At 39.2% G+C, this 123701-nt stretch overlaps 2 protein-coding genes and 1 long non-coding RNA gene across 7 annotated transcripts; 2 read left to right on the top strand and 1 right to left on the bottom strand.

Moving 5' to 3' along the window:
• Positions 1–10832: 10832 nt before the first annotated feature.
• Positions 10833–13726, top strand: LOC149820785 (DNA polymerase zeta catalytic subunit-like). Of its 2 annotated transcripts, XM_089983510.1 has the most exons (7): positions 10833–11014; positions 11176–11258; positions 11864–11921; positions 12532–12581; positions 12724–12836; positions 13023–13065; positions 13560–13726. In XM_089983510.1, exons 1-7 carry the CDS (start codon positions 10903–10905, stop codon positions 13596–13598), a joined length of 498 nt encoding a protein of 165 aa, XP_089839636.1. In that variant the 5' UTR covers positions 10833–10902; the 3' UTR covers positions 13599–13726. The 2 variants fall into 2 exon arrangements, with proteins under 2 accessions (XP_089839636.1, XP_089839635.1); XM_089983509.1 differs by lacking the exon at positions 13560–13726 and having other exon boundaries at positions 13023–13509.
• A 25084-nt stretch (positions 13727–38810) lies between these two features.
• Positions 38811–102940, top strand: LOC149820784 (DNA polymerase zeta catalytic subunit-like). Its single transcript, XM_089981852.1, has 20 exons — positions 38811–39047; positions 40107–40205; positions 40413–40544; positions 40636–40807; positions 40935–41026; positions 41109–41319; positions 41421–41488; positions 64025–65735; positions 67183–67428; positions 67550–67675; positions 67760–68067; positions 68420–68565; positions 71292–71886; positions 72077–72223; positions 73660–73935; positions 82122–82229; positions 98840–99045; positions 99129–99432; positions 101240–101881; positions 102542–102940. Exons 1-20 carry the CDS (start codon positions 38811–38813, stop codon positions 102713–102715), a joined length of 6000 nt encoding a protein of 1999 aa, XP_089837978.1. The 3' UTR covers positions 102716–102940.
• A 14788-nt stretch (positions 102941–117728) lies between these two features.
• Positions 117729–119467, bottom strand: LOC149820783 (uncharacterized). Of its 4 annotated transcripts, none has more exons than XR_016426783.1 (3): positions 119339–119467; positions 118787–118993; positions 117729–118054 (listed from the first exon to the last, which is right to left on the bottom strand). It is a non-coding gene; the product is annotated as an uncharacterized LOC149820783 (long non-coding RNA). The 4 variants fall into 4 exon arrangements; XR_016426782.1 differs by having other exon boundaries at positions 117729–118051; XR_016426781.1 differs by having other exon boundaries at positions 117729–118002.
• Between the last annotated feature and the right edge of the window lie 4234 nt (positions 119468–123701).

Here is a 123701-nt window from a genome sequence, read left to right as displayed (position 1 = left end):
TGCAAAGTACGCACAACAATTTGCATCTATCAAAAAATAAATGTTATGGTTTTTTCATTAAATAAATGAGATGTTGCCAAATTTTTTGACAAGATACTCTCCAAGAAAAAAGGAATGACATACTTTCTCTTTTAAACAATAAAGATGCTGCTAAAATTTCTCGCAAAATACTCACCTATACTAGTATGAATGATACAATGATGCCCTCTTTGTTGGAACCATGCCTGAATGGCTCATTCTATTTTCGCCTTCAAGGGCACTGTACTCGTAATGATCGATGTGCAAAAGTAACTTTTACACCTTATTGGGCAAGTGCTTGAAGAGGCTAAATATGTCGAAGTGCCAATCAAAAATGATCATTGTTTATGCATACCTCAGTAAAACACTATACAATAATAACACTCATAAGTGTTGTTGTGTTCGAGTTAGTTATCCACCCACAAGGGGTGAAGTGCTCATGAAGGTTGTAGATGCCAGAAGCAAGATTATAATGCATATAAACAAACATAAAGGTAGTTCCTGGTCACACAGGAACCAATCCATACTTCATAAAATTGAGTGAGGTTGGGTTCATATTTTTTTTTTTTGCATAATGCACTTAATTGCTTGTGTGACACTAGACGTCCTAATAAGTAAGATTTTGTCGTCGAACCTCTTCAAAATTTCACGCTTATCGAGAGAGACAATGATGATACCACCTTAAATGATATAAATGATATTATGAACCAAAAAGTTAAGTCGGTCTCTCATCACTCAAAGGTTAGGAGGTTGGGTTATCCTTAAGTTATAGGGATTGAACTTCGCTATTGTAGTAGAATTATGAATTTAAACCGCCCTAGTGGGGTTTATCTCTCCATGAAAATTATCGCCTTGCTATGAATAGATAGGGTCATCAGGCCTTTTACGGTGTATAAAAATCCATAGAATAATAAACACTCATACGACTTTGCTAATGCCAAAATCAAGCTTCTCCCGCATACTAAGAAGTGAACGGTTAATATTGAAACAATGCATTAGCTATAGATACAATGATAAATGAATGAATGTGTGCTAGTGTTACTCATATATCACCTTGTGTAAGGATTGATCTCGGTACACAATTGGACTGATCAGGCAAAAGACCCAAATTGTATCTGCATGGCTAAGCTAAGCTCGAGTAGCTCTTGCTTCTATCAATGAGATACTGATACGCTAAGTTATAGAAACTTGATTTACGATGTTTCTAATTGCTGTCATAAAGTGACTTTTCATGTCTTCAAGGTATTATACTTATTAGAATTGAAATATTTTCCTACTAGACCAAGAATAGTTCTCACACTATTTTATGGGGGCTACAGGTATTGAACCTGCGGTGTGATATGCAGAGCAATGTAGCATCATGATCCAGGGTTTTTCTAGGTTGTGTTGGATATTTCGTTTATAAACCCAGTTTTATAGAGTACTTCTTTACCAAGCAGTAACTTTGTAATAAATAATTATTTTTAGTTTGCTTAAATGAAATATTTTGGTAGACAATAAATGAGTGACCAGATACTTGTGACTTGCTTGACATCCTCTAAAACTGCCAACTAACTATCGTATGTTTTTGCTTTTAAAACATTTTAGAAATTTCATTGTAAAGAAAAAAAAATCATGAAATTTGGACAAAGCTTTATTTTAGAAATTTGAGGCATTACAATATAAACAACTAATTTTGTTGATAAGTAGGTAAGAAGAAAATATATATGGATTTCTCAAGCAAAAATCAACATCAATTAATTGTCAAACCTAGCTCAGGTGATAGCAATTACAAATTATGATTTTGATTTTTTGCCATTGTTGGATGCAAACTCTATTTTGCCATGTGTATCCCATTTCAAGCAGACCAATATCAAGTATTGGTATGAAACTAGTTTGACAACAGATAAGAAACTAATTTATAAATGTATATGAAACTTGTCATTAAACATATAGGAAGTCAGTTCCTTGTACAAGTGAGACTAGTACCAATCTTGATTTCATTTATGGTGGTAACAAACAATGTATCCCTTTAAAATAAGGTAAGACATTAGATAATATAACCCCAACGGCTCCTCCTATACTAATTTTATTTATGTTGATTCTTGACATGCTAGGAAAACTCCAGTGAGATTATAATGGCCAAATCTATTCTTTGCAAGTGCTAGTGGATTTTTAGAATTCATTTGTTTTTTTTTTTTGTGAAACAACATGAAGGTGATTTTCCCTAAATGTTTCTATTAATGCTTAAACATTTTGCTATGTTGTTGATCTTATCGAGTGATGCCCAAGACCTATTATATATTATATGTTGTTTTATAATTGTTAAATGAATCTCTACCATGCTGAATCGTGCATGCTAAGAAGTCATGCACTATGTTGCATAAGAATGTGCATTATGAATAATTAAGCATGCCCTTAAGATAAGATTAAGGCATATATGAACTCAATGAATATGCATGATAGTGAATGAAATTATGCATGCTACCTATATATGTTTGAAAGAATGTGAACATGTAAATTAATGCATGCATGATAACAATGTGAAAGGGCATGTATGATCGTGTAACATGTTCAATGAGCCTAATGAGGTAAAATTTACAGCCTCAAGTTGTGATTTTATATTGTTATGTATCAAATATGTGATATGGGATGTATAAATCACTCGTGAGTGGGTTTGGGTTCAATGGAACCATGAGTGCTTGCTGAGCATTAAAAAAAAACATAGTAAAACATGTAGATAATCTTAGCCTCAAGAAAACATAGCTCAAAGTTACCCAAATGTAGGGTTTGGACTTTAGCTTTGGCTAATGCCTGACCTAACCCATGTCCTAATTTATATTGATACCATCAAGAGACTTCAATTACTCCCATTGAAACTGCCATCGTAGGTTGTTTATTGTTTTTAATCAAAATATAATTTTTATGCTTTTATATCAATTTCATGATTGATATTTGAGAAGGCATGAAAACTATCATGCTCGTAGTTGTGTACATTTTCTATAAATTGGCCAACATTTACATCATCAACGGTATTAGCTTGAGAATGTTTTATTTTTGTTTGGTTAATGTCTTAAGCTGTTTTGCTTTTAAGACTATGTTTGAGAGCCTTGTAATGGGATGGAAACATGTCTTGAGTGTGTTGTTAAAATATCGTTTTGCCAATGTGTGATGTGGAGAGATGAAGGTGTCAAAAGCATCTTATAGTGAAAAGTGTTGAATTATAGCATTAGGCCTGCCAACACCAGTCCCAATACATTATTTCAACATGCCACTGCTCTCAAATAGCAATAGAGCATGAGAGAATGTCGGTAACCGCATCACAACCCCCTATTCAAGGCTCCCAAACATAGCCTACATGTAGCTAAACATTGGTCTATTGTTATAGCTATAAGTTGTGAAATTATGTAATATTTTGATTTTCTTAGTATTTCTTTTATGAGAATATATATATATATATATATATATATCATTATTCTTATAACATAAATGATGCCATAAAATCTATAAAAGTTCAAACAATTGTCAAGGAAAACACATACAAAATTTTGTTACACCAACCTTGTGAAAATGAATTTCAGAAAAGAGATATCAAGCCTAGAGGCACGTTCTTAAGATCGCTATCTTTAGAACTTCAATCGCCCCACTCCGGGAAGACCGAAGATGCGAAAATGGGTTTGATGCGACTGAGTTCCCAGGATACAACTAGGCTTGAACCTCCAGAGAGTCACTGCTTCGCAAGGACAAATGATCTCTACCACACTTGTACTCTGCAAGCCAAATCGAGAAGAAGGAAGAAGAAGATTTTGGAGAGTCGTAAAATTCTTGTCTCTCAAAAGACGAAAATAGAAGATATTTATAAACTTTTAGAGAAACCAAAACGTTTTGCGATAAATGAGATTAATGGCCATAAATCTGACGGTTTGAAAATATGACGAAAAAGTACCTGAACGGTCACCCACCTTTGACTGTCAATCAAAAGCCTCCAAAACCGCCCAACAGTCACAATGCTACATTAACTCGATATGCATGCAACTTAAAGCTTTTCAAACAGCCAAATAACTCAAACCGAAAAGCAAAACGGATATTTTCACCTCATAAGCACCTCGCACCGCTGGGAGCGTGCGAAGTGCAAAGTGCGCTATCAAAATGCCACATTGTGCCTAAAGCACCCTTGTGCACGCACGCGCGTGCGTGCATGTGCGCGAACGGTGCGTCCATTGCTGTACGATGCGCAGCAACGTCCGCAATCCACCTAAAGAATCAAGGCCTACCAAAGTAAAGAATAGATAACAAATTCTCTTTTTAAACCTCTTGAAAAACTTTTCTCTCTTAGATATGGGACTAAACTTTTTCAAAACTCTTTTGGTAGTAATCATCAGTATTTTAAAACTTTCCTAACAATCCCCCACTAGTTTTAAAATATATTTGGCTTGCATAGAAACTTATGCATTAGTGAGAGTGTCTGCATGACTTGAACCCCCACTATTTGAAAGAAAACCTAAATTAACCAAGGTGCTAAGTGGACTTACCTTGAACTTAGCTCCTTATATTGTTAACGGAGTTTTCAATCATACATAGGTTTCCAAAAGTACGATTGTGTGGATTTCATCACATTTAGAGCCTTGTGCTTTTTTGGATTCATGAGTGCTCTAGAGAATTGCCAATTCTCATAAGAAACGGCTCACATTTCTACACTCATATATGTGAGTTTGTCTAGGTGTACTGTAACTCACACCTTAGCCTTAAGGCCTATAAACTCATTGAGAGCTATTAGCGCAACCCTCATATTAGTTACAACTCATGAGCACACATCAGTAATGGGCTTACATAAATATGCTCAATATCTGTCATTCACAAATTTGTTTCCCATTGAACCTATGCATGTGGGATCTCCAGCGCTCTAGGTTGGGTATCCTTAGGTGATGACTTAATTGGCTTAATTCCCATTCCCCTCGATGTTTTATTGATGACATCTCTCGAAAGGCCTTTCATAAATGGGTCTGCCAAATTTTGACATGACTTCACATATTTCAATGAAATAATATTGTCATTAATCATTTATCTTATAAAACTGTGTCTTAGACTAATATGTCTAGACTTTCCATTGTATTTCATATTACCTACTTTACATATAGCTGATTGGCTATCACAAAACATTGAAATAGCAGGTATAGGCTTCTCACCTAGTGGAATATCCACTAGCATATTTTTAAGCCATTCAGCTTCTCTACAAGCAGATGCCAAAGCAATAAACTCATATTTCATTGTAGAATGAGTTATATAGGTCTGTTTCTTAGACCCCCATGCAACTGCTCCTCCTCCAAGGGTAAAAACCCAACCACTCATAAACTTGGAATCTTCAATGTCAGTATTCCAACTTGCATCACTATACCCTTCAATAACAGCAGGAAACTCGGTATAGTGAATTCCATAGTCTAAAGTATGCTTTAGATATCTAAGAATCTTGTTCACTGTATTCCAGTGTTGATGACCAGGATTATTAGTGTATCTACACACTTTACTCATTGCATAGGCAATGTCAGGCCTTGTGCAGTTCATTGCATACATAAGGCTACCTACAACACTTGCATATTTTAATTGTTTAACACTAGCACCATCATTAGGAGTCAATTTCATATTTGGATCATATGGGGTGCATGCTGGTGAACTATTAAGATATCCATACTTTGTAAAAATTTTCTCAATATAATGTGATTGACATAATACAATGTCATTTTTATTTCTTATAATTTTGATTCATAAAATAACATCTGCAACACCCAAGTCTTTCATACAAAACAAAGAAGATAAAAATCTTTTTGTTTGATTTATGCATTCACTATTGTTACCCAAAATAAGCATATCATCAACATATAAACAAATAATAATAATTGAGCTGCTATCTACTTTACTGTAGAAACATTTGTCCGCATCATGAATTTTAAAACCATTATGCACCAGAGAACTATCAAATTTTTCATGCCATTGCTTAGGGGCTTGCTTTAATCCATACAAGGATTTCTCAAGTTTGCAAACCTTGCGCTCTTGCCCTAGCACTACAAAACCTTCAGGTTGCTCCATATACATCTCTTCATCTAATTCTCCATTCAAAAAGGTCATTTTCACGTCCATTTGATGAATTTGAAGCTTATATATGGCAGCCATGGCAATTAGAGTTCTAATAGTGGATATTCTGGTTAGAGGAGCAAAAGTATCAAAATAATCAATACCTTCTTTTTTGTTTAAAGCCTTTTGCAACCAAACGTGCTTTAAATTTATCGATTATACCATCAGCTTTTAATTTCTTTTTGAAAATCCATTTGCAACCAATAGTTTTGCAACCAACAGGTAAATCCACTAATTTTCATACATTATTAGACATAATTGATTCTATTTCATCATTAATAGCTTCTCTCCAAAAGGCAGCATCTTGAGAAGACGTAGCCTCTTGAAAAGACACAGAATCATTCTCAATTAGAAATGTATAAAAGTCAGAACCAAAATTAGTTGGTTTTCTAATGCGTTTACTGAGTCTAACTTCAGTTTTTGGTTCATCGACACAATCATTAGAATATTCAATCATGTCATTTGCAGGAAGTTCATCTACTATAATCCGTCTGCCATCAAGAAGAGAATCAAATGCATTTTTGTGTTCTATGAAAGATGCATCTCTAGATTCTACAATAACATCATTAACAATGTCCAAAAATCTATATGCTTTACTATGTTCAGTATACCCAATAAAAGCACATTTAAATGCTTTAGGTCCAACCTTCTTCCTTTTATTTTCTGGAATTTTAACATATGCTAAACAACCCCAAACACGAAAATAACTAAGATTAGGTTTCTTACCAAAACACAATTCATAAGGTGATTTATCAAATTTGGAATAAGAAACTCGATTGAGAATATAACAAGCAGAAAGTATAGCCTCTCCCCATAAGTTGGAATGTAAACCCGTATTAAGCAGCATAGCATTCATCATTTCTACAAGTGTTCTGTTTTTCCTTTCTGCTACTCCATTCTGTTCAGGAGTTCTAGGAGCTGACGTTTGATGGATAATACCATTATCTTCACGGAATTTATCAAATTCTCCACCTAAGTATTCACCTCCTCTATCTGTTCTTAAATGTACAATCTTTGTTTTAAACCTATTTTGTACTTCAGCCAGATAAAGAAGAAATTTGGAAAATGCTTCACATTTATGTTTCAACAAATAAACATAACAAAATTTTGAGTAATCATCTATAAAGGTAATAAAGTACCTATTGCCACCATGACTCAAAACATTATCCATCGTACACACATCAGAATGCACTAATTCAAGCAATTTATAATTCTTTTATACACTAGGAAATGAGAGTCTAGTTAGCTTAGTTTGAATGCATGTCTCACACTTATGTTTATGTTCTATTCTCACATGACACAGAAGAAGACCAAAGTTATTCATATTATGAATGCAACGAGAATTTATATGTCATAATCGTGAATGCCAAGGAAAATAGGAGTCAACCATATAAACAGAAGTAGTAGTTTCATTTATGCTCATCTTGAACATACCACCAGTGGCAAATCCTTTTCCTACAAAGATTTTTCCTTTGGTCACAGTTACAATCCCAGACTCAATAACAATCTTAAAACCATTTCTTGTCAGGAGATCTGCACAGATTAAATTTTTTCAAACTTCTGGAGCATAGTGGACATTCTCAAGTGTTAGGACTTTCCCGGAGGTGAACTTAATTTTCACACTCCCTTTTCCCAGCACTTTAGTTGAGGAAGAATTTCCCATAAAGAGATTGCATCCCTCCCCCACTACTTCATACGACTTGAACAAGTTCCTGTCGTTTGCCACATGAACAGTGCTTCCAGTGTCCAGGTACCAGTCCTTATTTGCAGCCACCATAAAGGTTTCAGAGATTACAACAACCAGCCTCTTCTCTGACTCATTTGGCTTAGGACCAGTCCTCTTCCGTTCTCTGCATTCTCTAGCAAAATGGCCAAACTTGCCACAAACATAACAACTAATTTTCTTTTTATCAGTTGGCTTTTTCCCTTTCACAAAATTCTTTTTGAATTTATGGGTTTTCATGATTTTGCCACCCTTGTTACTAACAAAATTCACTTTAGGATAACCTTCTTTAGGACTCGAATTCTTTTTGTCACGAAGACGAGTCTCTTCCTCAATTCGGATGTCCCTAAGAAGGCCATCTAAAGTGATTTTCTCATTTTTATGTTTTAGGTGATTCCTATATTCTTTCCAGGAATCCGGCAGCTTCCCAATGGTGACAGCAACTTGGAAGTCATCGTCAAGATACATACCTTCTCCTTTGATCTTATATGCCAGTATTTGCATCTCATGAATTTGAGCAAGTATAGGCTTATCATCAACAATAGAAAAATTAACATACTGATCTACAATAAACTTTTTGTTACCAACATCTTCTGCATTGTACTTGATCTCGAGAGCATTCCACAATTCTTCAGCTGACTCCAATGGTGAATACAAGTCAAAGAGAGAATCGGCTAAAGTGTTGAGGATATGCCCTTTGCATCGATAGTTGTCAGTAAACCACTTCTCTCGATCTTTCTTCTGTTCTTCTGTCTCAACTTCTCCAGCAGCGACAGAGGGACAGGGCTTTTTGAGAACATAGTCAATATGTAGCTCGGATAGCAAGAAAGAGACCTTTGATTGCCACCGCTTGAAGTTTGACCCATCAAATCGATCGAGTTTTTCAAGGTCACGGCTAAGCAGATTGATGGAGTTGGATGTCGAACAAGAGGCCATATTGAAGTTCTAAAATTGTTACACCAACCTTGTGAAAATGGATTTCAGAAAAGAGATATCAAGCCTAGAGGCACGTTCTTAAGATCGCTATCTTTAGAATCGCCCCACTCCGGGAAGACCGAAGATGCGAAAATGGGTTTGATGCGACTGAGTTTCCAGGATACAACTAGGCTTGAACCTTCAGAGAGTCACTGCTTCGCAAGGACAGATGATCTCTACCACACTTGTACTCTGCAAGCCAAATCGCGAAGAAGGAAGAAAAAGATTTTGGAGAGTCGTAAAATTCTTGTCTCTCAAAAGACGAAAATAGAAGATATTTATAAACTTTTAGAGAAACCAAAACGTTTTTCGATAAATGAGATTAATGGCCATAAATCTGACGGTTTGAAAATAGGACGAAAAAGTACCTGAACGGTCACCCACCTTTGACTGTCAATCAAAAGCCTCCAAAACCGCCCAACAGTCACAATGCTACATTAACTCGATATGCATGCAACTTAAAGCTTTTCAAACAGCCAAATAACTCAAACAAAAAAGCAAAATGAATATTTTCACCTCATAAGCACCTCGCACCGCTGCGAGCGTGCGAAGTGCAAAGTGCGCCATCAAAATGCCACATTGCGCCTCAAGCGCCCTTGCGCACGCACGCGCGCGCGAACGACGCGTCCGTTGCTGCACGATGCGCAGCAACGTCCGCAATCCACCTAAAGAATCAAGGCTTACCAAAGTAAAGAATAGATAACAAATTCTCTATTTAAACCTCTTGAAAAACTTTTCTCTCTTAGATATGAGACTAAACTTTTTCAAAACTCTTTTGGTAGTAATCATTAATATTTTAAAACTTTCCTAACAAATGTTGGTATCCATGTCTATTAAAAAATCATACCAAAACAGATGCAAATTTCAATAAAAAAGTACAAAAAACTTTCGAGGGCTTTGCATACCCGTACTCGGACTAGTCTCTACCAACTATGTTTTTTGTTGTTGAATTTGATAGATGTTCGGATATGATGTATATATGAATCCAATTACATGTAAAAAGATTGGATTTACCTTTTACACCTTTATTATCAATTTGTTTAGCCAATTAGTTGATTTTGGTTTTGGAATAAGCAATAATAAACAAATTCTTAAAAAAGATGGTTTTATGAACAAAATTACCAATAAAAATGATAAAGAACAAAACCACACAAATTTCCACGATAAACAGCCATTGAAAACACAAATATCGCGTTTAAAACACACTATTTATGCTTTTAGTGAAAATCATGATATTTTTGAAAACATCATGAGAAATTACCGTTTAAAAAGTTCATATAATTCCTCACGATATTTTTCACTAATTTTCATAAATATCGGCATATATGTCACACTGCACCTAGGGGTGGGCAACCGGCCGGCGGCCTGATGGGCCAAACTGACCCAGCCCGCCACGAGCTGGGTTTGGGCCAAGGTTTTAGGTCGGGGCTTGTTAGGTACCGGGCTGAAATCTGTCCCATTATATAAGTGGACTTGGTTTTGGCCGGCCCGCGGGCTGCCAAGCCGGCTTGATGGGCATGATTTATTTATTAATGTGTTAATAATATAAAATTTTTAAAATTAACTATTGTAGTAACTATTACTATTTACCTAACTGGTTAGGTTACTATTTACAAATGAATTTGGGTCGGGCCACGCCGTACCCAACCCACTGGATCAATGGGCCTGGGCCTGGGCTTACTCTTCAAACTCCAGCCCGGTAGGAACCGGGCCAAAACCCTGCCCGTTGGTAAACTAGCCACACTTAAAAGCCTGGCGGACCGGGCTCTAAACAGGCCCGGCCCGATGCTCACCCCTAACTGCACCCGGCACGCCATGACCAAGCCGACTCGTTTACCGTCTCAAAGAAGCCCAACTCGTCAGCCCAGCGTAACGATTCGAGATGCAAGAACAACGTACGCGTGCGGCGTGCCTTGGAAGCTAACTTCCCATTCATCCCTTCCATCACTTCGACTATAAATACCCCAAAAGGGCGGCAAAGAGTTCAAATACGAAGCAGTGAGGGCGGCACCGAGGCCGTCTCCCTCCGTTATCACTTCTTGCTCCATGGTAAATACGTGCCCTAGTTTCGTCGGAAAATGGCGTCACAGGAAGGAGAGTCAAAGGGTTTCAGCCTTCGGATCGTTTCTCACGATTATTACATGGCTCCTCCGATACCAGATTTCGATGTTTCATACAGCAGCTTCCAAGGTAATCATTTATTGACCTAATTGCTGGAATTCGCTGTTTTTTCATTGATATTCTTTGCTGATATGAATCGTTTTTTGTCGACGCTAACACGAATTCGGTTTCGTATTCGATTCGGGCGTGCAATTGAATTGGCGATGCACGTTATCTGTGGTAATTTGCAGGCCAGAGTGCGTCCGAAGCTCCTGTGATAAGGATTTACGGGTCGACGCTCTCTGGACAGAAAACTTGCTTGCATGTTCATGGGGTACAAATCCTGTTTTCTTTCCTTCCTGCCTGATTTATAGTTACGTGATTTCTTCGCGTGCGTGTGTATGTGTGTATTGTTGAAGTTTGAATTGTTGCGACAATGTGTTTTTTTTTCTCATTGATACCGAAATCAGTGTTGAAATTTGAATTCTTGCGACAATGCGTTTTTGCTCCCATTGATACCGAAACAGTTGTTCACTCATCTGCACTAAGAACTTTATGCACGTTGAACGGACACGTCACACACATATATGTATGCAAGTCTGTGTTGCACATCTGCGTGTGCGCAATACAAGGCTACAAGCACAAACAGACCACAAATGGATGACTGTTCTTGAACTTAAAAGCGACCTTTTGGCATGACAAAACGAGAACGAGATACTGCCTGGATATGTCAGTACGGATCGGGAGGTGTAATGATAATTGAGTTTTACCATTGAATGTGGCTCGGCCACAATCCGAACATATTGGACATACCATTGGAGCTATATGCAGCTCGATGAGAAGGTCTTTTGGATATAAATTTTGATCTGATTATCTGTTCAACATTTACTGCTTTTGCGTAGTATGCTTGTCACTAACTTTGGTTTGATACAATTTCAGGTTTTACCATATCTGTATGTGCCTTGTTCTGACGCTCTTGCTCAAAGTTCTCAAGAAGGTGAGCATCGTGATCTGATCTATTGGTTTCAACTTATTTCTGCTTCAAGGTTTTAGGCTTTCTAAAATTCGACTAGGATGTTTTTAGGTCCTTAGGACTTCCCCAGTTCCCTTGTCAGTTATGGTGATCCCAAGATTATGATCTTGGTCTTGAGACATTGATAAGATCTGTGTAGTGTTCTTGGATGCATTGCATGTCTTAGTAGGATGGTTTGCTAGATGATTGATGTTTCAGATTCTTGTTGATTTAGTGACTTATTTTTTGGTTTTGTGTGTGTGTGGTGGTGGGGGTTACAGTTTGGTCAGGTTAGCAGGCCATATTCTATATTTCAAAATTGGCGGTTGTGTTTCTAGATTAATGATTCTATATTCTATTGAACATCGTTTAGCAGTTAAATTATGTTTATTCCATGGAGCTGATTTGCCTAACAATGAAGTTCGTGTGCTGAGGTCAAGTGGAAAGCTTATCACATGAACTGTCTGATCTATGAATAATTGTCTTTGGAAACCTTGTTATCTTTAAAGAATTTTATCGTTTATTTTATGTTATTTAGTGGCATGCATTTGTAATTATGCTTCAACCTTCTAATGTAATGTACATCTGCTTACAGGTCAGCCTTACACCTATCTTTTTGCTTCTGCAATTGAGAAAGCTTTAAAGGTGAGCTTGGCAACATCTGTTTGGACCAAGTCCATAATGAACTGTTCTTATTACCAACATGATAAGGTTTAATTTTTATTGTCCCAATTGATTGATGATGGCTCTCAATGGCCATAAGAATTGATTTTTGTTGTTTTGACAGTTGGGAAGTTCGTATGGGTCAAAACGACAACATGTGCATAGCTGCAAGCTTGTAACAGCCAAGCGATTTTATGGCTATCATTCATCCGATGAGCCCTTTATCAAGATTTACTTGTATCCGCATAATCTATTGCAGAGCTCTGGCTTTTGAGTGTTTTATTTGTACTTGTTATACCTACAAGTCTTCATTTACTCTGTTTACGAAACTGTTTAGTTTTCTAACAAAGGGGAGCATTACTTGATTTGACCTAGGGATATAATGTGTAAAAGTATCTAGTGAATGCCTTAATCCTGTTTCAGATACTATCCTCATGAAGTTTCTCATGTGGCTTCTCTCTTACTGGTACACGTTTCTGGATCTACTTGTATTCACTCAGTCACATATTAGCTTATATGCAATTTAGTATGCTCATGGCTTGTACTGCTTGAAGTTTATGACATCTTTGATTCTGTCTGTTGTAACTATAGATCTCTCCTCCCCTATATGTATGTATATTGGAGGCTTCTTTCACTCTTTTTGTTTTGAAGAGCAAAATACAAAATGTATTGTCATTATTAGTGGGATTGCCTGCCATGCATGACTACATGTTTTTTTCCTCTAGGTTAATGGATTAATATGTCGGTAATTATGCCAAAATCTTATAGACATGGAAATTATATATGTCATGTGAAATGGGAAAACATTATAAGTATTGATTTTGCTTGCAATTGATCTGGGATTATCATGAAAATGGAGTGTACTTGGAAAGAAGCTGATGTAGATGAGGTAAGATTGCCTTCTCTTCATGTCCTGTCTACTTGGACCCTATCCTGTCATTCATGAACTTTTCAATGCAGGGAAACAATCATCGACTTTCTTTCGTTGAAGAAGCATAGGTTGCAAATATTGAAAGTTGATGTTGCTCTGGAAGACATGGTCATGTAAAGTTTGTGATTTTTTAACTAGATCTTCCAAGAACTTATAATACTCTTCTCATTCTATGAGACTGGAGTACCTAGAGATGTAGTTTGACCAGTAATTCATCTGTAACTGTCTAGTGCTCCACAGTGAAGGAGATTTGTGCTTGTAATTCTGGACTTCTTTTTGAATAATTGAGAATTTGGTATTTGTGTCTGTTGCATCGAACAATTGATACAATTCCAGGGTGCTAGAATCATCAAGTTATTAGCTATTGAAAGAGTAGTGGTGAAGGTTTCAATATCTCTTGATCCATGCAGTTAAGCAGTTTTTCAATCATTATTTTGCTACCTCCTTGTACACAGTGAATGGATGCATGTCCACAAGACAAAGAAAATGGAGGGAGGAAGGGGAAAATGCAACCTATGTAAGCGGGACATGCCAAAGGAGTCGGCGTACCCGTGTCGACACGGGGGGGGGGGTACCGAGCATAGTGTGGGTACGCCGTGGGTCGGGTCCCAAACTGCACCGGGTCGGGTCCAACACCGACCCCATTTTTGTTTTTTGACGTCAGTGAAAGAAAGGCAGGAACGAAGAAGAAGAAGAAGAAGAAAGAGGTGGAGAAGGAAGAAGAAGAAGAAGAAGAAGAAAGATGAGGAGAAGGAAGAAGAAGACAAAAGAGAAAGAGGAGAAGGAAGAAGAATAAAGAGAGAGAGAGAGAGAGAGAGAGAGAGAGAGAGAGAGAGAGAGAGAGAGGCTTGGTCCCCACTTGGCCCCTCCTTCTTCGCCGTCTTCCCCCTTTCCCTTTTATATTGAACGTTAATATAAAAGGGCTGGGTCTTCACTTACCTTAATCCATGGATCCACATATGATCCAAACCCAGCCCATTTTATATTAAGGTTCAAGTGAGGACCCTCAAAACACCAAGACCCAAACTCTCTCTCTCTCTCTCTCTTTCTCTCTATATATAGCCATGTCCTGTACCCTCATTTTTTGAAATCGCCGTGTCTTACCCTCCGTACCCATACCCATATTGAGGTGACATGGAATGCAATAATGCAACAATGTGTATGAACATTGGAATGACTGCGATTCCTTCAAGATATAAATTAGTGGGACCTGTGAGAAGGAGAAGGTCCTCACACAAATCTATTGCTTACACTCAACACATGAGCTATAGTTGGTTGAGTGATAGTGAGATGGATGAGTTTGTCCACTAGTATTTGTTACATATCTACATCCTTGAATGTCTCATTATGTTTACTTCACAATTTATTTTGGGTTTGATGGGACTATATGTGTTTTTGCATCCTAATGTTCCTCTTTTCTTAAGTCGATCTAGCACATATTTCTTGGAAAGATAAAATAATGCCTTTTTGAGACTTGAGCACCTCTGTGCTGGTAAAATAACAACGAAGTCTTACATCTTTGATGTCAGAAACATCATTTTGATGCTTCTTTGATCTATTGACCTTCCCTTATTTCATCACCTGCAGTAACTATCTCATTTGCATACATGATCAGTATAAAAAATTATTATTCCCTTGCCAAATCTCTCAAACCATGCCTTTGGCAACCGTCTAATTCCACTAGATGGCCTTTCTTGGTTTGCTTACTTTTTATTCTAATCATGCATTCTAAAATCACGAGGAAATGACATATGCATGCCTTTATGCAAGTTTCCATGAAGAAATACATTTTTGGCATTCAACCGATGCAACATATAACTCTTGTGAGTTGTTAGAGCAATGAGAATCGTGGTGAAATTTAATTTTGTGACTTAAGCAAATGCTTCACGATAGACTATTTCTTAGCTTTGATTGCACCCCTTCATAATGATTCTTGTTTTGAATTTGTCGGTTGATCTGTCTATTTTAGAATTAAAAGTATGCCCATTTGCGTCTTACTAGCTTTCTACCTTAAGCTAGAGAAGTAACCTTCCACGTTTCATTATTCTTCAAGTGCAGCCATTTCATCAATCGTGGTGGTTCTCCGCTGTGGATGCTTTATTTCTTCCTGCACACTTGTTTGAATGAGATTCAACTTACTTAATATATCTATGCCTTCCTCGTTAGGATGACTGCTTCCTTTTCCACGATTATAGAAATCACTTTAGAATGATAAGATTTTTCCATCATGTCAAAGGGGTTCTGTTATGGAGTATAAATATTCATGCTCATTTGGGTCCTTGCCTCAATAATCCAGACTGTGATTGAGAAAATAAATGAAGAGAATATGAAGGAAAATGGGGAAGAGAGACAAACCAAACTATGTAAACATGAATAGCTGGAGTCAAACTTAATGTTGGATATGAAGAATCTATGCTGAAAGCTGCTGCTGATGAGTTGGTAAATTCAATCTCATGGAAACTCCGTTTCCATGTAAAATTCTGTCTTTGGTTGAAGCCAAAGGATGTCTGAAACAGGACATTATTTTGAGGGGTTATATCTGATAGACACTTACAGTAGGTTATTGTCAAGCCTGTCTATTCAAAAAGGACAATATGATGAAAAAGATGTTCCAACTGTTCTGTTTCCTGAATATATGCTTGATGTTTGAGCTGGGAAAGATGATTCCCCCCCTTCTCTTTGTCTCTGGTAACCATACAGGCTTCCTTGTTTTCGTTCAACACATTATTCCTCTTAAATGCATTTATAGGTTTTATATTCCTAACTGAATTGTTTTCACTATTTGTTTTTTATATCTCACATCTAGTAAGTGGCCTGTTTGATGTCTGGATTTTTTGATTGTCAGGGTGGTGCAATATTAAACAGATGCTTCCAGCCTTATGAATCACATATTCCCTATCTTCTTCAATTTATGGTACTGTTTTGCATTCTTTGCCTTCTTATTTTGAATATTCAATAGGGCACAAATTGCAACTATTAGTAGCTGAGGGGTGTGATGTTGATGTTTCTTTTGTTTCCTTCCTCATTTGCATATTTCTAGTGAACTCCAAGCATTGATCTCTTAAATTGAAGATTTAATGGTTGCTCTGCATAATTTTTTCCAAGGAAAGTTCAAGTTTGTTATGGTGTTGTGTATATCTGTTTTGCACCTTTTGTAAAATTAGTTTTTTTTTTGGATAGTCCAAGGGACCCCCCCCCCCCCCCCAAATAAAAAATAAAAAAATCACTGACCACAGATTGGCTGGCCTCCAGTTGGTAAAACCCTTGAGGTCCCCCCTGCGCACTGGGGAGTACATCCATCTTCGACCTTGTAGCAAAGGATGCCACCTATGGGTTTTGAACTTGTGATGTCCCGTCAACTTGGTGGCATTTTTCGCAAAATTAGTTTCTGCTGTTGTTGCTTTGTTTTATTGTCCGTATTTTCTAACTGTTTTAGATGATTTAGAACACACTTTTTTATACCCTTAATTTTTTCATGATCTTGTGGTTATTGGTTTAGACGATTTAGAACATAAACTTTTTGATACCCTTAATTTTTTCCTGATCTTGGTTATGTAATTGCTCTTTTTTTTTAATGAAGGACAAGGTTTTTTATGTCAAATTAATGCATGCTCCAAGGTGTCTTAAATCTTCAACTGGAAGTTTCATTGCATCTGGTATGATGGCATGGTCCGACAGTAGCAGATGCATTAAGAGCATTGGAGGTGGCAATTGAATATTAGGAGCATGTGGAAGTTGCGCATGGCAAGATCCTGTTAGGAATTGTGCACCTTATTCTAGCATCTATGGTTAACTAACTCTAGGGAAATGGTGGAGGTGGACAGTAACTTGGAAATATTTATTGGTTTAACCACACAGCGTCATCACATATGAGGATCGAAGACCTTTTAGTTGATTGTAGTGTTGTGAAAACCTTTATACTGTATATTCAAGAAAGTTGAAGGGAGCTCCTTGTTTTTTTGCATTCATTGTTCGAAAATAAGGTGTGACTGTGAATGTTTCTGAAATTCTGAGTGTCTATTAACTGTGGGTATCTTATTCCAATTTTTCAATATCTTTGCATGCTATCCATTTGTGATGCAGCCCTCAAAGGGCAGTGATAAAAGCAGTGAAGACACGACTTGTCGATGCGCACTCCAACTCTCGCGTAACCTTGATGAAGTCTGGAAGGCACGACTGTGTACAGTCGGATGCTGAACAAGCTTAAAAAACAATAAAGCTCACCCAGATGGTGAGTTGGAACTTATTTTATTAAATACCCAATGTCAATGGCAGATTGCTGATAAACAAATTGAAGAAAAAATGTAAACAGCGACTGTAATGGAAAAAGAAAGAATGACAGGGAAAAGGGAAACAAGGCTGCTGAGAAAAGAAAAATAAACTGTAGTTATTCTCCAAAGACTGTCCTCACGCAGCCCTAAGTCGTGCTTTTTAAAGATGGCCACATCCGGGTCCGGGTCCAGACTTGGACCCGAACCCAGACCCGGACCCGAGAAGGCTTCAATTCGGGACTGGATCGGTGCTGAACCGGGTCTTCTCTTTTCTGGAGTAGGTGCACATTATCTTCCTGCATCGAGTCAACTCACCTGAGGTCAGATCCTGCTGCTGGGTCCGATCATCCATTCCAACTGGTGGGTCGGGTTCCCTAGCCATGCTAGGGTCACATGGTACTGGTACTGGTACCGCCTGCTCTGCATCATTCTCCCCTGGTTGGGAAGAAGTCGGCTCCGAAGACTTGTTGTCTCCACAGTAAGCATATAGATCAGACACATTGAAAATCGGAGAAATGTTCCAATCGTGAGGCAGTTCTATGAGGTAGGCATTCGAACCTAATCGTCGTAGGACCTGGAATGGACCACATTTCTTAAGACTCAGTTTATTATAAGTGCCCACGGGAAAACGCTCAGGACGTAGGTAAACCCAAACAAACTAACCAACTTGAAACTGAATGTCGCGACGACCTTGGTCAATGCAAACTCGGTTTGAGGCAAGACTAGATCCCAGGTTTTAACATTTTCCCCTACTAGGCTCCGTAACAAGTTTCCTAAGGTGTGGTTCACAACTTCGGTTTGGCCATCGGTCTGGGGGTGGTACGCACTACTGAACTAAAGCTTGGTCTTCAATAAAGCCCATAACGATTTCCAAAAGTGGCTCATAAAACGCGTGTCACAATCAGAAGTGATTGTGTGGGGTAGACCATGGAAGTTAGAGACGTCCTTGAAATAATAGGACGCTACTAAAGAGGCATCGATGGTTCGCTTACACGGGACAAAAATAGCCATTTTGAAGAACCAATCAACAACGATTAAAATTGAATCAAAACGACGTGGCGTTCTTGGGAGGCCCACGATAAAATCCATGGATACGTGCTCCCACGGCCGTTCAGGAATGGGTAACGGAGTATACAGACCACTGTTCTGACGATGACCCTTGGACACTTGACACACATGACACCCTTGAATGAACTTGACAACATCTTTGCGCATTTTGGGCCAAAAGTATCGTTCATCTAACAGAGCGAACGTCTTATCATGTCCGAAATACCCTGCTAACCCTCCTTCGTGTAATTCAAAAATCAACTGAAGCCTAAGGGAGAAATCAGGCACAAATAATTTTTTCCCACGGAAGAGGTAACCATTATGAATACTAAAACGGGGGTCGATGGTGCGATCTGAAGAGATGCACCCCTCCCAGACTTGTTGAAAATCCGGGTCCGTGGGATATAATTCTTTGCACTGTTCGAACCCAATGACCTGCACTGACATAGTCATCAGGAGGCTGTTCTTCCTGCTAAGAGCGTCAGCCACCTTGTTCAGGGTACCAGATTGATGGCAAATCGAGAAGGTGTACTCTTGCAAGAAGCTGACCCACTTGGCATGACGAACACTCAACTTCTTTTGACTATTCAGATACTTCAATGCCTCATGGTCCGTGTACAAGACAAATTTTTTATAAATGAGATAATGTCTCCAATAACGAAGGGCTTGTATAACGACATAAAACTCAACATCATAAGTGGAATACTGACACCTGACATGCATCAACTTCTCACTAAAGAAGGCAACAAGTTTGCGATTTTGACTCAAGACTGCGCCAATTCCCACCTTGGAGGCATCACACTCCACCTCAAAGACTACACTAAAATCAGGAAGGGCTAAGACAGGGGCACTGGTCATTTTCTCTTTGATGATCGTAAAGGCTTTTCCCGCAGCAGGCGTCCACTGAAAACTAGTACCCTTGAGGCACTCCGTGATGGGGGCCATGAGGGTGCTGAGGTTTCTCACTAAACGTCGGTAAAAAGTGGCTAATCCGTGAAAACTACGGATCTCTCCAATAGTCGTTGGGATAGGCCAATCGACAATCGCACGAACTTTCGCGGGGTCTGCCTTAACTCCATCAGATGACACAATAAAGCCTAGGAATAAGACACTGAACGTCATGAACTCACACTTCTTCACATTGACATACAATTTTTCTCTCCTTAAAATTTCTAAGACCTGACGTAGGTGACTCAAATGGTCAGACAAAGATGAACTATAAATCAAAATATCATCAAAATATACCACGACAAACTTCCCTATACAAGGGCGTAGCACTTGGGTCATCATATTCATGAAAGTACTTGGGGCATTGGATAGACCAAATGGCATGACTAACCACTCATACAACCCATCACGTGTCTTGAATGTCGTCTTCCACTCATCCCCCTCTCGGATATGAATTTGGTGATACCCACTTTTTAAATCAATTTTGGAGAAAATGGAAGCACCAGCCAACATATCAAACATATCATCCAAACGAGGGATGGGAAAACAATATTTGACAATGATGCGGTTTATGGCTCGACTATCTACACACATGCGCATGGACCCATCTTTCTTAGGGGTGAGCAAGGCGGGTACCGCGCAAGGGCTCACACTTTCACGAATAAAGCCCTTTTGCAGTAACTCCTGGACCTACCTCAACAATTCGGCATGCTCGGAGTGGTTCATACGATACGCGGGGAGATTGGGGAGACTCGACTCTGGCACAAAATCAATAGCATGCTGCACGACACGCATGGAAGGAAGACCATCTGGAAGGTCATCTGGCATAATGTCGCTAAACTCTTCAATAAGGGGTTTGATGTCCGTAGGAACTGGTAACGACGTACTCACTGACGGTTTAGCCACCACAGCATAACAATAACCCTCCTCCTGACATTGGTTCAAGAAAGACCGGTAGGATAGTCCGGCCAACCGGGGAACTCGCTCAGGCTTATCTACCGTGGGAAACCCCGTCTCCTTGAGGGAGAGAAGGATTATCTTATGACCCTTAAATATGAACGAGTTCGTGTTCCTACGGCCATCATGAATGGTCTTGCGATCAAACTGCTAAGGACGTCCCAACAGGATGTGACACACACTCATAGGGGCTACATTACACCACACCTCGTCGTGGTAGTGCTCCCCCATGGAGAATCAGACTAAACAACGCTGGGTGATGGGAACCTCGTTTCCTTTCTTGAACCACGCCATCTTGTAGGGGTGAGACAGTTTCTCGGTTCTCAAATTCAAGGTAGACACAATACTCTCGGACACCATGTTCTCACAAGCACCGGTGTGGATAATAACATCACATGCGTGACCCTCACAGTTGCATCAGGTTCTAAAGATGTTGTTCCGTAGCCATTCGACAGGGGTCGGCTCACGGGGTGCGGTCCAGACATGACGGATGAATAATATTTTGTCGACATTGCCGTCGAACTCTATGACTTCCCTCTCATCCTCATCCTCGACCAAAGACTCACTCTCACTCTCGAATGCTGACTCCACAATACCTTCGACGAGATGGGTGTTTTTGCCCACAGTGGGGCACTTAGACGCGACATGCCTAGCTCCTGACACCTAAAACAACAGATGGTAGACTCACTAGGTTTGGTTTTAGACCGGGTATTGAATGCGGGTCCGGACGGATCAAGTCTGCTAAAGTCTGTTCTAGGGGTAGACTTTGAATCCTCCTTCCTAGGGGAGCTCGCTCCCCTGGTTGGAAAACTCGGCTTGGGTCGACTGGACTGTTCACTACAGGAGGTCCTATATTCCTGCCTCCGTTTCAACTTTTCCTCGACATTCAATGCATAACTGCTGGCCTGATCTAATGTCTCAATCGTGATACAACTAAAGTCGTCAGAAATAACAGGACGGAGACCAGAAATGTACCTCGTGACCTGTTAGCGGGTAGTTTCCTCGATCTGCACCCGTAGAGAAAGATGATGGAACTCGACAGTGTATTCTGCTACAGTACGAGTGCCTTGACGCAGGGTTAGATACTCCTTGTAAGCTCTCTCAGCGTGATCTGAAGGCACGAATTTTGATTGCATCAATCTTTGCATCTCCTCCTACGACTGTACGCTCTCTAGCCCCTGCCGCTCCCTCGATCGTTGCAGCTCCACCCACCATGTCTGTGCTAATCCTCTCAACCGAGTAGACGCTAGAGAGGCATGACGGTGCTCGACTAAAGTGTGGTAGTCAAAGAAAAACTGCACGACATAAGACCAGTCGAAGAACTGCTCCGCATCGAACCGCCCTGCAAACTCCGGAAGGTCCAGTTTCACCCCATAAGTGGAGGGATGCTCCCCTGCTCTCTGTTGACGAGCCTCCACCATTCCTGCAGGATACTCGCTCCAGAACGCGTCATCGTCCCACGCTGCTTCATCGTCCTCTATGCGGTACTGCTCGCTTGGATGCTGGTGCTGACGAACTCCACCGAGGGGTGGTTGACGCTCAGGTCGCGCCGCTACCTGCTGAAACTGTCGCGGCCTGGTTTGCCCGCGGGCGTGGGCCGTCTGTGGCTGTCGCTGTGGTATTGGTATGTAAGGGGGTCCTACTAAAGGTGGGGGGTTGTGTTGGGTCTCTGACTCTAAGTGGGTAGGAAAGGGGTAGTAAGGGTTTGGGTTATGATAATAGTGTAGGGTCGGGCGAGGTACTGGATTTTGGATCGGGAAGGGGTTATTGGGTTGGTTAGAGTTTGGGTATCTAGTTGGGTTGGGGTAGGACTGGGATGGTTCGCCCGACTAGATATGGATCGGGCCTAATCCTAAATTACTCGTCGGACCCAGATTTGGATAGGTCGGATCGGGGATCAAGTTGTGGGGATAAAAGGTTTTGTTTGAACTCGATCCACGGTCCATATGAGTATGGGTCTGGTTTTGACCTGGAAGATCAAGCCGGAGTTTCGTCCGGGTCCGATACATGTGCGGGTCGGTATGGGATCCATTTTGGGGTTCAAAATTCACGGGTTGGGTCGGATTCAGAGCGAACTGCTAACCAAACCCAACTGGCTAGGCTCGGTATGGGGTTGCCAGACTCAGACCCGCTCCTGAGAACCCAAAGGGTGGTCCTCGGTAATCGTGTCTGGACCTGAATAAAATAATCTCCTGACCGGTCCTTGAGGGGTCAGGTTCGGACCACAGGGGATCGATCCCTTTAGTCTTCGAGCTGCCGGCGACCACACCCCCGCGCGCGGGTGTCAGGAGGGTTGACAGACCCCTCCCTGCACGAGCTGACGCTGGCACACCCACAGCTTGATCGAGCGTCAGACTCGGGCCATGCAGGCCGGGTCCAGCCTGCATTCCCTAGTGCGTGGGTTGATGCCAGGCTTGCGGGTTCACGCCAGTGAGGGGAGGATTTCCAAGAGGCCCTGGGGTCGGCTGCATCGCAGTCGCACCAGAGTTCAGTGGGGGCGTACCTTGCTGACGCGCCTCTCGACAGATAGTCCCGCGCAGACCTTCCCCAAAACCCTCCTGAGATACCGCAGGCTGAGGACCCACTTGGGCTGGGTCGATCATTGCAACCGTAAGGACACCAACATCGCCCACGGTGGTATCCACTGGTTGGGTTGTCGCTGGGTTCGATCCTACGTTCGATTCGATGGCGACGAGTCGACAATCAATCCCATCCATCCTCTTTGTGATTCCAGCCATCTCTCTGTTCATGCGCAACATATTCTCCTGCATCTTTGTCATCATCTCCATCATGCGCATCATTTGGTCCTCGGTATCGACTTCTTCCCGTTCCTTGCCGCGTGCCGGATCGTCCCTCGCCTCTTGAGCCATGCGTCTGCTGAAGGAGGATGCCTGGGCTCTGATACCAAGTTGATGCAGCCCTCAAAGGGCAATGATAAGAGCAGTGAAGACATGACTTGTCGATGCACACTCCAACTCTCGCGTAACCTTGATGAAGGCTGGAAGGCACGATTGTGTACAATAAGATGTTGAACAGGCTTAAAAAACAATAAAGCTCACCCAGATGGTGAGTTGGAACTTATTTTATTAAATACCCAATGTCAATGGTAGATTGTTGATAAACAAATTGAAGAAAAAATGTAAACAACGACTGTAATGGAAAAGAAAGAATGGCAGGGAAAAGGGAAACAAGGCTGCTGAGAAAAGAAAAATAAACTGTAGTTATTCTCCAAAGACTGCCCTCACGCAACCCTAAGTCGTGCTTTTTAAAGATGGCCACTGGATCCGGGTCCAGACTCGGACTCGAGAAGGCTTCAATTCGGGACTGGATCAGTGCTGAACCGGGTCTTCCCTTTTATGGAGTAGGTGCGCGTTATCTTCCTGCATCGAGTCAACTCACCTGGGGTCGGACCCTGCTGCTGGGTCCGATCGTCCATTCCAATTGGTGGGTCGGGTTCCCTGGCCGTGCCAGGGTCACATGGTACTGGTACCGCCTACTCTGCATCATTTTGTTAGCCCATCGTCTAGTAAGATGGACATTGCTAAAAGGACATCACACCCATGTCGGTGTGGTTGTGACACTTGGCTGCGGCTTCTGCAGTGTAAACTGTATATGGGTCCATTGACTCCATGCCTCTTTGAAACTGGACTTGGTCAACCCTGACCAAGTTCAATTTCGTCCACACATGCACATATATTATAAGACTTTTAGTTCATTACTTTATTTGTATAATTATAACTGCATTATATATATCACACTCTGGATGATCTTTTTTTAATGTAAAAATATGATTTTTTGAGTCATGAAATTTTGGTACAGTGTGGGCCGTTGATTTTTTAATCCCTTGGGAAACCAGCTTACATGTTGCAAAAACATGTTTCAACATTTGTTCTCTACTAAAGAAACTTTAATATTTATGGTTAGAACCATTGTTGTGAAAAGCGTAGGCATAGCGAGGCGCTCCACCAAAATCTAAGGCGAGGCGTAAGCCTCGAGGCGCAAAGCGTAAGCCTCAAATTTTTTTTTAAACTTAAAAAAACTATTAGATTAACATGTAAAAGTAACATTAATGCAACAACTTGATCTATGTAAGTATCTAAGAAATAAAATATGAGCATTCATTTAATAAAAAACTAACATTAACAACAAAATGCATAATAACACTAACAACATCACATCATAATTAGAAAATGCATGTTAACATTAACAACCAAATGTTAATGTATTTGTTCAGAACTCTTCAAGATGAGAGTGTTAACATTCACAATTACAACTGAAAGACACAAAAAACATATAAATGGCCAATAGCTCTATGATATGAATTAGGGCCTAGGCTCTTTTTGTGTCTCGTCATCATTAATATCTAAGTCTTCAATATCATCATCTGAAGAATCCATATAAATAGGTTTTCTCTGACTCTTCATCATCTACACTTTCTTTATCCACGTCCTCAATTACTTCTTTTGCTTTTCTTTTTCCTTCAATAAAAAATCATATATTAAATATTTATGTTATGTAATTAAAAAAATACATTTATATTCATAGCTAGGTAAAAAGAATATAACTTTACCTTGATCTCTTGAAGACCTGTCTTGCCTAGAACCACTTTGTGAAACATGAGGTAAAGTGACTTTTTCAATAGGCATATGCTCAATGGCATTTATGTCGAAGTTCAGATCCAACCATGAATCCTCCAACCAATTGGGATCACTTGACAACACTGGATCTTCCTTCTCCACAATCCACTCATCGTCTGAGTCTATATAGGGTCTTTAGTAGCCATCCTTTTCATATTTCTCTCTTAATTTCATATTGTACATTACAAAAACCAATGCATTCATCTTCTGTTGTTCAAGTCTATTCCTTCGTTTTGTATGCACATATAATTTCAAATCATTGATAATCAATTATAAAATAATTAAACTTATAAAAATGTATTTCAAAAATAAAATACAAAGTCACAAACCAATGAGAAAGTACTCCAATTCCTCTCACAGCCCGATGCACCGCACGTTAAACTTAGAATTCGAATTGCAAAATTCATCCACTCAGGATTTTCGTGCCCAGATGAACTCCACCAATCAGCTGCATTCAAATAAAATAATAAAAAATCGATAAAAACATAAAAAAATATTGACAAATAACAACATAATTGCAAACTTACCAGGACTTTTTAATTTTCTTATTGTAACAGCTCCCTCTCTACCAAACAATCCCTTTGCCTTTTTAAATGTATAGATTTGTGTTGTAATTTTCAACCGAATATTTGCATCAGAAACCAATTTTTCAACACAATCATAAAAGTCACTCATAACTTCTCCATCCGGGTTGAAGTTAGCATAATTAAAATATGAATTTAAATAATAGGCAGCTGCATGCAAAGGCTTATGAAGTTGCAAGTCCCATCGTCTATCAATGATATCCCAAATAGGTTTATATTTTCTTTCAACCTTGTCAAGGTTTGAAGCAATTTCCTCCTTCACTCTATCCATTGCTTCATACAAAAATCTCATAGTAGGTTCGTCTGCATCAACTAGTCGTAACACTTTTACGACAGACAATGTAACTTTAATTGCATATGATATGACAACCCAAAACTTATGATCATTAAGAACAATATAAAAAATGTTCTTAGCATCAAATTTATTATAGTAATTAGATGATCTAAAATTTGAGGATAAGAACATCGACTTTAACTCTTTCTTATAACATCCAATACTATGAAGTGCAAGATATGTTATGGCAAAATCTGTGACAGCTGAACGTAGAAGTTCTTTCTTCTTTGTGAATTTTCTCATTAAATTTAATACCCATGCATAACTATAAATGTGTTTTGTAATTATTTTTTGCCTTTTCCACTGTATCTTTAAAAACTGATATCTTTCCAATATCTTCTAACATATGATCCAAACAATGCGCTGCACATGGTGTCCAAAAACATATTTTTTCTGTTGTTAACATATTCCCAGCTGCCACATAATTTGGTGTATTATCTGTAATGAACTGCACCACATTACTTTCACCAACTTCTTTAACAACTTCTTCAAACAACTTACACAATTTTGCACCAGTTTTTTCCATGTCGCTGATGTCAACGGATTTTGAAAATATTGTTCCAGATGAGCTGTTCACAAGAAAATTAATTAAGTTTCTTCCTTTTTCATCTGTCAAACCATTTGCCATAATGCTTCAACCAACCTTTGGCCATTTTTTTTGAACTCTTTTAAAATTTCATGAGTACAATCTACCTCGTCCTTCAAAATCCACAGTTTGATCTCGTGATAAGAAGGCGGTTTGAACTCTTGCCCATAATTTGCAATAGCTTCTACTATTGCACCAAAATATGAACTGTTGCAAAGATTAAATGATAAGGCATTTGCATAAAAAAATCTACCAATGACACAACAAACATTTTTTCTTTCATCCTTTTTGAAAGCAATGTTTATTGTGGTTTGTCATACTTCTTTGTTCACAAAAAGGTCCATAAGATCATATGTGTTTGTTTTTGCATTACTACATGATCCACTACTTTCTTTATTCACATTATTGCCTGTTGATGATCCAAAATAAACACTTCTCCCGATATTCAACTTGTTTTGTTCTAACTCTTCTTTTTTTTGCTTTTGATCCTTTAGATGATTCTGAAAAAATCTTTTCACATCAGGTGGAACCGCTTTGCACATGCTTACACTATGTTTTGTGCCAGATAAGTGATGTTTTAGTCTATAGATGTGCCAGATAAGTGATGTTTTAGTCTATAGATGTCTCATGTAGTCTCTTTATGACAGTAATTGTAAATTACATGTCCTATAAGTTTGTGATCTTTAGTGGGATTTGGAACTTTAACTCCATGATCCCATCCTACATCTTTTCCCATTGTTCAACTGCAAAAATATATATAACAAAGTATATATTAACATCATGCATTCGGCTGACCACATTACATGAAAACATATGCAAAATAGACAAAGAGAACCACAACCAAAAAGACCAAATAAGCCTGGCCATGATTTGGCACAATCATTTTCTTAGAAAGAAAAAATTGGACCAAACTTAGCTCAAATTAGTATCTTGTTTTTAATATATCAATCCATAGGAGATTTTTTTTTCTAGAAAGAAAAATTTAGACAAAACCTTAGCTTATATTAGTATCTTAGAGGCATGAGAATCACAAAGTCAGAGAGATAAATGTTCACTCTGTGTCACATGAAAACCTGCCATGGAGACATATTTACCCAAAGTAGAAAATTTATAGCAGGCACGAAAAAATTTGTCCAACACCCTATGGATGGGATCATGGGAGCTTCTATAGTCTTCGAGAAAACATTCTCAGCACCACAAGTTCCACTTAGATCATGGTATGCAGATGTCACACCTAAGCAAAGACTTGTGCTAGGAGATTGGGGGTGTGGGGGAGTGGTGAGATGTTGATCATGATGACAAGCATCAAAATCTGCATGCAACTAGAAACTCTAAGTTTTAAAGGTGTCAGTATGAATCACTTGGATACAGGGGACCACAAGGCAGCTCCCAAATCTATTGAACTACCTGCATTCAAACACAGCCCTATAAGAGACCTCTATGGCTTCAACAATTGAAAGATCATTGCCTATGATGGAAAAGGATAACATATGTGCAACAGCACAGGAAAATGACTACGAATTAACAAAGTTTTGGTGGGGAATATAAAAACTTGTCACTTGTCAGTTGTCAGCATAATACCATATACCATGTTCTCCAAAAATCGCATACATGTGCGTGCATATATGTGCATGTCCTTTGCTTGTTTAAATTGGCAAAACCTAATCAAGCATTTGATCCTCCAACTAAATAATATTAACCCTCAACAAAAACATTATAAAAGCTTGATGAGTAAAGAGTACGCACTCGTTTTCACCTGAAGTAGTCCTCTACCAATTGCACGGTGTGGTTCAAAGATGCGATCTGTAAATAAAAGATTTTGTGAAAAACGTGGACACCAAACAAGGAGCTAATTATCAACTAAAAAAGATCAAACAAAAATCAATTAAGAAAAAAGAAGAAAAAAAAGATAAGCATTCACAGGGCATTGTTGGTGAGGGTGGAAATTTTTTCGTGCCTGCTGGAGAGATTGAAGAGAGGGGTCGGGGTTACATGGTGTCTGGCAAGGGTTGCCGGCATCGCGGCTACTTCCGGCGAGAAGGAGGAGGTCGGGAAGGGAGAGAGTGTGAGACACGAGAGAGAGGGACTGCGAGAGACGAGAGAGGGAGGAGCTGTGAGAGATGAGAGAGAGAGGGAGAGAGGGGATGCGAGAGAGAAATTAGGGAAATTAGGGCTCTCGACCCTTATTAGGGTTGGGGGTGACATGTTAATGTTGGTCAAATGAGGGCTTTGACCCTCATTTGACCAAAAAAATAAGGCGTGCGCGCCTCACGGTGAGGCGCGCCTCGCCTCAAGGCGCATGAGGCGTACGCCTCCATGCTTTTATGCTTTATAACTGCGCCTCAAGGCACAAAGGCCCTCGCCTTGAGGCGAGGCACGTTTTTTGCGCATTGAGGCGCGTTTTTAACAGCACTGGTTAGAACCATGGTTGACAAACTCACCGGCTCAAACCGGCTTACTTGGCAACTCGGTCTGAGGGATAACCCAAACGAGTTACGGTTTGCATCATACTCAGTTATGGCCAAAATTCGCTATGACTCAGTGTATTTCTCGTCCACTTCAGTCAACTCGCCTTCCTCGTTCGAGCTGGGATCCAAAGGGACTTCAAAATCCCAATAAATTTGACTTATAGGGATGATAATCATTACCTCAAATGTCTTTATATGCAATCACCATATACAATATACATGCATTTGTTAAGATGTACATGTATGTATATATATATATATATGTGTGTGTGTGTGTGTGTGTGTGTTGTCATACATATATATTTGTTTCATATTGTACATATACATATATATATATATATATATTATTTATAATAATGTAATAGGTAAATATCCTCTAGGGGTATTTTTGTCATTTTACTCATGTAATAGGAATGGTTCATTAGGATTTTTTTCTTTTTTATTTATTTATTTATTTTTTGTAATTTGCCCTTTTAAGCAAGGTCTCTATGGTCTTTTGACCATAGAGTCATTGGAGGCTCTCCAATGGTCATAAATATGACCGTTGGGAGCTCCCAACGAGTCTATTGGGAGCTCCCATTTGGTGTCTCTGTCCCTTGTAATGTATATATAAAGGGGCTTTGTTCTCCCTCAATAGTTAATGCTTCTCTTAAGCATTTATGCTCAATAAAGATGAATATTTTTTACATTTTGTGTTTTTCTATTTAGTTCCTTCATATTTTATATGCACTTAGTGCTTGTGTTGTTGCCCCTTGATGGCTATTGTTTTGTTCTATAACGGACTTGTGCTTGTGCATATTGTGTTGCGATCTTTTAAGTCCTCATTAGCATTGGTTTGTGCTTATGCATTTTTGTGATGGTAATCTTGTAAAGCTCTTAATGGCATTGTTTTTGTATTTTTCGCTATTTCATTACAACATTATGCCATAGCCGGTTGTTTCATCATTACTTCAAATGGCTTTGTGCCATCACCATGCATGACATACACGCTTTATCATATGCCAACACCATGTACCTTATATGTATTTTATGTCATCATCATGCACATCGCATGTGGATTGCTATGATTGGTGTGCTATATAGTGTCTTGTACATTTCCCCAAAGGAAACTTGCTGCTCTTACTTGCTTACCCCACTCGTAGGTTGTAAAGTTTTTTGTTCTTTTCTTTTTCCCCAAAACCAGGTATACTTTTTATACCACCTTTGACTTTGTGGGGAGTATGGTTTTTTTCACATATATAATATAAAATAAAAATATAAAATTTCATCTAAAAATATAATATTATTTTTTAATATATAAAAAAAAGTTCTTGAATTACCTGAGTCAACCGAGTTGACTCGTCTAGTCATGACGAGTCACTAGTCAGACTCCAAACGTTTTTTACCCGTCATCGGTTGAGCCAATTATGGTTAGAACCAGAGTTGCCAGTCGAGGAAGCGGGAGCGGGAAGCGATACGGGAAGCGGGAAGCGAGGCACTTTCAAAATTTCAGGAAGCGGGAAGCGTGGGACCACTTAGGAGCGAACCGGGAAGCGTCTCGGAAGCGACATAGGAAGCTTCTCGGAAGCGACATAGGAAGCGAACCGGAAGCGACCTAAGAAGCTATAAATTTCTAAATTCTAAATTATAAGATACAAAGTTCTAAACTCTAAGTTTAACCTTAAAATTAACATAATCCACTACTTCACTTCATCATGCAAGATTCAAAATAAAAGTATACCAAAAAAATATTATAAGACCATGACAAAAAAGTAACATAAAAGTTTTTAAGTTGGACTACTCCAACTACATCATCAAAAAAACAATTAATAATTCAAGAGTTCATTAATCTGCCATCTTTCTCTTCCCCTTCAAGTCAGCAATAGATCGTGAACTTTCTGCATCATCACGTGCGTCTTGTCCTCCACGACCATGTCTTCTGCTCCTTCCTTCATTTCCTATAATGAATACCTTAAAAAATTAAAATGTTCAAAAACCATAATTTAAAATATAAAAAACACAATATCAACATACCTTGCCTAGGTCTCCTGCTAAAGAAACGATCAATCCGACCTTGAGGAACTGATGGTCGCTCTTGTATATCTGCAGTTCTACTAGCTCTGTTGGATTGATTTGTATCCTCTTCAACTTCATTTGTACGTATGATTATTGGAGGTAATGGAGCTCTTGGTTGTGCATCTTTATGTTTGGATTTGGAAATAGTGCTTATGAAGCCCTGACTGCAGCAAATAGTTCGATTTGTCCATATGAAATAGATTTTTATTAAAAATTGTAGCCATTTTTTATTTTATGTCAAAAAAAAAATTCGGGGACGCTGCCCCCGAAGTTCGGGGGCAGTGTTGTGAGAGGCGTGCGCCTCATTACCTACATGAGGCGTGCGCCTCATTACCTGAGGCGTGCACCTCATTACCTACCTGAGGCGTGCGCCTCATTACCTGAGGCGTGCGCCTCATTACCTGAGGCGTACGCCTCATTACCTGAGGCGTGCGCCTCATTACCTGAGGCGTGCGCCTCAGAGGCGAAGAGAGGTGCTTCGCCTCATTGATTCAGTGCAGTGGCGTAGCAAGGATTCATGTGGGGGGCAGTGTTGTGAGCCTCAGAGGCGAAGCTAGGCGTTGAGCCTGCGCATTTACAACCTTGCTAAGCAATGGAGGAGGTCGCCGGACGTCAGTGGAAGAGAGGAACATACCTGAACAGAGACATTGCTCGATCGCCGGTCGTCGGAGGTCGCCGGTCGTTTGTCGTCGGAGGTCGCCGATCGCCGGTGGCCGAAAATGAGAGAGAGAGAGAGAGAGAGAGAGAGAGAGAGAGAGAGAGAGAGAGAGAGAGAGAGAGAGAGAGAGAGAGGAGTCGGGTGAAAAAGAAAAACCCTGCCTTCGCCCTTAAGTTTTCACGATTTTTTGTAAAATGTCTGTTTTACCCTTATTCAGATTTTTTTTATTGTTTTTCACGTGTCAATTTTCGTTTTAAAAAAGGGTAAATTTGGTATTTCGTAAAGGCGTCCCCCTTTAAAGGGGGACACGATTTCCTTTAAAGGGGGACGCGATTCCCTTTAAAGGGGGACACATTTTCCTTTAAAGGGAAACACGTCCCTTTTTAAAGAGGGACGCGTCCCCCTTTAAAGGGGGACGCGTCCCCCTATAAAGAGAAGCGCGTCCCCCTTTAAAGGGGGATGCACTTCCCTTTAAAGGGGGACGCGCTTCTTCTTTTTTATGTGCGCTTCCCTGTGCGTTTCGGAAGCGCCGCGTTTCGCGCTTCCGAAGCGCGTCTCGGGGAAGCACGCTTCCCCTTTTAGCTAGGCGCTTCCGGTAACCCTGGTTAGAACTACAAAAAAGTGAATGTCCAAATGGTTGTAGCACGCACACACACATATACAGTAGCTTCACCCTCACACTCATGCTTTTTGAAATTGCCGTGCCACACCCATCGCATCTACACACCCCATATGCCATAGCGGATCTCATGCATTTTTCTCAATTGTAGGACTGTGGTGGTGGCTTTGTGCAACCTGGGGTAGGATCTGGAGAAAAAAAAAGATTCTAATTCCACTGGAAAAACAAAACAATATGCCATATGTCTATGTCTGGAAAGATGAGTGATATTTTGTGTGAATGGTTTTGATATGGAGACAGGGCACTCACCGGGGGAAGAGAAGTGGATGCAACATGATGTGGGCGTTGTGGGTGCCCTGGGTCCTGTTTGGAAAGGATCAAAATGGATATTATATATAGGGGATATCTTTTTGGTATTTGTATTTTTGTTTCCCCTTCTTTCTCTTGATGATTATTCTGTTTCCAGACATGGTCTGGAAAATGGTCAGAGCTCTGTCCCAATCCTATGCATAGTGTCAGATACAAATGGTATCTGAATATGGGGTCTGATCTGGAAATATGGTTGGTCTATTTGGATCCAGGGCAGAATTAGATAACCAAATATAATAGTGTCTGGGTCAGAATAAGGTATAACCCAACCTGTCTTACCTTTTCACATGAAAGAAAATAGGTTTTAGTTTTACCCATTTTCAGCAGATCCAGTACTATATATGCTCAGATAATCACTAGATTTGGAACTTTAACTATGGGATTTGAGTCAGGTCTGCTTTGGGTCTGGGCACACCCCAAAAATCGATAGTGTTGTGTGAATACTGACCTGATCCATATCCAACTGTGATCATCGCAAAATTTTTCCTCTTTCGTTGTTTCTCTCTCTTCCTTCTCTTTTCCTTTTCTAACCCCTATTTTCCTCCTTTTTGAAGGGAGAAGAATAAAAGAAAGAAAAGAAAGAGAGAAGAGAAGAGAAAAAAAAGAGAGAGAAGAGGAACTATTTTGCGCGGTCTCACTTGACCTTGATTTGAAAATATTTAGAAAATTACTCGCCTCCGTTTTTGAAAATATTGCGGGAAAATGGAAAAACGGGATTCGCTCGTCGGTACGAGGTTCGACCGTTCCTGACGCCTTTACCAGGGGTAATCGAACCAAGGATCGAATCTATGCCTTTTGCTTTGCCTAAATATAATCTAAGAAGTTATTCTAACTCTAAATGCACAAAGAATCATACTTGTGCAATGCAGGGATGCATGCTCTTTTGAAAATTGATTTAGAAATTTCCAAGTATTCTGAGATGAACTTGGTAAAGGAGTGAAGAAATGATTTAATCTAACTTAGAGCTTGAGATAGATTAGAAGAATTCTAAGTTTTTGAAGTAAATCAGGATTGGAAGAATAAATGAGAAGGAATGACTTGAAGCTTTAAAATGAAAGGAAATGAAGTTTCAAAGTTAAGAAATAGATTTTGAGTTTGAATTTGAATTTAGGAAAATGAAATGAATACTTGAGATGGAATTGAATTTGGATTTTTAAGTTTGGAATGGATCTGAGATGATCAAATGGTATTTAAGAATAGAAATGGATTTAGGGAGTTTAAATGAGACCTGGAAATGGACTTGGATTTTAAGATCTTAGTATTGGGAATGGAATAGGATCTCAAAATGGATTTAAGATCCGATGTAGAATTGGGTTTAAGATGGATTTAGATATGAAGTCTGAGATCCAAAGTAGGACTGGATTCTGGATCCTAACATGGATTTGGATCTGAAGTCTGAGATCCAAAGTGAAATTGGATTCTGGATCTTAAAGGGGATCTGGATCTAAAGTCTAAGATCCGATGTAGAGTTGGACTCTAGACCCTAAGATAGATTGTGGATCTGAAGTCTGAGATCCAATGTAGACCTGGGTTCTGGATCCTAAGATGCAATTGGATCTGTAATCTAAGATCCAAAGTGAAATTGGGTCCTGGATCCTAAAGGAAATTTTGGATCTGAAGTCTGAGATCCAAGGTGAAATTTGGATTCTGGATCCTAGAATGGATTTTTGGGTTTTTAAAAGTCCAAATGAGACTTTTGAAAATGGATCTGGTTTTTGAAAATCCAGATTGAATTTAAAATTCAAGAATTGAATCTTGAATAAATGAATTTCAAAGTCGATTTAGACCTTGAATTTGAAGTTTGAATTTTGAAATGTAGAAGAGGAAGAGAATCTCAAAGTTAAATTGAACTTTGGATTTGATTTGGAGTATTTGAATATAAATGAATTTGGAATTTCAAAGTCAAATTGAACTTTGAAATCTGATTTGAATAAAAATGAATTTGAAATCTCAGAGTTAGATTGAATTTTGAGATTTAACAATGAAATTGAATCTTGAAAATTGAAAGAATGAATCGGATTTGATAAGGATTGAAGATAGATTCGAAGAAAGATATTTACTTGGAGTTTTTAAAAAATGAATTTTTGAAAATATGATGTAATTCTATCCTAAATGATGAATGAATTTGAAGAATTTGAAATTGGATTTTGAAAATCTATTTCATTCTTTGGATGAATTAAAACAAGATTGAAAATATAATACATCCTTGACTATGGTCATTGAATGTATTATATAATAATCTATATTTAAATTCATGTGAAGAATGAAACACATTTGGTGCTTTTATAGAATTTAAAATGAAATTAACTCTCAATATACCCTGACTATGGCCATTGGTATATATTTTGAGTTAATTTTAAGTTAAATTCTGATAAAAGAAAAAAAAATATTTAAGGAAAATATGATAAATTTTGAAAATGGATCCAGTGTTATTTCGTAAAAGATAAAAATCCTAAGTCTTGTTTACATCCCGACTATGGCCGTTGATGTAAATCATCAACTTAGGATTAATTTACCTCTTGCGAAATGGTGCACGTGCCATTCGTGTAGCCATTTGTGAAATTTTTGAAATATAAAGGTAAAAAGTATGAAAAACAAGTAATCTATGATATTTACTATGCTCATTCATTTTATCTAAAACAGGAAATGTAAATTCTCATTAAGATCTAACTATTACAATACATGAAATTGAATTTACAACTCCAAACAATGATATCTTCCACATATTTCCTGCAAGAACACTCAGTTAGTGTAAACATAGAAAAGAATTGCTCATGTCATACGGATTTCAAAGATGCCAATGATGAAATGTTCTTATGGCAAGATATTTATGACTTAAGGTGTAAGATGTGATATATACATACATATATACCTACATACATATATACATATATATGAATATGCATATGTTACATGTGCAGCATAGGTGGATGAGAGTGATGCTGGAATTTATGGGTAGTAATCAAATGGATGAATGCTAAAATTATCATGAGAATGTAAATGCTTTTGTAGGAAAGTTCAGCAAAAAGACAGGTGGGGCTGAACAATGTGAAGTGCTTGGGGTACCGTGAATATATTCAAGGTGGGAAATGAAGGTGGCTATTTAGGTGGATGTTATGGTTTACACAACAAATGACACCCAAGTTGCAACTGAGTACTGCAATGGTGAAGGCAAGTGTTGAAATGGGTGTTGATAGGCAAATATGGACATGTTAATGGGTTTTTACACCAACAGCAACAGGCCATGGATAGGGTGAATAGTGTGCTACAGGTAGGGGCTTCATGCTGCAGATGGTAACTGGAAGCTGGAAGCTGGAAGCTGCTGAAGCAGTGGGTGAGAGGTGTTTCCATAAGCAATGTGTGACAGCAATGCTATGTTATGAAGAACTGGGTTATTTGTAGTAAAATGCAGTGATGTAGGATGGAAAAGATAGGAATGAAGTAGGTATATTATAATGATGTTACAAGGGAAAGGCTGTACGCTACTGATGGGGTGCAGCAATGGTGACGGGGTGTTGTATTGCAGCAGATGCTGCTGATCAGTATAACATATATACTGGTGGGATCCTAACTGGTAATGGAGATAGATATGTGGAGATGGGCAGGGTTTTTTTTTTTTTTTTTGATGATACTGTGAATGAGGATGAAGTAGCTATAGTATTTGCAGCAGATAGATGACTAATATAAGTGGAGATATGAAGCAACACAGCTGTGCTGTAAGCATGCTGAAAGTGATATACGCAGGAAAATTGTTGGCAATTGGTAGGGACATAGTGGATTTTAGCAATGCCCAACATTGTTGTAGATAAACAGACGCTTGCAGCAATACGTGGTATTGCTGTAAGTGTTTGTCTACAGCAATGCTAAGCATTGCTGTAAGTGATGGAGGCTGTGCATAGGGTAATGGGGTGTGCTGAGTATAATGAAGTAGTGCTATTTACAGATGTGCACATGGGTGTTTGTGAAGAAGGTAGTGCGGGTGAAACTGTGGTAAGAGACAATGGATATGCTGTGAGTTGATGAGTGAAGCTTTTACACTGTGAAACATCATCTGTGTATACTATTATTGTGATATTGATGACAAGATTGCCAAGGACAAAGAGGAATAAGTAAACAATAAAACAAAGAAATCAGAGACTACATATATATATATATATGTATATATATATGTATATATATATACATATATAGATATATATATGACAACAAAATGAGATAAAGAAAGTTTATGTTCATATGCTGTAATTAGAGTTAGTTATATCTCTACACAAGCTAGAGAAGAGTAAGCATTTTGCTGAAAAAAAAAAAGCTTCTAAATATGAAGAGTCCAAAGGATTTTGAACAATAGATGGACATTTAAGATTCAAAGCAGTGACCTGCAAAACTCATTTACTCCATTGGTTTCGATTTTCTCATGCTTCAGAAGTTTATCTAGGAAGGCCCCGTAAGGGTGTCTTATACAGGCCAGGAGGTCTATTGAACCTCCGAACTCTTATCATGACATGTTGCGAGGAATCTTCTGCTATTATCATTGAAGATCTGTTTATCAATATCTGAGTCATCCTTGTTGCTGCCATGCTTTCCCTTGATGTTGCAGAGGAGTGCTGCTGCTCACGTATTATGACTTTCTTTGATTTTGAACAACGATTTCTGAGGGAAATTAACCTTGCAATTGGAGCTGGAGAGACTGGGTGATGCTGGGGCTTAGTTAGACTAAAATGCCAGCATTATGAGACGCAGGAACACACTATTGAATGCTTATGTAAGATTCACATCAATGTAAGAGAAATGAAAGAACCAGAGCATACAGATAAAATAGCGAACTAAAAAAAAAATACGGTCATTCCCCACAATAATTAGCCATTAGAACTTAGCAAAACTTAGATCTAATTCAAGGAATCCTAGCACAGCGATCTCACGGCGTGAATCTGATGATCAGAACATTAGGGGATTCTGGTTATCAATTTCATGTAATTAGGGTTTAAATCAAAACTCACCGATGATCAGCTACGACTAAAAAAAATAACCACTCGCTTGCTGAATTCAACCATCGAATGATCCTTTAATCAGAGCATAGGAAACAATGTATGTTAAGACAATCAGAATAGAGATATTTATTCAGAAACGGAAATCAACACCGGCATCATACAGATCAAAACGAGAACTAATGAGAATAATAATAATAAGAAGCAGGGGAACACAATGAAACAGGAATTTGAACATGCTGAATCAAGGATAGGCGACAAACTATGTTAATGGACAGGATAACTCAGATGACGAATGCGTGTTTAACAATGAATGGCAGAATTTCAAAGTATGAAATAATATAGACAAGATATTGAGAAGGAAGAAAAGATAACATAATACTGAAAACGTAGATTGCAATAAGAAAAATATTGAATATCAACAAATGATAGTCTGTAAACCAAAAAAAATTGATAAATATAGAAGGGGTTGTTGGACAAAATAATCCATTGCTGTTGCACGGAGGTTGTTTGATGTTGTATAAACAACTCAACACTATCGTCTGTGCGTTAATGGGGTTGGAAGCAAATAAGCAAAAGAAAAGAAGAAGGAAAACCTGGCGAGAAAGAACGCTTACCTTAGTTTGATTGAGTGTGAATGGTTTCCTTCAGACCAGTGGAAGAAAACCAGAGAGCTCAGAAGAAAAAGGAAAGAGGGGATTTGCTTAGCTACTTGTTGTAAAGAGGATCATTCTTGTTCTGAGCCAGCAGAGGTGAAGACGGATGACCATGGAGAGGCAGGAGACAGATCAGATGTATGAAGAAAGATGCGGGGGTGAGAAGCGGTCCCAAGGAAGAGGGTCTTCGTCCCTTTTTAAAGATGGAAAGGAGGATGCGGTTGAAGATGGGGGGCTTACGAAGGAGGAGATGGAGGATTTTGTTAGAGATGGACGACGACTGAGAGAGACGATGGGGAAGTTGAAGATCAATGGTTCCTCCGCGGGGATGAGGGATCGAAGGGTTTTGGGAGAAGGAAGGTCGGGCCATAGAGGAGAGAGAGAGGCGGCTGAGGAAGGAAGATGGCGAGAGTTAGGGTTTTTTCAAAAACCCTAACTCGACTTTAAAATGAAAATAATGCTTTTTCCAAAGAAGGGCCTCTTTTAAAAAGTTTTCTCTAAAACAGGTTTCTAAAAATCCTTTTGCAATTTTCTTCATTTATTTTTGATTTTTTTGGTTCTTTTCCGAGTATTTTTTTTTGTATTTTGGGAAATACAAAATCCTAAAATGTACGGCAAAACAAGGATTTAAACTAATTTTTTTTTTTGTATTTTTGAGAAATATTTACAAAAATAAGGTTTTCAAGGCTATTTTGAGGAAATTTCTTCAGAAAATGGGTTCGGACCCAAGTTTTGAGAAAATGTTTGAGTTTTTGAAGCTTGAATTGAGAAATACATGTGATGGATCCAAACGGATGTCGAATGGACTGTCCGAGCTATTTAAAGACTATTTTTGGTATTTTCTATAATTTAAATTTGAACAAGGAGATTTAGATTTGAATCTGGACAATGGATCCAGATCCGAAATCAATTTAAACATATAAAATGAATTTGATTTCAGTAAAACTTGAGAAATGAACTAGAATTTAGATTTAAAATGACTCATTTACTCAAAAAATGAATTTAGGGGCAAAAAGGGAATATTTAGAAGATTTTGAAAAATTTGGGGTGTTCACACTGGGTCAGAATAAGGTATAACCCAACCTGTCTTACCTTTTCACATGAAAGAAAATAGGTTTTAGTTTTACCCATTTTCAGCAGATCCAGTACCATATATGCTCAGATAATCACTAGATTTGGAACTTTAACTATGGGATTTGAGTCAGGTCTGCTTTGGGTCTGGGCACACCCCAAAAATCGATAGTGTTGTGTGAATACTGACCTGATCCATATCCAACTGATTCTCATTCCTACTTGTTTCTAAACAAGTCAGGAGCTTTCATTTCACACACATATATTTTTTTATGGAGATCTTGAAACTCATGTGGTTGATTTAGTTCTGAATCTTGCTTTGCTGTGTCAGAGCTTTCATTCTTCAACATGTGAGTGTTTCTGTCCTTATGATAGTGGTCTCTTTCTTTCCATTACAAATGACACACTTGCCTGCTCCTTCTCTGTGCCGGTTACTGCTTTTGTCCATAGTTAGATACATGTATGGAGAACTTATGTGAAATGCTGTTTGTTCCTGGCATCCGCTTACGTTGCATAAGCAAGCACTAATATATATCATGTGTCTTATTTCATTTCGTTGTACATGATTTCATTTTGATAAAATAAGATTTTGGGGTAGTTTTATTGATGAAACTTATTTTGACAATTCAATGCTTAGGTTGATAACAATTTGTATGGGATGGGGCATCTTCATTTATCGAAAGTGAAATTCCGAAATCCATTGCCAGAGGGGTTCTTCCCAAGGGTAAATGGCTACGTAAATAAATTTGGGCACAATGTCAGTACAGAGGTTTGTTGTCATTCTGGAAGATGTAGAAGATTTTAGTTTGATATTCTTTATTACATGGTGACAGTCTCCTGTCTTCTATATTGAAATGCAGGTGGAAGGTAGAAGATCTGCATCTTCTCCTACAGTGTGGTTATCTTCAACAGTTCCATGTGATTGGATATGGCCTTCTCCTAAGGGCGGTGTCGATTTATTATCAGGTCACAGCACCATTCCTCCAATGCGGCAAAGTCTTTGCGAGCTTGAGTGTGATACTACAGTTGATGGTATTTAATGTCTTATTTATTTATGTAGTCATCATTGAGGAAGTCAACCTTTGTTTTATTTTACAGTGCAGAAATTCTAAATATGAACTGTTTGATATATATGCCTCTGATTGCATTTGTATTGCAGAAATTCTAAATAAGAACTGTTTGGTATATACACCTCTTTCTCAGGCTAGTTCAGATGTTAAAATGGTTCAGTCCCTTATACCGATTTGGGAGGTATGCATAGGAAATACTTCAGCTGAAACCTTTTTTTCTTTTATAGCTATATTCTGAGCTTGAATAGCATCTGTATGATCAGGAACAACAAGCCAGATCTGGAGTTCTTGATTTTTGTGTGATGTCTGATACTACTAAACCACCGCCTGAAGATGTTCTGCGGACACTTTCTTTGGGACTGGACTATGATCATGCACTCCTGAAATTGTGCACTGAGTCAAGATCTGCATCTTTGCACATGAATCATTTGGAGCCTGGATACTTTGATGTTCCTAGCGCTGCCCCTGTTAGTGGTGAATATGTGGTTTACTGCAGTAATTCTCATGCATGCCCTTTGAAGCTTCCCAGTTAAAAACTAATGGGTATATTCTCTCACTAAAATCATTGTTTGCAGAAGGTGATGATGGAACATGTATTGAACTAAAAAGCAGTATTGGGGAAGTTCCAAAACTAACTAATGAGGTAGTCTACAACCACCACTGAATAGTGTCTTTGATGGTATAGTGTATTTTTGTCTGTAGATTTAGAATTTCCAGGGTCACATTTACTTGCAGTCATGTTCAAGTATATTTCTTGCAGAAGTTAGCATGAATAATATAACTGCATACTATAGTTTTTGGGCTATGTCACATAGGTGCGGGTGTGGATACGGGTGAGGGTGCGGCGATGCGGCACCGGGTGTAATGAAAATAGCGGAAACACCAATAATACATACAACACACTCTTTAAGGGAGCCAAGAACACAAGCACTAAAAGTGCAAACGTAACCCACTAATGGGTAAAATGCCTATAAGGCATAAGATTGATATTATTGAAGAGTGAAGAAGGGTTAAAAACCCATAACAATACAAGGGAGAACCTCCTTTATTTATAGAGGAGGAAGCTAAAGAGGAGGGACCACAAGGGGGCTCCCATCTAGTCGTTGGGAGCCCCAACGGTCATAAATATGACTGTTGGGGCCACAACGACTAGATGGGTGGGGCCCCTTGTGGTCTTTACAATATGAAAAATAAAAAAGAAAAAAAGAAAAAGAAAAAGTAAAAAAGAAAAAAAGGAAAAATACAAAAAAGAAAAAGATTACATGGTGATTTACCAAAATATCCCTATCAAGTTTTTAGGGTACAAGAAAAACAAAGGAATTAAAAATATGTATATATACATATATGAATATATACTTATATATATATGTATGTATATATATATATATGTATATGTATATATATATATAAGTATATGTATAAATATATATTTATATATATATATATATATATATATATATATATATATATATATATAATTTAACACGCCTCCTCAAACTTTACGGGGAGAAGACCGAAAGTTTGCTAAGAAGAAACATAAATCGTGGAGTTGGAAGCGTCGTGGTGAAAAAGTCAGCCAACTGGTATTCTGAAGTAACATATGGTAATGTGATAGTTCCTCTGAGATATTCGTCTCGAACATAATGACAATCCATTTCGATATGCTTGGTTCGCTCGTGAAAAGTATGATTGCTTGCGATGTAGATCGCACTCTTGTTATTACAACACAACTTGGTAGAGGAGGAAATGAGGACGCCCATGTCACAGAGGAGACTTCTAAGCCATACAATTTTCATAGTTGTCATTGCCATGACCCGATATTCAACTTCAGTGGATGATAATGAGACCTTTTGTTGTTTCTTGCATCTTCACGAAATAAGAGATTCACCTAAAAAGATACAAAAACTGGTAGTTGAGATACGATAATTGAGATTTCCTCCTCAGTCAGCATCAGTAAAAACAGTTAAATCAAGAGATGAGGAAGACTATAAGAAAAGCCCTTTGGAGATGGTATTTTTGATATATCGCACAATTCACATCACGATCACCATGTAAACTGAAGTAGGCGCATGCTGAAGCTGGCTTGCAACATGAACCACATGAGCTATATCTAGACGGGTGATGGATAAATAAGTAAGAGATCAATTAATTGACGATAGGAGGTTGGATCCTCAAGAATAACACCATCCTCAAGTCTTAGTTTTGCATTGATAACTTCAGGAGTTTCAACTTTTTTTTCATCAGATACTCCTGACTTGATAAAAATGTCTGCTGCTAATTTCATTTAAGATAGAATGTATCATCGGGAAGAGTATGCCACTTCAATACCTAAAAAATATCTCAAAAATCCAAGGTCAGACATATCAAAAATTTTCTTTAATATTGATTTAACATCATTTACTTCTTTTTTGTCACTTCCAGTGATGATCATATCATCAACATATAAAAGTAGAATGACAATGGAGTCACCTGTTTTCTTAACAAAAAGAGCAGTGTCAGTAAAACAAGAAATAAATCTCAAATTGATTAATACATTACTAAACTTGTCATACCAAGCTTTAGGAGCTTGCTTAAGTCCATATAAGTAGGGGTGGCAATCGTGTCAGGTTGGCGGGTCGACCCGATGGGTTGGCGGGTCAGCATACCTTAAACTGAACCCGACCCGTTTATTAAACGGGTCGGTTGTGGCAAACACGAACCCGACCCGTTTAATAAACGGGTAACTCGACACGACCCGCCAACCCATTTAATAAATGGGTTGGGTCGGGTAAACAGGTTCTCAGGTTGGCGGGTCGACGGGTTGGCGGGTTGACCCACTCGCCTAACCCGTTTATTAAACGGGTCAGCCGGGTTGGCGGGTTGGCATACCCCCAACCCGAACCTGACCTGTTTAATAAACGGGTTACGCGGGTCGACCCGTTTATTAAACGGGTTGGCTTAAGCCCAACCCGAACCCGCCTAAGAGGCGGGTTGGCGGGTCGTCTCAGGTTTTGCCACCCCTACATATAAGGCCTTTTTTAATTTTAAAATTTTACCATTTAAATTCATACCCGGACGTGATTCCATATAAACTTCTTCACTCAAATTTCCATTTAAAAAAGCATTCTTAATGTCAAGTTGAAAGATATGCCATTTTTTAATAGACGCTATTGCAATAAGAGCTCGTACACTAGTCATGCGAGCAATAGGGGCAAATGTGTAACGACTAAAAAAAAATCATTTGAGCCCGGGTCGGATCCTAACCCGGACCCGACCCGGATCTGTCACGAGCTTAGTCGACTGCGTGCTAATAAAAGCACACAACGACAAAGGGAAGGAGGTCTCTCGAAACCTCCTTCCCCCCTTCTGTTCTCTCTCTCTCGACCGACCTCTGCGTTGCCGAGCACCCCCATCGGCGACCCCCCCTCCTTCCGGCGACTCCCTTCCTCCGGTGAGCTCTTCTCCGGCAGCCTCCCCAGGTACGCCCTTTTCCCCTCTTTGCTCTCTTGTCTCTCTCCCGATCCCCTCCCTCTTTGCCTCCCTGCTGCCCTAAATCACAAGGGAGGGGCAAAGCCTCCTCCTTGCGACTCTTTTCAGCGAGGGAGGGGCCGAGCCCCTCCCTGCGACGTGTTTTGTAAGGGAGGGGCCGAGTCCCCCTACCTGTGCCACTTTTGGGAGGGGAGCGGTCAAGCCCTCCTCTCTGCTCCCTGTTACGACAGGGGAGGGGCACGACCCCTCCCTGCTTTCTGTTACGGCAGGGGAGGGTCGAGCCCTCCCTGCTACCTTTGACGGCAGGGGAGGGTCGAGCTTTCCCTACTGCCTCTTTTGGTCAGGGGAGGGGTTGAGCCCCCTCCCTGCACCATTGTCTTCTTCTTCTCTCCTCCTTTTCAGTCAGCAGGCTGGTAGGGGCGACGTCCCCTGTCGCCTGTGTCCGACTGGTTGGCAGGGGGTGATGCCCTCCTACCGTCTGTTGTTGATCGACTGGCAGGGGTTTCCAGCCCCTGCTCCTCACACTCTCTCTCTCTCTCTGGTACCTTTGGCCGGTAGGGGCTGTGGCCCCTACCTATCGTCTTTTGACAGGACGACAGGGGCATCGCCCCTGTCGCCTGAAACTTTTGGATCGGCAGGGGCTAAAGCCTCTGCCTGTCGTTTCTGGTAGGTTGGCAGGGGCTGGAGCCCTGCCTGTCCTTTGTCGACAGGGGCGACGCCCCCTGTCGCTTGCATCTGTTCTTCGACAGTAAGGGTCATTGGACCCTGCCTCGCATTTCTTCAAGGTTGGCGGGGACCGTTGCCCTCTGCACCTTGTTTGTTTTCCGGTAGGGGGTTTCACCCATCTGCCTTGATCTTGCTGCCTCTGTTGCTCTTCTGCATTCTGCAGGGAGTTGGGCACCCTGCCTACCCTTGCTTTCTGAGGGCAGGGAGCAAACCCCCTGCCTCCCTATTGTTTGCTCACAACATGTCAGCAGGGGCTCGTGGCCTTGCCCCTGTTCCTTGCACTTATAGCAGGTGCGCATGTGCACGATGCCTCTGCCTCTGCTTTCCTTACGTCAGGACGACGACAGTGCCCCTGACCTTCTATTTTGGTATTAGCTTGCTAAGATTGTTACTTTTGCAGCTCATGCGACGGATCCTGCTTGCGCTCTGCGACCCGAGCCGTCCATCACTTACACTCGCAGACGCCAGTAAGCTTGCACCTCTCAAAGGTAGGGGAAGATTGCACAGAAGACTTAGACAATTGAATTGAGTTCAATTAACTAAAAGAGATAATTAAATAAATATATATGCATATATATCGTATATATTTATATGAGTACGCATTTAACTCAAGGACACGGTTTCGTGATCCTTGTCCTTTACTTCGCCGTCGCGCATCCCGCAAAGGTTCTGCGTTGCACTCTTGCTTACAGTCTTTACTTTGCCGTCGCGTATCGCGCAACGGTTTTGCGTTGCACTCTTGTGTACAGTCTTTTACTTTGCCGTTGCGCATCGCGCAAAGGTTCTGCGTTGCACTCCTGCTTACATTCTTTACTTTGCCATCGCGCTTTGCGCCAGACTCTTGCTTTTGCATATGTGTTGTTACTGCCTTGCTATTGCAGATAACGCTCATGTTTTTGCCCATGGCATACGCGTTTGAGGCATCTTCGTGGAGGATGTAAGAGACATCTATCACTCCCTCTTGCGACAAGAGTTCAGTCGGGAGTTGGCGATACACCTTCGTCTAAGGAGAGTGATACCTTGCAAGGATCCTGACTCTTCGTGTGCGCAGTCCTGCAGAGTCAACTTGAGATTTTAGGGAGCTGCGCAAAAGCATCAAAGACTGCCCCAAATCGAAGCATTTGGAAGGATGTGGTTGGCTGGTTCTGTTCGCCTTTACGACATATCTCAGGTGATCCCGAATTGGGGGTTCGAGCGAACTTCTTAGCGGGTGTCCTGTTGAGAAATCCGTATCCCGTTTATCGAGGCCGGTATCGAGTCATGCGAGACATGTAGATACCCCGATAGCAGATGATATTCGAGATAATCACATGCATAATGTTGACACAAGGTACTGTTGTTTCAAAAGATAAAGTATAGTTGATAAACTTTACATCTTTGTGAAACACTCCTGTTGAGGCTTCTATTGAAGAGCTATACCCCCCTTCATCCTAGAGTACTTGTAGTCGTGCACAACACGTCTAGTACTGCGATGATCGGATGAGACGGTCATGCAACCTCGAACAATGCTACATGCACAATGCTGTAATCACATAAATGGCCTCACATTCGCCTTCACATGCAAGATGCTCGAGTGGTTTAAAGACCACAACATAGGATGGGTCGTTAGTTAAGCAACCCCTAACGCACCCATTCGCTTCTGGTTGTTCTGTCCAGGGAGAGGACAGAGCGGTACAAAACTCCAATGGACAAGTTGTTAACAACCACCCCATGGGCAATGATCCGGCCTACCGAGTCATTGGAGTTAAGGGGCTACATTAGTTAGCTCAACACTTCTGCAGAAGTTGGATGCATCCGTGGCACTGCCTCCTTTGGAGAATCCTCTCTCGGCTAAAGCCGGCCCTTTAGGAGCATACTCAATTAGTTATTCGGGTTATTGAAAATACATAGAATAACAGATGCCCGAACTAGTCTCAGTTGTTTCTACGTTTCGCCTGCGTGTACCCGTGGGCCAGTAATATCGAAACATAAAGTCTGTTCACACTGGTCGATCACTTGCTTGCTCGGTAGTTCAGTATGCTACTCGTTGAGCTGTGCACACCTGTCAAGGCGTTACTCTAGTTGGTTAAACTGCTTACGCAGTTTTTTCAGAGTAATAAAACCCTTCTCATACTAGTTAAATGCCTATAATAATAGCATTATGCCAGTTGCTACATATTAGCTTGTGACTTGCTTTACTTCTTGGTCGAACTATTTGGTGTTTATTGTAGCGTAGCACTTGTTGGCTTGCATATCTTATGATTGATGTGATTGCATACAACTCGTAATCTACGAACTGGTGGCAAGTAGGATTGATATGACCGCTTGTCTTATAAGTTGCTTACATATTGTGATATAACTGCTACCGTATGATTGCTTATCGTGTATAGCTTATGAATGGCTTGCGATGCAATGGTTTATGCCGATTAATTTAATTACTTGCTGATGGACTGAGCCATATTATGGTAATTGTATGTTTTACGAGCATTGTTACGAGTGCTTGTCTTATTCAGTTGTTTTGTTTGGCTGTCAGATAGAGTTAGTTACTCTTTGCCTATAGAATCAATTGGATTGCCATATCTGCGTGTTCTAATTGAGGATTGCAATATTCCTTGTGGCAATAATACGATGCGTATGATTATATGCTTCTGTGTGGAGTGATACGATGCATATTGCTGATATACATGCTTGTGTCCATATTGTGGCTACTGACCTCGAGGCGGTCAATGGTTCGGAGCAGTCGATTACTGATGCATGTATCACTGAGTGGGGTGTCTGTCGAGGACCTGATCTCCAAAGGATTATCTGTGAGGGCGTGTATGATCAAGACCAGGTACCCGACTAGAGTGGTAGATTCTCTGTGAGGATGCACACTGTCCACGAACGGGTAGCCGCAAAGACGGTTAACTCCTGTGAGGAAGTGTATGGTCAAGACCAGGTATACCATTTAGGGCGAAATTCCTTGTGAGGTTATACCTTTCCCAGACCAGGTGATCCAACGTTGATCTTGTTGATTGTAATAGTGACTATCGACCCTGAGAGCGGTCATTTGTGTTGATGCGTGTATCCAATGATTTTCATGGGATATGGCATTTGTTGGGGACCGATTTTCTCAAAGGTCTCGTTATGAGGGTATGTATGACCAAGACCAGGTATACCATCTAGGGCGGTAATTCCTTGTCAGGTCGTATATCTCCTGGACCGAGCGATCCGACGTGGATCATGTGTTTTTGCTTACCATAAAAAGTTATGGTGAGCTGTGATGATCTTCTGAGATTGTTTGAGATAGCTACTTATGAATCTATAGCTTCGGCTTTCTGTTTTAGCATGATTACATGCAGGACTCAGATGTGAGAATCAGATTGTTAGCGATTTGAGTTAGTGATTATGTTTTGGACCTTCTACGGAAGGGTAAGCTTTCCTGAGAAAGTATAACGCCTTAGTGAGTCATAACCAGTGACAGTTGGCCGCGTAAGGCCTTGAGAGATGGGAATGGATTAAGGTTGTTCAGGACAAAGCGTTTGGTAGAAGTAGTGAGAGCGACAAACGATGTCCTGATACTGGTTCACTGCTGAGACCTCGTTCTAGGAACAAGAACAAGCTAGTTGTGTGGTGGTTCACGGCTGGGGATGGCAGTGGCCCGGGGGAAAGTGGGGCCTCGCCCCACCCCGTTTGGACCGAGGATGAAGTGTATGAAACAGGGATGGAGGCGGGGACGAATGTTAAAATCCATCCCCATCCGGGGATGGAGGCGGGGATGGACGTGCACTTTTCCCCACCCCTCCCCGTCTCCGCCACGATCCCCGCCTCATCCCCGCCTCGACCACTTTTTCCCGCAATATCCCTGTCCCGCTCCGCCTCATCCCCGCTTGAACCAGAGATGGATGACATGAAACGGGGATGAAGGCGGGGATGGAGGATAAAATCCATTCCCCGCCGGGGATGGAGGCGGGGGTGGAGGATAAAATCTTGAGGTAGGGCGGGGGTGGAGACCTTGTCCCTCGCCCCGCCCCGCCCCACTGCCATCCCTATTCACAGCCTACGATCAACTGAATCGTATGCTGCGTTTGTCAGTTGCACTGCTTACTTGCTTTGAACTCCTTACTGTTTGAACTACTTACGTATTTGCTCTACTGACTCGCTTGCACTACTTACTCGCTTGCACTACTTATTCACTTGTACTACTTACGCGTTTGCACTATTCACTTGCTTGCATTGCTTACCTGTTTAACTGCATATTTGCTTTAAACTGCGTAACCTACTGAATTAAATGTACTTAATTCAGTTTCCTGTAGTCTCTCTTGTGCACCTACTAGTTTTCACGAAATTAACCCATTCTATGGGTGTATGTGATGATTAGGTACACTACGGGCGATGACGCGATTGCAAGATGACTTCAAGACTTCTTCTTCCTGCTCTTAGCTCGCGTCCTGGACGTTTTTGGTCGGTAACGGATTTTCCTTGGGATATCCGAATTTTGTGAGTTTTTGTTCTTTTAGCTAACGTGCTCAAAGTTGTCAGCTTGCCTTATGATTTAACAAAAGAATAGTCTTCCGCTGATTTCATAAACAAACTCTGAAGGAAAGAGATTTTTCCTAGTCTCTTGCCTGTTTTCTGAAAGGTTCGCAAGTTTGAAATTTTGGGGCGTTACAAAATGTCTCATCATAATCCATCTCATATTCTTGGGCATATCACTTTTAGCTTTTACTTTGAAAACCCATCTACATCCTTTGAGTTTCTTGCCATTTGGGGGATCAATGATTTTCCATGTTTGAGCCTTTTTAAGTGCATTAAGTTCAAGTGCCATTGCTTTATTTCAATGAGCATACTGCTTAGTATCATTATAATGAGATGGTTCATGGAAAGAGTGGATAACAAGCAAACAACCTTGAAAATTTGGAGAAAAAAAATCATAAGATACAAATCTATTAGGTATTTTAGAAATACGATTTGATCTTCTTTGAGAGGTTTCTTCAATTGACTCATTTGAGAAAATTTCTCAAGAGCACAAGGAGGATTACTTTCATTTCTCCTAGAATAAACTTGTGTGAGATTTGATACATTTTCACTTAAGTTTTCATGAAGGTCATGTTGCTCACTAACCGGAGGTTCAATATGATCTTCACAAGGTTCAATATGATCATCTATGCTTTTTACTTGAGGCAATAAGTTAAACAAAAATGAATAAGCAACATGCTCATTTAGTTTATGCGAAAAACCATTTTCTTTTTTCTAAGAAAGTGACATCTTTTGAGATATAAAGTTTGTTATTTAATAGATCAAAGCATCAATAGCCTTTTTGTTTTTCGCCATAACATAAAAAAATACATTCAATTGCCTTTGAGGAAAGTTTATCATTTTTGTGAGTTAGAACATAACATTTACATCTAAAATTCTTAGTCTTTTGTAGTCGGGAGACATATTATAAAGTTTTTCAAATGGAGAAAGATTTTTCAAAGCGGATGATGGTGTTCTATTGATTAAATATGTTGAGGTTAAACCGCTTCGGCCCAAAAAGATTTAGGAATATTTTTGGAAACAAGTAAAGTTCTTGTGGTTTCTATTATTTGTCTATGCTTTCTTTCCGCAAGACCATTTTATTGCGGAGTGTTTGGACAAGAACGTTGATGACAAATTCCGTTTTCTTTCAAATATATTTAAAATTCATTGGACATATATTCGCCTCCCGAATCGGATCTAAGAATGGATAAGTTTCCAAAAAATTGGTTTTTAACCATTGCATGAAATTCTTTAAAAAAAGAGAAAACTTCGGATTTGCGACTTAGGAAATAAATCCAAGTAAATCGAGTGAAATCATCAATAAAGACCACATAATATGAAAAACCTCCTTTGGATAAAATAGGGAAAGGTCCCCAAACATCGGAATAAACAATTTCAAATGGTCGAGTGGTGACATAATTTCTTTGAGGAAACAGAATAACTTTAGATTTCCCTAAAACAAGGTTTTAAAACCCGTGACTCAGAACTCGACTCATTCTTTATTTACTCGTGACTCGGCGGGTCAACTCGATGACTCGGACCGGGTTTGTTAACTTTTGATTTTAAAAGAAAAACAATATATAATTTGTCTGAAACCATGTTTTTGAGTAAACATAGTCTCCAAATGTCTGTAAGAATATAAAAACAACTGCAAAGAGCTATAGAGGTTTGCTTGAATAATTGAATTTGATATCTAAACAAGCACTTTGACTAATTCATGACTTGAATTAGAGGATGTGGTCACCATGAGTTCAGTCTGCTACTACCTAAGGTTCCTAAAATGGCCAATCATATATGCTAGCTTGTTTTAAAAGTTTTAATTCCCTCTCTAACAAATCCATAAATGTAAAATAGAGATATATGTGCATATTGAAAGTTTACATAATGCCCAATATCAATATAAATAAGCAATTTTCTCATGTATGAAAACTATGCAGGAAATATATTAATGGCACAACTATAAAAATACTACTAATATTTGAATCTGTACAATGCTTGTTCACATAACAAATGGATGATGAAACCTAAATGTGACTTTCCATAGGCACATTTGACCCTCCATATATAGTGAAAATCATTTCTTTAAAATATTTTGCTAAAATAAGTTGATAGCACAGGGTGAACAATAGTTCAAACAACTTGGCGATTTTATTCTATGGATTTAAATGATTTTTTATCTTTAAATGATTTTTATTTTCTTTTTTATACAAAATTTGGGGGTAACCCTTGTTAAAATGTATGTACTTATATATTTCGAAACTGTAATTTGAAACTCAAAAAACAAATTTCAAACATCTCAGAACTCGCCCGAGTCAAGCCGAGTCAGGCCGAGTCAACCCGAGTCAGGCCCGAGTTTTGGCAAACCGAGTTTGCCTTGCCGGGTTGACTCACTGGCGGGCCGAGCCAAGCCGAGTCAATGAGTTGACTCGACGAGTTTTAAAACACTGCCCTAAAATGCAATCTTTACAAGTCATGTGCTTGACTTTACAAGTATTATCCAAAAAAGGAAAAAGAGACATTTTAAAAAAATTTGGATGACAAGTCTCTCATGCCACACTTCAATACTTTTGTTGTTTACAAAGTTACAAAATGACTTGGATGAAACAACAACAACAACAACAACTACGCCTTCATCCCAAAACAATTGGGGTCAGCGATATGAACCAAAAAAAGAAATTCATTTTGGGTCTTCCACATGAATCCTTTTCCTCCAATCATTTCTATCCAATGCCATGTCCTCGGTGAGGTTCAAAGCATTCATATCCTTTCCTATCATCTCCATCCAAGTCTTCCTAGGCCTACCCCGACCTCTTTTAACTAATATATTTTCCCATTTCTCCAACCTTCTAACTGGAGCATCATTAGGCCTTCGCCGAATATGTCCAAACCACCGTAAATGATTCTCCCGCATCTTATTTTCAATGGGTGCAACACCTACCTTCTTACGTATCTCCTCGTTTCGAATCTTATCTTTTATTGTATTTCCACACATCCATCTAAGCATCCGCATCTCAGCTACACTCATTTTTTGAATATGATGTCTCTTGGCAGCCCAACATTCCGTACCATATAGTAAAGCGGGCCTAATAGTCGTCCTATAAAACTTTCCCTTCAACCGTAATGGCATTCTACGATCGCACAACACTCCAGTTGCACTTTTCCATTTCATCCACCCAACCTTTATCCTATGATTTACATCTCCATGAATTTCTCCATACTTTTGAATAATGGATCCCAAATATTTGAAATAATCATTCACCGGTATTTCTTGCTCACCAAGCTTTACTACACTCCCATCACTACTTCTTTGTTTACTAAACCGACATTCCATATATTCAGTCTTACTCTTACTCAACTTAAAACCTCTAGCTTCCAATGTCTGTCTCCATAATTCTAACTTAGCATTAACCCCAGCTCTAGACTCATCAATCAAAACAATATCATCAGCAAACAACATACACCATGGTACATTTTCTTGAATTGATCTTGTAAGCTCATCCATCACTATCGCAAATAGAAAAGGGCTTAAAGCAGATCCTTGATGTAACCCAACCGTTATCGGAAAATTGGTTGTCACCCCTCCACAAGTGCGGACATTGGTTACTACTCCTTCATACATATCTTCAATTATACTAATGTACTTGAGAGAAACACCTTTCTTCATCATTGTCCACCAGAGAACGTCTCTAGGTACTCTATCGTATGCCTTCTCTAAATCAATAAAAACCATATGCAAATCTTTGTTCCTCTCTCTATATCTTTCAATAAGTTGTCTAAGAAGATGTATAGCTTCCATAGTTGATCTTCCCGGCATAAAACAAAATTGATTCTCCGATATCATGACAACCTTCCTCAACCTAGACTCAATCACCCTCTCTCAAAGTTTCATAGTATGACTCATGAGTTTTATACCACGATAGTTTGTGCAATCTTATATATCACCCTTATTCTTATATAAAGGCACCAAAGTACTCTTCCTCCACTCATTAGGCATCTTATTTGTTCGCCAAATTAAGTTAAAAATATTTGTCAACCATTCTAAACCTTTCTCTCCCAAGCATTTCCAAGCCTCGATAGGTATACCATCTGGGCCAACTGCCCTTTGATTTCATTTTCTTCAAAGTCTCTGCAATTTCTTTCTTTTGAATCTTGCGCATGAAGTCACGATTTATCTCATGAAAAGGAATGGAGAAGTCTCCAAGATCTTGAGCATGACTATCATTAAATAGCTTATCAAAATAATCTTTCCATCTCTCCTTAATCTCCTCATCTTTGACTAAAACCCTTTGCGTTTCATCTTTGATACATCTAACCATACCCAAATCCCTCGATTTCCTATCTCTCATCTTTGCAAGCCTATAAATATCCTTCTCGCCTTCTTTGGTATCCAACTTGTCATAAACCTCCTTATATACCTTAGCCCTCGCATTTCGAACTACCTTTTTAGCTTCCTTCTTTGCTATCATATACTTCTCCAAATTCTCATTATCACGACTCTTACTTAGATTTCTATAACACTCTCTTTTAACCTTAATAGCTAATTTGACATCCTCGTTCCACCATGATGTGTCCTTACCTAGTGGTGCACCGCCTTTAGACTCACCCAATACCTCCTTAGCCACTTTTCTCATGCCACCCGCTATCTTATTCCACATTGATACTGAATCCTCCACGAGACACCAATCAACTTCCTTAACTACCTGCTCTACAAACATACCTTGTTTAGCTCCTTTCAGTGCCCACCACTTAATTTTAGGATCTATCCTATGTCTATCCCTTGTGCGGCATTGTCTAATTCTAAGATCTAAAATTAAGACTCTATGTTGTGTAGCTACACTTTCTCTCGGTATAACCTTACAATCAATACACCAACCCCTATCTCTCTTTCTAAGTAGGAAAAAATCTATTTGACTCATATTAACCCCACTTTTAAATGTTACTAGGTGAGACTCTCTCTTCCTAAACCAAGTGTTTGCTAAGATCATATCATAGGACAAACAAAAATCTAAAATCCTTTCTCCACTTTCATTTCTTTCTCCTATACCATAGCCTCCATGGATACTCTCAAATCCATCCCTACTAATGCCTACATGTCCATTAAGGTCACCGCCGATAAAAAGCTTTTCTCCATAAGATATCCCTTGTACTACTCCATCTAAATCTTTCCAAAATTGATGCTTAATGGAATCATCTAAACCTACTTGAGGTGCATAAACACTAATAATATTAATAATATCCGTACCTAATACTAATTTAATAAGTAAAATTCTATCACCCTTCCTACGGACCTCAACTACATTATCTATAAACTCACGACTCATAACAATCCCTCCTCCATTCCTATTCCTATTTATTCCTGTATACCAAATCTTATATCCCCAAGGTTCTATCACTTTTGCTTTCTCACCTACCCATTTGGTCTCTTGTAGACATAAAATATCAATCTTTCTCCTACACATAACATCTACTAACTCTACCAACTTACCAGTTAAAGACCTATGTTCCAAGTGGCTAACCTAATTTTATGGTATTGGACTAACTTCTTTACCCCCACCCGTCCAACAAAGTGAGGGAACCCTTACCTATTTGACACCACACCCGGGCGCCGGTGTGACGCGTCGCTTCTGGGCGACGACCTAGCAACCCTTGCCCATTTATCACTGCCTCCGGGCCTAGAGAGTACAGCGCGTCGCTCAGTAGGGAACGCCCCAACGAAATTCTCATATTGGTTCATTTTCATAGGGTATGACTAAGTTTTTATGCTGGCTGTCACAGGCCTACCGCAACCCTCTTCCTTTATCCGGGCTTGGGACCGGCAGTGTATAACTAAATAGTTATACACATGCGGAGTTAAAATGACTTGGATGAAAGAGTCAAAAAATTCATAAAATAAAGATCACCCCTCCTATGGCCTTGCCCAATCAGCTTCCCTGACTGGAGATCCTGCACGGTGCAATCTTTAGGTGAGAAAGAGACTTGGCATCCACGATCGGTAATTTGAGAAACGGAAAAAATGTTTAGATTAACTTTTGGAACAACTCTTACTTTAGAAACAAAAAAGTTTTGAGAGGTTTTTAAATCAAGTGTTCCAATACTTTCAAATTTTAAAGATGTCCCATCAGTCGTTGAAACATAAGAGAATATGGGTTCGACAAAGACATTAGAAAGAGAGTTTTTATGAGATGTCATGTGAAAAGAAGCACCAGAGTCTAGAATCCACATACCTGGAGGTGATGAAGAATAGGCTACGGCGGCTCCCGAGGTTGAAGATGAAGTAGTTTTGAGAAGATGCTGGAGAACTTCGGAAATATGGCTAAGAGTTTTTTTGAGATCTCCTCCTTTGATATTTTCTTCTTTCTTCTTTGGAGGATTTTCTTCAACCGCGGCCACTTTTCCTTTAAGCTTGGGACACACCGGCTTAATATGACCCGGTTCATTACAATAGTGACAAATCACTCCCTTTCTATACCCATTATTTTTGATAAAATGGGGAGGTCTATAAGCCTTTACATTCGATCCGGGCCTAGTAACAGCCAAAATTTCATCACCCTTAATACTTATGCCAAGACGAGTTTCCTCTTGGCATACTTTGGCAAGAGCATCTTCAATAGGTAATGCTTTACTTCTATGAAGAAGAGATGCCCTAACTTGTTCAAATTTTGGTCTAAGGCCATGGAGAAATTGAAAGAAATGTTCCTTTTCAATTTGTTCTCTTCTAAACTCAACATCTTCCGGAGCCACTCACTTGGGCTCAAGAAGATCAAGCTCATCCCAAAGAGGGGTCAAGGTACATAAGTAGTCACGAACACTCATATCTGCTTGTCTTGTGGATCTAATTTTTTCTTGACAAAAAAATTGTCTAGCTAGATCCTTTTGGGTATACATACCCTTAAGAAAGAACCATGCCCCATTGGTTTTTCTAAACTTAACAATGTTGGAACAATTTTTGAGGTTAACATTGTTCATGAACCATGCCAAGATTTTGGCATGGTTACTTTCCCAATCCTCAATTTTTGATTGGTGATCATTAATAGCTTTGATGCGCTCATCACCATCTAAAGCTTTTTCAATCCCACTTTCCATTTTGGTGAGAACAAGAGAGGGTTCGGGAGTAGTTCCCATAACAAAATTCCAAAGCTTCTTACCTCTTAGATGATTTTTCATAGCGGAGGCCCACATAAGGTAATTCGATCCATTGAGCTTAAAAGAAAGCTCCACTTTAGATTCGTGCTCCATAAGTACCTAATAACCTTCCTTTCTTCAAAAGATTGAGAGGTATGCGTCCCAAGACACCAACAAGAAGAGAAGCCCAATTACCTTCCTCGCAATGAAAATAGCGGAAACACCAATAATACGTACAACACACTCTTTAAAGGAGCCAAGAACACAAGCACTAAAAGTGCAAACGTAACCCACTAATGGGTAAAATGCCTATAAGGCATAAAATTGATATTATTGAAGAGTGTCGAAGGGTGAAAAACCCATAACAATACAAGGGAGAACCTCCTCTATTTATAGAGGAGGAAGCTAAAGAGGAGAGACCACAAGGGGGCTCCCATCTAGTCGTTAGGAGCCCCAACGGTCATAAATATGACCGTTGGGGCCACAACGACTAGATGAGTGGGGCCCCTTGTGGTCTTTACAATATGAAAAATAAAAAAGAAAAAAAGAAAAAGAAAAGTAAAAAAGAAAGAAAAGAAAAAAAAAACAAAAAAGAAAAAGATTACATGGTGATTTACCAAAATACCCCTATCGGGTTTTTGTGTACAAGAAAAAAACTGGAATTAAAAATATGTATATATATATACTTATATATATATAAGTATATGTATAGATATATATTTATATATACATAATTTAACACCAGGGAGGGTATATATATATGTAAATTTTTTAACAGTTTTAAGTTAATGCTACATGTATGTGTGCATTTATGTATATAATATAGATAAAACTGGACTTGGTTAGGGTTAACTGAATCTACTTTTGGACACAAATGGACCTCAGTGTGGTTGGCTTCACTCACCTAACACAAAGGAAGCTGTGTCCAAGTGTCGCACCCGCATGGGTGCTGGGGCGGTTCCCTGTTAGAAGAGTCTGTGTTACAGAGTTTTTGGGCGACTAATGCAGAATATCATTGTTTTGGATTTGGAAGATTTAGTTTTAACTGGCTTATCAAAATAACACAGACTATTACTTGTGTGAGTTGGCACATCAAGTTATTGCCAATTCATTGACTTAGTGGATGCTAAAGTTTGTGTATCGCAAGTTAATTTACTTATTGCCAGTATTGCAGTGGTATTTTGGTGATATTTTACTTTGCTGGTCTTTTTATTTTGATGAGGAACCACTAGATGTGTTATTTTTATTCGGTTACTTGATTTAAGGGCATTGACTTTCATTTCTATGAGTCAAAATAATTCCACCTAATCTTCCATAGGCTGCATCCCTAATTGCATTTAGTTTGTTAATCATGGTGAAATGATGATCCACACCGTCGCCCTATCATATTGCAGCCTGGTTTTCTGCTTATTTTTGTCTCAGCCATCAACCTTCTCAAGTCAGCTAACTCCTATTTACCATCCATACTCATACCTAAAAACTGTTAAAATGTATCCCCAAAAATCACTATTGTAAGTATAAATATATATACTTATATGCATACGAGATATGTTTACATATATATTATATGTATACATATCTCTATATATATAAGTATATATATTTATACATAGTTTATTTTCTACCCGAAAAGGGTATTATTGTAAATTCTCATTTTACGCATATTCCATTTGGAATATGTTGTATTTTTCCTATATTTTTTTTTGTATTTCCTTTTTATTTTTTATTATTTTTCCTTTTTCAAAAAGGTGCATTGGGGGTCCCCCAATAGAGTCGTTGGGGGCCCCCAACGATCACAAATGTGACTGTTGGGGGCTCCCCAACTGTGGGCTCCCCAACGACTCCTTTGGGAGCCCCCCTTTGCACCCTCTTGCATTTGTATAAATAGGGGTGTTTCCCCTTGTAATTGTTAAAGCTTGAGAGTCTCAAGCATTTTGTTCTTTCTATAAAATACATGCCATTGTGCATGTTTATTATTTCTACGTTTTTGCGTACTTTGTTCAAGTGTTGTGAGAGTGCCTTCGTGCACATCTTTTATAAAGTGTTTGTGCTCGTATGTGTATTGTCTTGTCATAGACAATTTTACATGGTATCAGAGCAAGGTTGATTATTGAAGATCGTGGGATTCTCTTTTTTCGAGTGCTTCGAAAAACGTGCCTTCCGATCCTTGAAGTTTGAAGTGGTGGATCTTTCTTCTCAAATATTTTAGAAGAATCTTGTGCAAAGTTGGTTTTGGAAATATTGTGTTGGTACGCTTTTCTCCCTCCTTCTTTACTCTCTAATGGGCGAAAAAGAGTCGCATTTTGCTCTTGGTTTCAAATTAAATGGGTCCAACTATCATGTTTTGGCCGGAAATATGGAGGCTCATATAAAAGGGAAGGGGCTATGGGGATATGTACTTGGCACAATTCCGAAACCGGAACCCAAGATTACCGTGGTAAATGGAAGCGAAATCAAGATTCTTGAGGGAGAAGAAAGAACCAAAGCCCTTGAAGAATACTCCAAGAAGCACGATGAATGAGAAATGAAGAATTTCAAGATTCTTTCGTGGTTTTTCTCATCCGTGGAAACCAAGATTAATGCCAACATTATTAAATTCAAAAAGGCATCTGAAGCTTGGCATTATCTTGAAAAAATGTACACATCAAGGGATCTATCTCATAAGTATTATCTTCAAAAGAAGGCTATCTCCCTTACTCAAGGTGAAATGACGATTAGGGAATACTTTGCCGATCTTTCATCTATTTGGGATGAGCTTGCAATGCTTGAACCAAAATGGAGTGGAGAGGCAATTGAGCTCCGTCACAAGCAACTTGAAGAAAATCGGTTCTTCAACTTTTTGAATGGGCTAAGGCCCGAATTTGAGCAAATAAGGTCATCTCTTCTTTCCTCGTTTTCTCCTCCTTCTCTTGAAGATGTTCTCACCAAATTAAGTGGTGAAGAAACTCGTATGAATTTATGTAAGCAAGGACCAAATGTTCTTGCGGTCCCTTGTAATATTGAAGAAAATAGTGAGGTCAATGCCGTATCAAGACCCGGAAACAATGTTAGAACCTATCGTCCTCCTCATTTTAAAGTACAAAATCAAAATGATCATGGTGGTCAAAGAGGAAAAAGGGACTATAGCAAGACTATTTGTTATTTTTGTAAAGAACCGGGGCATATCAAACCCGTATGCCCTAAACGGAAGAAGCTCCTAGCCATGGCTACCACTGGTGTACCGCAGAAGGAAGAGGCATCTTCGAGTGGGTCCCTCCCCATGAATCAAATAGTGGAAGCCCTTCAAGCTCTCCTCAAGGGATCTACCTCCGGTGCGACCGTATCCTCCTCTTCCTCTCCAGGTAAAATCTCTTGGCTTTTGGACTCTGGTGCATCCTTTCATATGTCCCCAAACATTTTTTCACTTTCCGATTACTCAAAAAATGTTTTCCCATCTTATGTTTCCACTGCGGATGGAACCTCTCTTGAAATTAAAGGAATATGTAATTTTGAAACTCAAGAGTTTTTTATTCCAAAAATCAGATTTATACCTAAACTAAACTTAAATTTTCTCTCTGTTTCTCAACTCACGGACTATGGCTGCGATATTAAATTCTCTTGTGATAAATGTTTAATACAGGATCGCCAGTCCGGGAAATTGTATGGGGAAGGCTTTAGAAGAGGAGATTTATACTATATGGAATCTCTTCAAGTTCCCAAAGTTTTGTGTAATGTTGCCCGACATAAAGATATAAATGTGTGGCACAAAAGACTTGGTCATCCTAATATCACCAAGTTATCATATTTACATTTTGCAAAAGACCTATGTAAAAACTCATTTTCTTGTAATGACTGTATTCTCGGAAAAATGCGAAGTCTACCTTTTTAGCAAAGAACTATGTTCTCTTCAAAAACTTTCGAAATTGTGCATTCAGATGTTTGGGGACCCGCACCTGTTGTTTCAAAAGGAGGTTTTTCTTATTACGTAATCTTTGTGGATGATTTTTCCAGATATTCGTGGATATATTTTTTTAAGTTTAAACATGAAGTGTTTTCGTGTTTTAAAAATTTTCATTCAATGATTAAGAATCAATTCAACAGTAACATAAAGATCTTTAGAAGTGATTCTGGAGGAGAATATCTCTTCAATCAATTTAAGGTATATCTTGAGGATCATGGCATTGTCCTAAAATACCTCAATAGAATGGGTTGGCTGAAAGAAAACATTGGCACATCATTGAGACCACTAGGACCCTTCTTATATCTCAAAATATTCCTAAAAACTTTTGGGCCGAAGCAACTCTTGCTTCTGTTTATTTGATAAATCGATTACCATCTAGGATATTAGGGAAAATATCTCCCTTTGAGGTATTACATAAGCTTGAACCTGATTATAATAGGTTAAGAGTCTTTGGGTGTAAGTGTTTCATACTTACGGATAAGAATGATAAGCTCTCTCCCAAGGCTATTCCTTGTGCCTTTCTTGGATATTCCGAAACCCAAAAGGGTTTTCGTTGTTATGACCTTCGAGATGATAAGCTATATGTCTCTAGAAATGTAACTTTTTTGGAAAATGAGAGGTTTTGAAAAAAAATGTTTCTTCACAAGAAAATTTTGATTATTCCTTCTTATTCGGCTTACTGTCTAGTAATGATGATATATCTAGTGATGATGATGTATCATCAAACCATGATGAGGAAAATGATGGTGATATTGGTGAATATAACCCACTCAATGAACAAGAAAGTAGAACTTCAAGTGAGTCAGTAACCTATTCTCGTAGAAACCAAGACACCTTTAGAAGTGCAATTGATCGATATAGTGAGCTTGCTCCTATTCTGGACCATAGAAGATCTGAAAGGAATAGGAGACCACAAACTCGTTTTGTCTCTTTTGATTCTTTTTCACCCCGATATAGGGCTTGTCTTAGTGCCATTCACTCTTATTTTGAACCAAGAAATTTTGAAGAAGCTAAAAAATGTGTAGAATGGCAAGAAACCATGCAAAGTGAACTTAATGCTCTTAAGAAGGCAGAAACTTGGTATTTCCAAACTCTACCTATAGGAAAGAAAACTATAGGCTGTCGATGGGTCTTTAAAGTTAAAACTAAGAGCGACGGTTCTCTAGAAAGGTATAAAGCTCGCTTAGTTGCAAAAGGGTATGGGCAAGAGTATGAAATTGATTACGAAGAAATCTTTGCCCCTGTAGCCCGAATGGTTACAGGTAGGTGTCTTATTACTATTGCATCTATTAAAAATTGGAACATTTTTCAAATGGATGTTAAAAATGCCTTTTTAAATGGTGATCTTAACGAAGAAGTGTATATGGATGCCCCACCAGGCATGATAATTCTTAAAGACAAAGTTCTTCGTCTTCGAAAAACCCTCTATGGTTTGAAGCAGGCCCCCAAAGCCTGGTATGATAGGTTTACCAGTATAATGTTGGAAAATGGTTTTTCCTCATGTTATACTGACACTGCTTTATTTACTAGAAAATCTAATGCAGGGATTGCAATTTTGTTGCTCTACGTTGATGATATGCTAATAACAGGTGATGATGTTCAAGGAGTCAAGGGTATTAAGTCCGTCTTGACTTCAAAATTCGAAATGTCAGACTTGGGTTTTCTGACATATTTTCTTGGAATTGAGGTTGCCTACTCTCAACGTGGTTATTTTTTATCTCAATCTAAACTTGCTTGTGAGATTATTGACAGATCAGGGATTTCTGATGACAAAATCTGCGAAACTCCTGAAGTCGTGGGATAAAAAATGAAGATTGACGACGGAGTTCCTCTAACCGATCCCACTCCTTACAGACAGTTGGTAGGTTCTTTGATGTATCTTAGCATTACTCGACCTGATTTATCTCATGCCATCCACACCGCCTGTCAGTTTCAGTACGCTCCCACATCCGTTCATATGAGTGCTGTTCTTCGCATCATCAGATACTTGAAGGGAACAATGGATAAGGGAGTATTTCTTTCCTTTTCGTCTGAATTAAAATTACTTGCTTATACTGATTCAGATTGGGGAGGTGACCCTAGTAACCGTCACTCTACCACTGGTTTTTGTGTTTTCTTAGGCGAGTCTTTGATCTCATGGCGATGTAAAAAGCAACAAAAGGTCTCCTTGTCATCCACTGAAGCAGAATATAGAGCCATGACATCTACCACCATGGAGATTGTATGAATTCGACGCCTTTTGAAAGATATGAGAGTACTTATCAGAGAACCAACCAAACTATGCTGTGACAATAAAAGCGCAATTTACATTGCCAAAAACCATACCTTTCACGAGCGAACAAAGCATATAGAGATGGACTGTCATTATGTCAGAGAAGAATACTTGAAGAAGGTCATTGATCTACCTTACGTGACGTCAGAGTATCAACTTGCAGACTTCTTCACAAAAGCTCTATGTTCGCCCAGATTTCATTTCCTTTTTAGCAAACTTGCGGTTATTGCACCGTAAGTTTGAGGGGGGGGGTGTTAAAATGTATCCCCAAAAATCATTATTGTAAGTATAAATATATATACTTATATGCATACGAGATATGTATACATATCTCTCTATATATAAATATATATATTTATACATAGTTTATTTTCTACCCGAAAAGGGTATTATTGTAAATTCCCATTTTGCGCATATTCCATTTAGAATATGTTGTATTTTTCCTATATTTATTTTTTGTATTTCCTTTTTTATTTTTCCTTTTTCAAAAAGGTGCATTGGGGGTCCCCCAATAGAGTCGTTGGGGGCCCCCAACGGTCACAAATGTGACCGTTGGGGCCTCCCCAACGACTCCTTTGGGAGCCCTCCTTTGCACCCTCTTGCATTTGTATAAATAGGGGTGTTTCCCCTTGTAATTGTTAAAGCTTGAGAGTCTCAAGCATTTTGTTCTTTCTATAAAATACATGCCATTGTGCATGTTTATTATTTCTACGCTTTTGCGTACTTTGTTCAAGTGTTGTGAGAGTGCCTTCGTGCACATCTTTTCTAAAGTGTTTGTGCTCATATGTGTATTGTCTTGTCATAGACAATTTTACAAAAACAACATGCAGTCATTCATGTTCTTTTAGTGATTTGGAATGTGTTTATTCTCTTGCTTTGCTAAAATATCTATCCTGATATTACACTTCGATTCTCCATTTAGCTGAAGGTTGATAATCTCTTGGAGCAAGGATTCGTTTGACCTTGCAAATCAAGGAGTTGTAGTAACGAGTAACAGTATGCGAAAGGTGTTTCAGCTGTAATAGTTGTAGAAACGAGTAACAATTAGGCTAGTGGACTGTGCCTTTGTAGATAGACCCCTCTATGGGGATTTCCACTGCTGTAACTTTCTTATGCAACTCATGACATTAGTGTTTTCTTAATATTTGTAGGTCGTGTCTTCTGTTTTGCAGGTTGGTGATATCGAGGCCCTTGGCCTTCTAAAATGGCTTGCTTCTTCCCAGGCCAAGGAAGACATGAACTCCGATGATGAGCTTGCCCATGAATCTGTTTTGAGTCCTTTATTGCCTGCTGCTACAGTTAATGAGGTTTTGGAAAAAGCTTATTCTGAATATGAAATTGAATCCCAACAGGAATGCAAGGATATACTTGATTCGGTTGAGGACACACTGAATTTTAAGGGGTTTGAGGAGCAAATAGATTTTCCTGATAATCCTGAGTATTTTGTTCCTTCCTCACCGGAAAGTTTGATTCCTCAGTTGGATGGTTCATGTGATGAAGATTTATTGAATTCCACTTCTGGTAATTTATTAGAAGTGAAGAGCAGTGTATGCGAACGGAATTCTCCGGAGGAGATACCAAACATCAGTGTTAGAGATCCCGCCAATGGGTCTAAAACTGTTCAATCATCATGGGGCTCTTTGCCTTTGTCAACAGTTGAAATGAATAAAAGGAATCCACTCTCTGGTAATGATGTGTCTCATGGATGTTGCATTCATGAAATTAACAATGATTCTACTGCATGTTCAGGAAAAAATGGTGGCAGTGAACAGGATACTTCTGCTATTGGTTGTCCTGACAAAATATTTCCTGTTTTGAAAGAAGTAAGCGAAGTTTCTGAATTTTCTTTAAGGGCTTTGATGAGGAGGAAGCGCGACCACCATTGTGTGGCATCAGAACATGCCTGTCATGATCCTGGTGAAAGGTTACATAAAGGTTCTTGTTCCTGTCTGGAGGAGTATGAGGATCATAAACATGTGGGGGGCCACAATGTTTATTCCTCTTCAGAATTATCCTGTCTTAGACCATCAACTCCTTATCATTCAACTTCAACTGCTAGGTCAGAAAGAGAACTGAAAGGCTGTAAAAATAAACGTTTTGATAGTAAAATTCATAGGTATGGGGCACTACCTTTAGCTGGCCTGGATAAAAATGAACCATTTTCAAGCACATTAGCAATCCACCCTCCTGATTTTATTGATGAGCCCACTGATGGGAGGAACTGGGATGGCACAAACACAGGAAGACCATCAGTGGTTGATCAGTCCATGTCTCATGGAGAATCTTTGGTTTTACCTAGAACTGTTTGTCCCAGAGAATGGAAACCGAGTAGCTGTAGCCAGTGTGTCACCACTAAAGGTGAACATCACTTTGACTTGGCTTCTGCCCATGTTTCCAGTCCAATTGTCCACATTCGATTGCCGGAAAAATCTCTTACCATGAAGGAAAAATTGTCATCTGATGAAGGACATCCTACTGGATCTGCTCTAATTTCCAGTTGCGGAAATGTTCTTGCATCTGGGAATGTCATGGAAGGTGTGTCTGATCCATCTTGGGCTGGATATCCTGAATGCCATGCATGTCCTATGCCAGTCAAGGACATCCAAGACATGGTGACAATTGAGATGCAGAATTCTTCTGGCACATGTGAGATGCAGAATTTTGCTGCACATATTGCAGAAATGTCATCATCTGATAATCAGTGTAGTGAGATATCCACTGAGGACCTTGTTGCATTGACTTTTGCCAGAAAACCACCTACTTTAGAGCAATTAAAGCAGAGTCCTGGCGGTGATTCTATGGGAGGAAGTACTCATGATGGTGATTTTATCCACTGCAAAGGTATTTCTGCTGATATTGCTGCTCATAAGTCACTTACAGATTGTAAGTACTTCCAACACCGACATGTCTAAATTGTTGGATATTGTCTTCTTGCCTTTTGTCCTGTTTGGGAACTAATATTATCTTACGTTACTTCTGACTTGGCTGTGCCTGGTTTCTGCTTGATGAAATCTCATTTCTCTCTTTATTTTCCTAAACAACTATCATTTGGCATTTTATTTCACTACCAGTCATGTAATCATGTAAGTCAACGAGTTGATTTACAACCTTTTTGACTGGATCAAGATGATTTAGTCTATTTGACTGTTGACCTAAGAAACCAGTCATTTACATTTATTGTTAAATTATTTGAGCTAGTTGACTCATACAATCTGATTAGTGACTATGATAGTTTTACATTCCTAGTCCAACTGATGAGAAGGTTGGGGCTTTCTAACCCTTGTGGGGCTTTGGAAAATATAACTCACAGTGCCTTTATGTTTTATAAACCAGATAGCACAAAAAAGGTAATTTGGTTCTACTTCTCAGGAGTTGAATTTTTGCAGGGAAACCAGTTCTGTAAATATTTGTGTGATTAATTACATACATTAATATTACCGTCATTTTGTTTTCATTTTTAATCTCATCTGTTATTTAATTTTAATGGTAAATTTGTATGGCTTGGTTAATGAATATTAAAGACTTGGCAGAAAGTTTTATGTACTCAATTTAACCTTGGTCATTTATGTTAGTTTAGGTGAAACCTTAAGAGTGATAGTTGATAATACTGCATTAAAAAAGCTTGTGACGATGAACTATTTAAGTACGTATCATATTGCATTATGCTGTAAATTGTTAATGGATGAAATGTGCACTTATTCGTATGATAATATATGTTTAACGACATTTTGGCATGTGCTGTTTCACCAGTATATGTGTTTTTTGGGCGCACTTGAGAGAGTCTGAGGGGGCCAGGCGGTGGTGGGTGGGTGGGTGTTGGATGTGCTAAAATATATGGCAAGTCCATGTTCATCAAACTTTTTAATAGTGATTGAGCCAGTTAGTTGACTGCCTTGATGAATCAATTAGCTTTTTTGATACAAAGTCTGTAGATTACAAATAATTAGAGGTTTGCTTCTTGTATTCTGTTATGATTATTACAATCTTGCAAGAGTTTCAACTGTCCATAGTTGAACCTATGAAGACAGAATGCATTCTTTTCTTGGAAGTTCTTGGCAGGTTGTAGTTGCAATTAATAATAGGCTTCCTTTTTTATGCTTTCATGATTATTATGATCTTGCAAGAGTTTCATCTGTCCATAGTTAAATTATGGAGACAGATCACATTCGTAGTTCCCTTGGAAAACGGAAAAGGGTTTTGGTTAATGGAACCTCAGCAACTTAAGAGATGGAGTAAAACAAAAATTAGAGAAATGTCCGCGTGCATGTGTGTTGTGCCCTAATCAACTAGTACCATTTTTATTTGTGTGCTGATTGGGTTTTGTTTCCAGCAAACTTTGGCAGGATACTTCCATTTTTCGTGGAAAATAAGAATGAAGGAGAAAAATTTTGCATCAACAATTCCAAGTTGACAGCTCCCCGATACACAGATGCCGTAGTTGGTGTTCCAACTCACTGTTTAAATGATGGTTCATTCTTATTCTTGTTAACTCCTGCAGTGTCACCACCTTCTCCTGCTTGTGTTTATAAGTGGCTTCAAAAACTGGTATCCAGAGATGCAGAAAATAAAAAAATGGGTACAGATTCCTTTTGCTTTTTCACCTTTCAGAGATGCAGAAAATAAAAAAATGTGTATAGATTCCTTTTTGTTATCCACCATCAACTCCTTCAAAATGGTAATAGTTTTTGAAATGTCAGGTATCAAGAAAGAGAGTCTGTTACTGATTCGTTCTGAATCTGGGAAAACATCCTCTGAGGCAGAAAATATCTCTGCGACTGTGGTCTCTCAAACCACCATGGCGACCTCATGTGTCGATAGATCACGTAAGTGTATGCCTGCTTAAACAATCAATGAATGTTTTAAAACTTCTGAGCAGAACATTCATGCTAGTTATGCTGATGCTGCAGCAGAATTTGCTCCAGATAAATGGATTCATGATTCAGAGAAGAGTTCTCATGAAAATCGAAGTGATCTCTCACAAATCTCTGGCCCACTAAGTAGATCAAAACTTACTCCTCTTAGTCAAATCGGATTCCGTGACCCTGCAAGATATGGTGCTGGCCAACAGCTAACCTTGTTAAGTATTGAGGTGAAAAAAAGTTTTCCACTTCTGTTGACTAATGGATTTGATTTAGTGTCACAATTTGCAACTAGAAATGACATCTCTGTAGCTAGATTTGCTGTGACACTATTGGTTGTGATGTCTTTACTTGAGGTAAGGCATTAAAATATTCCAAATGCTGGAATGATGAGAAAGATGTTATTCCAGTGGGTAGACTTACAGATGTCTCACTATATTTAAATGCATCAATGTGCAAGGAGTATCCAATTTAACTTTAGTAGTAAATGGAACATCTTTTAATGTCTAAGAGTAATACAATAAAATGATGGTAGATCCTTGGTTTCATGAGGTAGGGCAGGAGAACTATATCAAGCTGCTCTATTCCTCATGTTTCTGAAAGTACCCTTCTGTTTGTTTGATTTTTTTGGATATTACTTTGGATTACCTTTCCTCCACAGTCAAATATATATAATTTTTTAATGCCACTGTCAATTATGTTCATTAGGTTCATGCTGAATCAAGAGGAGAGCTGCAACCTGATCCACGGTATGATGCCATCAATCTCATAGCTCTCGCAGTTCAGGAGGACCTGAATGATGCTGTTGAAATTATTGTTCTTCTGCATGATACTTGCCATGGTTCCTCTGAGAGGTTTGTACTTTTCTTCTGCCATTGGCACACATAAATGCTTTTCTTTTTTATTTCTAGGTCTGACTAGGGACAATATTTTTTGAGTTTTCTGTTGTTATTTCACGTGGAATGTTCTATTTCATGTGGAATGTTCTTCACTATGGGTAGGCATCTTATGCATATTGTGACAGTACCCTTTAAAGTTGCAATACAGCTTCTCTTGTTTTTGTTTCTATTTGCCTGACTTTATGATGAAAACATTCAACCATGAATCCAGTGCAGAGTTTGGAGATTATCATATGAACATACTTGCTATCCAAGCTATGTTTTTGAGGATTGAACATTGAATATGTTGAATTATCTAGGAAGTGGAAGATACAAAAATATGCATCATATATCTGTGTTTGCAAAATGATCTATTGATTATGGTGAGCTTGAGAATGAATTGACAATCTATTAATAATGGATCATTTTGTAAACACAGATATAAGTTTTTTACTTGGATACAACAAGAACTGCTATGTATATAAGTTTTTGAATATTTTTGTTCTACAATACTTGAATCCAGTTTTGTTGGTTTGCTGAGAGGGTTTCAAAAAGGAAACAGGTGAAGAGGAGGGAAAAAATGAGTTATGATTGCACAGACAAGTTGCACAATGGTTACAATCTTATTTTGGTGCATTCTCTGTAATCAATTTGCAAGTTCTAGGAAGTTGGAGGTTTCAGTAATTTCTTGCAAAAACTTCTTGTGCTTATGATAATGTTAATGTAACCCAAATTCAAATGGGTTTGAAAGTCAAGGTAGCAAAGGATTTAAAACAACAAACCACATAACCAGATCTCTTTTAGATAGTTCTCATTCATTGAGGTATGCAAAAGTATTTTGACAATATCCATCACTTGAGTGATCCTGTACATTTGGGAGTAGAGAGCCTCCAATTCTCTCTTGACAGGCTTTTGTCACCACTTTGAGTTTGTAAATTGATGAGGTTGACATCAGAGTAGAGAGTGACTATCTTTAATGGAAATTTGGTCTTAAATGGTTTAAAAATTGAAAAACAATGTTATACCTGCTTGGTGTCTAACTTGATTCAAACATGAGTGTATGAATCTCTCTCTCTCTCTCTCTCACTCCACCAAATCCATAAATGTTTATATCTTTCTTTAGATTATTTTGCTTTTTTGTTTAAATATTTTAATATCTTTTCTTGAAGCTTGTGCTTTGCCACCTTGAGGCTTATGCTTGCTTCATGGATGCTATAGCATTTCTCCCCAACTTGATGCGTTTCACAACTTGGACAATGGTTTTGGACAATGGTTTCCAGAAGCTTATACAGATTGTTGGAAGCTCGCTTCCCTGCAAACCGCTTGAGAAGTAGGAAACTGTGCACTTTTCAACCTTGTCTCCCATTCTGTAGGAAGCATGCTTCCATGCACATGATATTTTTGGACATGCAAACTATCAAAATGTTTACACAATTAAGGAATTGTGATTCCTGTAGAAAGAAGTTTGTAGTTGATTTGATTTAACTGAATTGGGGATAGATTATAAATGATTACTCATTTTCAATTTTATGTAAAAGCTGTGTTTTCTTAGTAATATAAAAGGAATTTTTGTTAATTAATTTAAAATATTAAGTTAGGGTAAAAAGTGTTCAAGATCTGCTTCTCATTATATTCACTATTATGTACTATTTTGCTTATACTCAAATATTTGCTATTTGTGTATTATGACATTACTGAGTAATGATTGTTGCTTGGTTTAAAACATTCATGTTTTTAAAGATAAAAAAGTCTAGTTAGTTATGTTAAAATATATGTATGAATATATATATATATATATATATATATATATATATATATATATATATATATATATAGGTTTGTAATAGCTAATGCCCATTAGAGACATTTCTGTCTTTTCACATATGTAATAAATAGCTGTTTTATAAAACAGTTATTTCTTTTCTTTTTTTTTTTGTTTTTATACTTTTTGTAATTAATAAAGCCATTGAGGGCTCTATGATCATAAGACCATAGAGACGTTGAGACTCCCCAACGCTCACAAATGTGACCGTTGGGGGCTCCTAAACGTCTCTATGTGGGAGCCCCCAATGCCCCCCACTCTCTCCTTTTGTTGTATAAATAGGGGTGTTTCCCCCACTATTCTTTTATGCTTTTTACTAAAGCATTTGCTCAATAAATTGAATACATTTTTTTATCCTCTTGTGTTGCCCTTTGTTGGCTATTGTATTGTCCCTTAGTGGACTTGTGCTTGTGCACATTGTGGTTGTGATCTTGTAAGTCCTTAGTGGCATTTGTTCTATATTTTTTTGCTATTCCATTACAAGTTAATCGTGGGTGTAATGGTAATATAGTATAGTAATGAGAAATTGTTTTGAATTTCAAAAATCTTCCTAGTTTGCACATTAAACATTTATAGTCATTTCTCGTTTCTTGCTTCTCATGGACTTAAAAGGCCCTTGTTTCTTTCTTTCGCCTTGTGCCACTTTTCGATTCCTCTTCCCTCTTTGGCAACCTTGCTTGACCACCAATTGATGCTTAAGAAATAAAAAGGAAAAAAAACCAGGGCAATCCATCACAAATATGACATCTATAGATATTTCATGCTGGAAATGGATGCATTGGTGAATTACTACTAATCTGTTGTGTGCATGTGCTAATTATATTCTTGTAGCACGCTCAGGCCCATGTGTTCATGCATTTTTTTTTCAATTGTTTTGCAGAAGTGTTGATGGATTGTCATGTTGCAAGGTTGTAGTTTGTGCCAAAGAAAAGGATTTGTTTGAACACTTTGTGAAGTTGATTGGTTCATTGGACCCAGATATTCTCTTGGGTTGGGAAATACAGGGAAGTTCCTTGGGGTTTTTGGCTGAAAGGGCTGCCTCTCTTCAGATAAGCTTACTCAAGAATATCTCACGTACACCCGGCTCTCAAACCAAATTTTATTCAGGACATACAAGTGATCCTGGAAATTGTATGTCAAAGAATGTGATCCAGGAAGCCATGGTTGCTGATGCTCTTGTTTCCAACAATGCCATAATTGAAGAAGAGTGGGGGCGCGCACACACCAGTGGTGTGCATGTTGGTGGAAGGATTGTTCTCAATCTTTGGCGAATACTACGATCTGAACTTAAACTTACTATGTACACTCTAGAAATAGTGTCTGAAGCTGTTCTTCGACAAAAAGTTCCTTACATTTCCTGCAAAATATTGACCAAATGGTTCTCTAGTGGTCCTGGAGCAGCAAGATTTCGATGCATTCAGTATGTTGTGGACAGGGCAAGGCTGAATCTTGAGATAATGAATCAACTTGATATGGTCCGTTGATATCTTCTCCCACTTTTCTTTTTTAATTATTTGTTTAATTTTAGAAGCAGATGTTAAGCCCCATCCGGCTTTCATTGACCATTTTGAGGTTTGCTTCATATAACTACCCTACATATGATGTGGTTTATGCAGCATCATGTATAGTATGAGGCTTTTTGACAAACATATGTTCACTTTGCAGTTTAATCGGACATCAGAGCTTGCTCGTGTTTTTGGCATTGATTTTTTCTCTGTTCTTTCCCGAGGTTCACAGTATCGTGTTGAATCTATGCTTTTGAGGCTGGTTCATGCTCAGAATTATCTTGCTATCTCACCTAGTAGCCAGCAGGTGAACAAAACGTCTTTCTTTATTTGTTCTTTGTTTGATCGTGAATTTCTTGTATGCTTCATGCAGATGACTTTGTTCCTGATCGTGCTTTACATAATTCATTTCATGAAGCTTATGATGGATAATCAAGTGGTTAACTTTTTTATAATATATGTTCCACCCGTGGAGGTTGAATTGTATGCTATGAACTTTTCACTTTCGATTTATGATTTTCTATTTCTGCAAAAAGTTATAGTCATGGTGATGAAGAAGATTAGGGAGATTGGAAGAGAGGCTTAAGAGGTGCTCTGAGTCATTATTTCATCTCCTTTGGAGAATAAGATTTAAGTAATGGCTGGTAGTATTCACGTCTGATGATATTCAAAAGTGGTGAGGCTAAGATTCAACATGAATGCAATGGTAAATGCCAAATACACTTTTAAGTGGATCAGGTATTCTACTAAAAGGTACCAAACACCTTGTATTTGTAGGTTTTTGATTTTACGACATGTTCAATTGCATCAGAAGCCAGTCTCATGTTTCCTGAATCCTGAGTGCATGTGTTGAGACATAGTTGTGATCTATGTAACACGGACTCTTCTAACATGGCACCACACCCGCACCTGCACCCATGTGGGTGCGACACTTGGACATGGCTTCCTTTGTGTCAGATGAAGTCAACCACACTGAGGACCATTTCTGTCCAAAAGTAGATTCAGTTAACCCTAACCAAGTCCAGTTTTATCTATATTATATACATAAATGCACACATACATGAAGTGTTAACTTAAAACTGTTAAAAAATTATATATATATATATATACACACCCTCCCCGCACCCAAGTTTTTTTAAAGTGCCGCATTGCCGCAGCCGCACCCGCACCTATGTAACATAGGTTGTGATAAATTCACAAGCATTTGTGACAACCAGATAAGAAAACGGTAATGCCTGTTTCAAGTGGCTGAAAATCATTATTGTCTTTGCACTAGGAGGCTGGTAAGTGCTACTAATCAGAAAGCCATATATTGCAAATTAATATATTAAGGTGTTACTGGGATGCTGCTTCCTATGAACTAAGTGGAATATGCTCTTTTGTGCCTATCTTGGCAAGTTTTTTGATGATGTGTCCTATAGCTCTTACAATTGATCTTGTGAAACGACCCTGTTTTGTGGTCCTTCATGACATAAGGGAACTTATTACATTGCACAAGCACTTGAGTTGCAGTGAAGGGATGCATTTATCCCATGACCCTTCTCTTTTTGCATGATATTTAAAAAAAAATTCAGGTTATTGTACTGTTATGCAGTTTCATTCAATATGTGTGCGATTTTTTACTTCTTTTTTCAGTTTCATTTGCTTTCTTTGTAACATGAATGTATGTGTTACTTTTATCTGAGAAAATTTGCTAATAATAGAAATAAATCTCACAATCACTAATCCTCTGTGCTTTACCAGGTTGCTTCACAGCCAGCTATGGAGTGCCTGCCTCTTGTCATGGAGCCAGAATCAGGGTTTTATGCCAATCCAGTTGTTGTCTTAGATTTCCAATCTCTTTATCCATCTATGATTATTGCATACAATCTTTGCTTTTCTACATGTCTGGGGAAAGTTATCCCTGCAAAGCCAAACACACTTGGTGTTTGTTCATATATGCCAGATGCTAAGGTTCTTTCAGAATTGGGCGATCAGTTGTTGCTGACACCAAATGGTGTTATGTATGTGCCTTCTAAGGTTTGTTCTCATTGATGAGCTTTTGTGAGTCTCTTAACTGTTGGATGTTTGTAATATCTTGGAGTTTCTGGTATTGGTTTTATGCTTAAGCTACAATTTTCTTCTTTTATATTGCTCAACACTAAGAACGAACACACTAGACCAGCAAAACTTTCAAATAGGCATTAGGTATTCACCTTAGTGATGCTTTCATTTGTTACACATTCCTTGCATTGCATAGTGCTATGTGCTTTTAGTTTTTCATGTTCTATCTTGCAAAAGGAATATACTTAAAAAAAACATCAGTTTTTTTAATTTACTAGAAATATTGTTCACTATTATGTGTCATGTTCTCTTGTTGTTTAGATGAATCATAATGTTCTGAAAAATTAGATATTTAAGTGGTCCCCAAAGGATAAATTATTCAAAACTAGTTTCTGAAATTGTAGGTTGGAGAATGTGGGACACCAAAATGCTGGAGTCCTATGATTATATACTTCAGTTGGAAGTTGACATGGAATTTTGATGTATTCTTTGTTAGAGACAATTAATTCTTAAAAAAACCCACGTATGACTTTTTTCTTCCACGTATAGTTGGAAGGGCTTCCTTAAACAATTATTTTTCCACTTATAGCAATTCATTCTTGAAAAAACCGCACATGGAAATCAGGTCCTTGGGTCTTTCCCCTGGCCTTTGCTGGATATTATCTCATGTAATATCATTGGTTAGTCATTATACAATATTACCTCTTTATACCCATATGGCATTGGCTTTTGTTGGCAAGAACAGCAATCATTGTTATTAAGTCCTAATTGTAGATATATTTACTATTAATAGGCAGGTGGCATGGGTATGTGGTTTACATTTACACCCAGTGTTGTATCTGCTGATGTCCTCAAATGCTTAATTGATTCATTTCACTGCTTTTGGACACAAAGAACACATTCAATAGCGATGAAAGAAATGACATGATCTTGTCTTTCTTGATTTGGGATCTCTAACTCCAGCTTGATCATCTCTTCTTTGTAAGTTGACATGTCCAATTTTTCATTAATGGGACTTCTTTTCCTTTTAGTCTGTAGTAGTGATGCAGTGAGGAGGATCAGCTTTCGTGTCTTTGACTACGGCTGATGAAGGCACGACCCTTACGATCGTGCGATGTGCAGAAAGTAATGCCCATCGAAATCGATGAGGCTTATTTTTATTTCAATGTAAACTTCAACTGAACAATAGAATGAACGTAAATGAAAGGGAACAAACAATAGAAAGGAAGAAAAGCCAAGAGGAAAACTGCTGACAGAAAAAAAATAGAAGAAAAAACTGCTGCAATTTGAATATTCTCTGCCCCCACAAAACCCTAGAAGAGGTTTTTTTAAAGACGGCTAGCGGACCTGGGTCTCGGGTCCAGTCTTGGACCCGAGTCGTGACCCAAGTCGTCTTTCTGCTGGATCTATGGCGTCCGAACCTGTGCTCGTCTGGAGTAGGTACGCAACACGTCCCTGCATCGGGTCACCTTACCTGTGATCGGATCCAGCTCCCGGGTCCGATCGTCCATCCCCTGTGGTGGGTCGGGTTCCTTGGCCGTGCTTGGGTCACGCGGTATAGGCCCAGTCTGGTCCTACTCTGCATCATTCTCTCCTGGTTGGGAGGAAGTCGGCTCTGACGACTTGTTATCTCCACAGTAAGCATATAGATCAGACACATTAAAGATAGGCGAAATGTGCTAATCTTCGGACAGTTCACTGAGGTAGGCATTCAAACCCAATCACCGAATAATTTTGAATGGTTCATGGTTTTTAGGACTCAACTTACCGTAAGTACCCACTCGGAAACGCTCAGGACGCAGGTAAACCCATACTAACTGACTAACTTGGAACTGAACATCGCGACGACCTTGGTCTACGAAAGCTTTGTAAGCTTCGTAGCTCTCCATAAGTTTGGCTTGGACTTGCTTATGTATATCACGCACGTATTCAATGGCATCAAACACGTCTGGGGCTGGGTCAGGGAAACTGGTCACATGTGTTAGATCTACTACATGAGTCAGTAACCGACCATAAACCACTTGAAAAGAAGACTTGCCCGTGGACCGGTTGATGAAGTTGTTGTATGCGAACTCGGCTTGCGGTAAGACTAGGTCTCATGTTTTGACATTCTCCCCCAATAAACTCCTTAACAAGTTTCCTAGGGTGCGGTTCACAACTTCGGTTTGGCCATCTCTTTGTGGGTGGTAAGCACTGCTGAACTGGAGTTTGGCTTTCAATAAGGCACATAATGATTTCCAAAAATGGCTCATAAAGCGCGTGCCACGATCTGAGGTAATGGTGTGGGGCAATCCATGAAAGCGGGCCACGTCCTTAAAGTAGTACGAGGCTACTAACGAAGCGTCGGTGGTTCGCTTACACTGGACAAAGATAGCCATCTTCGAAAATCGATCAACCACAACTAGGATAAAATCAAAACGCCGCAAAGTTCTGGGAAGACCCACAATAAAATCCATGAAAACATGTTCCCAAGGTTGCTCAGGGATGGGCAAATGAGTATACAAACCACTATTCTGATGTTGACCCTTGGACACTTGACACATTTGACAACTTTGAACAAACTTGACAACATCTTTGCGCATTTGGGTCAAAAGTAACATTCATGTAACAAAGCGAACGTCTTATTATGTCCAAAATGCCCAACTAGTCCCCCTTCATGTAACTCAGAAATTAATTGGAGTCTAAGAGAGAATGCAGACACACATAGCTTATTTTCTCAAAAAACGTAACCATTATGTATACTAAACCGTGGGTTGGCTGTACTATCTGAGGAGAGGCACAATTCCCAAACTTGCTAAAAATCAGGGTTCGTCAGGTACAACTCCTTGCACTGCTCAAACCCAATGATTTGCACTGGCATAGTCATCAGAAGACTATTTTTCCTGCTAAGTGCATCAGCTACCTTATTCAGAGTACCCGATTGATGGCGAATCGTGAAGGTGTACTCTTGCAAGAAGCTGACCCACTTGGCATGCCTGACACTCAACTTCTTTTGACTATTCAAATACTTTAACACCTCATGATCCAACAAACTCCTTATAAATAAGATAATGCCTCCAATAACGAAGGGCATGTACCACGACATAAAACTCAACATCATAAGTGGAGTACTGACACCTGACTTGAGTCGGCTTTTCACTAAAGAAAACAATGGGTCTGTGGTTCTGACTGAAGACTGCACCAATTCTCACTTTAGAGGCATCACACTCAACCTCAAAGACTGCACTAAAATCAGGAAGGGCTAAGACAGGGGCACTAGTCATTTTCTCTTTAATTAACGTGAAGGCTTTTCCCGCAACAAACGTTTAATGGAAACTAGTACCCTTTAGGCACTCCGTGATGGGGGCCATGAGGGTGCTGAAGTTTCTCACAAAACGACGGTAGAAAGTGGCTAACCCATGAAAACTACGGATTTCTCCTATAGTCTTTGAGGTAGGCCATTCCACAATCACACGGACTTTGGCGGGATCCGCCTTAACTCCATCAGCCGACACAATAAAACCCAAAAATACGACACTTGATGTCATAAACTCACACTTTTTGGCATTGACATACAACTTTTCCCTTCTTAAAATCTCTAAGACCTGACGCAGATGACTTAAATGAGCAGACAAAGACGATCTATAAATCAAAATGTCATCAAAATAGACAACGACAAACTTCCCTATACAAGGGCGCAACACTTGGGTTATCATATTCATGAAGGTACTCGGGGCATTTGATAACCCAAATGACATGACTAACTACTCATACAATCCATCACGTGTCTTGAATGCCGTCTTCCACTCATCCCCTTCTCGGATATAGATTTGGTGGTACCCACTTTTTAAATCAATTTTGGAGAAGATAGAGGCACCGACCAACATATCAAATACATCATCCAATCGAGGAATGAGAAAACGGTATTTGACAGTGATGCGATTGATTGCTCGACTATTAACACACATGCGCATGAACCCATCTTTTTAAGGAGTGAGTAAGGCGGGTACTGCGCAAGGGCTCACACTTTCACGAATAAAACTCTTTTGCAGTAACTCCTGAACCTGCCTCAACAACTCGACATGTTCGAATGAGTTCATGCGATACGCGGGGAGGTTAAGGAGACTCGATCCCGGGACAAAATCAATGGCGTGTTGTACCACCCTCATCACGGGTAGACCAACGGGAAGGTCGTCTGGCATAATATCACAAAATTCCTCAATTTGGGCTACGATGTCCGCGGGAACGTACAACGACATACTCATAGACGACTTAGCCACCAGGGCATAACAATAACCCTCCTCCTTACAATGGCTCAAGAAAGTCTGATAAGATAAGCCCGCGAGACGAGGAACTCGCTCATGCTTATCCACGGTGGGAAAACCGGTCTCATTGATAGGGAGGACTATTTTATGACCGTTAAATAAATGAATACATGTTCTTAAGGCCATCATGAATGGTCTTGCAATCAAACTGCCAGGGACGTCCCAAAAGAATGTGACACACACTCATAGGGGCTACATCACACCACACCTCATCGTGGTGATGTTCCCCCATGGAGAACCGAAATAGACCACGCTGGGTGATGGAAACCTCGTTCCCTCTTTTGAACCATGCCATCTTGTATGGTTGAGACAATTTTTCAGTTTTCAGGTTCAAGGTGGACACGACACTCTCAGACACCATATTTTCACACGCCCCAGTATCAATTATAACATCACATGCATGCCCATCACAGTTGCACTAGGTTCTAAAGATGTTATTCTACAACCATTTTGCAGGGGTCGACTCTCGGGGTGCGGTCAAAACATGGCGGATGGACAATAAATTCTCGACATTGCCGTCAAACTCTACGACTTCCCTCTTGTCATCTTCTTCAACCAACGACTCACGCTCACTCTCACTATCAGACACTGACTCAACAATACTCTCGACAAAATGGGCGTTCTTGCTCACAGTGGGGCACTTGGACGCAACATGTCCTAACTCTTGACACCTAAAACAACGGATGGTAGACTCACTAGGCTTGGCCTTGGATCTGGTATGGTACGCGAGTCCGGACTGGTCGGGTTTGCTAGGGTCTACTCTAGGGGTGGATTTTGAGTCTTCCTTCCTAGGGGAGCTCGATCCTCTAGTTGGGAAACTCGACTTGGGTCGATTGGACTGATCACTACGGGAGGTTCTATATTTCTGCCTCCTTTTCAATTTTTCCTCCACATTCATGACATAACTGCTTGCCTGATCTAATGACTCAACTGTGACACAACTAAAATCATCAGAAATAGCAGGACGAAGATTAGAAATATACCTCGTGACCTGCTGGCGGGGTGGTCTCCTCAATCTGCACTCGCAGGGATAGACGATGGAACTCAACAGTGTACTTCGCCACGGTACGGGTGCCTTGACGCAGGGTCAGGTACTCCTTGTAGGCTCGCTCAGCGTGGTCTGAAGGCACGAACTTTGACTGCATCTCCTCCCATGTTTGTACGCGCTCTAGTCCCTGCCGCTCCCTCGACCTCTGCAGCTCAACCCACCATGTCTGTGCTAGGCCTCTCAACCGTGTTGACGCTAGAGAGACACGACGGTACTCAACTACAATGTGGTAGTCGAAGAAAAACTGTACGACATAGGACCAGTCGAAGAAATACTCTGCATCGAATCGTCCTGCGAACTCCGGAAGGTCTAGCTTCACCTTGTAGGTGGAGGGGTGCTCTGGTGCTCTCTGCTGACAGGTCTCCACCATTCCTGCGGGGTACTCGTTTCAGAAAGCATCGTCATCCAACACTGCTTCATCACCTTCGCGATATTGTTCGCCTGGATACTGGTGCTGACGAACTCCAACGACGTGTGGTCGATGCTCAGGTCGCATCGGTCCCTGTTGAATATGCATGGCGGCTGCCAGAAACTGCCTCGGTCTGACTTGCCCGTGGGTGGGAGCCAACTGTGTCCGGCGTTATGGCACCTGTATGACAGGAGGTCCTACTAAAGGTAGACGGGTCGGTCGGGTCTCGGGCTCTAGGTGGGTAGAAACGAGATAATATGGGTCTGGGTTATGAGTTGGGTTAAGGTAGATGTATTGGGTCGGGTATGGTGTTGGGTTCTGGATCGGGGATGGGTTAACGGATTGGGTCTGGTATGGGTATTGGGTTTGGTTGGTGTAGTATTGGGATGAATCACCCGATTGGATCTGGATCGGGTCAAGTCCTAAACTATTCGTCGGACCCAAAATGGGGTGGGTAGGATCATGGATCGAGTTATGATGTGAGAAAGCCTGGTTTGAACTCGATCCTTGATCCATAACAAAATGGGTCAGATTTTGACCCAGCTTAAATTCAAACTGGAGCTTCGTCCGGGTCCGATATAGGTTTGGGTCGGCATTGGATCCATTTTGGGATTCAAAAGTAGGATGGATCTGGTTCGGGGTGACCCGCGAACCGAACCCAACTGGGTAGGTCAGATAAGGGGGTTCGAGGCCCGGACCCGCTCCCTGGGACCCAAAGGATGGTCCCCGAGAACCGGGTTTGGGCCCTGCTGAGGAGAATCCTGGTCCAGACCCTCTCGGGTTCGTCCCAATCCAAAGGGGCCCACCTACTCCCGCTCGCGGGTGTGCTGCCACGGGGCCTCCCCGCACGAGCTCGGGAGGGAAAGGGGGATCCTTTCCAGGTCTGGCTGACGAGACCAGGCCTGCAATAGGACCCAGCGTGACGCTGGGGTCCTGCAGATCCAACCCGGCCTGTGGCGCATCCCCCGTGGCTCAAGGCCACGAGCCCAGACTTGCGGCAGGACCCAGCGTGACGCTGGGGTCCTGCAGACCAGGTCTGGCAGGTGACGCAGTCCCCGTGGCTCGAGGCCACGAACTCAGGCCTGCGGCTAGACCCAGCGTAGCGCTGGGGTCCTGCAGACTCGGCCCGGCCTGCGATGCAGTGCAGGGACTCGCTGCCAGGGCTGTGGTACACCCAAGCGATGGGGGGGGGGGTCCTATCGTGGTCCCCTGGTTTAATTGGAAGATACCCGGATTTGAATGGAGCGGGGGGACCGAAGGCGAGGCAGTGACACGGACAGGCTGAGGATGCATCGGCTGGCTTGTTTCCGCGAAGATGGGATTCATGCAAGCCGCTGCGCCGTCAACCAGATCTGCTCCCGACGTTGGTATTGAAGCTGCGCGTTGTTCCACCAATGATTCAAGGACGACAAGCCGATCTTCAAATCCATCCATACCCTTCGACATACCGGCTACATCTTTACTTACGCGCAGTAGGTTTTCTTGGATCTTTGTCAACATGTCCATCATCCGCATCATTTTTCCTCCCGCTTTTTTTCGCTTGTAGGATCGTTTCTCACCTCTTAAGCCATGCCGCTGATGAATGAGGAAACCCTGTGCTCTGATACCACTTTGATGCAGTGAGGAGGATTGGCTTTCGCGTCTTTGACTACGACTGATGAAGGCACGACCCTTACGGTCGTGCGATGTGCAGAAAGTAAGAAGAATGCCCACCAAAATCAATGAGGCTTATTTTTATTTCAGTGTTAACTTCAACTGAACAATAGAATAAACGTAAATGAAAGGGAACAAATAATAGAAAGGAAGAAAATCCAAGAGGAAAACTGCTGACAGAAAAAAAAAATAGAAGAAAAAACTGCTGCAATTTGAATATTCTCTGCCCCCACAAAACCCTAGAAGAGGTTTTTTTAAAGACTGCTAGCGGACCCGGGTCTCGGGTCCAGTCTTGGACCCGAGTCGTGACCCGAGTCGTCTTCCTGCTGGATCTGTGGCGTCCAGACCTGTGCTCGTCTGGAGTAGGTACGCAGCACGTCCCTGCATCGGGTCACTTTACCTGTGATCGGATCCAGCTCCCGGGTCCGATCGTCCATCCCTTGTGGTGGGCCGGGTTCCTTGGCCGTGCTTGGGTCACGTGGTACAGGCCCAGTCTGGTCCTGCTCTGCATCAAGTAGTATGCATTGTAATTAGCTGAATAAAATTATACTTCCAAAATTTGTCATTTTTTGTCTTCTCTTTCTTTTTCCTTTTTGGTAATATATTTGCTACATTTCTTGTTGAATCAAAGGCAATGTACATGATCTTGTTTGTATTATCATATGAATCAGGCATCTGATTGAATATTCTGGTGCAGTATATCCTTCATACATGTTAATTAGAAAAATGTGTATTACTTTGAACACAGGTCCGTAGAGGTGTTCTACCTCGTCTGCTGGAGGAAATCTTAACAACAAGAATAATGGTGAAGCAATCAATGAAGAAGTTAACGGAATCTGAAAGGATCTTATATAGGGTAAATATGATAATAAGTTCCTTTTATATTGGATGTCATGGAAATGGATGTTATTCATGATTGTCTGTTGCTTTAAGGTGCTCCAGGTGTTCATGTCATGTTTTCCATTTAAGTATGTGTATTGAACTTCTTCCCATGGTGTTAACTGGTTGCATAACTTTTAATATAGAATTTTTGTTACTTCTATTTAATATACATTGGCCTGTTAGTTTGGTTGTTAGAGCATGTTCTTTAGAAGTAGAGAAACTGGAACATGCTTTACAAAAAGTTTTGTTTTACTTTAGAATTCTTTTGTTGTTTCTCCATCTCTTCTACATCAGGTGTTTCTCACTTTCTGTATTACTGTAGTTTTTTTTGCATGTTTATTTTACCAAAACTTGATAAGTTGCTGATAGCAACTGTTTGTGTTAATATTTCAACCATAAAACTATCATTTCTTCATGTAAGTTGGTGTGATTGCAAGCTGGTCTCTTGATGTTTATAGGAACTCCAATTCCAGCAGAAAGTAGGATTCTTTGAGAGCAAAATGCATGCAATCTTCTCAGTGAAAGCCACAAGCATGATTAACTATTGAATGTTTTTTTGCTAGTATAGCATTTGAGAACAATGATCTGGTGAATAATGAGTTATAATAGTCAGGCAGCAGTTCATATTACTTTTAATCATGTAGTGTATAGATCATTTCTTAGAGATAAGGTTATTTCCAGTTGTCTTTAGGGGTGCACACTAGCCGGTCTCCAGCCGAGCTTTGGCTCAAAAAGCTCGTCTCGCTCGATCCGAGCTTGCATTGTCTATGTACAAACTCGGCTCGGGTTCAAGCTCTAGCCTGGCTCGGCTTTGCTCGAGCTGAGCTGATTTATTTAAAAAGTCAATTAGAACGCATGAAAGGAGGGTAGGATTTGAACCCCAGACCTCACATGCAAACGACCAACATGCTACCCACTGGAGTGCCATCTCTTTTTGTTCTTATTGTTCAACAAAATATATACATATCCTAGCACTAGCTACGGTATGACTATTAGCGGAGCTTAATTGAACTCGTATGCCTGATCAGGCTCGACTCGTTTACTTACTCGGATGAGTCCAAGTTGGGTTTAAACGAGCCAAGTGTAAAGAAACGGCTTTGAATACATTAGGTTCAATAATGAACCAATACACATGCACATGAAGTGCGGATATACCCACTAAAGGGAAAAACACAAGCACATAATGTGATAACACATAAACCCACAAAAGGGGCAAAAATGCCTATAAGGCATAAGTTAATATTATTGAAGAGAAGAAGGGTGTAACACCCATTACAATGGAGCAAAAGCTCCTCAAAGGAGTAACAAATACAAGGGGGAAAGCCCCTATTTATAAGCCCTTGATGAGCCACATTGGGGGCTCTCAAAGGAGTCGTTGGGAGCCCCCAACGGTCACATTTGTGACCGTTGGGGGCTCCCCAACGACTCTTTGGGGAGTCCTCCAATGTGGCGCAAACCACAAAAAAATGATTTTAGAAAAAATAAAATGAAAAATAAAAATAAAAATAAAAATAAAAGAAAAAATACAATCATATTCCAAAATGGAATATGCGTAAAATGACTAAACTGCCCCTATGGCTAATATAGGAAAATATATATTTTATATATATAAATAGGAAGATACATATATACCATATATGTATATGTATCATCTTTTATATATATATATATAAAATATATCTAATTACAATAATTGATAAGTATATTTTAACACCAAGCTCGTTGTGCAGCCCTAGCTGTCTTATATATGTATATGTGTGCGTGCGTGCGTAAGCTTCACAAAAAATATTAAAAAAATTACCAAATAAAAAATAAAAGAAAGGGCATGCTTACCAGAGCCTCATACCAACATTGAGCTCGACCTTCACTATTGGCTTGGTGCATGTTGGGTCTAAAAGAAAGATCATTTATATGCAAGGGGTTAGGGATTTATAGGATCATAAAACCATCGAATGCCCAGAAATTGACAATGTCCCACAGGTAACACTCATGGCTTTCCAAATGCATATTAGTCTTGCACTCTTAACTGTATTTTTAAGACAGATAAGGATCAAGAATGTACAGTTCTATCTCATGAGTATTATGAAAGTTATCTCTGCACGTGTGTGCACACATGCATACACAGTAGCATGCATCGCTGGTGCATATTGCAGCAGCTTAACTTTGACTTTGTGCCTATTCGTACCAGACAAATATCGCCTAGAATTTGAAAATCTCGCGATATTATTGTGTATTATTCAAAAACCCCAATATTCCTGATTTTATCGTGAGATTTCCAAAATCTCGCTTATTCTGAAAATTCTGAGATATTATCACGACATTTTCGCTATTATATCGCGACTTCAAAGAACATTCACTTTTTGTTTTGATAGGCCAAATTTGTAAACTTACCACTAAATCAAAACAATAAAAAAAGACTTTTTCATCTCCCTTGGGAACCTTTTTATTAAAAGGTGGGAAACATTTAATGTTCATCCTTTTTGAAAGAAGAAAAACATTTAATGCCACCCCAATTGGGGCAGGCTTTCTTTTGGTGGAGAAACAGAGGGTCCCCTCTTATAACTTGTGTGACAGTTTTTGTAATGGAATCAAGAGCACACAAATGCAAAGGCCAAACAGCACAAACCGAATAATGGGCAATACACAAGCCGCTTGAGGATAAATACAAGTGTCAAAACACATTCATAATAGCCGCTAATGGCCAAGTACAAAGTATAAAAATATAAATTTTATTCACTTGAAATGCTTAAGAAAAGCATATTCAAAAGGTGGGCCAAAGGCCCACATTTATACAAAGCATATGGGGGGAGAGAGAGAGAGAGAGAGAGAGAGAGAGAGAGAGAGAGAGAGAGAGAGAGAGAGAGAGAGAGAGAGAGAGTACTAGCCGTTAGGCATTCCTGATGGCTATATCTCAACAACTAAATAGAAAAGAATATATAATATATATTATATAATATACAATATATGTATATTACATAATATACATATAAAATACAAAAACAATAAAAAATACATTTTTGTCCTAAAATACATTCTAAAATGTAATATATATATATATATATTTAACATCCCCCTCAAATTGGTGGTGAAATGGCCGAAAGTTTGCCAAGGAGAAAAACAAAACACGATGAAGGCACCACTTTGGTAAAGAAGTCGGCAAGTTGGAACTCTGATGTCACATATGGAAGCTCTATGGTTCCTTTAGGGTATGTTTGATCGTTTGTCCAAGGTTGGATGAAATGAACAAAAAGAACGGAACAGAACAGAACATTGGTTTTGTTCGTTCCGTAACAACTGTTCCAAGTCTAATGTTTGTTTGGACCATACTCAAATGCTATGTTCCAAATGTCCGTTGTTTGATGACGATGTGTAGACAACTTGGACAGTCATGGATAATAAGTTGAATTACTTTGTTTTGGATCGTATGACCTGATCAGTCCACCATTTTACATGTTTTAACAAGTTTATTATATTTTTTTGCCCGGATATGGATCCAATTATGAAATTATATCTAAAATCATGTTTTTTTGCCCAGAATGTGGATTTGGAATTAGAATTTTGCTTGAAATATGGATTTTTAACTCGAATATGGATCTCGAATGAGATTTTGCCCCAAATATGATTTTTTGCTCCAAATAAGGATCTCAAATTGGATTTTTGCTCCGAATATGGATCTCAAATTCGATTTTTGGCCCAAATATGGATTTTTGCCTTGAATATGGATCTCAAATTGGATTTTTTCCCCGAATATCTCAAATTGGATTTTTTCCCAAATATGGATCTCTAATTGGATTTTGCACCGAATATGAATTTTTGACCCGAATATGGATATGATTTTTGACCCGAATTTGGCAAAAAAAAATAGATGTTTGATAATATGATTGTAATGTGCGATTAAGAAAGGTTTCAAGGTCGAAAAATTAATTCCCACAATGTTGTAAAATTTCGTGACAATAAAAAATATTAGTTTTACATAAAAAATGACAGAAATTGCCATGATAAAGCAGTGGATGGCAACAACATGATTTTTCATGACATAGCAACGGATGATACAGTATTTACCTTTCAAAAATATTATCAAGAACCCACAGAAAAGCAAACATTTGACCCACTTAATAAGATAAAGCTGTGGGCTAGAAATAATGACATATCAAACAGGACCCACATAGAGAAGAACATTTAAGATAAACAGTGCACAATAAAACAAGAAAAAACATATGAAACTAGATGCATCAGAGGGTCACATGGCTTCATACACAGACAGACATGTCAATGTGCATAGGGAATGACCTTCAAACTTCATTCTTACATTTGCTAGAAGTCCTATCAGCATGGAAAATTAGTGCATCTTCATGAACAGTTTAAAATAATGAATAACATTGCCATGTATCAACTGGAATTGCAACATCAACTCCAATAATCTTTTTGTCCTAGCTGTTTTTTAGGGACAAACACAGAATGTTGAATGTTCATTATGTGGATACACAATATGTTCATCAAGGTAACACCCATTTGCAAACAGACATCGGATTTGCAGAACCTCAGTGCAAGGCCAAACAAACATGGGATTTGCAGAACCATAGTGCAAAAAATGTCACAAAATCTGTGAGGTACAGAAAAATATATTTGGAGAACCACATCTATGAGGCCAAACAAACATGGTACAAAAAATTGTAATAAAGTAAAAAAAAAATGTTTTCTTTAATGTCACTTCTTATTCTTTACCACCATTGTTTTGTCTCAAAGTTGATAAAGACAAAATGAAACAGTTTATGCTCAGCTTCGTGTACAAATCAGACTAGTTCTACTACTTCCCTCCATATTCACTAGTTTGGATTCACCATCAAAGAAGTATCAACTTTTCTGTGCAATTCATTATAAAAGTCACTATAACAACAGAACAAAACAAATCCAATTAAGCAACACATAAAAAAGGGAAAAGAGAAAATCCCAAATGCAAAAAGAACAACCTTGGGAAACTATTATAAGTGTAACAAGTCCCTTCTCTTAACTTTGAGAAAATGTTGTGATTGCGATTAAAAATCACAGGGTCTTAAGAAAATCCAAGAATGAGAGGGCATTGCAAACATCTCAATAGTGTTTGTTAAGCCTGAGAAATAACAGAACTTCATTTGCGCATTCGCGCATGCGTGTGTGGATATATATATATATATATATATATATATATAGAGAGAGAGAGAGAGAGAGAGAGAGAGAGAGAGAGAGAGAGAGAGAGAGAGAGATCAAAATTAGGGATGGCAGTGGACTGGGGGACAATGGGGCTCCGCCCCGTTTGAACCGGGGATAAAGGGTATGAAACAGGGATGGAGGCGGGGATAAAAGTTAAAATCTATCCCCGTGCGGGGATGGACTTACGCTTTTCCCCGCCCCGCCCCGTCCCCCAATCCTTTAAGGAATGACTATAGACTAAGGGGAAACGGGCCCGGCCCCGCCTCACCCCCGTTTGAACCGGGGATGGAGGACATGAAACAAGGATCAAGGCGAGGGTAGAGGTTAAAATCCATCCCCGCGCGGGGATGGAGGCGGGGATGGAGGTTCGGATTTTGAAACGGGGCGGGGGTGGAGACCTTGTCCCCCGCCCCCGCCCCCGCCCCGATCCACTGCCATCCCTAATCAAAATAAAGCCCATCATAACAAAACACCTCAAGAAGACCCTGAAAAGATATATATGGTAATGATACACGAATAAGTATCCTAACCCTAAATCAAATCCAACTAACAGATTCTCCCAATCAATAGCCACCACCCCACAAATAAGTAGCCCCCAAAAATAAAGGACTTCTCTCAAAAATTCAATCCAAGAATCCTTAAAGGCCAGTGATTTCAATAAGAGAAAAACAACCTCTCACCCTCATCTTCCAGAGAGAAAGAAGCCCTCTTTTCCTGAATAAATTCATAGAAGTTCACGAAATCCAAACCCATATCTTAGAAAATCACATTTTTGACAGAAACCCACATCACCAAATCAACAAATAAATAAATAAATAAATGCGAGAGAGAGTACCCATCAAAGAGAACGAAGATAACCCATCAAAGATTGGAGTAGAAGCCTTTGATTTGTGGGGAGAAACGAGAGAAACTCAAATAAGATTGTGGGAGAGAGATGAGATCGATGTCTACGTTTCACCCTCTCGTCTTTTGGGGCCAAAGTCATTCCTTTTCTTCTCCCTTTGGTTTCTTTTGCTTCTTTTGGTGAGAGGAGAGATTGGGGTGAGAGAGACGGAGGATGGGAGGGTGCCCCCTTCGAGTTTTTTTTTTTCTGAGGCTAAACGTTCCCCCTGTATCTGTTCATTTTGTATCAGGGGGTGGGGTGGAACGTTAATTACATTAAAAGTGGGATGCGGCGGATGGTGTTCTGCCTGTTCGCCACATCCCACGTTTGTTGAAAAACATGTGAAAAATGGCATTTGCGTTCTGAACGATGCGCGGAACGCATGATCAAACATGTCCTTAAGGAATTCCTCTTGAATATAGTGACAATCTATCTCTATATGCTTTGTGTGCTCGTGAAAGGTGTGCTTGCTCATAATGTAAATAGCATTTTTGTTGTTGCAACACATCTTCGATGGAGTAGAGATATTGACATCCATATCCTTTAATAGATTTCTTAGCCAAACAATTTCAATAGTGGTGGTTGTCATTGCCCGATTCCCTGTTTTAATGAAAGAGAACAACACCTTTTATTGCTTCTCACACTTCCAAGAGATGATTTGTGCACTCGTGAATGGTGTGGTTGCTTGCAATGTAAATGACACTTTTGTTGTCGCAACACATCTTCGATGGAGTAGAGATGTTGACATCCATATCCTTTAATAGACTTCTTAGCCAAACAATCTCCATAATGGTGGTTGTCATTGCTCGATTATCTGTTTCAATGGAAGAAAACAATGCTTTTTATTGCTTCTTATACTTCTAAGAGATGAGCGAATCACTAAGAAAGATAGTAGAAATACAATCATTAGGATTGTCTTCCCAATCCGAGCCAGTATAGGCAATTAAATTTAAGGATGATGCAAAAAACCCTTTAGTTATGGTGCTTTTCAAATATCTGATAATTTTCATAACAACAATAATGTAAACCCTGTGATAATCATATCATCAACATAGAGAAGTAATATCACCATTCTTGCATGAGAAAATTTAACAAACAATGTACTGTCAGTATAACAAGATTTAAAGTCAAGTTGTGTCATCACACTACTGAATTGATAATACCACGCCTTTGAGGCTTGTTTTAGACCATACAATGTTTTTTTGTAACCAAAGGATTTTTTCATTTGCTAAACTTAATCTTGGTCCCATTACTTCTAGTTTTAATCTTATAGACCCATCTATATCATATAGTTTTCTTCCCTTTAAGTAATGTTTGAATTTCTCAAGTTTTTGTCTTTTCTAAAACTTCCAATTCATCATTCATTGCCTTAATCCATTCTTGATTATTTTTAGCATCATGGTAAGACGATGGTTCTACATATGAATGTATAGCCATTAGACATGCTCTATATTTGGGTTCAAAGGAATCATAGAATACAAACCTACTATGAGCATTTGAAATTCTCATGGATCTTCTAACATGAGGAATCTATATCTTGATTTTGAGAATATCTTTCTAAATCCCATGGAGGATGGTCTTTGAGTATAAATTTGAATTTCACTATGAGGTTGGTTTATATTATCAAGACCCTTTCGCATTCCCATGTGCATCATGAGTGTTCTCATTGTCACTCTCAGCATCATGAATGTCATCATAACTCACATGCTCATTAGCAAGGTCAAAAAGAAATGAAGTCACAATGCTCTTGGATTTTCTCTTTACCAAATCCATTTTCGTTTTCATTTCTTGAGACATATAGCTTATTCATTTTAATTTCATAACATCTTAGAAGCACTCAAGAATGAGTTGGGGAATACAAGGCCACAAGAGGCCAATATATAATACAATGGAGCCAATAAGGTGCCGCTCCATATGGCTGTTGGGGCTGCACCCAACGGTCATAAATATAGCTGTTGGGGCAACTCCAACAACTATATGGAGTTGTCCCATCAAATCTGAAAAAGACAAAAGGTGAAAAAGGAAAAAGACAAAAAATAAATACATGAAATAAAATACAGAAATGTCATCCCCTAATGGGTTGACACCTATTATAGAGAAAAGACCGAAATACCCCTAATGGGTATTTCGGTTAACAATAAACACATATACATATACGTATATGTATATATATATATATATATACACACACATATATGTATATATTAACACCCCCCCTCAAATTCATGGTGCAACAACTGAGAGTTTGCCAAGTAGGAAGTGAAATCTGGGTGAAGGAAGTGCTTTGGTGAAGAAGTCCGCGAGTTGATACTTTGATGGAACATCAGACAATGTGATAGTTTTTCACAGAAATTCTTCTCAAACATAGTGGCAATCCATTCCAATGTGTTTTGTCTTCTCATGAAACGTATGATTGCTCGCGATATATACAACACTCTTGTTGTCACAACATAATCTGGAAGGTTCTGTGGTGTGAATTCCCAAATCCTCTAGTAGTTGTCGCAACCATACTAACTCAGACGTAGTCGTTTCCATGACGCGATACTCAACTTCAGTTGAGGAGAGAGACACCTTCTATTGCTTTTTGCATCGCCAGGAGATTAGGGAGTCACCTACAAAAACACACAAACCAGTAGTTGAGCGTCTATCATTTACATCCCCTCTTCAGTTAGAATTTGAGTATGCAATGACTTCTAATGGGGAAGAAGATAAAAACAATCCATGACTTATAGAATTCTTAATATATCTAATAATTTTCATTACAACACTCATATGTATTGTAGTGGGAGCTTGCTGAAATTGACTGGCAGAATGAATAACATGAGAGATATCAGGACGAGTAATAGAAAGGTAGGACAAAGCTCCAATCATTTGTCTGTATGGGGTTGGATTTTGCAGATGTTCTCTATCATTCTTCTTCATTTTTGCATTTATGACCTCTGGAGTGTCAACCCGTTTTTTATCTGAGAGTCTTGATCTCTCTATGATCTCTGCGGCATACTTAGTCTGTGACAAAAAATAACCACGAGGTGAGTAAGCTACTTCAATTCCAAGGAAATATCGTAAAAAACCAAGATCTGTCATATCAAAATTGTCTTTAAGCACATCTTTGATATGATTTACTGTCTATTTATCACCTCTTGTGATTATCATATCATCTACGTAAAACAACAATATAACCATCCCTGCATTGGAAGACTTAACAAGCAATGGGTGTCAGTAAAACAAGATTTAAAATGCAGTTGAGTTATCAAATTACTAAATCTATCATACCAAGCTTTGGGAGCTTGTTTTAACCCATACAAGGCTTTTCGTAGATGAAGAGTTTTCCTATGTGCTAAATTCAAACCTGGTGGAGGATCCATGTAGACCGTCTCATCCAGATTACCATTTAAAGAGACATTTTTCACATCCATTTAAAAAATTGGCCATTTTTGGATTGATGTTATAGAGATGAGAGTTCTGACAGTCATCATTCGGGCAACTGGGGCAAAGGTCTCATCATAGTCAATTCCATATTCTTGACTGTATCCCTTAGCTACTAGTCTAGCTTTATATCCTTCCAATGTCCCATCTCATTTGGTTTTAATTTTGTGAACCCATCTACATCCTATAGTTTTCCTTCCTTTAGGTAATGCTTGAATTTCTCAAGTTTTGCCTTTTCTAATGCTTCTAATCATCGTTCATGACTTTAATCCATTCTTGATGATATTTAGTTTCATAGTAGGATGATGGTTCAGAATATGAGTGTATGACCATTAAGCATGCTCGGTATCTTGGTTCAAAGGAATCATATGATATAAATCTACTAGCAGCTTTTGAAATTATTACCGATTTTCTAATACTAGCAGAATCAATATCTTGATTTTGAGAATATCTTTCTAAAGCACATGGTGGGTTCCCTTCGGTCCGTCTAGTATATTTTTGTATGTTACTATGGGATGGGTCGATATTGTTAAGATTGTTGTCTATATTTTCACCTCATTATGAAGATTTTCATACCCTTCATGTTCATTGATTAGATAAAAAAGAAAAGAATAATCATAGTTTTCTTGGATTTTTTCCTTGCTAAAACCATCTTCATTTTTAAGAAATGTAACATTTCGTGAAACATATAATTTGTTCCTTTCCCTGTCATAACATCTATATCCCTTTTGATTTTCTGCATAGCCCAAAAGAAACACAAGGGATTGGTTTTGGGGAAAGTTTGTCGTTCTTATGGGTAAAAACAAAACACTTATATCCAAAGACTCTCAATCTTTTATAATCGGGGAGAATTTTAAGTAATTTTTCAATAGGGGACATATTTTTAATAGCTTTTGAGGGCATTCTATTTATCAAATAGACTGCCGTAAGAGCAACTTCGGCCCAAAACATTTTTGGAACATTTCTTAATACAAGAAGTGTTCTAGTGGTCTCAACAATATGTTTATGTTTTTTTTTCAGTTAGTCCATTTTGTTGATGAGTGTAAGGGCAAGATTTTTGATGAATGATGGCATTTGAATCAAGATTTTTTTTTAAATTCTTTTGATACAAATTCCCCTCGGAATCGAATCTAAAAATTTGAATATTGGTTTTGAATTGAGTCTTTACGTAGTAGAAAAATCTTTTAAAACAATCAAATACTTCTGTCTTTTGCTTAAGAAAAAAGATCCAAGAATGTCTACTATAATCATCTACAAATATAACATAGTAAGATACCCCGCCTTTAGATATAACTGGAGCCGGTCCCCATACATTCGAATGTACTAACTTAAATGAATTTTTGGATATAAATTGTCTTTGCCCAAAGGGTAAAACTTTCATTTTGCCAAGAATGCAATCTTCACAAGCCAAATTCTTTGCTTTATAATAAGTAAGAAATGAAAACAAGTGTAATTTAGTCACACTAGGATGTCCTAGTCTTTTGTGCCAATTTTCTATATCTTTCTTTTCCACAAAATTACAAAAAAATTGTTTTGATAACTCAAGATTGTCCATTACATAAAGATCTCCTCTTCTGTGGCCTTGCCCAATCGGCTTCCCAGACTGGAGATCCTATATTAAACAATCATTAGAAGAGAATAAAACTTTACAACCATGATCCGTAATTTGTGAAACCGATAAATGGTTCAAATTTAATTTTGGCACAACCTTAATATTTGGTATGTGAAAGTTTGGTTGTTTTTGAAAGATTCCAAAACTTTTGATTTTTAGGGATATTCCATCAACGATTGAAACATAAGAATCATTTGAGTTAGAATGACATTCAGATAATATTGACTCATTTGAAGTCATATGAAAAGAGGCATCGGAGTCCAAGATCCAAGAAGTCTTACCAGGGTCACCACTTGTGGATACGGCTGCCCCCGAAAAGGAAGAAACTTGAGTTTTAAACAATGTTATTAAAAACGCGCCTCAAGGCGCAAAAAGCGCGCCTCGCCTCAAGGCGAGGGCCTTTGTGCCTTAAGGCGCTGGTATAAAGCGCAATACCCATGAGGCGTGCGCCTCATAGGCCTTGAGGCGCACGCCTTGAGGCGAGGCACACCTCAAACTGAGGCGTACACGCCTCTTTTTGCTGTAGTTCATGCACATAAAATGCATTCAACTATTCTTTTTGTTTTCAGTTAATGTGGAAAACCATACACCCCTTAGTAAAGGTGCTGCATCGCACAAATTTATACCCTCCCGCAACCACGCACCCCATTTTTTTTAAAGTGCCGCAACCACGCACCCACACCTATGTGACATAGATGATCAACATGGGAACCTGTGGAATTTCTGTTTAGGTCTGTCGACATGGGCTAGGTGACATGTTGACAGGCCTAAAAGAATGAGATAGCTGGATTGTAAAGTAGCACTATCACAACAAAGAGTCATGTTCAAGACCTGAGAGGCTAACCCCAGCCTGCATATCATAAAAAAAAGGAAAATTAAAAAGAAAGGGCTGGCTGACATTTTGCCTTCCTTCAATGGCTTTTGGATTATCAGCTTTTAACAGTGTGAAGGACTTTGTTCATTTTAGAGCTTCTGCTACTTAAGGGCATAGTCACCAATCAGTCATGATGATGATTGTGGAGTGCCACAGCTCTTCTGCTTCTGATGAGCCTTTTGACATGATTGACTGCAATCACCTTGGTTGAGGTGCTATTGTTGATCTTGTAGCATGTTTATGCTAAACTTTAACATTTAAGTTAAGGGGATACATAACCTACTGACTAAGATATAATTTTTGAGCTAGTCATGATATCACTATCAATGTTCAGTGAGTCGATTAGATGAGATAACTCAAGCACACCTATTTTCCATGAGAAAAGCTTAGCAATTGTGGATAGAGAGAAAAAATGGAAAAGTCAGGAAATAGAATAGAAATAGGCTGTCTTTCATGCCAAACTATGGAAAATAGAAAAAAGATAATAGATAGAAATAATATGAAATTGAGAAAAAGATGTTAAATCAGAAATCTAGGAAGGGGAAATATCACAATGTTTCATGATAATATCATTGCATGCTTCAAATTTTCATTATTTTGAAAAAAATGATGACAAAATACTTTAATAATGTTTCATGAAAATACTGCTAAAACATTGTGATAGTTTGAAAATATTGGAGATATGTGTGTTGTATTTTCAAGCTTATGAAGAAAAATCCTAAGGCTTAAAGTTTTATTTTTGATGAACTCACTATTCTTGTTTCGGCTTAAATATTGGAGATATGTGTGTTGTATTTTCAAGCTTATGAAGAAAAATCCTAAGGCTTAAAGTTTTATTTTTGATGAACTCACTCACTATTGTTTTTGATGAACTCACTATTTTTTGAGATTTTTTATTTCCTGTTGGTTGTTGCTTCATCAATAAAGATTTTTTTTTATTTTTTTATAATTTTAGATAATTTTTATATATTTTTTAAGTTAAAAAAAAACTTTGTGGCTTACGCTTTACGCCTCGCCTCAGATTTTGGTGGAGCGCCTCGCTACGCCTCAACGTTTTTCACAACACTGGTTTTAAACATTGGTTGTAGCGCCTCTTTTAATTGAGCTAAAGATAGGGAGCCAATGCATTTGGAGTCGTCAACATCATTCCTTTCCACCGAAGCAACTCTCTTGTCATCTCAGTGATTCCTTGTTCATAACAATGATAACATATGATTTTGCCACCTTTTTTGTCATTCCTCTCATAGTTGTTAGGATTTCTTCCATTCTCATTTTTCATAAAGTGAGGAGGTTTATAACTCCTAGTATGATTACCGGACTTTGACATAGCAAGCACGGTTTTTTCATCCATTGAAGCAGATGGCTTCTTCGGTCTATTTTCTTTCATAGTCAATTTTTCAAGAGTTTCGACTATGGATGGCACACCTCCTCTATGAAGGAGAGCCGATTTAGTGCCCTCAAATTCGGGCCTTAGCCCATTCACAAATTGGTAGAAATGCTCCATTTTAATTTGATTTTTACGGAGTTCTACATCTTAAGGACAATGCCATTTTGGCTCAAGAAGAGCCAAATCATCCCAAAGGAGAGAAAGTGCATTGTAATATTCTCTAATACTCATTTCTCCTTGGGTCATGGTTCTCACCTTGTTTTGGACATTGCATATGTGTGCAATATCTTTAAGACTATACATGTCTTTAAGATATTTTCATGCATTACTAGCAAAATCAAATTTCGCTAAGCTAGAACATTTGTGGATGTCTACACTATTGATGAGCCATCCAATTATTTTGGAGTGGCCCATTCTCCACTCTTTCCATTTTTTCTCATAATGAAAAACGACTTTACCTATTTCCTCTCCTTGAAGAGCAACCTCTTTTCCATTCTCAATTTTCGTAAGAATGAGCTTGAGTTCTCTTTCGGTACCGTCCACCAAACCCCACAATCCCTTTTCCCATATTTTGTGTTTAACTTTGGATGCCCGCATCACATAGTTTGTATCGTTTAGGCGTACGGGAATGAAGACCATTACCTCTCTTTCATTCTCCATTTCCTTACAAGGCTAAGCGAAGGGTAGAGAATGGAGAAGAAAGAAAAAGAGTGAAATACAAGACTTATTTGAGAGATGACACGCTTTCCGATGCAACAACCATCGATTTGTTGAACTTGAATCTCGTAATTGTACGATTCTCCTCTTGATATTGTCACAAACTTTCTTCAAAAAACTTGCCTTTGGACCACCAAAGCTTTGATACCATGTAATGAAGTTGATTGAATCCGATACACATGCAAGAACACACTTTTAATAAGTAAAAATACTTGATTGAATCACGAAACCACCCACACAAGGGTCTACAGACTTGTTATTGCATAGAAGCACTCAAGAATAAATTGGGAATACAAGGCCAATATATAATACAATGGAGCCAATAGGGTGCAACTCCATATGGCAGTTGGGGCTGCACCCAGCGGTCATAAATATAACTGTTGGGGCAGCTCCAACAGCTATATGGAGCTGTCCCATCAAATCTGAAAAAGACAAAAGGTGAAAAAGGAAAAAGACAAAAAATAAATACATGAAATAAAATACATAAATGTCATCCCCTAATGGGCTGACACCTATTACAGAGAAAAAAACGAAATACCCCTAATGGGTATTTCAGTTAACAATAAACACATATACGTATATATATATATATATATATATATATATATATATATATATATATATATATATATATATATATGCACACACACACGTATATGTATATCTTAACATGTAGATACGACCGCACCCGAGAAGGAAGAAGCTTGATTCTTGAACATTGGTTGTAGTGCCTCCATAAATTGTGTCAAGGATAATGAACCAATGTATTTAGAGTCATTTACACCATTTCTTTTCAGGGATGGTCCCACCGAAGCCACTTTCTTATCATCTCTTTGATTTTCTTTCCTTCTTTTAGGACAAAAATGCTTGATATGACCCGACTTATAGCAATGATAGCATATTCGTTTTCCACTTTTCTTGTATTCATGATCGCCTTTTTTTATCGTTTTGACTCCTTAAATAATCATTGAAATTTCTTCCATTCTCATTACTCTTCTAAAGTGAGAGGACTTATAAGCCCTTGTGTGATTTTCGGGCCTTGATATAGCAAGTTCAGATTCTTCCTCTTTTAAAGATGATAGTTTTTTCAATCTATTTTTCTCCATAGTTAATTCTTAAAGTGTTTCAAATATGGTAGGTATACCTCCTCTATGAAGAAGGGCCGATTTGGTCCCTTCAAATTCAAGTCTAAACCCATTAACAAATTGCTATAGATGCTCCGTTATAATTTGTTTTTTACGGAGTTCTACATCTTGGGAGTAATGCTAGTTTGGTTCTAGAAGATCCAATTCATCCTAAGGAAGAGAGGACATTGTAATATTACCTAATGCTTATTTCTCCTTGAGTCATAATTCTCACCTTATTTTGCACATTGCATATGTGAGCAATATCCTTGAGACTTTACATATCTTTGAAATACTTCCATGCATCACTAGCAAAATCAAATTTTGCTAAGCTAGAGCATTTTTTGATGTCAACATTATTGATGAGCCATCCAATTATCTTGGAATGACTATCCTTCATTCTTTTTTTTTTCTTATATTCGGTAACGGCCTTAGACATTTCGTCTCCTTGAAGAGTCACTTCCTTTCCTTCTTCCATCTTGATATGTATAAGTTTAGGCTTTCTTTCTGTGCCATCAACTAAACCCCATAGTCCATTTTCTCATATTTTATGTTTTACTATGGATGCCCACATCACATAGTTAGTATAATTGAGTCTTAAGAGAATGAAGGCGACCACTTTTTTTTCATCCTTCATTTTTACAATAATGATGGTGAGAGAGGGAGATAGAGAGAAAAGAAAAGAGAAAAGAGAAGAGAAAAGAAGGTAGCAAGAATTTTGTTGAAGAGAACTTTGATGGTGTGCTTCCCAATGCAATGATCTTACGAACCAATGCTCCACCAATCTCACGATCCTTCTCTCGGCCTTTCTGAATGAATCACAACCCAAGAGCACCAAAGCTCTAATACCATGTAATGAAATAAGAACGAAAGCAAATGAGAGCCTCTTGTGGGCTTACAAGAACACAACCAGCCTACAAAGAACCACTTATGGATCAATCCACACCACCTACACAAGGGCCAAAAGAGTAAAATATAAATGCTCATGTATTACAAAATGCTTAAAAAAGCATTGAGGAGTTTCAAGGGAAAAACCCCTATATATAACAAGAGAGAAGGAGCATGGGGCAGCCCAACTAGCTGTTGGGCTGTGACAGTTGGGAGCAGCTCCAACAGCTAGTTGGAGCTGTCCCTTTCAAATACACTAGCTCATAAAGAGCTGAAAAATAACAAAAAAAATATATATAAAAATTACACAGACAGCCCCTAATGGGCTGACCACAATTTTAAAGTAAAATGACCAAAATACCCCTTATATATAATCTTAACATTCAATGCCTTGGTTTTGCAACTCTGATCTTGACCTTGAAATATTGTGACTTGGATTCAGTTTATTTATGTTTTATTTAATAAGATGAGTTCTCCTGACAGATATTTGATGCGAGGCAACTTGCTCTAAAACTGATAGCAAATGTTACATATGGTTACACCGCAGCTGGCTTTAGTGGTCGGATGCCATGTGCAGAGCTTGCAGATAGCATTGTACAATGTGGCCGCAGAACACTTGAGAAGGCAATCTCCTTTATAAACTCACAAGATAAGTGGAATGCTAGAGTAATTTATGGCGATACAGACAGGTTATTACTAATAAATTGCTCTGTTTGTACTAATTTTGAGAACTGGACTTTGTTGTTAACTGCTTTTCTTTTTGGTTGTGAAGCATGTTTGTCCTCCTTAAGGGTCGCACACTGGAAGAATCATTCACAATCGGGCAAGAGATGGCAGCAGCAATAACTGCAAGGAATCCCTACCCTGTAACACTGAAAATGGAGAAGGTTTATCATCCATGTTTTCTTCTCACTAAGAAACGCTATGTTGGTTATAGCTATGAAAGTATAGGGCAAACAAAACCTACATTCGATGCCAAAGGAATTGAGACAGTCCGGCGGGATACATGCCCAGCTGTTGCAAAGATGTTAGAGCAGTCGCTGCGAAATTTTTTTGAATCACAGGACATATCTAGTGTAAGTTTTTCACATTCCAGTTTTATATTCTGCATACATGTTTCTCCTGGAAGTGCAACGTGTAGAATCACTGGAGATGGATTTGCAGCTATTCATTGCTTCTGTATAAAATTTTGCATTATGTTAGAGAACTATTGTCAATGATTGTGTTGTTGAGGGAATTAAGTTGCTGATAGACTTCTAGTTCTTCTCTCTCTCTCTCTCTCACTATATATATAGACACGCATGTGTGTGTGCGTGCATGCAGGCAGGTGGATGTGTGTGGTTAATGAGCTTAGCATTCTCTCTGTTTTTCATTTTTTGTATTTCTAAGATTCACAGGATTTTGGTATTTGAGTGGTGTTCATGCATCATGATGTTTTTGCATCAGTTCTGTTGCTTATTTTGGTGGCTTTAAGTGGAAAAACTTCTTCCAAAGTTTTTGTATACTACTTTTTGCTTCTATCAGTAACTGTTGATGTCATCACAGAAGAGCTTGAGGATTTCAAATCCATTTTCCAGATCAAATTGAACTTTATGTGATTTTGAATTCTTGGAAAATCAGGTAGAAAACAACAAGAAACATCTCATTTGAAAACTTAGATAAAAATTTTTCTCATTGTCTTCATGTTGTTAAACTTGGTTGCATCGGGGCACGAAGCATGGCCCCGAGGTGAGGTGCAGTCACCATGCCTCGAGTCATTCCATCAAGCACAGAATGTACTGAGGTGTACACCTCACAGTTCAAGAGTGCCTTAGCCTCAATGCTGTGCCTCTTCAGGAGGTGCATGCTTCTGCATCTTAGTTCTGTGGGTTGTCGAAACCGTATTCAACAATGCTTGAAAAAAAGAATTAATAAAATCAAGGGGTGTCAATGGATTAATCCTTTGGAGCTATTGTGGTGACATAGATGGTGGAGGCAGAGGATTTGTAGTTGCAAGGCAGTGGAAAAGATGAAGTTGGGGAAGGCGGAGATGAGGATTCCTCCATTATGTTTGCTAGCAAATAGTGGCATTGGTGGTGGACACCAGGTCATCAAAATGATGACAAGATTTCATTTAGTTTTGAGCAAGAAAAACTGTTGAGAGAGAGAGAGAGAGAGAGAGAGAGAGAGAGAGAGAGAGAGAGAGAGAGAGAGAGAGAGAGAGAGAGAGCTGCTTAACGTAATGAAGTCATTGAATCCTGTCATGGATCTGCAGTCTTCTTGGGTAACCCCTTACAAAATACAAGTTTGTTTATCCCCCTACCCTCTTAAATCTATGTCCAAATGCAAAATACCTTATTGCTTTCACATGTTTTCAGGATTCAAGCACTTTCAGATTTTTACTATGTATGGAAAAGCCCATAGAGCCTAAAAATTTAATGAGACAGTACATAATATATGCTCTATGGTTTGGAGATGACTGGTTTTTTAATTCCATTTCTTCATCTGCATACTGCATAAGTGATCTTGTGATGACACATTCTTGTGTGCTGGCTGATTTATCTGGGTTTAATCTTTTCATCCATGTGCCTTGCACAGTCTGCTCATTATGACTGGGCTGTTCGGAATTAGCCAGTCATGTACTGTATATGTTATGCTCCTACTGATACGCCTAGGGCATTATTCCTAATGACAACTTGTCTAGAGTTCTCCACACTTTTCTAGCTGTTCATAGACGTCCAAGTTTAAGAATAGAGTGGTCCAATTGAAGCCATTCATGCCACCACCCTTTTTTTATTTTTTTGTGTTTATTCTAGTAATGCTTGTGATCTTTTGGACTTCAAAGTTAATTAGCAAAATTGATGGTCGTCTAAGTTCAGGTCTTTGGTGTTTGCAACTTCATAGGTTAAGGAATATCTGCAGCGGCAGTGGACGAGGATTTTATGTGGTAAGGTGTCACTTCAGGACTTCATATTTTCCAAAGAGGTTCACTTGGGCACTTACAGTTCCAGGGCTTCTTCACTCCCACCGGCAGCAATTGTTGCCATGAAAGCGATGAGAGCTGATCCTAGGGCAGAACCACGTTACGGTGAGCGGATACCATACATTGTGGTCCATGGGGAACCTGGAGCTCGGCTGATTGACTTGGTTGTTGATCCATTGGATGTTTTGGATATTAATTCCCCATATACACTGAACGATTTGTACTATATTAAGAAGCAGATTATCCCTGCCTTGCAAAGAATATTTGGTCTTCTTGGCGTGGACTTGAACCTGTGGTTCTCGGAAATGCCACGGCCAGTCCGGCCGACCTTGGCCAAGCGCTATTCTGTACGTGGAGTTGGTTGTAAGCAAATGATCTACAAGAAGGTGAGCAGAACTAGAATAGACAATTACTATACATCAAGGCACTGTACCGTATGTGGAGAGATCATCCAAGCAAGAACCTTTGTTTGTGACAATTGCTCCAAAAAGGGGCCCATAGTTGCCATATGCATGGCTGGAAGAACTGCGAAGATGGAACGTGATATCCAACACTTAGCTGCTGTAAGTTTTCCATCTCTGATTCTGCTACCATTTGATGCACAAACTTTTATGGACAGTCTTTTTTGATGCTATGTACTTTTAAGAGTTGGAACCTAGTAGTTTAAGAAACTCATGAAGGGTTGTGTTCAATTAGCCATCTTCAATTTATAAGATCTCTGTGACACATTGAGTGACATTGTCTTGGGATGAAGTGTCATGAGTTCGATGGATCTTCCCTTTCTGAATGGGCTCCAGATTTGTGTATCAAAACCTATCTGTGGTAACATGGCCAGAGGGCAGTATACTTGCCTGATTTCAAGTCATAGTTGGGCAAGTCACCTGAACCATGCTGATCAATTTTTTTTGGGCCCTGCCAAAGTTCAGTGTTGGTTCATGATGCTAAAACTTTGGTTTGCTTGGAAATCATAAACTACAAAGATTCAGTCAATATTGGATTTCGGCTACTTTGTCTCCCTGGGTGGTGGTTATAGGTCTCTCATCTGTCCTTGCCTAAGATTGTTTGGCACTGAAGTCGGCCATTCATCCTGCATAAGGAATTCTTGTACTGTTCAAAAGCCCTGTTTCTATGGGTTGTGAATTACATAGGGCATATAAGTATGTGTTGAATTACAGTATTCTGTTTCTAGCTACCATTTCTGATTGCTTATTTTTTCGATGCAGATATGCAGGCACTGTGGTGGTGGTGACTGGATCACAGAGAGTGGGGTGAAATGCACGTCACTTGCATGTCCTGTATTTTATGAACGCCGAAAGGTTCAGAAAGAGCTTCAGACTCTTTCTGTAGTCGCATCAGAGACTGGGTATTACCCAAAATGCATGCCAGAGTGGTTCTAGTTAGTCTTTAGCGAGGGTGATGATCTTTCCGTATTACCCATAGGACGAAGTCATTTTGGTCACCTTGAAGCCACAGTCGAAGCAAACTGCCCGGATTTATTGTTGTATTTCTGCTATCACGTCCTCTGCTTTTTTAACCATGGCTGGTGGCATCTATACCAGCTGTTCTTAGAATAAGTCCTCTTGGTACCAGAAAATATCCACTGATGACTTTTGGTACCTGAACCACATTTCGATGAGGCAATCTGCTGTTGGTGCAGAGTGGTCCTTGTATAGTTATAATTTGCATGTGTAGTTTGTTTCTCAAGTTCTGTAAATAGTAAGTTAATAATGATTATCATGTTGTACAAGTAATGGTTGAATAAATAGTGACAATCTAAAGAGATTTTTTGTTTTTTTTTGCGAATTTGAGTGCTTTGGGGTTTACTCCGTGATGTTTTTGTATCATTGTTGGAATATTTGAACATATCAAACAGAATTTCTTAAGAGACTACCTGTAACATCCCGATCTGAGACTTCGGGAGTCCGAGTTTGGTTGGTATTACTTCCTAAAGGGAAAGAGTACAAAGTTCACATAGAGAAAATGCGATTTTTTTATTTTGCATAATCAATTTTTTCTTAACAATGTTCATCGTTCATACCAAAAGAAAAGCAATTACATAATTATTCAATAACATAAAAATAAAATCTATCAAATGCCTGCAACCTGCAGTTAATTAAACATGGGGACTATAACTTAGTAAAGAATAATTATAAGCAAATAAATACTTAAGTTTACAACTGCAGTGCGTTCTAAGCTGCTAATCTTAGTTTAGTTTTTGACACACTACATAAGTTTGTATATTTTAATTATCTTCAATAATTTTCTCAACATTCTCTCAAAACAATTATCATTAGGTCGGTTATACCGGTCATATCCGTCTATGGGCGTAACAACCACGTAGAATACTTTAATTCTACATATTGGTTAGATAATTAACCATACACTCTTAGTGGTTTCTGGACCACCAGGCACTACAGTGAACCACCACGGGGACCTCATCGGTAGCTAGCTGGGAGGTCAAGCTCTCAATATTGATATGGTTCATTCTACATCCTAACCATGATTGTTATCAATCATCCATGGTCTTTCAGAGTCCCAGACCCGGTGTGAGTGTAACCCTAAGTCATGATTAAGTTCAACACATTAAATCACATTCTCAAACTCGTAATTCACTTATTACTAAGTTCAACACATTGAACCACATTCTCAAACTCGTAATTTACTCATACTCTCATGAGTGATGTCGTGAACTAATCACAATGAATATCATTCTTAAATCTCATGATGACCTTAGGACTCATACACATCTTTCACTAAGCATGCATTGATGTAGTGTCTCTACATCGTTAAACCCCCGATGACCCACTTTTCATGGTGGCTGTACTTTGGTCGCGAACTAGGTAGCCCTTGCTACATGTCGTTACTTTCAGGGTTTAAGGGGTCCTGTATGTTGATCTCAAAATATTCATTCATATAACATGAATAGAATAAAAGAGACTCCAATCTAAACATAATCTTATCACAATGCATGATATTAATAATCATATAGACATGCGTTCACAAATCAATTCCCTTTCTAACATACATGACAAACCATAACTAACATGCATATCATAATAATATGTATAAGAATTCAACTCAGAATGTCAAGCATAAAATTTATGCATGTTATGATCTCACTCAAAGACTATCATGCTACTCATTAAATTCACAACATTACAATAACATGCAACGTAAAAAATATTTATTTATATCTAAAATTACTTATAATATTTCTTACATCAATTGTGAACACTGTGCTTTCACTGCAATCGAGTCTCAAGGTACTCTAACAGTAGGATCTGGTCATTACACAAACATGCTCGCATTAATGCACAAAACTTCTTATAGAATTACCAAAATTCTTCTTTCGAATTGACTCATGAAACCTCAAATTTTGTATCACTAATTTAACCAAAACTACTGAGTCAGTAGATTCCTTTCTTCGATACGAATCCAACGCACCAAACCTCACTCAATTCTGAGTTCAGGGTGCAAAGTTATGTCTATTTTACCAAAATGGATCTCAAGTACCCAAAAGGGTATTATGATCATTTCAGATTTTGGTACAATTCGATACTATCTTACGATCCGATCCAGATCCATTTATGATCTAGATCCAATCCTGTCAACTTGGATCTAGATTCATTACTCATCTGGATTCAGAACAGTCTGACTAGGTCCAGAACATTCTGATTGGATCTAGAATAGTTTGACTGGATTTAGGATATTTTAATTGGATCCAAAACAGTCTAACTGGATTCATACACTCTGACTGGATCCAAAACTGTCTGATTGGATCCAGAACAGTCTGATCTAGACCCAGTTATGATATAAATCCAAGACTGATCCAATCAGATCTGGAATAGTTAGTCTAGATCCAGATCAAATTGGATCCACACTAAGAACCTAGATCCAGTCAGATCGAACCAGTTTGGTCAGACTCGGGTTGATCCAAACCAGTTCAGCTCAGACCCAATTCGGTGTGGACCAATTCCTCATGAACCGGTTTGGTCTGAACAAGGTAGGTCCAAACCGGTTTAGTTCAGACCGATTCTGTATGAATCGACCCACATAACCCGGTTCGGCTAGACCCAGTTTGGGTCTAAACTGGTTCAACTCGAACAAGTTCAACCCATTTTTTTTCTACCAAGGTCTGTCTCGGTCTGGGTGCGACCCAGATCGACCCGCTTCGGTCTGGGTTGCACCCAGGCTGAATCGAACCCACCATTTTTTATTTTTTGGCTTGGTCTGGGCGTGACCCAGATCGGTAGGCTCGGTCTGGGTCATGCCCAGATCGACCCGGTTTGGTCTGGGTCACACCCGGACCGAGCCGGTCCTCTTATAATCAAGCCCTAAAAGAGGGCGGAAGGGGCATCGCCCCTTCCGTCCTTCCTCTTATCAAACACAGAGGGCCGACCGTCGGGGCCGACCCTCTCTGTCTCCCTGTTTGTAGTAGAGAGCCGACCACCAGCGTTATCCGGTCGGCCCACCTCTCTCTCTCACCCTTGTTCTTTGTTTTTTTTTCCAGAAGCTCACTGACAACCATGGCTGCCGGCCCTCCCCCTTTGCCGAGGAGGAAAAGAGAAAGTGAAGGAGAAGATGAAGAAAAAGAAAAGGCTGGAGGCTTACCTCATCACCGGTGCCGAAACTCGGTAATCTCCCCTCTCTCACTCTCTCTGTCGCTCTCTCTCTCTCTCTCTCTGTCTCTCCCTCTGCTGCTCATTGAGGTGCGGTGGAGGGAGGATGCGTGAGGGCTATAAATAGCCCTCACGCAGGATGAGGATAAACCTCACCCTCCACAGATTTTGGGGGGTGAGGTTTATCCTCACCCCCTTTGGCAATGCAGTTTCCTTAAAAGGAAAACCGTCGTTGCCCATTTTTTTCATACTTATCCCCTCTGACGACTTCACCAGAGGGAGTTATAATTTTATCCATTTTAAAAGAAGATTAGTGCCGAATCTTACCTACAAACAATTATGGAAATTGCTCATGGATGTTTGATTCACGCTTCCATGTAGCCTCCTTATTGTTGTGATGACTCCATCTAACCAATACCAGAGATAGCTCTTTGTTTCTTAGTTTTTGAACTGTCATATCCAGAATCTCTATAAGCTTCTCACTCAAGCTTAAGTCATGTTGTATTTCCAGTACTGACTCAACATTATCCAGTATATGGGAGGAATCAGTCACATACTTCTGCAATATAGATACGTGAAACACATTGTGAATTCGAGACAAGGAAGGTGGCAAAGTCAACCTGTATGCTGTCTGACCAAATCTTGCGAGTATCTCGAAGGGTCCAATATATCTTGAATCCAATTTTCCTCTTCGACCAAAGTGCATCACTCCCTTAAAAGGAGATATCTTAAAAAATAATGATCACCTTGCTTAAATTCTAACTCGCGGTGTCTTTGGTCCGCATAACTTTTCTGACGTGTTTGCGCTGCTAGAAGACATTCTCGAATAAATCTCACTTGGTCTGCCATCTGCTGCACCAAATTAGGTCCTAACAATCTTCTTTCTCCAATTTCATCCCAACATAAAGGTGTTCGACACCGTCGACCATACAATGCCTCAAATGGAGTCATGCCTATACTTGCTTGAAAGCTATTATTGTAGGTAAATTCTATCAAAAGTAAAATATCGTTCCACGAGTCACTATACTGTAAGGTATATGCTCGTAGCATATCGTCTAGGGTCTGAATGGTTCATTCTGATTGTCCGTTAGGCTGAGGGTGGAAAACTGTACTCATTTTTAATTACGTCCCCATAGCTTCTTAGAAACTCTGCCAGAATCACTATATGAACTTCGAGTCTCTATCCGAAACAATCGAATCCAGTACTCCATGAAGTCTGACAATATCTTTGATAAACAACTGTGCCAACTAGTCACAAGAATGAGTTGTCTTACAGGCCAAAAAGTGAGCTGACTTAGTTAGTCTGTCTACGATGGCATGATGGTCTGACAACCGATCCATGCCAAGCACCATGTCTATATCTTTAAAATCGAGTTGCAATAAGTTCACATGCAACTCACGATTTTCTATTTTCACTATATAATCATTATATATCATGTCTACATAGACTCGCCTACAGATGTTTCTATCAAGTAAGAAACACTCAATCGTGAAGGTTCTATGGGCAATCGTTTCTCAAAAATTAAAGTAGCAAAACTATGAGTAGCTTCAGAGTCAAATAATACATGTGCAAGAATACCAGAAATAGAGAGTGTACCTTCAACCACTCCAAGACTAGCAAAAGCTTCTTGAAGAGCAACCGCGTAAGCGCATCATGGTACCACAGGCTTTTGCTTTAAGGGTGCACTACTTCTCTGATCCGGTTGAGGGCAGTTATTGGTATAGTGACCCATTTGCTGGCAGTTGAAGCACCTCACATTCCTTAACTCACACTTGTCCTTGTGCCTCTGGAGACCATAAGTCCTGCATACATTATCAGATTGGGTTGGCTTCTGAATCTTTTGCCTCTTCGCTTGTGATCACCTTGCATTCTTGGTTTGCTTACCCTGGTTCTGACTAGGGGGTTTGACCTCCATACTGTTTCTTATTTTTCAATTGGAATATTCCTCTATACTGAAACTTCTTTCAAGAGGACTTTGTCACATTGCTACCATTGCATTGGGTCTTGTCTTCAATCTTTGGTTTTTCCTTTTCTTGGGGCTTTTCTTTTATCCTCATCTCCCAGATATCGTATCTGGAGGCATAGTCCACAAGCTGACTATATTTATTTATCTGCTGTGGCCAACCTTAAAATTTTGGGTCTTAAGCCCATCTCAAAACGTCTATACTTTTCTTTCTCATTTGCCACCAATGACTTGGCAAAATGAGAAAGATAGTTGAAACGAGCTGTATACTGGGCTACCGTCATATCGCCATACTTCAGCTTCCTAAATTTCTCTTTTTTTTTCACTCTTTGGCACTTCAAAAAGAATTGCATATTGAATATTCTCACGAAGGTAGACCAAGGCAAATACGTGTCCTGCTCCAAGGTATCCCTGATGGATCTCCACCAGTGCTCCGCATCGTCGGTCAAATTTGACACAACTATCAATACTCTCTGATCTTCTGGACACTGTATGACATCCAAGGCCTTTTTCACTTACATCAGCCAATTTTTTGTTGCGACACCATCAGGAGTGCCATCGAAAAGTGAAGGTTGCATGTTCTTGAACCTCTCGGCCCAAGAGGTGATGCCATCAATAACCGTTTGAGGCTGACTCTGTTGAGCTTAGGTCGCTTGCAAGAATTTGTATAAGATTTGATTTGTGGTGTACTTAGGGGGTATCTTCATTCTCTCCCCTGTTGAGCTTCTTGGTGGCGATCCTTGTGGGGTCTCCATACTATGTCCTTCATCCTCACGAGCAGTCTGACTTTCAGGGGTACCAAGAGACGAAGGTGCTCGATGCTCTTGAGCATCCTCTATCATGAAGGGTGATGAAGGCACCCTTCGGGATGGTCCAACAAGGTGCTCTCCATCCCCAGCTGCTGCGTCGAGTCAACCCATCTCTCGCTTAATGGCCACAGTGTCCTTAGATAGATAAGACATTCCCCTATGAGTGGCCATATATGTTGTATTGAAATTATCGCATAATGATATTATCATTATTTGGTTCATTTATGCTCATATGAATTTTAATATATGCAAATAATTATGACACTTATTGATCAAAATATCTTATTTTATTTCATCAATCAATCTAGTACATGTAAAAGAAATATTATTAACAAGCAAGAAGAAAACAATGCAAGACAATAATGTAAAGCTAAACTAATAAGCTCGCTATTCCTAATGCTTCACCATGTTACTCTTCAATCCACCCGAAGCATGGTCCTTTTCCTGAACTCCGTGTCTGCTGAAGGTGATTCGTATGAAGGACATTCAGGTTATACTGGGGCAAAGCAGGTGTGTATGTTGGTGTAGAGGAAGTATGGGTAGGTGAGGCAGGAGTGTAGGTAGGTGAGGCAGAATCATCGGTGGGGTCTTCATCCTCGTCTCCTCCCTCTGAACTCCCCGAGGTTGCCTATCAGTGCCCTAATCTTGGTCTGATCCTGTTTGCTTCAACAACCTGCCATGCTGCTTCCGCAACCTGAATTGCCGCCCTCCTAGTTTCTTCAGAAAGAGACTCTCCAACTGAATGTGAAGCTCTTCGATTGGCTGCACTCATTGCAGCCACATAACTAGCTCGAGACATATGTCGCCCTTGTACACTGGTCATACGAGAGCCTCCTCGAGATACAAAGTTTGTGCTAGGGGATGCTCTCCTTGCGACTCCTCATCGAGTCACCATGCAATCTCTCCTCATTTGAGCACGTATTGATCGAGCTCTCTGGTGAGTCCCTCGCTCGTAAGACTATGCTTGTCACCCCTGAGCAGTGTAGGGGTAGTGATGACGGCAGACATCTCTGTCTCCTACAATGATGTAAATCGGTGGAGGCTGTGGCGTAAGATCTCTAACAATTTGAGTCATGCTTGCCATGACTCTAGTTGTCATTGCCATTACAACGACAAATTCCTCTCTTCTTACAACGGGTGGCTCAGAATTGTCTTGTGTTCTAGGGTCTTCGTGGTTGTTGTGCTGGCTAGCCATTTCCTAATAACAAAACAACCTAGTTACTAACGTGCGTTTATCGAGCAGGGACTTAAATCATATTCAATGTCATTGAACTTGTTTTGAATGATGAACTTCTTTGTGTGAACCTAGCTCTGATACTACTTTGTAACACCCCGATCTGGGACCTCGGGAGTTCGAGTTCGATCGGTATTACTTTTCAAAGGGAAAGAGTACAAAGTTCACATAGAGAAAATGTGCATTTTTTTTCATTTTATTCCCATAATCATTTTTTTCTTAACAATGTTCATCATTCATAACAAAGAAAAATCAATTACATAATTATTCAATGACATAAAAATAAAATCTATCAAATTTTCCGCTGAAGAAGAAGAAACTGATCAAGTTCTGTGTATGCTAGTGTGTCTGCAACATACAGTTGCAATAAAACATAGGGGTGAGTCTACAACCCAGTAAAAAACAATTATAAGCAAATAAACATTTAAGCTTACATCTGTAATAAGCTCTAAGCCGTTAGTCTTTGTTTAGTTTTCGACACACCACACAAGTTTGTATATTTTAATTACCTTTATTAACTTTCTCAACGCCCTCTCAAAACAACTATCACTAGGTCGGCTATATCGGTCATATCCGTCTATGGGCGTAACAACCCCGTAGAATACCCTAATTCTACATATTGACCAGACAATAAACCATATACTCCCAGTAGTCCTTGGATCACCAGACACTGCAATGAACCACCACGGAGACTCCACCGGTAGCTAGACGGGAGGTCATGCTCTCAATCTTGGTATGATTCATACTACATCCTGACTATGATGGTTATCAACCATCCATGGTCCTCTAGAGCCCCAAACCTGGTGTAAGTGTAACCCAAAGTCATGAGTAAGTTTAACACATTGAACCACATTCTCAAACTTATAATTCACTCATTCTCTCACGAGTGATATTGTGAACTAATCATACTGAATCTCATTCTTAAATCTCATGATGACCTTAGGACTCACACACATCTCTCACTAAGCATGCACTGATGTAGTATCTCTACATCATTAAACCACTGGTGACCCACTCTCTATGGTAGCTGCACTCTGGCTGTGAACCAGATAGCCCTTGCCACATGTCGCCACTTTCAGGGTTTAAGGGGTCCTGTATGCTGATCTCAAAATATTCATTCATACAACATGAATAGAATAAAATGGACTCCAATCTAAACATAATCTCATCACAATGTATGATATTAATAATCACATAGACATGCGTTCACAAATCAATTCTCTTTCTAACATGTATGACAAACCATAACTAACATGTATATCACAATAACATGTATAAGAATTCAACTCAGAATGTCAAACATAGAAATTTTATGCATGTCATGATCTCACTCAAAGACTATCATGGTACTCATTTTATTCACAATATTACAATAACATGCAACGTAAAAAAATGTTTATTTATATCTAAAATTACTTATAATATCCCTTACATCAAGTGCAAACACTATGCTTTCACCACAATCGAGTATCAAGGTACTCTAACAATAGGATCTGGTTATTGCACAAACATGCTCGCATTAATGCACAAAACTTCTTATAGAATTACCAAAATTCTTCTCTCGAATTGACTCATGAAACCTCAATTTTTGTATCACTAATTCAACTAAAACTATTGGGTCAGTAGATTCCTCTCTTCGATACGAATCCAACGCACCAAACCTCACTCAATTCTGAGTTCAGGGTGCAAAGTTATGTTTATTTTACCAAAATGGATCTCGGGTACTCAAAAGGGTATTATGATCATTTCAGATTTTGGTACAATTCGAGACTATCTTACGATCCGATTTAGATCCATTTATGATCTGGATCCAACCCTGTCCACTTGGATCCAGATCCATTACTCATCTGGATCCAGAACGGTCTGACTGGATCCAGAATGGTCTGACTAGGTCCAGAACATTCTGATTGAATCCATAATAATTTGAATGGATCTAGGATATTTTAACTGGATCCAGAACAATTTGACTGGATCCATACACTTTGATTGGATTCAGAACTGTCTAATTGGATTCAGAACAGTCTGATCTAGACCCAGTTCTGATATAAATCCAAGACTGATCCAATCAGATCCGGAACGGTCAGTCTAGATCAAGAATAGGTCCAGATCAAACTGGATCCACACAAAGAACCCAGATTCAGTCAGATCGAACCGGTTTGGTCAGACTCGGGTTGATCCAAACTGGTTCAGCTCAGACCTGATTCGGTCTGGACTGATTTCTCGTGAACCGGTTTGGTCTAAACCGGTAGGTCCAAACCGATTTAGTTCAGATCGATTATGTATGAATTGACCCACATAACCTGGTTCGGCTAGATCCGGTTTGGGTCTAAACTGGTTCAACCCGAACTGGTTCAACCCATTTTTTTTTCTACCAAGGTATGTCTGAATCGAACCCACCATTTTTTTTTGTTTTTTGGCTCGGTCTGGGCGTGACCCAGACCGACAGGCTCGGTCTGGGTCACACCCGAACCAAGCCAGTCCTCTTATAATCAAGCCCTAAAAGAGGGTGGAAGGGGCATCACCCCTTTCGTCCTTCCTCTTATCAAACACAGAGGGCCGACCGTCAGAGCCGACCCTCTCTATGTCCTCCTCTGCAGTAGAGAGCCGTCCAGCCGGCCGACTCCCCTCTCTCTCTCTCTCGCACCCTTGTTCTCTGTTTTTATTTTTTTTCAGAATCTTACCGACAGCCATGGCTGCCGGACCTCCCCCTTTGTCGAGGACGAAAAGAGAAAGTGAAGGAGAAGATGAAGAAAAAGAAAAGGCTGGAGGCTTACCTCATCGCCGGCGCCGAAACCCGGTAAGCTCCCCTCTCTCACTCTCTCTGTCACTCTCTCTCTCTGTCTCTCCCTCTGTCGCTCGTTGAGGTGCGGTGGAGGGAGGCTGCGTGAGGATAAACCTCACCCTCCGCGGATTTTGGGGGGTGAGGTTTATCCTCGCCCCATTTGGCAACGCGGTTTCCCTAAAAGGGAAACCATCGATGCCCCTTTTTTTTATACTTATCCCCTCCGGCGTCTTCGCCGGAGGGAGTTACACCACCGAACTTTTTCATCCAATCTGGAAATCCGGTTTTCTCTAAACCCACTTGTTTTTAATTGGTTAGCTGTTGTAGGATAATGTTAAACATAATTTTACTCTTCTTTGAAACTTTGGTTTTCGAGGCTTAAGAACTGTAACAGAGAGAGAGAGAGAGAGAGAGAGAGAGAGAGAGAGAGAGAGAGAGAGAGAGAGAGAGAGAGAGAACATTAATTCATTGGGTTAAGTACAAAATATCATCAATACTTTTGAATATGCTTCATGACCCTGATTGGAAATTTCATCTGATTCTAGTCTCTCTTAAATTCTGTCCAACAGATGAAACTTATTCTGCGTGCATACTTGGTCATCTCATCTTGGGCTTGTTTTTTTATTTTTAGTACAGAACTTGGGCTCACATTTTTCAGCCATCGCCATTCCCTCCAAGTTTTGGGCTTAAGACAGAAGTTGAAGCAGTTTTGAGGGTGCATTTTGTCACCCCAAGTGTGAATTCTTGTGGGGCAGAACTAGGGGTGCACATGAGCCGAGCTTAGGCTGGCTCGTTCAAAAGAATAGTTGTTCACGCTCGAGCTCGAGGTGAGCTTAAACAACTTTTGTTCAAACTTGGCTCAAGTCGAACTTGAGCTTGGTTGGGCTCAGCTCTAGCGAGCATTTTTTTATTTAAAAAGAATAATGTACAGTGAAGACAGTAGATTTCGTGCTACCCACCTTCCTGGAAAAGGGTTAACATCTTACCTGTCTAGGCAAAGCCTTATAATATATTTACATTGTAAACAAAAATTATTCGTATACCATCTTGGGTGCATTATATAACTACACAAACCGAGCTTAATCGGGCTAATCGAGCTCAACTGAGCTTGATTGCCTGATCAAGCTTGGCTTGTTTATGTGTACTGAGCTTGAACCTGTGCTCAAGTTCAGCTCGTTCAAGCGGAGCTTAAATGAGTCGAGCTTGAGCCGAGCCTGAGCTAGCTCGGCTGTTGTGCACCCCTGGGCAGAACCTAAGACAACTGCACACAGTCGCAACTGATGAACAGTTTGCTGCATTGGTACAGATCTCATCAACTAAGGCCATGAAGTTTTCTTAAGACCATATGTATCATGAAGTGTGCGCTGCAACATCTTGTACGGATGAAAGAAAATTGTTAATGACAGCACATGGTCATCATTGACATATACTTTATTGTCAATGAGGCAAAACACTTTAGAAGCTTGTCTGGTTAGTAGGAGTGAAAATAGTCCTAATGCCTGGAATTTGGTGGCACAAAATTATTGCAACCCAGCATCCTATTGCCAGGTTCCCTGATATATATGGAATTGACGAAGTAACTGATACTAGGCTTGTTGCCTCACAAGTCGTGGCATTTAGGCGATGTTTGGGAGTGTTGAATCAGAGGTTGTGTTGCGGTTTCTGCCATGCTCTCATACTCTCTTGCTGTTTGGGAGCAGTGAAGATGCCGAAACAATGTGTTGGGACTAACACCACATTTCAACACCTTTCACAAGAGGATGTTTTTGGCAACTCCATCTCTCAACATCACACATTGGCAAAACGATATTTTGGCAACACAGAAACCATGTTTCCATCCCATTGCAAACAGAGCCTTAATGGTGATGATCATTCCACCCTTGAGATTTCATAAAACATCCAATATATTGTTTTTTTCTTCTCGGAGACACTCCTGTGAACATATTCGTCAATCTTTTAATGCATGCATACACACAAACATACAATCTTGACAAGGAGATCGAAAGTCCCTGTGTGCTTTCTTGTCTAAATTAACCTTATGGTTTGGTTAGCAACAGAAACAACCATTGCAATGGTCAAAAGAACTGTTTCAAGAAATGCCAAATGCCGAAAGGCTTCCAATTTTAAACCTATTTGATTTTCACGGGCGCGCACACACACACACAATGGATAAGGTCTACAGAAGACAGTAGCCTAAGCTTGGCTCGTTTCCTTCTCTTATCTTGTCTGCAATTAATGAATCGGCAGTGCTGGTTCTAACAGGCTTGAAGCAGTCTTAACTAATTAAAGATCTCCATGGGATGGGAGAGTAGGGACGCAAATGGGTTGAATATGCATCAATTCATGCTTGGCCATATTCATTTACTTGATTATGTCCTGAATCTAAATAGACCTGAACCTATTCATTAATAATCCGTAAATCCAACCTGGGTTTGGGTAATATACAACCAGATCAGACAGTTTGAGTTGGATGTAGTTTTGGACCTGGGTCTAAACTTAACCTGATTTTCATCCTATTGGAGAGGCATATGGTGGTAATAGCCCTTGACTGGGAGAAAGCAGTGTTAAAATCGGTAAACCTTCTTAAAAAAACCCAGAATCGAATCGAATCATTTGTGAATCAGCAAACTTTTACCATCAGATGTCACATGTTAAAATAGTTTAACCCCTTAAAAAATTTGGATTGGAATGACAGGCAAATCAGCTGAGGACCGATTCTGACAACATTGGGGGAAAGAGAGATCATATAGAGATCCACTTAATAAAGTTTTCTTGTCAAGGGAATGCAAAATACTGTGAGGCATATGGCCATTGCTAGAACAGCATGCTGATGCAGGAAAAAATATAGACAACTGAAGCAGGACGCATGGATCCTTAAGGGAAATTTTGCATAGCAGAGAACATTGATGAAAAAATTCGTGTTAAGTGCAAGAAAAAGCATCAAGCGAGGAAGATATCAGGTGCTTGAAAACTACTTTAGGAAGTACAGGTAATAGTTACTGCAAATATTTAGCATACTTTTGATTTTTCCAGTGACATTAATAAGCCTCCCTTCACTCATCCCACTAAGAGGAACCATACTCCTGCATGCTGTCTAAAAGAAATTAGACGATGTTGATAATTATAAGACAATGAAGAGCCTGCTATCCTGGATAGGGAATTGATGTTGCAGCAGGATGAATTACATGACTGGAGGACTGTAAGCCCAGTTGGCAGAACTTGTGAGATTGCATCAACTAAACCAAATAAAGAAGTGACTCCTGTTAAAGACAGGACCGAGCCTATTTACAATCTCACCAAGCTAGAATTTCATTTTCATGGAAAATCTAGTAGTAGTTGCAGTAACAGCAGTTCTTGATGAAAGCTGGTTAGCACCTTGCACTTGTGGTAGACTGGTAGGAAAGACCAAGGCTAGGAAGCCTATCAATGAAACAAGAAGGTTCTACCCATTGGCTTATGAAGTATGCAAGCAAAAGATGCATGAAACGGATAAAGTCGGAGGCACTGCTGGTGGTACATGGCAGCCAGTCACTATGGTTTCACCAGAACCCTGAGTTACTTTTTGGTACCATCTGAGTAGATCCTTTTTTATTTCCTTTCTTTTTGTCCCAATTCATTGCCCAAGCAGCCAACAGTAACCATCATGATAAAATCAGTACACAGTAACAAACAAGGTTTTGAGTGTTCGGTCTAACCCCAGCTTGCCCATCAAGGAAAAAATAAGGTTTTGGTTGTTCATTAATCATTATACCCATGCATGTTCTCAATCTCCAAAGAAACTTCCAACTTATTTGAGCAGAAGGGCACAGACTCGGATAACTGAAATATCTTTGTTTCCACAAAATGGCACCGACCTTTAGTCTAATGGTTGGACGTAAAAGTCTCATTCTTAGTGTCAAAAGTTTGAAAGTATAAATTTTACAATAACAAATATGGGCCTATGAATAAAAAGATTTTGTGTATGAATTTTACAATAACAAAGATGGGACTATAAATAAAAAGCTTTTACGTATTTTCTTGTAAAAAAAGCTCTTGTCCAATTTCATGTATAAAAAGATTTTGTTTTAAGGAAAACTACTGGCTGTCCTCTATCAAAAAAATAATGAGGATCAAACATAAAGTTTCAACCTTTTTATTCAGAACAAGAAAATACACTAACATAATGAAAACATGGAGCTTCAAAGGCCGACTCCATCCTTATTAAAAACAAAAGAAATTAAGTTGGAAAACGGGGGAAGACGAACTTAGAAGCAATGCAATGCTTCAAAAGATTGAGGCAGTAGTAGCTGACGGTGGCTATGCAGGCCAAGATGTAGATGGCTTTGATGAACTCTAGAATGGATTTAACTGCAGCATGCACATAGAAGTGTGTGCTCATGTCCTTCTGGGAGGCCAGTACTCAGAATAGCAATGGGGATGGTGATGGCAACAACGATGGGGATGGCGATGATAACAACAATGGGGATGTCGATGCTGATGGGTATGACGATGACAATGAAGGCGATGGTGATGGGGCAGAAGCACTGGCAGAAAAATGACTCCTTGCCATTGCTGCGACTAGGAAAAATAATAGAATTGTTAACTTTGCCATCTTACGAAAGAGTTGATTACAGAGTTCTTGAAGCAATGTCTATGGTTGGGACTGTCAGAATGGAAGACTCCATTGCCTCAACGGGTGCCTGCTTATATAAGCACCCGCTCATCTGTGTGTGTGTGTGTGACAGAGATAGACATTAAAGATATTTAGTGTAGCAATCTTAAAACCTGCATATCATGGAACATTTATAGATAACTCTTAATGATGTGTTTAAGTAAAAACAAATGTTTTATCTTTTTTTTTACTTGCCATTTGTACTATTATTTCTTAATCACTTCCTCTTATTTCTCATAAAACCTATACAAGGTATATCATTTTCAAGGAAAATGATTAAAGATGGGATTAAGTAAAAACAAATGTTTTATCTTTTTTTTTTTGTATTTTAGTTGTCATTTGTACTATTGTTTCTTATTTCTTAATCACTTCCTCTTACTTCTTATGAGACCTATACATGGTATATCATTTTCAAGGAGACTGATATGATATGAATTTGCCAATCCACAATAATACTGACAACATTTATTTAAACAACAAATAGTTGTTGAACATACCCATGGCCTGAGTGGCAATTTCAAGAGAGAGGCAATGAAAAAACTTTTTCACCTAACACTGCAATGCATCAATCCTAGTTGCAAAGGCGTCCAGAAATGTACTTGGTAATCTTGAAGCTTGATAGAATCTGTGACAAAGAGATGAAGTTGACAACAGTCGCGGGGGAAGGAGTAGGACTGCTGTCATAACTCTAGGAAGTCAGTTATTTGCATCTCCTTTGTGAAGAATGAAAAAAAAAAGAATTACAAGGGTGAAAATTTTCCATTTGTCACTTGTAAAAATTTTCAGATAAAGTGAATCATCTATGATCTACCATTTTTTGACATTCTTACCATAGACTGTTGATCTTATTTACAATTGTTCAACTTGAATTATAAAAACTTTTTACAAGAGAAACCAAAGTAGAAGTTCCTGATCTCGCAAGATAAGCAAGCCAATTCAGGCTCTAAGCATGCATACGGATGCAAAGTTCTGAACAAGCCGCTTCCTCGAACATTATACAGCATGTATATTTATTAAACATTTTTTCATCTATACTGGTCAACACCGGGATTTAACAGAAAAGTTCCTAAAAACATATATTGATTCATGAGCTTGTTGATCAAAGTAGCCTCAACTCTTTGACTATATTAGAGTATAGGCAATCCTGCCACAACATGGTCATAGAAAAACCAACTAAAGCATGATATAACAACCAAGCCATGCACTGAGTTTTATGAATGGTAACACAAACTTCACTATGTTGCTACAAAATCTTCCCCTCCAAGATTCCTTGACAATGAAATTCTCTGCAGAATTTCTCCTAAAAGGACTATTTTTAGACGCTTTTCTTCTTTAATTGTATCAGTAAATGTTATAACATGCTACGGTTCGAGGTATTTCAAGAGTAAAACAAGAACTGGAGAAGTTACATCAGTCAGGCTGAGCTTCCATCACCCGAATGCTTTAAGAATCCATGCCTGTTCTCCAGGGCTGTGTTCTTCTTCCAGTTCTCGATCGCCAAATGAACGGCAGCCTTCGCCTGGCGTATCTCGGCATCGGAGAACTTGTGCTCCACGACGCCCAGAGGCCCCGGCTGCAATACTTTTATCACTGTCTCTACATCGTTTTCCAGCTGCCTGAAAGAATTGACCAACATGGTGTCACAGTCATCAGAGAAATAGCATCTGGGCAACACCATTTAACACACATCAATTCGTATCGATGGTTTGTGAGGAGTTGGGTTAGAGACTTGATTCAAGAATGAATTTGGGATAGTTTAATCAAGTCCAACAGTTGAGTTTCAACCTCTAACTATTGAGTGGAATATCACAATCAAATGAATCGAAGAAGGTTGCACGATTCATGATAATCTCTATCTATTCACGATTGTTTCGTGATTGATTTTAACAGAGGAAGAGAACATGCATTTTGAGTATATGAGCACTTTGGTGAGGAAGAAAGTGGATGGGTGCACTGTGTACCTTAGAGAAGCGGCTGATTTTGATAAGAGAGTGCTCAGGATACCCTTCATTTCCCGGATCGAATGAATCACCGAACCAGCGTCACGGAATGAGCTCTCGAGAGAAAAATCCAATAAGAGTGCACGAAATTGGCGGGTGGAGAGAGAGAGAGAGAGAGAGAGAGAGAGAGAGAGACGCTATTTAGGTAGGGCTGGTGCCAAGGGGTTTGGTGTAGCGGGATAGGGCCTAGGTTCAAATCTCATGAGTATCGCCCTGTGTAAGTTAAAACATGGTAACTCCTTGTGGGCGAGGGATACAAGCCCTCGAAGTTGTAAGTTGTCAGGATAGCGACTATAAGTACGGTAGGCAAAGCCAGCGCCACTAGGTACATGATTCTAAGGTAGTTTCTTCAAGTAAAAAAAAATGGTAGGAGCCCAACCAAAAGAAAGGAATAGGCCCTTGGATCACAGTTTTTTTTACATAAAATTATTTTTTTTGAGATTTGAAATTTTAGTATATTGTAAGCTGTTGATTTTTCAACCCTCGTAAAATCTTACCTATAGGTCAAAAAAACATGATCGAAAATGTCCATTTCTACTAAACTTAATATGTAGATCACATTTAGAGGGTTAAATATGCAAACAAACAAAACAAATTAATTAAAAATATAACATTTTTTCATTAGAGGGTTCCATACCCACGAGGGTAGCAAACATTATCCCAATTAAAAAAAAATGACCCTAATATCTTATTTTGACAAAATCACTAAAAGCTTTGCTCTCAATGCTTGATTTTTTTTCACTAACCACCAAAATGTATTGAGTTTTAGAGGGGATGAGAGAAAATTGATCTCATGGTCCTCATGGCATAACACATTCGTTCCTTGTAACAAATTATAAGATATCAAACATTGGAGGGGATGAGAGAAAATTGATAAATAGATCCTTAAAGGACATGTTTGATGCTTTAATAACAATTTAATGACAAAATTATTGGTCAGATTTTTTTTATTGAGCATTTTTTATTGGGTTTTTTCTTTAATGAGATTTTTAAAAAACGTAGGTGCATCTTTTATTATGTTGCGCCAAGTTGAAACCTAACCCAAAAGGGTAGGTGCATTTTTTGTCCCAAAAAAATCATTTAGAGCCCAACTTTTGCCCTTAATTGCAAATATGGGCTTCACATTTTTTAACTTTTAAATATGAGCCTCTGTTTTTTTAGAAACTGTCAAAAAAGTGCCTACATTTATGATTGTCTGTAACTCATGTTAAGTCACAATATTACAATAGTAATTAAGAGTTTGAACTGTTTAGTTTTTTTATGAACATGTGGGTATATTTCAATTTTCAAGAGATAGTACAGAAAACTAAAAAAGAATCACATTTTCCAAGATGATAGATGATGACCTTTAATCCCTCTTTGATTGTTCTTAAGAAAAAATTGGTTCATATCTGAAATTTCAAAAAACATGTAACCATTTTTAAAATTATAAGCAAAAGGTTGACCCCTAAATGGAACTTTTTCCTTTTTATGTCTTTTTTAGCAAGCCTTTTTGTACGGTGTTGCACCAAGAACAAAGGTAAATAAATACCAGACCACAACGGTTCCATTCATCTGATAGGGGCAACTTGTGAATGTCACCAAGTTGACCGGAAATCACAAGTTCGAAACCCATGGGTGGCGGTCCTTGCCACAAGGCCAAAGTTAAGTGTACTCTCCTATGAGCAGGGGAGACCGGGTTTTACCAACCGTAGGCCAGTCAATGTGTGGTCGGTGATGAAAGGGTTTTCTCTTTTGATTATCCAAAAACAGGTAAATAAATACCAAATCTTAGAACTTGGATCATCTGAATACGAAGATTTAATGTTCATATTACTTGAAATTTACAAATATATTGGCTCCATGGAGGAAGGGATAAAGTCAGTGATACGTTTTCTAATTTTCAGATCACAAATCCGAGTTTGGTTCGAATGATCATGAACATTCGGGCTCTTTCAGCGTGGGAAAGAGAAAAACAAGTTAATAAAGAGTGCTTTTCATGGGAAAGGAAAATCATACAGAAAGGTTTTCATATGAAAGCTACCACTGACAACCTTCAGTAATTGAATCCGTAAAAGTAGAGGGATAGCAATATACATGCTTATGGGATTGCCAAACCATCCCTAAACAACAAGAATGTAAATGGTTCAAATTCGGGTCAGATGTGGCGAAATGAGCAACATAGATAAGATGATAGGCATCTTTACTCCTGTGGCTTTCGGACGTTTAGCTTGGATCCTCACCACATTATTTCGCATCACCTTGCAAGGTAGACAATAATATACACACAGAGGAAGGAGATTCCCTTAACAGTCTAAGCAGAACTACATCCATGAATCTTTCTATTTCTCTCACACATTTCTTGAGAGAGAGAGGTTCCAATATATAAAATTGTGCATCTCATCCTCCTTGGATCAAGGAGTGATTACCAATTAGAATAAAAGATCACGTTAGGATTGCCAAGATTATCTTTGCCAACACACATGCTTATCATATGGCTAGTCGTTCTGCTCTCATTTGGACTTTCATTTGAGTTATCGTTTGGGTCCATCTTTGGATCAGTGCCACTTGGATCTAAATGAGCTTTGGATCCACTAATGTCCTTAACAACCCTCCTCAAACACAATGGCCGTTCATGTACGTTGAGCTTGTCACATAGCCAAACAAATCGAGTTGGAGCCAAAGCTTTAGTCATAATATATGCAAGTTGATCGGTAGAACAGATGTATCGAACACCCAAGTGCTTCTTGAATACATGAAACTGAACAAAGTGATAATCAATTTCAATGGGTTTGCTTGTGTTATAAAAGACTAAATTTGCAGCCATGTACAATAGTATCACATCAGAGAATGGGAATGACCGGGGAGGAGATTCCAGTAACTGCCATAAGATACTAAAGCTATAAGATTTCTGGAGTGGAGGACACAAGTGCTCGATACTCTGCTTCAGTGCTGAAGCATGATACAATATTTTGTTTTCGAGCGAACCAAGAAACAAGAGAAGAATCGAGAAAAATGGCATAACCCCTAATAATTTTTTTGTCACCAAGGCTACCAGCCCAATCAGTATCAGAGAAAGTACTGAGACAGAGATCTAGAGATTTCTTGAGGAGCCCATGCGAGAGAGTGTGCTTTAAGTAGTGGAAGATTCATTTGACAACCATCCAGTGAGAGGTAGTGGGTTGGTGCATGAATTGGAATACCTTGTTGACTGAAAATGCTAGATCCGGGTGAGTCATTATGAGATATTGCAAGGCACCCACAACATGGTGATATTGAGTCAGATTGGGAAGTGGATCTCCATCATATTATGATAGTTTGATAAAGGATGCCAGAGGTGTAGAGACTAGCTTGGCACCATTCATATTAGTGTATTGTAAGAGATCAACAATATATTTTTGTTGAGATAGAAACAAGCCATCGTGAACAAAAACAACTTCAATACCCAAAAAATAATAAAATTGAACCTGGGTCTCAAATAACAAATTCTTTACTAAGAATATTAATAAGATGCATCACAATTGAAGAACTACCCGTTATTAGGATGCCATCCACATATACCATGACAAACATCTGCAAATTTCTATTGGAGTGAATAAACAATGAACCATTTGTTTTGGATCCACAAAAACGAACTCAGATGAGGCAGAGGCTCATACTCTGGTACTAGACTCTTGGTGCCTGTTTGAGATCATATAGAGCTCAATGTAGCATATAAACATGATGAGAAAAGCACAAATCTATAAATCTAGGGGATTGAGACAAACTTTTCAAAAAAGAATACCATGTAAATATGCATTACTGATATCCAGGTGGTGAATAGGCCATTCAGAAGAAATAGCGACATTAAAACTACTCAAATAGTGGGTGATTTGACCATTGAATTGAAAGTCTCAAAAAAGGATTGAAAGTCTCAAAAAAAATTATACCTTCTTCCTGCGCCGAAGCCCTTGGCAACAAGCTTGACTTTATAACATTTCAACAACCCATCAACTCTTTGCTTGACTTTGAAGATTCATTTGCACCCAATAATATTCTGATGTGGGGGAGGAAGGACAAGAGATCATATGCTATTTTGTAGAAGAGCATTAATCTCGTTAACTATAGCTTGATGCCAATGAGAATGTGTATTGTCTTGGGTCAAACACGTGGGATTAGAGTGTCTAGAGACTTAAAAAAAAAGGGCCTCAAGTAAGAGATATCTGATATCGGGTCACCATGTGATGGGTGCGGGATGGAGTGAGAGAAGGAGGAGGACTAGGTGAGTCAGTGGAGCTAATAGAGGAATCAGATGCATAGTCAAGAGTAGGACGAGAAGGAGAGGTAACACTACCATCGAGGTCAG

Source organism: Nuphar pumila, chromosome 12 (genome assembly GCF_984573655.1).
Source record: "Nuphar pumila chromosome 12, dmNupPumi1.hap1.1, whole genome shotgun sequence".
In the NCBI taxonomy this organism is placed as follows: domain Eukaryota; kingdom Viridiplantae; phylum Streptophyta; class Magnoliopsida; order Nymphaeales; family Nymphaeaceae; genus Nuphar; species Nuphar pumila.
Note: the sequence above shows the minus strand (reverse complement) of the source record. Positions and strands in the feature narration are given on the sequence as shown.

Coding starts and splice junctions, on each gene's coding strand:
- LOC149820785 (XM_089983509.1), top strand. CDS start 10,903: ATGGCGTCACAGGAAGGAGAGTCAAAGGGTTTCAGCCTTCGGATCGTT. Junction 12,582..12,723: donor CAATTGAGAAAGCTTTAAAG/GTGAGCTTGGCA, acceptor TTGTTTTGACAG/TTGGGAAGTTCGTATGGGTC. Junction 12,837..13,022: donor CCCTTTATCAAGATTTACTT/GTATCCGCATAA, acceptor ATCCTGTTTCAG/ATACTATCCTCATGAAGTTT.
- LOC149820784 (XM_089981852.1), top strand. CDS start 38,811: ATGACCATGGAGAGGCAGGAGACAGATCAGATGTATGAAGAAAGATGC. Junction 41,489..64,024: donor TTCCAAAACTAACTAATGAG/GTAGTCTACAAC, acceptor TCTGTTTTGCAG/GTTGGTGATATCGAGGCCCT. Junction 68,068..68,419: donor TTGTGATGTCTTTACTTGAG/GTAAGGCATTAA, acceptor TATGTTCATTAG/GTTCATGCTGAATCAAGAGG.